At 44.5% G+C, this 125,991-nt stretch overlaps 1 protein-coding gene across 1 annotated transcript; it reads left to right on the forward strand.

The window, feature by feature from the left end:
* Nucleotides 1-723: 723 nt before the first annotated feature.
* Nucleotides 724-116,326, forward strand: LOC311237807 (zinc finger protein 385C-like; the record flags this gene model as incomplete). The annotated part of the gene is made up of 8 exons (XM_084325784.1): nt 724-835; nt 41,278-41,501; nt 55,472-55,579; nt 82,273-82,468; nt 97,946-98,314; nt 113,101-113,300; nt 115,823-115,921; nt 116,096-116,326. The coding sequence occupies 8 exons, from the start codon at nt 724-726 to the stop codon at nt 116,324-116,326; spliced, it is 1,539 nt and encodes a 512-aa protein (XP_084181910.1).
* Nucleotides 116,327-125,991: the final 9,665 nt, after the last annotated feature.

Consider the following 125,991-nt stretch of genomic DNA (forward strand, 5'->3'; position numbering starts at 1 on the left):
CCTCACAGAATCCTCACATGTATATGTACCATTACACTTTTCTAGCTTCATACCACAGCTGTATATGTACCACTACACTTTGCTAGATTTATATCACAGCTCCATATGTACCACTACACTTTTCTAGCTTTATATCACAGCTGTATGTACCATTACACTTGGCTAGATTTATATCACAGCTCTATATGTACCACTACACTTTGCTAGCTTCATATCACATCTGTATATGTACACTACACTTTGGTATCTTCATATCACAGCTGTATATCTACACTACACTTTGGTATCTTCATATCATAGCTGTATATGTACACTACACTTTGGTATCTTCATATCACAGCTGTATATGTACCACTACACTTTGCTAGCTTCTCAAGGGTCTGAGATGACCAAAGGGCTCAATGAGCTTTTCAACATTTTGAAAAGCTATGGCAAGTCTGTTTTTATCTCTGGTTCCATTCCTATTACGTTTTTCTCGATTGACCTTTGACCTCTGCACTCCTCTCAGGTATGAAGCGTCCCATGAGCCCTGGCTGGCCGGACGAGGACCTTCCTCCCCGGAGCCGTGGGGAGCAGGATGACGAGGGGGAGGAGGAGGAGGTGGAGGAGGAGGAGGAGGAGGAGGAGGAGGAGGAGCGGAAGGAGGAGGAGCGGAAGGAGGCGTTGCGGCGCCGGCCCAAGCGGGAGCGCCGCCAGGGTGTCGGCAACAGCGGTGGAGCCACTATGTGCCAAGTGTGCAGCATCCAGCTGAACTCCTGCGCCCAGGCCCAGATACACTACCGGGGCAAGACCCACCAGAGGAGGCTGCACCACCTGACCAAGACCACTGGAGCAGGTAGGGACACGGCTTGATCCTAGCACGGAGCGCTAAACATTACTACATTTACTACATCCCGAAAACCACGTTGCCTCACAGCAAGGAGGTCCTTGGTTCAAACCCCAGCTGTGGTTACTTAGCACTGTTGCCTCACAGCGAGAAGGTCCTGGCTTTAAACCTCTGCAGTGGTTACTTAGCACTGTTGCCTCACAGCGAGAAGGTCCTGGGTTCAAACCCAGTGGCGGCCGGCCGATAGTGGGCGCTAGAGCGCCGCCCTCCCTGGTTAAAAGAAAAAGAAGATTTTTTTTTTATTTTTTTTTGGCCCTAGAAATAAAATAAACATGTTTAAAATGAATAATATTTACTCATTTTAAGTATGTTTGTGTTTCCAATGCACAATATAACTTTAATATATCAAATATAAATAATTGTTTTCACAGGAAACAGTCACAGGAAGTGACTGTCTGATAGAGAATCATACCACGTCTATACTTTCCGTAGCCGCATTTCTCTCGGGCTAGACGCAATAGCGCTTACAGTGGGTTCATCGCTGTATCCGTCGCAGCCAATCAGTGCGTAACGCGCTGTGCGTTGAAATATGATGTATTATGATGGAAGCCGGGCGCGTTTTCAAGCGGTCTATATCATCTAAGCAAGCAGCGTCTATACTTTCCGTAGCCGCATTTCCCGCATTTCTCTGATTGGCCGACGTCAGTTTCTACACTGTAGCCACTCTTCGAAGTTGGTTAAGGTTAGAGTTTGTCTTAGAGCGTGACGGCAAGTTCTTTCGACGGTTAAGCTTAGGCACTCTTTCAAAGTTGATTAAGGTTAGAGTTTGTCTTAGAGCAGGGCGATAGAACGCCAGGTAGTTTGCAGGCTGTTCGACGCGGAAATGGGCAAAGACAGTGAGACACAGCTCATCACAGTATTGTTGTGTTGTGCTAACAATAAGCTATCTGGACAGTGGATATACATCAACAGTCTGGGACTGTGGGACAGTGGACATATACACTTTATCAAGCCCTCCTGGACCACGTTTCAACTAAACAGTGAGTTAATGCGGTCTCTCTCTCTCTCTCTCTCTCTCTCTCTCTCTCTCTCTCTCTCTCTCTCTCTCTCTCTCTCTCTCTCTCTCGCTCTCGCTCTCGCTCTCTCTCTCGCTCTCTCTCTCTCTCGCTCTCTCTCTCTCTCGCTCTCTCAACACAGCGTGTTATTGTTGTTGTTAATTTCGCAGCGGGTGACGCATAATGGGTGAATGAATGAATGGTAACTTGTTTAAAATGACAAGATATATATGTGTTCATTATTGCATTGATCATACGTGTACTAGTGTAGTATGAATGAACTCGAGTCTCGACTTAACGTTGGTAACGTTATGTCGAGTCAGCTCAGCTGTCCACTTGGTCAGCTGTCCGCTTGCCCCCCCCCCCCCTTCACCCCCCCCCCCGCGCCCACCCAAATGTAGTTCACACCGGCCGCCACTGTTCAAACCCCAGCAGTGGCTCTCCCTTCCGTTCCTTTCATCTGAGGATTGCAATTATTTGCAATAAAGAAAGTTGCTGTAATTTCCTGCAATTTAAAGTGCAGTGTATAAGGTCGCACAATAGTTTAACGTTGAACACGAAAACACACACACGCACAGGTTAGATTAGATCAGGTTAGATTACACCAGGTAAGATTAGACCAGGTGAGATTACATCAGGTTATATTAGACCCGGTTATATTATACCAGGTGAGATTAGACCAGGTTATATTAGACCAGGTTATATTACACCAGGTTAGATTAGACCAGGTGAGATTAGACCAGGTGAGATTACACCAGGTTATATTAGACCAGGTTATATTACACCAGGTTAGATTAGACCAGGTGAGATTAGACCAGGTGAGATTAGACCAAGTAAGATTACACCAGGTGTGATTAGACCAGGTGAGATTACACCAGGTGAGATTAGACCAGGTGATATTAGACCAGGTGAGATTACGCCAAGTGAGATTAGTCCAGGTGAGATTACACCAGGTGTGATTAGACCAGGTGAGATTACACCAGGTGAGATTAGACCAGGTGTGATTAGACCAGGTGAGATTAGACCAGGTGTGATTAGACCAGGTGAGATTAGACCAGGTGAGATTAGTCCAGGTGAGATTACACCAGGTGTGATTAGACCAGGTGAGATTACACCAGGGGAGATTAGACCAGGTGTGATTAGACCAGGTGTGATTAGACCAGGTGAGATTAGACCAGGTGAGATTAGACCAGGTGAGATTAGACCAGGTGAGATTTGACCAGGTGAGATTTGACCAGGTGAGATTAGACCAGCATGACTGCAGCCACAGGAAGTGCACAGTGGAACAAAGGAACACTGCACACACAGCTGCAGCTTTCACTACCGAAATTCTTTTTGGTGCTGCACGACCCTATACCTTTGTTTAGAGAAAGCCCTGCGATGGAATGGTTGGCGAGTTTTATATACAAGGGGGGGGGGGGGGCTGGTCTGTGATTGGTGTATTGGTAAGATTCTTTAAGATGGTGTGCTAATGCTGTACGGAGCGGTCCAAGAGATGCTTTGCCCTCATTCATATAATGAGAGTTATACTACATAACTCTTGTTTTATGCACATTCTACAAATGCCAATGAAACGTACAGATGATGAAGGGCCAGACACTATTTTAGTAGAATATCACAAAACTTCCAAACATCCGCCAAAAAATATTGTAACAATGAAAATGTTTTTTGGAAATTAGGTTTTGCTGCTACTACTACTGAGTCATGTGACCTGGTGTGTGGCTGGCAGGGACAGGTGGGGCACAGCATTAAGTTGATTAGATGGAGTCAGCCCTTATTACCGGCCCTGCAGACCCAGGCCTTGATTTGGGCTTAGCGGGCTTTGATCCACCTAAGCGCCTCACCAAGCCCCTCATACCCTTGTATATCCCAAGCGTCATCCAGCAGCCAAGCCCAGCCAACTCCACAAGCCCACATCAGACAAACACAACGCTCTTCTGTAGATCTGCCCTATACTGTAAACATAGTAATCACAAGAATCACAACTACCTACCTCATGCTATAGTCTACCCATAATTATATAATTATGTATAATAATTATACTCTGTATGATAGCATCTACAATAGTGCTGTATATACCTTGTATATATACATTTATATAGTTACCTCATATATATATATAGATAGATAGATAGATAGATAGATAGATAGATAGATAGATAGATAGATAGATAGATAGATAGATAGATAGATAGATAGATAGATAGATAGATAGATAGATAGATAGATAGATAGATAGATAGATAGATAGATAGATAGATAGATAGATAGATAGATATCTGTCTAAATAATAATAATGCAGGACCTGTTTAGAGACGTCTTTATTCGGCATGCAACGACATGGGACATGCAATGGGCGGCACACACACACAGGAATACACACACACACATGCATTGTCTCTTTTTCTCAGGGTCGCGATGCGATTGAGCTCTGCACTTAACCCATCCCATCGTCCTTCCCCCAAAGGGCAGCTGGGAGCAGACAGGGCGTCGGCGAGGTACGGCGCCCGGGGACCAATCCAAGTGCTCCTGTCCGTCTTCGTCAAGGATGCGACAGCGTCAGCGATCTGTTGTGCATGTTTTTCCATTGGGGTTATCTTATCGGGGGGGAAACCCTTGCGAGCACGGGGAGAACATGCAAACTCCACACAGAGATACCCCACTTGGGTACCTGGCAACGCGGAAACCTGGTCCCCAAGCGGGAATCGAACCCTGGACTTTCTTGCTGTGAGGCGACAGTGTTAATCACTACACCACTGTGCCGCTAAATATACCTGAATATAATCCTTCTATATACCTACATATATACACCTGCATATAACCCATAACTCTGCATGATAGCATGTACAATAATGCTGTATCCAGAATTGATTACGTCTTTGCATCCCCGAGAATATTTGATAAATACGAAGTGGAAATGACACCCAATGCGCTATCAGATCACTGCTACTTAATCCTGAAAGCAACATTTGGTACATTATCTACCCGGGCCCCAAGATGGCGTTTTAATTCGATGCTGCTTAACAACAAGGAATTCATTACACAAATTAAAGAAGCTCTCACAGTATTCCTACAAGTTAATGCTAACTCGGTGCAAGATCCCAGAATATTATGGATGTCGGTAAAGAGTATGATCAAGGATTTCTCGGATAGATTTACCTCCATATTGCGCAAAAATCAAAACACAAAACTGTCTGAAAAGGAAACGCTTTACTCAACGCTTTTTAATTCTTTAAAATACAACAACTCTACTAGACTAGATAACCAAGTTAACATTCTAAAGACCGAGATCAAAGCAATGTACAGACAAAAATCGGAATTGCAAATACGCAGCACTAGACAACAGCAGTACTTCCAAGGTTCTAAACCTAGTCACCTATTAGCCATGCGACTAAGAATTAATGCAAAATTTGCAGATATAACTGCCATTAGGAAACAACAAGCTCTAGTAACAGAACCCAAAATAATAAACGATACATTCAAAGAATTCTACTCCGATTTATATAACTCAGAAACGACCTTTGATCAAGACAAATTAGACACATATCTTAATCAAATTACTCTCCCTAAACTTACAGATGAAGACGCTAAACAGTTAGAAGTACCGATCACATTAGAAGAACTCAAGAAGGCCATATCCGGAATGAAAAACGGCAAAGCTCCGGGAATTGACGGTATCCCATCAGAAATGTACATTTCTTGCTGGGACATATTTGGACCCTTATTACTAAATATGATCTTATACTCAGTCAAAGAGGGAAGCTTCATCGAACACCAAAATACCGCACTCATTTCAGTTCTTCACAAAAAAGACAAAGACCCCACTGAATGCGGTAGTTACCGTCCTTTAAGCCTCCTCGGAACCGATGTCAAACTGTACTCTAAGATATTAGCCATCAGATTGCAAAAGCATATGACGTCTTTAGTTCATACGGACCAAACAGGCTTCATAAAAGGTCGCCTGATCAATGATAACATAAGGCGAATACTGCACGTACTAGATACAGACAAAGAGGACATCACACCTAAGGCGATACTATCCCTGGATGCTATGAAAGCACTTGACAGGTTGGAATGGTCGTTTCTATGGGCAGTATTGGAAAGGATGGGGTTAGGAAAAGGTTTCATTGATATGATTAAAGTACTATACAAGGACCCATCGGCCATGATTACAACAGGCACAATCATCTCCAAAATCTTTCCGGTATCACGCTCTGCCAGACAGGGTTGCCCTCTTAGTCCCGGACTATTCAATTTATCATTAGAGCCTTTAGCACAATATATAAGACAATCCCAATCCATAGAACCAATCGTAATCAAGGGCACACAACAAAAAATTAGTTTATATGCGGACGACGTAATATTGTTCATGCAAAACCCCAACACCACATTGCCTCATCTGCTCAAGTTGATTGAGAACTTTGGTGATCTATCGGGATTTAAGATAAATTGGCCGAAGTCGGCTTTCCTTCCACTTAACACCCCTGCAAAAAAAGATATAACCCTCCCAGGTGCGATACCGATGGTAAAACATTTCAGATGCTTGGGAGTGGAAATATTCCCCACCATAAGACAAACGGTGAAGCACAATTACACAAAAATACAGAACAAAATCAAGGACGACCTGGACAGGTGGGCAAAACTTAAAAACTCAGTACAGGCAAGGGTATCAATAGTTAAGATGGATGTATTACCAAGAATCAATTTCTTCAGCTCAATGCTTCCGTTACCTCCTCCAGAGGGCTACTGGAAAAGATTACAAACCTCCACATACAAATTTATTTGGAATAACAAACCACCTCGCATAAAAAGATCCACCGCACAGAGAAGTAAAGCAGACGGTGGCATGGCAGTCCCAGATTTTTTACAATATTTTAATGCCTTCACATTAAGACCATTGAAGAAGATATGGTTTGACCCCGAGGCTTTGGTATCTTGGAGAGAATTAGAAGAAAACATAGTAGCCCCACAGAGATTGAAAGACATAGCATACACTAAACTTTCAATCAAGCATTGTGAGCGAGAATTTGGCCCAATAATAACCCATGCAATCAGGACATGGCGGGAAACTCAAAGGAAATTTCCTAACAATCAAGTATGGCATAATCACACTCCCATATTCAATAACAATGCTCTCTTAATGGGAAAACGACCTATAAGATTCCCTGTATGGGAAGAAAGAGGCATACACTCATTAGGGGATATTTTTAATAACAAGGGCCTCTGTAGTTATGTCGAAATATGCATAAAGTTTAACCTCACCGAGTCCACATGGCTTTTTTACATACAGTTAAAACTTTGTATGAGATCTCACGGTGTTCCATTACACATACCAATTGAACACCACAGATACCACAAATTTTTCTATGACAGAAATACATTGGGAGGTTTTGTATCAGGTTTTTATTCACAATTACTAACGTCCTCGTACGAAACCCTTCAACTAGACAATGTCTGGAGGAGGGATATACCAGACCTGGAAAATGACTTTGATTGGCAAGGAGCCTGGGCAAATGTCCGACTTACATCAAGGAACCCGGATCATCAACAAATCAATCTGAACTATATTCACAGGACATACTTGACTCCTATAAGGCTGTGCAAAATGGGGCTTATACAAAACTCCAAATGCTCCCAATGTACAAATGGGGACGAAGGAACATTTATGCACATGTATTGGGACTGCCCACCAGTTAAGGCATTCTGGGAAGATGTGTCCCAACAATTATCAATACTCGTATTTTGGAATATACCTGTACACCCCGCGGTATTGCTATTGAATGATGTTTTTGAGTTTGCAGTGAACCCACAACTAAAAAGATTGGTTTTATCGGGTATCACAGTAGCTAAAAAACTGATTGCATCACGTTGGTTTCAACCGGAAAAAATGTGCCGGAAAGTGTGGTTTCTTACATATCTTGATGTGATATATCAAGAAATATCAACAGCAAGAATTCTAGGGCTCAATGAATCCAAAATGTTAATGTGGTTAGAAGTGGTGGAGAGAATAAAAGCTAGCCTATAATGGTGATGTCTGGTTAGGAGTGAGGGATAATAGAGGTACTATCCAAGAGGGGGTCCGGGAGGGGGGGATTTGAGCTGGAGCATATGTGTGTAGGGTTTTAGAAAATAGGTATTCGGGGTATATTATATACTAACATTTATATAATTGTAACTTCGCTGGATATACACGGTATACGGTTAAAATGTTATTATTGACTATTTTTGTTTTATCCTGTTTCTGTACATGCATATATTTTAACCACCTTTACTGAAAGTTTCATTATACATTGTGTGTTGAGTACTGACTTTTAATAAGTTTTGTTTTGCAATAATAAAAAAAATAAAAAAAAAAAATAATGCTGTATATACCATATATACATAATTATTCTCACGGTATATATTATATACATACATATCCACATCTGTCTGTACATAGTATGACTTACTACCATAGGGTCTACCATAGGGTCTTTATACCCGTATCACTGTACATATTAATACTACAACTCTGTACATACATCTGATTAGCACTATTACAGTAGTACTTATATAGTGTAGTAGTAATATTAATAGCAGTAGTAGTAGTCATAGTATTAATAGTAGCAGTTGTCGTAGCCATAGTGTTACTATTAGTAGTAGTAGTAGTAGTAGTAATAGTAGTAGTAGTAGTAGCAGTAGTAGTAGTAATAGTAGTAATAGTAGCAGTAGTAGTAGTAGTAATAGTTGTAGTAGTACTAGTAATAGTAGTAGTAGTAGTAGTAGTAGTAGTAGTAGTAGTAGTAGTAGTAGTAGTAGTAGTAGTAGTAGTAGTAGTAGTAGTAGTAGTAGTAGTAGTTCAAATATATATATATGTATTTCTTTTTTATACACATGGTGGCGCTGTGCTCCGAGCATCCTATACCATTGTTTAGGGAAAGCCCTGAATATTATGGTCAGCCAACATATATTAAGATACAGGCTGCATGCAAATAACTCACACAAGGCCAGGCTGCACTGGTTCAGAGCAGAGAGGGAAGGTGTTCACCTGTGGGCTTGTTCCATAGAAGTGCACAAGGCCTGCTGTTCTAGTGTTAAATAATACTCATGTCTATCCTAGTTGCACACACACAGTCCTCATATCCCTCCTAGTTACACATACACACAGTCCTCATATCCCTCTTAGTTACACATACACACAGTCCTCATATCCTTCCTAGTTACACATACACACAGTCCTCATATCCCTCCTAGTTACACATACACACAGTCCTCATATCCCTCCTAGTTACACATACACACCGTCCTCATATCCCTCCTACTGTAGTTAAACATACACACAGGCCTCCACACACATGTCAGTGGCGGGTATTGAACCGGTGACCTTTTGGTTACTGGCTGGTAGGGGTGGGAATCGCCAGAGATCTCGCGATACGATACTATCGCGATACTTGAGCCGCGATACGATAGTATCATGATACTCGATATATTGCGATATATTATTATAATATTTTTTTTATCAATTTTTTTATAATTTTTTTTAACTGCAAAGTAAAACTGTCAACATGTTTTATCTAATAAAATAAAGTTCAGTCTGTTCATCTCACTTCAATCATTTTTATTGCAGAACATGGTATTTTCTCAAGCAGACAGATGTAAACACTCAGTAATCTGTGTTGCATGTACCTGACAAACTGAACTGTTTGTATTACAGTCATATTCCAATTTAACTGAATGCACATGTGTGTGTGGACTACTGTACTATTACAGGTATTGAAATGAACAATGCAATTTCCTTATACAAAAAAAAAAAAAAAAAAAAAAAATGTATGAATAATTAAATATCGATACTTGGCGTCCCTGTATCGATACAGTATCGCCACGCAAAGTATCGCGATACTACTACGTATCGATTTTTCACCCCACCCCTACTGGCTGGCCTCTAGGCCATCCTGTCTCCCAGCACCACCACGGTTACAGCTGAACCCGTGCTTCCAGTCAGAGAGGGAGGTCTTGAACTCTACTGAACACTAACGTACAAACTGCAACAACACCCCTAGTTAGAGAGGAGGTGTTTTGCAATCTACTGCATTTCCTGAAAGTAATTTAGAGCAATTTACCCCATACAGAGGAGGACATGAAGCCTTTTATTTCTGTTCCTGCTACAAAGATTCCCCTCACTGCTGGCACATCGATGATGTTCTCAAACAGAGCTGCATTAATTTCACGTTTTCATTTCAAACCTTTATTTCAACTCGTGAGACATTGAGGTTACCCTTATTTACAGTGACAAACTTACAAAACAAAACACAGTTTATAAGAAATGGCATAAAACAAGAGTAAACTAAATAAAATTGCTAAGACAGTTACAAGTCGACACACAGCGGTCAGAGATCATACTTTTAAATGCAGCAAGAGAAGGAAGAATTCAAGACAGACTTGACCAAACGTATCTCCAAAGTTTTTGTTATTTTCTCTGCAGTGTTGCACTGAGTCAGACACATAGACAACACACACACACACACACACACACACACACACACACACACACACACACACACACACACACACACACACACACACACACACACACACACACACACACACACACACACACACACACACACACACACACACACACACACACACACACACACACACACACACACACACACACACACACACACACACACACACACACACACACACACACACACACACACACACACACACACACACACACACACACACACACACACACACACACACACACACACACACACACACACACACACACACACACACACACAGCTGTGAAATAGGCCAGTTATCAGCTGGAGTTGTGTGTTTGGCCTCGTTTCACTGAGTGGTGGCAGCCATTTTTAATTCTCACTTGATCTGTCATCAGGGGCCATTGTCCATCGTCTGGAAATCTGGGGGAGAGGAGAGGAGCTGGGGAGGGGAGAGGAGAGAGAGAGGAGAGGAGAGAAGAGAAGAGAAGAGAGAGAGAAAGAGGAGAAGGGAGAATCAAGATTCAAGAGTTTATTCATCACACACATACCAGGGCATACAGTGAAATGCGGTTGGCCATGCCCGCTATACGATTGTGCAATAAAACAATAGTAATAGTAGTAATAATAATAAGAAAACTAGATTACACATGGTAAATAGACATGTTAATAAATCACTTAAAAGGCACTGGATCCTATGTACACTCCTATACAATGTGCAGTTTTTCTTCTATGTCCCTATGCTATACTTGCTGTTACTAACTATACTATGCAACAATCACAACAAGTTCTTTTCTTAAAGTGTCCTTTTTCCTTCCTTTAAAGTGTCATTTTCTTGTGTTTAAAGTGACCTATGGTGCGTTTGTGAACAGGTTTTTTTTTTTATTTCTTTTTCTTATCCCCCCCCCTCCCACCTCCCCCGAGACACGTCTGTTAACTCATTGACCACCACGCTTAAGTGCGCCAGAGGGCGCTAGAGCGCCACCGCTTTAATCAATGGGAGGAGTGGGAGATTTGCGAGTGCTTAAAATATATCAGCGTCGCAGATGTATTGTTGAAATCAGGTTACCTCACCTGATTATTTAAACCACGCCCGCACAGCTTGGATCATCCCAGAAAAAGAACTATACCATTCCCAGTGGAGTGCAATACCAGCCGGAAGGTGTAGGGGGCGGTATTTGCCCTTTTGCGAGCTCAGACCCATTCCCAACGATAACATCAGGCTGGATGGATGAAAATGAATGGATATTGCTAATAAAAGAAATAACGATTAAAACCCGACTATACTCGTGATTGGCGCTGAACGGTCGGTGAGTTAACCCGACTATCATCGGGTCTGGCGTCCAATGAGTTCAAATGTATAGAGCATAAACATTTAACCTCTGTGTTAGAGGAAAACAGTGAGAAAAACAGTAGCAATAGTAGTAATAGTTGGAACAATGTCAAAGTAACAGACCCCCCTCCCCTCCCTCCCAAATAATAAACCCTCTCCCCCTCCCCACATAACCCTCCCCATTACTGTCGCTACCATCCACACATGTCATATGCAGTTACATCCGTGTACTTCAGTCAGAAGATAAAGTGCAGAGAACAATGTAGTAGAAAAGAGAAAACATAATAATAAGAAAGAAAAAACATGTACAAGGTCCTATTAGGACGAGGCCTTACTTTTTCTCCCCTTCCCTCTCTCTCTCCCTCTATCTTCTCCGTCTCTCTCCTTCCCCTCCCTCTCTCTCTCTCGTCCCCTCACTCTCTCTCCCTCTTCTTCTCTTTTCCTCTTCCCCCCTCTCCTGTGTTTGGAGTATAGGCTTTTGGCCTCTACATCAGAAATAAAAACAAATAGGACAAGGTCAAATGCAACAGGTACCTGAGTTGTATCTCGGAGTATATCAACATATGTCATATGCAAGGCGGCTGGGTGGCGCAGTGGGCAAGGCACTCGCCACTAATGCAGGAGATGCTGGTATCGAGCCCAGCTCTCGGCGTTGCTTCCGGCTTGGCCGGCCGTCATACTAACACAATTGGCAGTGTTAGAGGGTGGGAAAGCCGGTGGGTGGGGATTGGACGTTGTGGACAGCGACTCCTACAGGTCGGTTGGGTGACGCCTGTACAGCAGAAACAGGAAGTATCGGGGGCAGCGTGAGCCTCCCACGCGTTACTCGCCACTGAGAGTTCGAGCTGTCTGGTGAAAAGATGCGACAGGCTGCCTCCTCGTGTACCGGAGGGGACACGTGATGCAAGGCTTCTATCCTCACTACAGCCGACCAGTGGGAGGCATAGTCTAGCAACGTTCAAGACAGGGGAGGGAATAATTGGAAATACGAAATTGGGATGGGAGAAAAATTGAAAAATACGGGCCGTGAAGTCAGGTTACTGCGGTAACGTTAGTTCAAGTCACCTCTCTTCAGTGGGTAGTGTCTTTTTTTTTACCCCTTTCCCCTTCTCCGGGCACTTAGAAAGCATGAGATCAGCTAAGAAGTAAAGTCAACCGGCCCGGTCAGAATACAGTCAATCGTAATAGTTCAGAAACGCTGTGCTTCTGTGGCGGTTTTAAAGGCATGTTCTTTTCCCCCATAGTCCACTTTCAAAAGAGCAGGATAGACGAGATGGAACTTGATCTTCTTCTCGTAGAGTAGTGTTTTAACGCGAACAAAAGTGGCCCGTTGTTTGGCCGTGTTAGTGGCATAGTCAGGAAAGAACGCCATCTTCCGTCCACGCCAGACAAGTCGGTTCCGATCTCCACCCAGGGCCCGGGCTCTGTTTCGGTAGTAGTGAAATCGCACAATCATCACCCTGGGTTTTCCAGCGGGATCAAGGCGGCTCTGGCCGATTCTGTGGGCCCTTTCCAGCACGGGGGGGGGGGGGGGGGTGGATACATGTCCTTGCCCAGAACCTCTGCGAAAAATTCGGACATAAACCCGACACAGTGTCCTCTCCCTCTGCGTTCTCTGGGATATTGATAATTCGGAGGTTGCATCTGCGAGACCGGTTTTCAGCGTCCTCTGCCCGGTTAGCAAGATCTTCACTTTGGGAGCTTAGTTGAGCACATGTCTTTTCCAAGGCCGCGATCGTGTCACTGTAGTCAGAGAGGGTTCCCTCCAACTCAGTAATCCGTTTGTCGTGATCGAAAGTGGTTAATTCAACGGAGGCTAATGACTCCCTCACTGGAGAAAGGGCATTTTCTATTAAATCCAGGAAAATTTCTTTCATGTCCGTGGCTAGCATTGTGTTGAGATTCTGCAAGTCCTCAGGGAGGTTGGGTGGTGCGTCGGTCGCCATCTTAGCGGTATCGTTAGCCTCTTCGGAGTATTGTCGACCTCTGAGCGTACCTTTCTCTGCGTCTGTTTGGCATTTCTTCACGCTGAGTTATACATTTTTACTTCGTGCAAAAATTTTTTGTATAAAGTTTGAAAAAGATAAGGAAAATAGAGTCTGGTTTGTTGAATGTCGGGAGCCACCTCCTCACGCGTCTGTTCCCTTTCACATCGTAACCGGAAGCCTGGCTACATTTAAAAAGAAAAAAATGCAACATTAATTCATACAGTCTGTAGACATGGTGACATGGCGTGATGTCATTTGCGGTCCACAAACCTATCCATTGCGAGTGTCCAGGTTACAATACCTGTCCTAAATTAATCAAATCAGCTTTATATGCTTGGCCTGGAAAGTGCTTTAGTTATAAATTAAGGTTCCGACGGCCTGTCATTCGACATTAGCGCTATAGTGATGCGCCGCCTGATTAATGAATTCAACAGACAGACAGCCCGTCGGGCCATTGTCACCAGCTGTAATCGAGCTGATATAATCACCGGTGTAACTCGAGCGCCCCTACTGGTCACCATTACCGTTAACCCGGCGCACACACGGTGCCTACGTCCTAGAACTGAGATTCCTGCTGGCTGCATCTGTAACGTACCGGAACTAAAGAGCTACTGATTGGTTTGTAAACATGCTTACCCTGGGCATATTAGTAGCGGGCTGAGGGAACAAATTCAATGCCCGTGGTGGAAATGCATTCTTCTCATGCATTCGAATCAACGCTAGAGAAAGCAGAGAGAGAGTGCTTACACCTGCGGGTGGCGCCAAAAAGCGAAAAAACTAAATGAATGACTGCTGCTGCACTGGGACCAAAGATGACAACTCTTTTAATGAAAACAAACAAACAGTTTATATTAGTACTTTTATTTTAACACATTCGGGGCCTAATTAATGTCAAGAGGACCGGGGAATGTAAACAAACGTGGGGCTGTTTGTACAGCTAAATCTATACTTTATAGTATTGCTATCTGTCCATTCTCATTGTCAATTGAGTCCATAAACCGTCCCTTCAAAATGCCTTAAAGAAAAAAAAATTCATCAATAGGTTCTCATTTTATAGCGCCGTGAATATAAGCGTTATACGGGATTTGGGACTAGTATATTTTCTGGAAGGCTAGATATAGGGCTAATAGCTGCTAACGTTATATCCAATGGCATTTCCGCATTTCCGTTTTACAGATGCTACAGAAATAACTCAAACTGCATATGATCGGGACGATCCCAAAGCATGTATGCATGAAAGGGGGGGGCGGGGGACGTCGTTTATTATTATTGATTACCAATAACCGTGTTCGTCTAACTAGCCACATAGGCCGATCGTCTGGATGGCTATCAAAACAATGCCAGATCGGGCTGTAATTTTACGCGAAAAAGATCTTACCGTGGTCCGGGTTGACCCCCCCCCCCCCCCCCCGAGCATTTCCCCGTTATCGATCGCCATCTGGTAGATCGATATGTCCATTGGCTGATGATAAATCCCCTTATTGCATGGTGAAATCTGCGATCCGAAACGTAATCCAAGCTACATGCTGCACATCCAGAATCCTGCTACTGAAATCTCCATTGAAAGTAAAAAAAAAAAGACTGATCCGTTCAGCCACAGGGCACACTGCATTAGCGCGATAGCGCCCCTAAGAGGATCTGGCCGGTATTGCACCTTCTCGAATTCATAGAGTAGGGTAAATCTGCAGTGCCGCTCGGCGACCTTGTATAGGTTATTAAAATGGAATAAAAGCAATAACAACTTCCCACGGATATATCCGTGCCTCTGTCCACAACGGGTGGAATCGAAACACGGAGATCTCCGTGCTTGGGCGGGAATGTGTTAATATTTCAGTGTTATTTCTTCCTTTGTTCCTTGGGCAAGCACGGCTTACCTTGCTTATATGGACGCAGATATGGCCAGGAGAGGAGATGGAGGCTGATAACCATCAACGGAAGGCTGAAAACACCATTATCTAACACAGAATTATATGGGTTATATGCAGGTGTATACTAGGTATATAGAAGGACAGATATGGATATATATATGCGGTGTGAGGATGTGGCCAAGTGGTGGAAAAACAGGTTGTCATTCACCCGGTGGTTGCTTTTTATTTTCTCTGTTCTTTTGCTCCACAGTGCAAAAAAATGGCAAAAACCGTATTTAACATAATTAAATACAAAACGATTAAACTTTTCTATAAACAAAATATCACGCAACAACTAGGCCCTTGGCTATGGGAACTAGCTCCAGCACGGCTGTGTCTCTTCCAAGCCTGCCTCTACTTCTCTTTCCAGAGGAGCTTCTATCCCAGGCTTTATCCCGGAAGCTCTTCCTACAGGGACAAACCAAATCACAACAATCAATTAAATAATACAAAAGAAAATGTACACCTTAAATTATTCTGCACAACATGGACACATCATTCCATACCGACCTATCACAAAACAGTAAACAGTGTTTAGGGCACTTTAAAAATCTATTCCCTTTTCATCATGAACCCCCCCTGTACTCTACCACACTTGGTTCCTTCCAAATCTCACCTCCAGAAAAGGCTTTGGCCTCTCCCAGTTCTGGTTGGGCAGCCATAGTTTCTACAAGGAACCAAGTGGGAGCACAGACAAACGGTATTTACAAACACTTTAAATCCACATAACATGTTATGATTTAACAGAAGCTGTTTGTTTTCTGTGTCTGGGTTTTCTCAGTACCTACATACAAAATAAACTATGCCAAAGGCCTAAACTAAATGTTTGGCAGCATGACCACATGTGGGGATCAGGCCAAACCAATTAAGGCCATTCCAACTCAGAGAACCCATTAACAATACACAATACACAACTATATGCTAGCAAGATGTTATACATAGAAGAGTGGTGTGTGTATGACCAATGTGCATCCCTACTTATAGGGTATGGGATACCCCCATGACATGCGGTATATATAAATGTATATACACAGTATATATAAATGTATATGGTATATATAAATATATATATGGTATATATAAATATATACAGAACATTAACTCCTATTCTAACCCTTGCTGGTTCCCCGCTGTATATGTACCGCCCGCTTCAAATCACAGCCTGACAAATTAACATGAACTTTGTCAAATGAACATAACATGTGGTCCTCACAAGGATAGAAGTACAAGAGCACACACACACACACACTGTGAGAAAGAGAAAGTGAGAGAGTGTGTGTGAGAAAGAGAGAGAGAGAGTGTGTGTGTGTTCATGTGTGCCCATGTGTGTACATTATGTTCGTTCATGTGACATGAGGTCAGGGCTTGTGGGAGAATGTGTAAATCAGACATGTTCCTCTGGTGTGATCATAGTGAGTTATGGCCAAGCCTGCCAATATATCATATAAGCCTGCCAATATATCATATAAGCCTGCCAATATATCATATAAGCCTGCCAATATATCATATAAGCCTGCCAATATATCATATAAACCTACCAATATATCATATAAGCCTGCCAATATATCATATAAACCTGCCCATATATAATATATATGCCTGCCAATATATCATATAAGCCTGCCAATATATTATAAGATACAGATATAGATATAGTACAGAGATGTAAAAATACTTTCTACAGATATATATATATAATATATACTGTATATATACAGTAAGAATCAATATATACGGTATTGTAACTGAGGGGTACAATTCCCTGACTGTATTAATAAGTATGGTATCATTAAACCACTACTGTCTTATGTACATTACTACTGGCCATACAGTACACAGGTATATGATGAGAACACCTCCACAATGACACGGTTCCACACAAAACTGGGTTTAATAGTATTTATTAGCAGCAATGATAGTACATAATATACTTTACTTAGGTTGCGCTTATAAGGCAAAGGAATGTGCGTAGGCAAATCAATAACGTATGTCCATTCTCATATTACGCAGGAGATAATAATACAACCTGAATCTTAGGAATTATATCTATGGTTCTCTAGTAAGGTAGCGGGAGATACTGGTAGGGTCCCTCCGGTTGTAAGCCAGCAAGGGGAGAGGATTTGTCGGTAGTAGAGTCTGGGTCAACGATGAATAGAGAGAATCCAAGTACAGGAGACGGTGCAATAATCTCTTGATCCGCAGACGAATAACAGCTGTTCTCCGTGGCATGCAGCTCCGCATGGAAGAAAGCTAGCCGGCCTCAGGCTTCTGAGAGGCGGGCTCGACGTGGCTCCTCACAGGGTAAATCCCACACAATTGTGGGTGTAGGCGATTCTCCGCTCCATCAATTACAGGACCAAAGCAAAATATAATCCAGCCGAAAAGGGCTATGCAGTCGTCGGTAGGTTATCCAGTGTACATGATCCACACGGTCCTCGTCTAGGGCTCCTCGGGTGAAAGCGCCAGGGTAAGCAGCCCAGCCTGGATAAGCACACTAGCTGGTACGAGGAAACGTTGGTGATGCTGGTCACTGTAGAACGGTAGCCGCACGATACACTATACATAAATAGACTATTACTGACTTAATAGAATAGGTCGAACTCGACGGTACAGCGTTAAACTCTGATACTTCAGTTATTAATTCGCACGCGGTCTCAATGCTCTATTTGGGGCCAAACAGGCCATACTTCACCGCACGTTGTATCGTGGGTGAGGCTTCAACTTATTGGGTAACACGAACTAGGTTAACTAACTGCTGTATTCACCTGCGCCGTATTTATACGTTAGGCGAACAAACTAGTACCAGCCTTATTCCTGTCTCGTATCCTTGCGCAGAGCCGTTCATGCCCAGGCATGTCTTGACGGTGACTTTGAACTCGGCTTTGGGGGTATGGCAGTGGCGCCTAAGGGACCGCTGTCCAATAGAGAACGAAATATTATGGTCTGTACTAGGTTAAAGGGATATTCCGTGTATATGTACAAGGAATACACAAGGGATATCAGACGATATACAAATCCTATGCAATATATATCAATCAATAAATATATATATTCGGTTTAATCTGATCCTTCGTAACAGGTATATACAGCATTATTGTACATGCTATCATGCAGAGTTGTATGGGATATATGCAGGTGTATAAATAGGTATATATAAGGATTATATGCAGGTATATTCAGACAGAAAAATCACAACTATCCATTTAGCTCGACTAACTATGTAAATGAAGGTAGATGTCTCTGTAGATGTTGAAATAATTTCTCATCCAGCCTTGTTGTAAAAGGAACCAGCATCACTTTGGAAATCATTCCTGGAATCAAGACTCCCGCAGCGTTCAATTCAAGTGTTTTCTGGCTCCACCAGCAGGGGGCGAACCGTCCTCCCATCAGCTGTTGGCGTCCAAAGTACGTTCCAAAAATAGAGATAAGTGCACGCGTTGTTATGTAAATATATGTTAATTAGCCCCACTACGCTTACGAGAACCTACTGATGTTTGAGATTCAGCCAGGCGGCGTGAATACTTTCCCTAAGGGGGTTGCACTTTTGCGCAATCTGATTGGCCACTGACGTTTCTGGTCATGTGACATGTGCGCCAATCGTGTGACGCCTAGTTCTGCGCCTATTTCCGGGTCTAACAGCCTGCAAACTACCTAACGCCTAGTTTATCACTGGTTAAGCTTAGGCGACTCTTTCAAAGTTGGTTAAGGTTAGAGTTTGGAATCAGGGCTGGTGTTCTATCGCCCTGCTCTAAGACAAACTAACCTTAACCAACTTTTACAACAGGAGAAACGTCAGTGGCCAATCAGATCGCGCAAACCGAACGCGGAAGTGCAACCCCCTTAGGGAAAGTATTCACGCAGGCCAGGCGTGCGAGCGGTTACGCTTCTTTCCCCAGCAAGGTTGATAAATCCAAGCTGCAGCTGTATTCTGCACGTAAATATACATGCGACGTGCAAATGGGTTGATGAACGGGGCCCTTTGTTTGTTGGAGAGAATATGTCAGGAAGGAAATTACATCTGAGTGTGCAGGTGGGAACAGAGAAAGGGCACAGAGTACCAGGAGGAAGGAGGGAGAGAGAGAGGGAGGGGGAGGGAGAGAGAGGGGGGGGGGGGCAGCGTGATTACTTTGGGCAGCCGAAGAGTGCTTCCGCATTGCTCCAATTGGCCAGCGCTGGCCAGCGCTCTCCTTCGTGAATACCAGCTCTACGCACGAGCGTAGAAGATCGCAAGTCACGTGAAACACTGCAGACCACTGATTGGTCAGAAGAGAGACGCGTCACTCGTTGGAGCGTCTCCAGAAAAACAGAAAGCCGCCATCTTTATTGTCTCGCTTAGGATTTCATTTGCAGCAGGAACAAGTGCAATAAACAAAAAAGGATACAGTCACTGTGTATTCTGCCTCATTTATTGATGAAACAAAACCGACATCAACACAATTTGCCACCGAGCGGAGAGTTTAGTCTCACAAAAAGATTGCTGACTTGTTAAGCTTGTTGTTAGCAGGGAGCTCCAGTAGCTCACCGCGTATCTCGGCGCTATTGCAGCGTCGGGGACAACCGTGCGCGTCACGGATCTGGGGTACACGAGTTCGACTCCCGGACTCGCCGTATTTTCTCAGAGTGTCTTTCCCCCCGATCTATACCCTATTCAACCTGTTTCTGTCGGTCGTGCTTGACCAGAAAAAGCGATAAAAACGCTAAAAGAACCAGCTGACTGGTCAAAGTTTAAAAAAAAGCTTGTTGTTAGCTTAGGTGTTGTTGTGCTAGCATTTTAGCATGGCTATCGTACATAGCGTGATCATTATAACTCGCTATTGATTGTTTGTACTAGTAACTAATGGTTAATGCTAGTAGAATAGACACAACGTGAGGTAATCACCATCCATTTTAAACCGGTTATTACCTAATGCTAATGTTAGCAGATAGACGCGAGAGCCTAGGTAACGTTAAAGCAATGCGAGGTAACGGCAGAATAGAAACAACGAGAGTCTCGTTAATGTTGTTATTGATTGATTGAAAACTGTGTTTTACTCTGGCTTGCGCCTACAGGGCTGTACGCTAAGCTTTTTCACTAGGGGCACACTTGCCCCTAAATTAGAAATTTAGGGGCAAAAAATATGTTTTAGGGGCACATTTTTAAATAACAATTTTACCATTATAGTGCAAAAAAATATGTTCCTCCTGCCTCATTACTGTGGTCCTTTTATTTAACATTTAAGTGCTTTTGTTGTCAGGTTTGTATCTTTTATAATGAACCAACTAGGGCTGGGCGATATGGCCTAAATATGATATCACGATATTTTCTGACCTTTCGGCGATACACGATACACATCTCACAATGTTTTTCTTTTTTACCCCAAACAATTCATTATGAGGCTTACCAAGACAGTATGAGTTTGCAAGCTAACATTAAAGACAAAATAAAATACCCATGCATTTAGCATTTTTATATTATATATTAGATTTAGATTATTGGATTATTAGATTATATATTGCATATTTAGCAATGAGATATTATATGATTTAGATATGAAATATGATGAATTGAAAATGGGGGACCCTGATGTAAACAAGACAAAAGTCTTTCTCTGGTCTGCATCCCCTTAACAATTGTATGTATTGAGCTGTACTGTACCCATTCTGCAATATGTTAATAAAGTTTTAAACCAATCAATCAATAAATAAATAGCATTTTAGCATTTTTATGAAACTACTGTATATTTGTATGTCTCTAAATGTTTTGATGAATTGAAAATGGAGGACCCTTATGTAAAAAAGCCGAAAGTCTCTCTGGTCTTCATCCTCCTGTACTGTATTGTACCCATTATGCAATCTGTTAATAAAGTTCTCATTCATTCATTCTGACGGAAAAACAGAATAATTTTGATTGACAGTAGAGTCTGCCAATTACGTCACAACGCTTGCACCCGCCCTGCTGTTCTTAGCACCAATCGGCAAGCGCATTCGTTTTTGACTTCCTGAATGCCCTGTGTGCTGACATCAACAAAGCTACTTACATTAGCTCCCCGCGGCCCACGAGTAGGAGACCAGTGCTGCAGGATGACTAAATGAGGCATAATGATTTTACCTCAACGAATGTTATAATAAAAGCCTTTCCATACATCTGTCTGATTGAAAACTTTATTAACAGACCGCGGAATGGGCATATCTCAGCACAGGCTGAGATATGAACGAGTAACGTGTGGACCAGATTGACGCGACACAAGGTTTACACAACAGCCCCCACCCCTTGTTTTATTGTATTTGTACCTGTACTACCTGCTGTCAGCTGTTTATCTCTCTCTGTGAGCTTGATTAGCTCACGTTAGCTAGCGTTAGCTCCGCGGCTAACCCTGAACTAAATCAATGACATCATTTCGAGTAGTTTTCACTGCACATAGAAGCAGCCAAACAGCGGGAGAATTTCGGGAGCATATGGCCAAAACCCAGTTAGGAACCATCGATTCCCATCCATACTACTAACTTTACTTTTCTTCATAGCTAAATCAGACAGTCAGCCAGTCTATCAGAGTGAGTGCTCAGTTGATTTTCCCCGCTGATCATACCTGAGTGCTCAGCGTCATCACACGCCTTGGATCATTTAGGAGTGAAAATGCGAATGCAAGGCTTGAAATCCCTACTCGCAAGCCCGCCCCCAAATATTATTTACCAATCGCAACGGCCAATTAAAGGGGCAATTTGCGATGAGATCATCGCAGCGTACAGCCCTGGCCTAGCTCGCGGACATAGCTATGCTGGAGCTCTCAGCTGTACACCAGCGGCGCCCGCCTCCCCACAGGGAGACAAGTACGTAATGGCGTATAATGCGCATGCGCGCGTTACCGGCGTAGGCCGCATTATTGCTGGCCAATCAGAGCAATGCGGAAGCACTCTTCGGCTGCCCAAAGTATTCACGCGGGGGGGCAGTGTACAATATATACACACATTGCCTGTGGTGCATTTTTCCCTATTGTTAGGTTTTAGTGAGTTTTTCCTTACCTTAGCGTGGGGTATGTCTGGGAGTGTTGCATTTATTTATTTTGCATTTATTTAAAAGATTTTGGACCTTATGGTGTTCTTGTTTTGTTCTTGACTTATTGTGATGTTTCTTCTTGACTTGTTTAAAGGGGAACTATTTTTAAAAAAAATCACTATTTGGGCACTTTTACACAATTCCTGTGAGTTTATGGAACACCTCTGTAATTATAATTTTTTTTAATTCATTGTTTTGTATTTCTAATCAAGTCCTCAAAAACAGCATTTTTCTACCTCAAGATCTCGAGCCGTTTTGAGGCTGGGCTCCTAAACCACTGTGTGGCCTGGTGGCATCTGCCACATTATCATGCAGCGGAGTCTCTCTGACATCACAAATCATCACATTTTCAGATGACTCAGTTCAGTGAGGGTGAATATTGTGAGAATTGGAAGAATGCGCCAATATGAGAATTAGAGACATAGATCATATTAATATAAGTCCACATAGCTAGAAAACAATGCTAAACACTGAAAAAGGCCATTTATAAGATAGTTATTTATAAGATAGTTCCCCTTTAAAGAAGACGTGTCCGGCCCATGGGGACATTAACGTGTGTTGTCGGGCCTTACAAATACATTTGATTTGATTTGATTTGAATAGTACAAATAGTTACATGAAAGAAAACGCTAAATAAATGATAAATACTGTGTGATAAATACTGTCATCACGAAGAAATCTTTTCTTAATATTTTTTTCTTTATTGATATTATCATCTCAGTTTAGATGATTTCTAAATGAGAGTCTCTTCATTTGCTGACTAAAAACGTGTCAGAGTGACTTGAAACGGCCAGTGTTTTGGGTCACAGCGCCTGGCTTGTTCTGATGGACAGGTGAGCTCACTCTTGCTAATTTTTCAAAATGTGCCTACCTCACCTTTAAGCTATTCTGGATCTGCTGGCTTGCAATCATGTTCTTTGTCCTCTCAGTCGACGGCAGGCAGTTACATGTTGTGCAGTTGCTCTAGAAATGCTGGTACCCCCCCCCCCCCCCCCCACCCACACACACACACATACATACACACACTGCCTTGCTCTCTCTCACCCCCGCTCTGCACCTCTCTCTCTTTCTCTCTCTCTCTCTCTCTCTCTCTCTCTCTCTCTCTCTCTCTCTCTCTCTCTCTCTCTCTCTCTGTCTCTGTCTCTGTCTCTGTCTCTGTCTCTGTCTCTGTCTCTCTCTCTCTCTCTCTCTCTCTCTCTCTCTCTCTCTCTCTCTCTCTCTCTCTCTCTCTCTCTCTAACTCTCTCTCATGCACACAGAGAAACACGCTCACTTGCTCTTTCCACCTCTTAAACACACGCATACACTCTCTCTTTCTCTCTCAGTCTCTTTCTTTCTGTACATCCCTCGCTTCCTCCATCTGTCTGGTCTACCCCCCCCCCCTCACTCTCTCTTCACCGGCAGGGGCGATCGGTGGAGTGTTTGAAGCATCAACATCATGTATATTTCTCTGGGAGTTGCACCAGATTGGATTATTGTTGTTATGATGTGCCGTTGACTGAAGAGAGAGGGAAGAAAAGACAGAGATAGAGAGAGAGAGTTAGAGAGAGAGACAGAGAGAGTGCAGGCGCAACAGAGAAGGGGTCCTCTCTCAAGGTTTTTCGTCGAGGGGGAGAGCCTGGTGGAGGAGGAACAGGAGAGAGAGAGGCTGGTGGAGGAGGAACAGGAGAGAGAGAGGCTGGTGGAGGAGGAACAGGAGAGAGAGAGGCTGGTGGAGGAGGAACAGGAGAGAGAGAGGCTGGTGGAGGAGGAACAGGAGAGAGAGAGGCTGGTGGAGGAGGAACAGGAGAGAGAGAGAGGCTGGTGGAGGAGGAACAGGAGAGAGAGGGAGAGGCTGGTGGAGGAGGAACAGGAGAGAGAGAGAGTCTGGTGGAGGGAGAACAGGAGAAAGAGAGAGAGTCTGGTGGAAGAGGAACAGGGAAGGAGAGAGGCTGGTGGAGGAGGAACAGGAGAGAGAGAGAGAGTCTGGTGGAAGAGGAACAGGAGAGAGAGAGGCTGGTGGAGAGGGAACAGGAGAGAGAGAGGGCTGGTGGAGGAGGAACAGGAGAGAGATGCTGGTGGAGGAGGAACAGGAGAGAGAGTCTGGTGGAGGAGGAACAGGAGAGAGAGAGAGGCTGGTGGAGGAGGAACAGGAGAGAGAGAGGCTGGTGGAGGAGGAACAGGAGAGAGAGAGAGGCTGGTGGAGGAGGAACAGGAGAGAGAGAGAAGGCTGGTGGAGGAGGAACAGGAGAGAGAGAGAGAGTCTGGTGGAGGAGGAACAGGAGAGAGAGAGAGGCTGGTGGAGGAGGACAAGGAGAGAGGAGAGCTGGTGGAGGAGGAACAGGAGAGAGAGAGAGAGCCAGTGGAGGAGGAACAGGAGAGAGAGAGAGTCTGGTGGAGGAGAACAGGGAGAGAGAGAGAGAGAGAGTCAGGTGGAGGAGGAACAGGAGAGAGAGAGAGGCTGGTGGAGGAGGAACAGGAGAGAGAGAGAGGCTGGTGGAGGAGGAACAGGAGAGAGAGAGGTCTGGTGGAGGAGGAACAGGAGAGAGAGAGAGAGAGAGTCAGGTGGAGGAGGAACAGGAGAGAGGAGGGGCTGGTGGAGGAGGAACAGGAGAGAGAGAGAGGCTGGTGGAGAGGAACAGGAGAGAGAGAGAGGCTGGTGGAGGAGGAACAGGAAAGAGAGAGTCTGGTGGAGGAGGAACAGGAGAGAGAGAGAGTCTGGTGGAGGAGGAACAGGAGAGAGAGAGAGAGTCTGGTGGAGGAGGAACAGGAGAGAGAGAGTCTGGTGGAGGAGGAACAGGAGAGAGAGAGAGAGAGAGGCTGGTGGAGGAGGAACAGGAGAGAGAGAGAGAGAGTCTGGTGGAGGAGGAACAGAGAGAGAGAGAGAGAGAGAGTTTGGTGGAAGAGGAACAGGAGAGAGAGAGAGAGGCTGGTGGAGGAGGAACAGGAGAGAGAGAGAGAGAGTCTGGTGGAGGAGGAACAGGAGAGAGAGAGAGAGGCTGGTGGAGGAGGAACAGGAGAGAGAGAGTCTGGTGGAGGAGGAACAGGAGAGAGAGAGTCTGGTGGAGGAGGAACAGGAGAGAGAGAGAGAGTCTGGTGGAGGAGGAACAGGAGAGAGAGAGTCTGGTGGAGGAGGAACAGGAGAGAGAGAGAGAGGCTGGTGGAGGAGGAACAGGAGAGAGAGAGAGAGAGTCTGGTGGAGGAGGAACAGGAGAGAGAGAGAGAGAGTCTGGTGGAGGAGGAACAGGAGAGAGAGAGAGGCTGGTGGAGGAGGAACAGGAGAGAGAGAGAGAGGCTGGTGGAGGAGGAACAGGAGAGAGAGAGAGAGGCTGGTGGAGGAGGAACAGGAGAGAGAGAGAGAGTCTGGTGGAGGAGGAACAGGAGAGAGAGAGAGTCTGGTGGAGGAGGAACAGGAGAGAGAGAGAGAGGCTGGTGGAGGAGGAACAGGAGAGAGAGAGAGAGAGGCTGGTGGAGGAGGAACAGGAGAGAGAGAGAGAGGCTGGTGGAGGAGGAACAGGAGAGAGAGAGAGGCTGGTGGAGGAGGAACAGGAGAGAGAGAGAGGCTGGTGGAGGAGGAACAGGAGAGAGAGAGGCTGGTGGAGGAGGAACAGGAGAGAGAGAGAGAGGCTGGTGGAGGAGGAACAGGAGAGAGAGAGTCTGGTGGAGGAGGAACAGGAGAGAGAGAGAGGCTGGTGGAGGAGGAACAGGAGAGAGAGAGTCTGGTGGAGGAGGAACAGGAGAGAGAGAGGGGCTGGTGGAGGAGGAACAGGAGAGAGAGGCTGGTGGAGGAGGAACAGGAGAGAGAGAGAGGCTGGTGGAGGAGGAACAGGAGAGAGAGAGAGGCTGGTGGAGGAGGAACAGGAGAGAGAGGCTGGTGGAGGAGGAACAGGAGAGAGAGAGAGTCTGGTGGAGGAGGAACAGGAGAAAGAGAGAGAGTCTGGTGGAGGAGGAACAGGAGAGAGAGAGAGGCTGGTGGAGGAGGAACAGGAGAGAGAGAGGCTGGTGGAGGAGGAACAGGAGAGAGAGGCTGGTGGAGGAGGAACAGGAGAGAGAGGCTGGTGGAGGAGGAACAGGAGAGAGTCCATAACTGTTCACCAGGAGTTGATGGCGTCTCCCTGGCTCCCTGGGATGTGCGCAGTGCGCGTGCCACTCACAGCCCAAACCCTCCGCCGTTGGTGTGTGAATGTGTGAGTGAATGGGTCAAATGTGTGGAACAAATTGTAAAGCGCTTTGAGACAGAGAGAGGGGCATAGGCTGATTGGCAGGTGGTCCAACGTCCATCAAGTCTCACTCCAAGGTGTTCTGAGAAGTTGTCAGCCCTGGTGTATGGGTATGGGGATCTGACCCTTGACCTCCGTGCCTCCCAGTCTTATTCCTATAATTAAACTGTTTGTGAACATTGTCCTTCATATTTTTTTTTTGTATTTTATTTTTTTATTAATTTTTTAAACAAACATATAAACAAACATGACAACACACGATAAGATATACAAGCATTAATTGTCAGGGCACATCCAATGAGATCACCTTTTGGTTAGTTGTTTTATATAAGATATACCCATAATACCTGTTATCTAAAAAAAAAACCTACACACATATGCTCAGCTCGAACCCCCCCCTCCCGGACCCCACCTTGAGAAGTACCTCCACTATCCCTCGCACCTAACCAGACACTACCATTATAAGCTAGCTTTTATTCTCTCCACCACTTCTAACCACATTGACATTTTGGATTCATTGAGACCCAGATTTCTTGCTGTAGATATTTCATGGTAAATTACATCGAGATATGTAAGAAACCAAACTTTACGGCACATTTTTTCCGGTTGAAACCAGCGTGATGCGATCAGCTTTTTGGCTACTGTGATACCCGATAAAACCAATCTCTTTAGCTGTGGATTCACTGCAAACTCAAAAACATCATTCAACAGCAATACCGAGGGGTGTACAGGTATATTCCAAGATACGAGTTTTGATATTTGTTGGGTCACATCTTTCCAGAATGCCTTAACTGGTGAGCAGTCCCAATACATGTGCATAAATGTCCCTTCGTCCCCATTTGTACATTGGGTGCATTTGGAATCTTGTTTGAGCCCCATTCGGCACAGTCTTATAGGAGTCAAGTATGTCCTGTGAATATAGTTAAGATTGATTTGTTGATGATCCGGGTTCCTTGATGTAAGTCGGACATTTGCCCAGGCTCCTTGCCAATCAAAGTCATTTTCCAGGTCTGGTATATCCCTCCTCCAGACAGAGTCAAGTTGGAGGGTTTCATACGAGGACGTTAGTAATTGATGATAAAATTCTGAAACAAAACCTCTCGATGTCTCTCTTGAGTAGAAGAATTTGTGGTATCTGTGGTGTTCAATTGGTCTGTCTAATGGAACACCGTGAGACTTCAAACATAGCTCTAACTGTTTGTGAAAAAGCCATGTGGACTTGGTGAGATTAAATTTTTTGCGTATTTCTTTATCACTACAAAAACCCTGTTTGTTAAAAACATCCCCTAATGAGTGTATGCCTTGCTCTTCCCATATAGGGAATCTTATAGGTCGTTTCCCAATTAAGAGAGCATTGTTATTGAATAAGGGAGTATGATTGTGCCATTCTTGTGGGTTAGGATTTTTTTTTTGTGATTCACGCCATATCCGGATCGCATGAGTAATTATTTTTCGTTCACAGTGCTTGATTGGTAGTTTAGTGTATGCTATGTCCTTCAGTCTATGTGGGGCTACTATGTTTTCTTCTATTTTTCTCCAAGATGCTAATGCTTGGGAGTCAAACCATGTTGTCAATGGACTTAATGAGTACGCCTTAAAATATAGGAAAAAATCTGGAAATGCCATGCCACCATCTGCTTTATTTCTCTGTGCGGTGGATCTTTTTATACGTGGTGGTTTGTTATTCCTTCATATTTTATGGACGTGGTAAAAAGGTTTCCTCGTAGGTTATAAACGTGGCTTGATAAATTCACAGTGGTTGACAGACAGTGATGGCAGTTTGCTCGGGGGGGAAGGCAGTAAATGAAACGTGGTGCCTCACTGCATTTTGGTTATGAAGTGCCGGAGGATTAACCAGATCAATTTCAGATTAAACACATAGATGCTGCCCTAAGCCTCTCTCTCTCCTCTCTCTCTCTCTCTCTCTCTCTCTCTCTCTCTCTCTCTCTCTCTCTCTCTCTCTCTCTCTCTCTCTCTCTCTCTCTCTCTCTCTCTCCTCTCTCTCTCTCTCTCTCTCTCTCTCTCTCTCTCTCTCTCTCTCTCTTTCTCTCTGTCTTCTCCTCTCTTCTCCTTTCTCTGTCTCTCTCTCCTTTCTCTGTCTCTCTCTCCTTTGAATGCAATTCAAACAGGCTTTATTGACATGGGAAACATACATTTACATTGCCAAACAAAACAATCAAACAGAGAAATCAGAAGAAATCAGTACAGCACAGAAGGATTTTTTTTTGTGATTGACAGTCTTTATGGTGGTTCTATTCCGTTGGATGTCCTTTTCTTGTCACAGCAGCTCACAAATCTTGCTGCTGTGTTTGCACATTGTTGTATTTCTCCCAGTAGGTATGCAAGTTTCCCATGTTTTCAAAGACTTTAGTCTCTTTGGGTGTTTACAATTTGTGGGAAGTATATGTCTCTGATGTCTTGGTATAGTGGGCAGGTTGTTAAGAAGTGTAGCTGGGTTTCCACCCCCATTGTGTGCAGTGAGTGCACAGTCTGTCTTCTCTTTGGAGCCAGGTCTGCCTATGGCGGCCTTTCTCGATGGCTAGGCTGTGCTCGCTGAGTCTGTACCTAGTCAAGGATCTTCTTAGTTTTGGGTCAGTCACAGTGCTCAGGTATTCTGCCACTGTGTACTCTCTGTTTAGGCCAAATAGCATTCCAATTTGCTCTGTTTTGGGTTGATTCTTTCCAGTGTGTCAGATAGTTTTCTTTTTGTTTTCTTATAATTTGGTTTAGGCCAGTGTGGTTTCTGTCTGGTGGCTCTGCTTGTGTTTGTGAGCAGAGTCCCAGAACCATCTGGCTGAGTGGGCATCTTGGGTCTCTCTGTAGGTGAGGGTGTGTCTGGGTCACTTTCTTTTAGGTGATTATAGAATTTAAATGCTCTTTTTTGGATTTTGATAATTAGTGGGTATCTTCCTAGTTATGCTCTGCATGCATTATTTTGTGTTTTCCATTGGGTGCGGATAATGGATTTGCAAAATTCCTTTCTCTCTCTCTCTCCTTTCTCTGTCTGTCGCTCTCTCTCTTTCCTCTCTCTCCTTTCTCTCTCTCTTTATCCCTCCTTCTGTCTCTCTCTCTCCTTTCTCTCATTTCTCTGTTCTCTCTCTGTCTCTCTCTCCTTTCTCTGTCTCTCTCGCAATCTCTCTCTCCGTTCTCTCTCTTCTTTCTCTCTCTCCTTTATCTGTCTCTTGCAATCTCTCTCTCCTTTCTCTGTCTCTCTCCCTGTTTCTCATTCTGTCTATTCCTCTCTTACCTTTCTCTCTCTCCTTTCTCGGTCTCCCTCTATCTCTTTATCTCTCTCCTTCTGTCTCTCCCTCTCTCTCCTTTCTCTCTCATTTCTCTGTCTCTCTCTCCTATCTCTCTCTCCTTTATCTCTCTCTCTCTCCTTTCTCTGTCTCTCTCTCAATCTCTCTTGCAATCTCTCTCATTTCTCTGTCTCTCTCCCTGTCTCTCCTTCTCTCTCTCCCTCTCTCATTCCTTTCTCTCCTTTCTCTGTCTCTCTATATCTATCTATCTCTCTCCTTCTGTCTCTCCCTTTCTCTCCTTTCTCTCTCTCATTTCTCTGTCTCTCCTTTATCTGTCTCTCTCCATTATCTCTCTCATTTATCGATGTCTCTCTGTCTCCCCCTCTCTCTTCCCCCCTCTCTCTTTCTCTCTCTCTGTCTTTATTTTCAGAGCTGCTCAGAACAACTTTTGGTAAGGAATTATTTTCTCAAAGAAGGTTGGAGATACAACCTTGTCCCACAGGAATTCAACCACTATGTTGTTGGTGATGGCTTCTAATGATATCACGCCAGATCACAGCAGTCAGAATGAGGGCTGTGCTCAGACAACTTGAAGGGCTCAACTTAAAATCTCAAGACACACCAAACTAGAATCTCAAGACACACTGTTGTGAAGGATCAGATTAAACCGAATATATATATTTATTTATGGATATATATTGAATAGTATTTGTATATCGTTTGATATCCCTTGTATATTCCTTGTACATATACACGGAATATCCCTTTATTCTACTACAGCCCATAATAGTTCATTCTCTTATTGGACAAAAGGACCAGGCGCCAGGGACAAGCCCCTGGCGTTCAAGTTCAAAGGTACCGACGAGACATGCCCTTACTAGTCCCGGCTCCGCGCAGGAATACGGCTACCGAAAGCAGAGTGGCCCTATTTGTCCACCGTGCATATAAATATGGCGCAAGAAATGTAGAATTCCTCTTAGTCCTTTACCCTTCTACCCAACTAAGTAACAAGACGTGAAGCCTCACCCCACGATACCACGTGCGGTGTAGTACGGCCTGTTTGGCCTTAGAATAGCAGTGAGACCTCGTGCGAATTAATAGCTGAATTGCCAGAGTTTGGCACCGTATTTCTATTAAGTAATAATAGTCTATTATGTATGGTGCATCGTGCGGTTAGAGTTCTAAAGTGAGCAGCACCCCCATCGCTTCCTCGTGTTATCTAGAGTCTTAACCAGGTTGGGCAGACCACACGTGGTGCTTTCATCCGAGGAGTTCTAGGCGAGGACCGAGTGGACCTGCACATTGGATTACCTACCCCGACGACTGCTGAGCCCTATACGGCATGGAATATCTATTTACTTTGGTGCTTTGATTTGTGGAGCGGATAATCGCCAACACCGGTGAGTGTTGGATTTACCCCGAGAGGAGCCAAGGTGAGACGGCGCTCAGACCAGACTGAGGTCGCCTCGCTTCTTCTTCGTTGTGGACTTACAGCTACAGCTACAGCTATCGTCTACAAGAGAGCCCAAGTGTATTCATCTGTGGATCAAGATTCTACGGGCACTGTGTTCTGTACCTGAATTCTCCCTAGAAATCGTTGACCAGACGGGATACAGCCGACGGCTCTCCTACCCCCCCTACTGGCTTACAACCGGCAGGACCCTTTACAGTATATCCCGCTATAATCATTAAGTGCCATCGTTATAATTCCCTAAGAGCCAGGTTGTATACTTGCTTCCTGCGTAACCAGAGATTGGACATTCAGTGTTGATTCGCCTACGAATACTCATTTGCCTTACAAGTGCATTCAAATCATAAATGTAATAAGTAACTATTATATGTACCCTTTGCTATATATTAAATATTTGACTATTACCTTTGTGTGGACCTGATTTCATATGTGGGAAAGTGTTCATCATACTTAGATATTGTGTACTGTATGGCCAGTAGTTAAAGTACATAAAGCGGTAGTGGTTTAATGATACCATACTTATCAATACAGTCAGGGAATTGTACCCCTCAGTTACACACACCAAACATCAAACCAGAATCTCAAGACACACCAAACATCAAACCAGAACCTCAAGACACACCAAACATCAAACCAGAACCGCCAGACTCTCAAAGTTCCTATTCCTTCCGTTTATAGACATTAAATAGTTTGTCGTTCCAGTAGTAAACTACACCTAAAAATAGAGACCAAAAAAAAGTTGTTAACAACAATAATCACTTGAATTTTGTTGAACTACCCACAAGTTACTGCAGAATTAGATTAGATTCAGATTACATTAAAATGTATTGTCATCATACCATGTATAGTCAATGTGTTAAAAAGATGAGTTTTGAGGCCCTTTTTAAAAGCATCCACGGTCTGTGGTGCTCCCAGGTGGTCAGGGAGAGCATTCCACAGACTAGGAGTGGATAAGCATAAAGCCCGATCTCCCATGGTGCAGAGTTTGGTTCTTGGGCGCTGGAGGAGGTTTGCCTGGCCGAAGCGGAGATGTCGTGAGAAGGAGTGAGGGCTGATAAGTTCTTTAAGGTAGAGGGGGGCGTTTCCATGGAGGCATTGGTGAGTGAGCAGGGAGACTTTGTACTAGATCCTGAGTGAGACAGGGAGCCAGCGAAGGGACTTGAGGATGGGTGTGATATGGTGGTATTTCCGCACTCCCATCAGGATCCTAGCAGCGCTATTCTGGACACATTGTAGCCTTTGGATGTTCTTGCTAGGGATCCCGATGAGGAGTGAGTTGCAGTAGTCCAGCCTAGAGGAGACAAAGACGTGGATGAGCTTTTCGGCGTCGGACAGAGTGAGTGTGGGGCGAAGTTTGGCGATGTTCCTAAGGTGGTAGAAGGGGTTTTTGTACAGTTGTTTGATGTGCGCCTCAACGGTCAGGTGAGGGTCCATTTAAAACCCTAGGTTGGTGATTGTTGGTGACAGGGTGATGTTCTGGCCGGAAAAGGTGGTGATGGTGGATGAGCGGATTTGCTGTGATTGATTGATTGATTGATTGAAAAGTTTATTAACAGATTGCAGAATGGGTACAGTACAGTACAGCTCAATACATACAATTGTTAAGAGGATGCAGACCTGAGAAAGACTTTCGTCTTGTTTCCATCAGGGTCCTCCATTTTCAATTCATCATATGACACACACGACATACAGATAGACAGTACTGCTACATCTATAAATGTCATAAATGTATAGATGTAGCAGTACTGTCTATCTGTATGTCATGTAGGTCATATATGTTACGATGAATTGAAAATGGGGGACCCTGATGTAAACAAGACGAAAGTCTTTCTCTGGTCTGCATCCCCTTAACAATTGTATGTATTGAGCTGTACATTCTGCAATCTGTTAATAAAGTTTTCATTCATTCATTCATTCATATACATTTATGACATACCAGATTTTCAAATACAGTACTGTTTGTGATACTAAAAAAATCCAGAAAAAGAGTGTATATACATTTGACATAGAAACTGTGCATTGGGGGAGGTTGGGTAGGTGGGGTGGGGCTGTACATTGGAGGTGGGGGGGGGGGGTTGGGTAGGGGGGGGACACACTGTACATTGGAATACTGACCTACATTTGACATAGAAACTGTACATTGGAGGAGGTTGGGTAGGTGGGGTGGGGTTGGGTGGGGCTGTACATTGGAGGTGGGGGGGGGGGGGGTTGGGTACATTGGAATACTGACAAAGCCATGCTTGGTCTTTATTGTACAACTGGGTTAGGACATTTGTAGGGGCCAGTTTTGAATTGCAGTCTCCCGTAGGTGTTCTTTGAGAGTGTTTTTGAAGGTGGGTAGTGATTCACATTCCTTTACAGCTTTGGGTAGGGCGTTCCACATTGTTGTGGCATAATTGCGAAACGTGTTTAGTCCCTTGTTTGAGCCGAATCTGTTTTTTTTTTTTTTAAACTTTGACCAGTCAGCTGGTTCTTTTAGCGCTTATCGCTTTTTTCTGGTCAAGCATGACCGACAGAAACAGGTTGAATGGGGGTATAGATCGGGGGAAAGACACTCTGAGAAAGTACGGCTTGTCCGGGAGTCGAACTCGCTACCCCAGATCCGTGACGCGCACGGTTGTCCCCGACGCCGAAATAGCGTTCGAGGTACGCGGTGAGCTACTGGAGCTCCCCCGAATCTGGGTTTTACATGATTTGTGGAGCTCCCTCTGGTGTTGTGATCGTGGTATACACTGACCTTTGGGAAGTATTTTGACATGTACATGGGTACCTTGGTCGTGTAGTGTATCTTGTAGACCAGGCCCATTGCAAGTTGCTGTACTCTGTCGTCTACTCTAAGCCATCCTAGGTTGGCAAAGTGTGCAGGGGTGAGGTGGGTTCTAGGAGTCAGGTCAAGCAGTAGTCTGACTAGTTTGTTTTGAGATGTTTGTAATTTGGTTTTTAGTGCCTTTGAGGTGCTTTGGTACCATGAGGTGCAAGCATAGTCGTAGTACCCTTGAATGAGTGCTCCTGCCAGAGTCTTCAGGGTATTCTTGTTTACCAGGGAGGAGATCCGGTACAAGAATCGAGTTCGTTGATTGACTTTTTTTTATTACATTGGATGCCATTTTGTCACAGGAAAGATTAGCCTCTAGGATGGAACCCAGGTAGGTAATTTCATATTTCCTTGTGACAATATTGTCACCCACTGTAACTGAGAAGCCGTCGGTCTTGCTGAGTTTGTTATTTGAACCGAAGAGAATGGACTCCGTTTTGCCCATGTGTAATGATAGTTTGTTGTCGGCGAGCCATATGCAGATTTTGCCTAGTTCCGAGCTGAGGGTTTTTTCAACCTGTAACTTGTTCTTGTCAGAGACCAGCAGGGCTGAGTCGTCCGCAAACAGGAACAAGTTGCAGTCACAAGCTGACGACATGTCATTTGCATAAATTAGGAACAGTAGTGGTCCTAGTATGCTTCCTGTGGGGTGCCAATGAGAATGGCTTCAGTTTTGGAGCTGTTTAACTGTAGGAAGCTGTGCTTCATCCACGCCTTAGTCTCCTCCAGGCAAGTGGTCAGAGTGGATGATGGCAGGACTGTGGATGGGGTAGGGTTTATTTTGAGGTAGAGTTGGGTGTCATCAGCGTAGCAGTGGAATGATATGAATGATATGAGACAAAAAATGCTCTGAACTTCATAAAAGTCAGACAAAGCTTTCCAAAAGCTCAAACAGTGAACTCCAAGCCCACGTGGTTGAACTAAAAACTCAAAGAAACAGACTAAGAAATGACGTAAACACCATGATCAGAACCGCAAAAAGAAATTTCATCAACGACAAAACTGAGGAAAACAAAAACAAACCCTGCGAACTTTGGAAATTACTCAATAATCAACTAGGCTGCAGTAAAAAACTTAAAACCAGATTCTCAAACATAAACATAAAGACGGACAACACGCTCATCACAGACAAGCTGGATGTAGCCAATTACTTAAACATCTTCTTCACAAACATAGCCACAACACTGGTAAACAAACTACCCTCCCACTCAGGGCATTATGGGGTAGAACACATAGTAGCATACTACAAAAACCTAGGGGTCCACAAAGACGACTTCAAACTTGAAATGGTTACAACCGATGAGGTACTCAAAAAATTTAGCGCCCTCCAACCTAACAAGGCCACTGGCCATGACAACATCCCCTCCAAATTCCTCAGAGACGCAGCAGCCGCCATCACCCCAGTCATCACACACATAATAAACCTCTCTATAAAACAGGGGCACGTCCCCAAGGACTTCAAAATTGCGAGAGTGACCCCTCTGCACAAAAAGGGCAGCAAATTAGACCCAGGCAACTACCGCCCTGTTTCTATTCTTACCTCCATCTCGAAAGTCATGGAGAAAATAGTCTACGAACAGGTCGAAAAGTACCTGGCGGAAAAAAATCGAATCTACGAATTCCAATCTGGCTTCAGAACGTCCCACTCCACTGACACATGCCTCCTCTATTTGAACGACCACATCAAACAAGAGGTGGACGCGGGCAAATACTGCGGCATGGTCATGCTGGACCTACAAAAGGCCTTCGACACTGTCAATCACTCCATTCTGATGGACAAGCTAAAAGCAATTGGTTTTGATAGCTTATCAGTGAGCTGGATGCAATCCTACCTGGAGGGGAGAGAACAGATGGTAGAGGTAAACGGTACTCTACCCCCCCCCCTCACAGTGAGCTGTGGTGTTCCACAAGGAAGCATACTAGGACCGCTACTCTTCCTAATTTATGCAAATGACATGTCGTCAGCCTGTGACTGCAACTTGTTCCTGTTTGCGGATGACTCAGCCCTGCTGGTCTCTGACAAGAACAAGTTGCAGGTTGAAAAAACCCTCAGCTCGGAACTAGGCAAAATCTGCATATGGCTCGCTGATAACAAACTATCATTACACATGGGCAAAACAGAGTCCATTCTCTTCGGTTCAAATAACAAACTCAGCAAGACCGACGGCTTCTCAGTTACAGTGGGTGACAATACTGTCACAAGGAAAGACGAAATTACCTACCTGGGTTCCATCCTAGAGGCAAATCTTTCCTGTGACAAAATGGCATCCAATGTAATAAAAAAAGTCAACCAACGAACTAGATTCTTGTACCGGATATCCTCTCTGGTAAACAAGAATACCCTGAAGACTCTGGCAGGAGCACTCATTCAAGGGTACTATGACTATGCGTGCACCTCATGGTACCAAAGCACCTCAAAGGCGCTTAAAACAAAATTACAAACATCACAAAACAAACTGGTCAGACTACTACTTGACCTGAACCCCAGAACCCACCTCACCCCTGCCCACTTTGACAACCTAGGATGGCTTAGAGTAGACGGCAGAGTACAGCAACTTGCAATGGGCCTGGTCTACAAGATACACTATACGACCGGGGTGCCCATGTACATGTCAAAATACTTCCCAAAGGTCAGTGAATACCACAACCACTACACCAGAGGAAGCTCAACAAATCATGTTAAACCCAGATTCGGCTCAAACAAGGGACTAAACACGTTTCGCAATTATGCCACAACAATGTGGAATGCCCTACCCAAAGCTGTAAAGGAATGTGAATCCCTGCCCACATTCAAAACCGCTCTTAAAGAGCACCTACGGGAGGCTGCAATTCGAAACTGGCCACCGTAAATGCCCAAAACCCCCACCACCTCCTAATAGACAGTCTCCTCCCCACCGCATGTATATATTCCCCCCCCGCCGTATGTATATTTCTCTCCCACCCACCCACCCCCTCCTAATGTACAGTCCCCTCCCCATCATATGTATATACTCTGTCAGGATCTAGGGGTAACAGTACTGTATATTTGAATACCGTTTATGTCACAAATGTATCAGTACTAAATACCTATATGTCCCTATGCCATAAATGTCATGTATGTTGTGTATGTCATAAATGTCTATATGAATTGAAAATGGGGGACCCTGATGGAAACAAGACAAACGTCTTTCTCAGGTCTGCATCCCCTTAACAATTGTATGTATTGAGCCGTACTGTATTGTACCCATTCTGCAATCTGTTAAATAAAGTTTTCATTCATTCATTCATTCATATTCCATGCCGGCTGATGACAGAGCCAAGGGGGAGCATGTAGAGAGTGAACAGGGTGGGGCCGAGGACTGATCTTTGAGGGACACCACAGGTGACATGGTGGATGTCAGACCTTGCCTCTCCCAAGGAGACATACTCCATTCTCCCGGTGAGGTATGATCTGAACCAGTCAAGGACAGAGTCTGAAAGTCTGATGGTGGAGTGAAGACGGTGGAGGAGGATGTCATGGTAGACGGTATCAAAAGCTGCAGTGAGGTCAAGGAGGATGAGGAGGGAAGGAGAGCCAGCATCATCAGTCATCAGCAGGTCGTTTGTGACCCTGACCAGGGCAGTTTCGGTGCTGTGGCCAGAGCGGAAGCCAGGCTGGAACTTCTCGAGAAGTTGGTTGGAGTTTAGGTGGTCCTGAAGCTGAGCAGCAACTACCTTCTCCAGCACCTTGGACAGGAATGGGAATGAATGAATGAATGAATGAATGAATGAATGAATGAATGAATGAATGAATGAATGAAAACTTTATTTAACAGATTGCAGAATGGGTACAATACAGTACGGCTCAATACATACAATTGTTAAGGGGATGCAGACCTGAGAAAGACGTTTGTCTTGTTTCCATCAGGGTCCCCCATTTGGAGGTTGGAGATGGGTCTGTATTTGGCCAAGACTTCCGGGTCTAGGGAGGGTTTTTTGATGAGTGGTTTTATGACCGCAGTTTTAAGGGCAGAGGGGACATGGCCAGCCTGGAGAGAGTGGTTTATGACCATGGTGATCAGAGGGCTCATGGCAACAATGTTGTATTTCACCAGGGCTGAGGGTGTCATACTGCTGGGTGTCCTAGTTTCAAGTTTCAAGTGAAACTTACAGTGAAATGCTTAGTTCTGTATGAGCCCCTGAGATTGTGCTTCAAACAGTAAAAATAATAATAAAGACTATACAAAATATAATTATAATATATTATATAATATAATATAATAATACAATATATATATATTTTTTATCTTTATTTTTTTCTGTCTATTCAATCTGTTTAAACCAATGGGGGTTTTCTTCACAGTTGCAGTTAAAGATTAGGCTACACTAATATTATAATATTTCACTTTCATACCAACCGTGCCCTTATTGTATTATTTATGTTGATGAAACTGATAAAGAAATTTGTTTTAATAAAAGAAAAATACTAATTTAATCAGATTAATCACTTTATTCAAATTGAGGATTTAGTTTAAAAAAAAGTTAAATAAATATTTTATGAATATTTCTTTTTATAGACATTCGAAGCTTCGTTCGAATACTTCAATAGAAGTTTTGAATGTTAAAAAATGACATTCGGTACAGCCCTAAATGTATGTTAAGTCATCTTAGGCCCTGTCCACACGCACGCGGGGTGTTATGTAACCGAGCCTTAATGTGCACGGTTGCACTGTTCGTCCACACGCAACCGGGTTTTTGGAACACTGCAACCGTGGTCTTTGAAAACCGGAGTCCAGGGTGAAGTTTTGGGCGCATCCCGGTTGCATTGGTTGCGTGTGGGCATAGTAACCGAGGTTATTTCCAGTGTTTACAGCAGAGCTGTCCCAAGTAGCTGCGGCTACCAACTAAGCTCATGTGTTGTCAAGTTATTGTTATAAGGAACCCAGTCCAAACTACAACAGTCTGCATCCCCTTAACAATTGTTTGTATTGAGCCGTATTGTATTGTACCCATTCTGCAATCTGTTAAATAACGTTTTCATCCATTTATTCTACTAGCGTTAACGTTACTGCGCTAATGTACGCTAGCCTCAATGCTAACTATTATAATGGAAAATTCCAATCACATTAGCATGTAGCTAACAACATCAGAGATCTTTTTGCGAGACTAAACTCTCCGCTCTTGGTGGTAATGTTGATGTTGGTTTTGTTTCATCAACAAATGAGGCAGAACACACAGTGAATGTATCCTTTTTTGTTTATTGCACTTTTATTGCACTTTGTTTCTTGCTGCAAATAAAATGCTATGTTGCTAAATGGTTCACGCGAGGTAATTTAAAGATGGCGGGTTTCTGTTTTTGAGCAGGAAGTGTAGTGACACGTTCAACACTTCTGATTGGTTGAAAATGGCCTTCATGTTTGAACTACATCGCCACCTACTGCTTAGGCATTGTACTACATGTACATTACATCACTCGGTGCAGAGTTTAAACCAGTCGTGTGGACAGAGGTTTCTTTTTTTTAATCATTTAAAAAAACCTCGGTGACAAAAATACCCGTGATCGTGTGGACTGGACTGGGCCTTAAATGACAGTATTATCTAGTCTCCAGGCCTAAGTCACCGGACAAGCCTTAAAAGTACTTCCCGGACCAGCCTTCCTTTCCTGTCATGTCTGAAGGTTTGGGTAAGGGTGACAGTGGCATTGCTTAAGGAACATCCTGCTCCATGTTGGTATCTGTTTAATTCCACTCCAGTATGTCAAAGGTGAAGGCCATTCTGTTCAGCTAAGTTGTGCAGCTGGCATATGTACGTGGGAGAAATACGGTATAAAACATCTTGTATTTTGATTCCAAGCATCTCATTGGACAGACTGCCTCTGTGTTACGGATGTGCTCTTCACTGCAGTGAACTTTAAATAAACTATACTTTAACTTCTGAGCTTCAGCTTCCGTTTTTACTCTTTATTCCAGCACTCTCTGGATTTTAGCCACTACAGTGTCTAAAGTGAAAGGTCAATGTGTTAAGCTCTAGCCCTATTTTCTGAAAATCCGCCTGAAAGTGCATGCCCAAGTAAATGGAAGATTGCTCCACTTCTACAATTTGCATGTTCTTGGTATCTAGGAACATCTAAAGACCTCAGGGAATGTATTCCCATTGTCAGAGATATTGTGTCTGTTACTATGCTTGAGTAAATTGTGATGAAACAGAGGAGAATATAAATCATAATTTGTCTTTGCATCTTTCACAGTGAATAACACCATGCTAACATTGTGGTTGGGCAGATTTGCCTCACTGAGCTCATGCAGCACCTTCTTGAGATCAAGTGTACAAAAAATCTAAGCAAATGAATAAAGGGAAGATGATTAAACAGAAGGATTTGTAGACACAGTACTGAATTATAATCTATTTGAATTATACATTCAAAATTTAATTATGAACTATAAATTACCTTATTATTTCCTTATTATTTTTATGATAAAAGAGGGATAGAATTAGCATTATTGCGATAAATTCTTATTTTCGGAATTTCTTTAAAACATCGGTAAACAAACGTAGTGCTGAAAATGTACACGTTGACTGCTGTTTTGATAGGGTTAGGGTCTTTACTCTTGGCTACATTTGAAAAAGAAACACAACATTAATTAATACGGTCTGTATTGATCACTTTATGATGAGAACAGCCAATTGGGGGACCCTAGAGCTTAACAGGTTAATTAAAGTGAGTGTGTGCAATGAATGTAGAATGGATAGGTTAGTGTTGCATAGAGTCATTGAGCATCCTGATGGCCTGGGGATAGAAGCTCCTTCTGAGTCTCTCTGTACTGGCCATGAGTCTCCGGAAGTGCTTGCCTGACCGCAGCAGTGCAGAGAGGCAGTTGTTTGGGTGGCTAGAGTCTTTGGCTATTCTCTTAGCCTTGGCCTTGCAACGCCTGGTGTCCTAACGTGTGGCCTCCCTCTGGTTCTAGGAACCCTGTCCCGGAGCCCATCGACCCACCCCCTCCTGGCCCCCCTGTCTCGGTGCCCAGCGATCCACCCCCTGCTGGCCTCCCTGTCTCTCCCAGGACGGCCCCTCCCGGCCCGGACACACCCCCTCCAGGCACAGACACACTCCCAGCTGGAGCTCAAACACTTCCTGCCCCTCAGGGCCAATGGCTCCACGCCCCTCAACCTCTTCCCCACCTTCAACCTGGTGAGACAACTGTCACACACACTCACACACACACACACACACACACACACACACACACACACACACACACACACACACACACACACACACACACACACACACACACATACACACACATACACACGCATACACACACATACACACGCACATGCACACACACAGGGCAGCTCCCGGGCACATTGTGAAACCTTCATGTAATGAAAGGTGCCTGTTTGACTTATGACTGTGAGTCAACAGCTTACTCTATATGAAACATAATGTAATGAAAGGTGCTTGACTGACTGATGACTGTCAGTCAACAGCTTACTGTATATGAAACATAATGTAATGAAAGGTGCCTGACTGACTGATGACCGCGAGTCAATAGCTAACTGTATATGAAACATATTGTAATGAAAGGTGCCAGTTTGACTTATGACTGTGAGTCAACAGCTTACTGTATATGAAACATATTGTAATGAAAGGTGCCTGTTTGACTTATGACTGAGTCAACAGCTTACTGTATATGAAACATATTGTAATGAAAGGTGCCTGTTTGACTTATGACTGTGAGTCAACAGCTTACTCTATATGAAACATGATGTAATGAAAGGTGCCTGACTGACTGATGACCGTGAGTCAACAGCTAACTGTATATGAACCATAACGTAACGTAATGTAATGAACAAAGGTGCCTGACTGACTGATGACCGTGAGTCAACAGCTTACTGTATATGAACCGTAACATAATGTAATGAATAGTGCCTGACTGACTGATAACTGTGAGTCAGCAGCTTACTGTACAGTATATGAAACATCCAACAAACAGCATGACCAGGAGTCGAACCATTGTGGTCAAGCGCGAGTGCTCTCACTGGCTTTCTCACTCAACATCGGGGTCGAAATCAGCTCCGTGCCGTCCTCATTCCGAGTTCCGTGCCGAACTCCCCCCCCCCTCTCCCCCCTCTAGTTTGTGTACACACTTCAGTCTGGGTGCGCTCTGGGTTTTGTTTACGGTTTGCGTTTTGAGCTTGTAAGCTTGCCGTAGTCGATGATGTCACGCTCGAAATGTAAACACAGGAAGTGTTAACACGGAGACTGGAGAATGGATGTTGATATAAAGAAACAAATAACTAATAAATATGAAGTTATATTTGAACCTCTGTTGTCAAGCCTTGTCAATATAACCCACCCCCCCTTTCTCACGAATGGAACTCTGTTGTAGAGTCCGCTTTTGATCGTTTTGCAGGGTTAACAATAACGCTAAGCTAACGGCTAACGCTAGTTTTACTAGTAACATTGCTTGCATCGATTATATTGAATGTCATTGATCTACTGGTCGACCGAAAATGTAAACGGGAATGTCTTAACACGACTGCGGACTCTGGATGTTGATATAAAATGAACAAATTGCCAATAAATATGAAGTTATATTTGAACCTCTGTTGTCAAGCCTTGTCAATATAACCCACCCCATTTTATCACGAATGGATGGTGTTGTAGAGTCCGCTTTTGAGCGTTTTGAGCGATCTACTGGTCGACCACGGCCGACTGGTTGGGCACCACTGGTCTAATAGAAATAAATGCATTCGAACAAGAAAGTATAGTATACAGCAATGGCTAACGGCTAAACGCTAGTTAGCTAGCCTGTTCAGAAGCTAACATTATCCCATCGCTTGTGGCAATTATATTGCATGTCATTGATCTACTGGTCGACCACGGCCGACTGGTTGGGCACCACTGGTCTATAGAAATAAATGCATTGAACAATGTATAGACATAGCAATGGCAAACAAAATTGCCAGGCCTAACCGCCCCCACTCAGCGCGCACCTGAGACCACCTATTTCAGCGGTCCAGGTTCAGCGCCCCCGGGGACGAATCAGCGGGGGGCGGGGACGGGGGACAGCGTTCTCACTCAGACAGACACACCCTTTTCTGATGCGAGCCGGCTCTGATTCGACACAGAGCAGTGAGTGGGAAATGGTTAGACTAGTGTATTTGTGGTGTTTTTTTATACGTTTTTGAATACGTTTCATGTCCCTATTACACAGAAATGCGTTTTTTGGCGTTTTTTTGTGGATACGGCTGAAACGCTAAATTGTGTTTGCGTTTTGGAGATACGCTAAAAAACGCGCCGACAACAGCGTGTAGTCTGCACGGAGCCGTTGTTGCGAAAACGCCCATGCGCAGTAGATACCATCTGCGTGCCCTTCCGGTGACAACAGTGTGTGTGTGTGTGTTTGTGTTTGGGACATAGCTCCGTGTCCCAAATAGCTTCAGCTACCATGTGTTGTCAAGTTATTGTTATAAGGACCCCAGTCCAAGCTACAACAGTCTGCATTCCCTTAACAATTGTTTGTATTGAGTCGTATTGTATTGTACCCATATGCCAGGGGTCGCCAATTAGTTTTGGCCGCGGGCCAGATTTTCCCCAAGCCGTTGCTTGGCGGGCCAGGATCAAAAACAATGGCTAATTTAATATACTGATATTGAAAAAAGACAAACGTTTTTCTCTGGTCTGCATCCCCTTAACAATTGTGTGTATTGCGCCGTACTGTATTGTACCCATAACCCATTCTGCAATCTGTTAAATAAAGTTTTCATTCATTCATTCATTCATCATGAACAGCAGATCAGCTGTTGCAGATCACAGCGGCGTGTGATGAACACAGATCAAAATGCATGAAAACACGACTCACCATACCTTGTTTGTTGTTAAGTCCTCCAAAATCCCTGCTAATGTTTGAAACATGTCATATCCACTCGCCGCCCTCCAATTCCAGATTGGCGTTGAATGCTTTATCTGAACTTTATCTGCCAACTTGAACACAGTTGTCATCATTGCCTCGTTGTTGTTGTTGTTGTTGTCGCCACATATTATGCAGAGAGGACGTCGGCTCGGCACGCAAGAATCACCGACCTGTTGCGATAAACCCGTATTTTAAGTATTGCTCCTGTTTATTAAAAGAAGCGTTATATTTCCCCGTTTTCTTTTTAACTCGCTCGCATCTCGAACGCGGAAGTGAACGTGCGTTCGGGAAATATACACAGGCCCGGTGGGACTATTCCATTGGTTCTCCCAGTCCACGTGACCATTTCTAGCATTTCAATTGGCTATAGTGACAGACATGATGACTACCGGTAGATAGATACAGCTTCACAATAAAAGACACCCTGGCGTCCCGAGTGAATATTTCCCGCGCGTCACATAAATATCATATTCTCAAAATAATCTGACGGGCCAGAAATTATTGCTGGCGGGCCAATGTCGGCCCGCGGGCCGCCTATTGCCGATCCCTGCCATATGCAATATGTTAAATAAAGTTTACATCCATTCATTCTGCTAGCATTACCGATTGCATGAGCAGCTGGCTAACGTGAGCTATCAGGATTCAGACCCTGTTAGCTCAGAGCTCCTCTTTCAACTTATCAAGCACAAAATGGCCCAGTCATCTATTCACCTTTGTTTAATACACACAGCGTTGTCTCTAATGTTATCTAACTACTGATAGCTCGCGATATCATCAGTTTGGTGCTGGCTAAGTAGCGTGAGCTAACGTTAGCTTCTAGCCACAATGCTATATTGTTATAATGGCATACTCCATTGACGTTAGCATGCAGCTAACAATGCTACCGATCTTTTTTTAGACTAAACTATCCGCTCTTGGTGGTCACTTGTGTTGATGTTAGTTTTGTTTCATCAACAAATGACAGGCAGAACACACAGTGAATGTATCCGTTTTGTTTATTGCACTTTTATTAGGCTTTGCTGAAAAAGAATTGCTGCATTGGGTAACTAGGCAAAAGATGGTGGCCGCCTTGTTGACATTTGCTTTGCAGGCACATTCAAGTTCTGATTGGTTGAAATTGCCTTCATGTTTGCCACCTACTGCCACCTACTGCTTTGGCAGTGTACTACATCAGTGTGCTCGGGTGACAAAAACGAAAAAAAAACGAAAGTGTGACTCGAGGCGCACGACGTCGCGGCGAAACGCATATGACAACAATACGAAGATGAAACGAAAGGTGTAACCGCACCCTAAGACACCCACCCTGATACAAACACAGCTCTCACCACTAGACTAAGACACCTGATACAAACACAGCTCTCACCACTAGACTAAGACACCCACCCTGATACAAACACAGCTCTCACCACTAGACTAAGACACCCACCCTGATACAAACATAGCTCTCACCACTAGACTAAGACACCCACCCTGATACAAACACAGCTCTCACCACTAGACTAAGACACCCACCCTGATACAAACACAGCTCTCACCACTAGACTAAGACACCCACCCTGATACAAACACAGCTCACATGATGCAGAACAGACTATTGACATGTCATTTCAGATGAAATGTTGTGGCAGTCTACCCCTGATATACCCCTGATATATTCAGGGATAAACGTCGCCTCCGAGAGCTATGTGCTAAATGTGCCCGTGGTGTGAAATGAGGGAGAACAGGAAGATGACGTGTTTAGCTCCATGTGATTCTCACCTCAGGCTAGAAATACCACCACTGCTTACACTCCTCGCAGCATTGGTGCTTTGTGCTGTATGCAGGGCCGGCCCGTGGGTCTGTTGGGCCCTAGGCGAGATCCTGAAAATGCAGTTTACCTGCTGTCTGTTTAATGCATTATGTTTACCTGCTGTCTGTTTAAAGATGACATGTTTACCTGCTGTCTGTTTAACTGTTTCAGCGCCAATGGCGAAAAAAGTCGGTTATCTCACCGGTGGTTGAACGCCAATCACAATTTGCTATATCCATTCATAATTCATCCATCCAGCCTGATGTTATCATTGGGAATGGCTCTGAGATCGCAAACGGCCAATACCGCCGCCTAACGCCTTGTGGCCGGTATTGCACATCATTGGAATCCCTCTGGCTTGGGCTGTGCATCGATCTAAGAAGTCCGGTCCGGGTTTTCCTTCTTGGGCATGACTAACGTTATAAGACACGGATTGGGGACACTGGAGCACCGTGGATTCATGTGTTTTGGTGCATAAACGTTGGAAAGACGACCACAATCAATATTTGGAATGGCGATCAGGAATTGGATTATTCTTTTTGCAGTACATCAGATATGAGGTAAGGACTATATGTTACCAATCTTGCGTTGATCAGATGATTTTTTCCGCCACCATCGGAGCGTGTGTCTGTAATGTACTTAAGCATTACATCACACGCAGGAGTGGTTTGTGACCAATAAACCATGCCTAGGGGTGGTTGTTAGGCCCGAGGCGCAGCCGAGGGTCGTTAGACCCCCCTAGGCATGGTTTATTGGTCACAAATCACGACTGCACGTGGTGTAAAGCTTTTATACAACTGCCAGATTCATCCAACCTTATTTCTATACAATAAACACACATTAATCGAAGATTTATTGAAAAAACCATCCGCCAGAAAAAGTAGTTCCCACAACTCCATGTGGAAGCAGCTTGAAGTGCATCCAACCAAACTAACACATCCAACTGTGTATTATTGGAATGATTGAGAGAAGTTGCCTCATGTGGAAGCAGCTTGAAGTGCATCCAACCAACTAACACATCCAACTGTGTATTATTGGAATGATTGATTGAAAATTTATTAAAACGTTTTCTTTGCCCTATAGGAAAAAAACCTTTTCTTCGCCCTATTTTTTTATTTATTTCTTTTAGCCTAAACTTAACCAGTTGGAAACCAGGGGTACAGTAATAAAATTAGCAATCAACCAATCAATCAATTCAATAGACCATGCTCACTTAAAACAGCGCTGCTTCTCTCTCAGTCTGACTCCCCCGCTGTTGCAGACAGGAGTGTGTGTGTGTGTGTGTGCGTGTGTGTGTGTGTGTGTGTGTGTGTCACAGTGTGTGTGTGCGTGTGTGTGTGTGTGTGTGTGTGTGTGTGTGTGTGTGTGTGTGTGTGTGTGTGTATGTGTGTGTGTGTGTTTGTGGGTACGCCAGCGTCGGACAGTGTGAGAGAGAACGCTGCAAGAAAGTAGGAAGGAAGAAATTTAAATCAATCAATTAATCTATCAATCAATCCGCGATTTTTCTTTTGTTCTAGATTGAGTCAAGACCCATCAATTACATCATCCAACATTGTTTAAAATACTAACACATTCCCCTTGACAGAATCGCTTCATATTTAGTCGTTATGGTGCTTTCAACATAACCATTTGATCTCCGCGATCCTGTTTTCTCCCGGAGTGAGCCGGGGAGGGTTATGTGATTTGGTTGTGGGCGGGTCCTGAGCCCAGGACCGTGGATTGTTACCAATAAAGACGTGTGAATGGCCAATCAGAATCGAGAAATTTGCATGCCGTTGTATAATGTGTAATATAAGCCGTTGGTGGCGCTCGAAGCATATAAACCCCCCCCCCCACCCTTTTGTGCGTGCATGATGAAACATAATACCGATAATCTAGTGTTTATTTCAGAATGATTCGTAAATCAAGCGAGAAATGGCACGATTTCTAAGGAAATGCATTGAAGCGCGGTTTGCTGGAGTTTCTTGAGATTAGACAGGATCACTCTAAAACTATACTCATATTCACCACGGTATAAAACGGAAATGTATGTATGAAGAAATTATCTGTTTTTTTGCATGTTGACCGGAAGAAACTCACTGACAATCGACGTGTTTATTAGATCCATAGCTATAATATTTAATATAGTTTTTAGCCCTGCAAACACCACCATGTACCCCTATTCTTTAGCGCTGGCCTTCTTACCACAAGGTAAACAGCGACCTCTAGGCGCTGATTGAGTTAAAGATGACATGTTTAATGCATTATGTTTACCTGCTGTCTGTTTAAAGATGCCATGTTTAATGCATTATGTTTACCTGCCGTCTGTTTAATGCATTATGTTTACCTGCTGTCTGTTTAATACATTATGTGCAGTGTTTCCACTGAAAAAAAATTCAACAGCGGTGCTGTGCTGCGCGCACGCTGCCGGAATCCATATTTGTGCGTGCGCACGTGCCGTCGGAATCCATATTAACGCACGCTGCCGGATAAATAACTTAAAACTACCGCATTGTTTGAGATAGGTTATTCATGTACATGATCATGGAGTCATGTGAATTTGCAAGGATGTTTTTGGTGTGTCCGCTGACACTAGAAGTGCTCTGGAGGCCCAGGTAGCTGCAAAATATTTAATCTTATCAAGTGAAAATATCTTGTATTTGGTACACTAAGTCCAATATTGAGTAGAATTATCTTGAATTATCTTATTCCACTGGCAGATAATTTTGCTTATATTTTTCTTGATTTTGGTCAATTTAATCTTGTTTTAAGAAAATGTTAACCTTGTTTTCTTAAGGCGAGACACTGCAGGTGAATAGTCAAATATACTTTTTTTGTTGATTTTGAGATTTTGTTATATTTTGCTTCCTAAACATGTCTTCTATGAAACTAGTGACAATAAAACGTCAATAACACACATTTAGTTGTTTATTTTACATCATTTTGCCTTATTGCATCCATAAATGTGCACATATTTAATGGGGAAGTGCCTCATTTGCATATTTAAACATACAATTTCAGAAAACTTGTAATACAAAAAAGTCTTGTCTTAATATAAGTAATCAACTGGGGAAGTTTCATTGTGATATCTATTAGTTAATTTTTTTACCCTATTCACCTGCAGTGTCTCCCCTTAAAACAAGATTAAATTGACATCAGGAAAAAAAATAGCTAAATTATCTACCAGTGGGATAAGATAATTCAAGATAATTCTACTCAATATTGGACTTATTGTACCAATACAAGATATGTTCACCTGATAAGATAAAATTTGTTTGCAGTGTAGTTGTAATCAGGGTAAATGTCAAGATTAATGACATGCCTTAACACTTAAGAAAATGTACACTATTTGTATTGAACATAGATATAGATGATTTAATAGATAATATAAATAGAAAACATAGACATAGATACATAGAACATACTAACTGTCTAACATACACAAAATCATAACACTACAACAGCACTTTACACCTAAGAAGTCTCAGTGGCATAGGCTTAGGGCTGGGCGATAAAACGATAACGATAACTATCGCGATAAATTATTTCCTCGAAATAAACATGAAACGTGGTCGCAAAGTTTCGATATATCGATTTTCCAAGCTTGGATATGAGCACACGCACTAACAACCAATCAGTGAAGGAGATGGCCGAGAGCGAAGGAGACCCGGAAGGAGACCCAGAGGTAGGACTCACTCAACAACAAGGCTTGCTAGGCTAATTAGCTTGCACGGCGCTGTTTTATATATTTACGTGCCGGGTATGTGTGTGGCGTGAATTCTGAGGCCACGTTTATAGTAGTGTGGGGTATACAGTGGACGTCGTTTCAATATATTGTGGCGGAAGAGAGTATTTTAGTGTCATATTTAGCACATTGTCATGGAATACACACTTAGAAACAACAGGCTGGCTAGGATAACTAGCTTGCACGGCGCTGTTTTATATATTTACGTGCCGAGTATGTGTGTGGCGTGAATTCTGAGGCCACGTTTATAGTAGTGTGGGGTATACAGTGGACGTCGTTTCAATATATTGTGGCGGAAGAGAGTATTTTAGTGTCATATTTATTACATTGTCATGAGATACTCCGCTTGTCGGCTAACTGCTAACGTGCGCGGACTGATGACGACATCAACTCGACTCGAGACATTCGCAGCAGCATAAGAAGTTAATTAAACTTGACAGACATTATATCGACGATAATTATCGATATCGAGTTATATGAAAATTATTTTATAATTTTATCGCGATAACGTTTTTGGTCATATCGCCCAGCCCTACATAGGCTACATTCTGCCTTAGAGCATTTCATTTTCCTGGGCTTTTGAAGCTCCAGGGCTCTTTAGGGGAATTCACTGGTATGGGGCCCATTGATGCTGAGACGCATACAAGCGGCCAGATGGTCTCCCTGCAGCCTGTTCCTCAGATCAGTCTTCACCTGTAAATACGGAATCAATCACTGCATCAATTTCAAGATCCTCATCACCTACAAAGCCCTTCACTCCCTTGCCCCCCAGTACCTAGCTGACCTCCTCCATCCCTACATCCCGCCCCGGAGGCTGCGGTCCTGACTCCGGTCTCCTCTCCATCCTCACCACCAACATGCGGACTGTTGGTCCCAGAGCCTTCTCTGTTGCCGCCCCCACCCTCTGGAACTCACTCCCTCCAAACATCCGTAGTGCTACATCCCTGCACAGAGGATTTCACCTGTCTAATGAACACACTAGACAAATATCAAGATGTATCCATCTGGTGGACCAATTGCATGCTTTCGCAGGGGACAAGAAGCCTTCAGTCGACTCCTTCAGACATTAAGCAAACCCACAGCCCAAATGGAATGATACAAAAAAATTATAATAAAAAAATATATATATATATATATATTATTATTATTATTAAAAAAGTAGATTTTTTTTTAATAAATTCTTTTTAATAGTCTAGTTCATAGCAGCGGCAGTCCTGATTCAGCAGCGGCGCAGCGCCTGTTTTAGCGCATATAAGGGAAACACTGATGTGTACCTGCTGTCTGTTTAAAGATGACATGTTTAATGCATTATGTTTACCTGCTGTCTGTTTAAAGATGACATGTTTAATGCATTATGTTTACCTGCTGTCTGTTTAAAGATGACATGTTTAATGCATTATGTTTACCTGCTGTCTGTTTAAAGATGACATGTTTAATGCATTATGTTTACCTGCTGTCTGTTTAAAGATGACATGTTTAATGCATTATGTTTACCTGCTGTCTGTTTAAAGATGACATGTTTAATGCATTATGTTTACCTGCTGTCTGTTTAAAGATGACATGTTTAATGCATTATGTTTACCTGCTGTCTGTCTAAAGATGACCTGTTTAATGCATTATGTTTACCTGCTGTCTGTTTAAAGATGACATGTTTAATGCATTATGTTTACCTGCTGTCTGTTTAAAGATGACATTTAATGCATTATGTTTACCTGCTGTCTGTCTAAAGATGACATGTTTAATGCATTATGTTTACCTGCTGTCTGTTTAAAGATGACATGTTTAATGCATTATGTTTACCTGCTGTCTGTCTAAAGATGACCTGTTTAATGCATTATGTTTACCTGATGTCTGTTTAAAGATGACATGTTTAATGCATTATGTTTACCTGCTGTCTGTTTAAAGATGACATGTTTAATGCATTATGTTTACCTGCTGTCTGTTTAAAGATGACATGTTTAATGCATTATGTTTACCTGCTGTCTGTTTAAAGATGACATGTTTAATGCATTATGTTTACCTGCTGTCTGTTTAAAGATGACATGTTTAATGCATTATGTTTACCTGCTGTCTGTCTAAAGATGACATGTTTAATGCATTATGTTTACCTGCTGTCTGTTTAAAGATGACATGTTTAATGCATTATGTTTACCTGCTGTCTGTTTAAAGATGACATGTTTAATGCATTATGTTTACCTGCTGTCTGTTTAAAGATGACATGTTTAATGCATTATGTTTACCTGCTATCTGTTTAATGCATTATGTTTACCATGCTGTCTGTCTAAAGATGACATGTTTAATGCATTATGTTTACCTGCTGTCTGTCTAAAGATGACATGTTTAATGCATTATGTTTACCTGCTGTCTGTTTAAAGATGACATGTTTAATGCATTATGTTTACCTGCTGTCTGTTTAAAGATGACATGTTTAATGCATTATGCTTAGCTGCTGTCTGTTTAAAGATGACATGTTTAATGCATTATGTTTACCTGCCGTCTGTTTAATGCATTATGTTTACCTGCTGTCTGTTTAAAGATGTCAGTTTAGATTGTTTTCTTCCATACAGTGAATTAATGAAACACAGGGAATGAACGGCGAGCGCCAACTCCAGCTTTACGTTAGCCAAGAAGAGACTAGCGACTCCATTTCATCTGTTTAAAGATGACATGTTTAATGCATTATGTTTACCTGCTGTCTGTTTAAAGATGACATTTAATGCATTATGTTTACCTGCTGTCTGTCTAAAGATGACATGTTTAATGCATTATGTTTACCTGCTGTCTGTTTAAAGATGACATGTTTAATGCATTATGTTTACCTGCTGTCTGTTTAAAGATGACATGTTTAATGCATTATGTTTACCTGATGTCTGTTTAAAGATGACATGTTTAATGCATTATGTTTACCTGCTGTCTGTCTAAAGATGACCTGTTTAATGCATTATGTTTACCTGCTGTCTGTTTAAAGATGACATGTTTAATGCATTATGTTTACCTGCTGTCTGTTTAAAGATGACATGTTTAATGCATTATGTTTACCTGCTGTCTGTTTAAAGATGACATGTTTAATGCATTATGTTTACCTGCTGTCTGTTTAAAGATGACATGTTTAATGCATTATGTTTACCTGCTGTCTGTCTAAAGATGACATGTTTAATGCATTATGTTTACCTGCTGTCTGTTTAAAGATGACATGTTTAATGCATTATGTTTACCTGCTATCTGTTTAATGCATTATGTTTACCATGCTGTCTGTCTAAAGATGACATGTTTAATGCATTATGTTTACCTGCTGTCTGTCTAAAGATGACATGTTTAATGCATTATGTTTACCTGCTGTCTGTTTAAAGATGACATGTTTAATGCATTATGTTTACCTGCTGTCTGTTTAAAGATGACATGTTTAATGCATTATGCTTAGCTGCTGTCTGTTTAAAGATGACATGTTTAATGCATTATGTTTACCTGCCGTCTGTTTAATGCATTATGTTTACCTGCTGTCTGTTTAAAGATGTCAGTTTAGATTGTTTTCTTCCATACAGTGAATTAATGAAACACAGGGAATGAACGGCGAGCGCCAACTCCAGCTTTACGTTAGCCAAGAAGAGACTAGCGACTCCATTTCAATTCCATGTGACTAGGGTTGGGTACCGTTCACATTTGAACCGATACCGGTACCTGGGAATCGATACTTCTTTCCGGTACTTTCGTTATAAAGTCTAAACTTCTCAATTTCAACATTGTTATCACACCACACAAACTAAAACCCCTCCCTCTTCCAAACTGTTCCTACAACGATTTTTTTTATGTTCCATGATCATGTATTATTATTTTTTAAGTTTAAATATCGTGACGAGCCTGGTGGTGACACGGTTCAAAACAAACAAATTTAGTTTTCCACACAAGCACAATTTCAATAAATAAAAGATATTTATTGAATAACAGCACAAAAGTCCAATGGGCAATTAGAGTAGTCGAATAACAGTCCAGGGTCAAAACATGTATCAGGCTCTCGTACAAAAAGGGAATGTTCAATACTCAGGGTTTGTCTTCCGGCCCATGGTCAGTTTCACAGGGGGGTATCTCAGCCAGTCCAGGCCCAGTACCACGAACACCTTCTCGCTATTACCTCTCCTCTCAACTACTTCTCACCTCACAAACTCCGTATCACACTCTCTCTCTCTCTCTCTCTCTCTCTCTCTGCTCTCTGCTCCTTCCTAACCTCCACTCAACCTCTCTCTGTCTCTCCTCAGGTTTTAAGCTATGGGTGTCTGTATCTGTGTGTGTGTGTGTGTGTGTGTGTGTGTGTGTGTGTGTGTGTGTGTGTGTGTGTGTGTGTGTGTGTGTGTGTGTGTGTGTGTGTGTGTGTGTGTGTGTGTGTGTGTGTGTGTGTGTGTGTGTGTGTGTGTGTGTGTGTGTGTGTGTGTGTGTGTGTGTGTGTGTGTGTGTGTGTGTGTGTGTGTGTGTGTGTGTGTGTGTGTGTGTGTGTGTGTGTGTGTGTGTGTGTGTGTGTGTGTGTGTGTGTGTGTGTGTGTGTGTGTGTGTGTGTGTGTGTGTGTGTGTGTGTGTTTTTAATGTTCAATGTTCCGAGACCGGCTTTCAGAGTGCGCAATTCTGAAGACGCCCCCCTTGCGTCACCATCTTTACAAGCGATACGCGTCTTCTCCTGAACCGATGACGCGATAGCCCACCTCTCCCTTAACCCACATGCAAACTCAGCCAAACATCACAACAACAATGGCATGTACAGAGTAGTTGTGTTCGTGTTACAGAAGCTATTGAGTTTGATCAGGCTTTTACAGCTAAATGTACTGCGCCTGTACTACCACCGTCGACAACAGATTGACATCTCCCTTAATCCGCATGCAAACCCAGCAAACAAAAAAAGAAACATGATACATATATGTCTTATATGTCCAGATATGTCCTGGCTAGAAGTGTTTATTAAACACTGGGAGTTATTATTAAACAACAATGGCATCAGAGTGGTTGCGTTCGTGTTACAGAAGCTATTGAGCTTGATCGGGAGGCTACTGTGATGCAATACACAATACTAGCTAGAGATTAGCATCACATAGCTGGCCTTTTTCTGAAAACCCAAGTAGTAGCCAAGCAAATATTGTTCCATAGCATACACCTTCAGTTGACAAATCCTCTCTTACCTTGACGATTAAAAAGCCTCCATAATTTAGTAAATAAAGCTGTAGCCAGCCAGCTAGCATTGATGCTATTCAAAATAATATCCATTAGCTAAATAGCTAACCAACTAAATACAATAGACAGTGGTATCCTGAGGTAACGTTAAATACAGACAACATTTGGACACAGGGACAAGTTAAACATCAATCAAGGTAGTTTGAGCCGCGGTCTCGGTCTCTTTCTCCACTCCTTTGAAAACTAACGTTAAGTTAGCTCAAGTTATCGAAAACAACGACAACACTTCCGGTTGGCGGTTTTCTAAATAAAAGAGCGACGTCTAAAACAGGAAAGACATTTATTTTGTAAATTTGTGACACGCACTTATTATCTTGAGACGTTTTTGTTTTTACGGAAACCTTTTTTTTTATGAAAAAGATCAAAATCGTTTTCGTCTGGACAAGGCCTCAGGAGACAGTAGTGGGAGGACGTGAGTTCATGGTAGTTTGTTATGGTACAACACCCCACTTTACTAATCACTCTACATTTGGGGTGTCTGTGTGTGTGTGTCTGTGTGTGTGTCTGTGTAGATGGATCCGGTCCAGAAGGCAGTGATCAGCCACACGTTTGGCGTCTTGTCACCCAAGAAGAAGCCGCTCATCTCCTGTAACATCTGTCACCTGAGGTTCAACTCCACCGTAAGTCACATGGTACCATTTCAGTCACCATGTTACCATGTTACCATGTCAGTCAGTCACGTAAGTCACCATGTTACCACCAGACAGACAGTCAGTCAGTCAGTCAGTCACCATGTTACCATGTCAGTCAGTCAGTCACCGTAAGTCGCCATGTTACCATGTCAGTCAGTCAGTCAGTCACCGTAAGTCACCATGTTACCATGTCAGTCAGTCACCGTAAGTCACCATGTCAGTCAGTCAGTCAGTCACCGTAAGTCGCCATGTTACCATGTCAGTCAGCCAGTCAGTCACCGTAAGTCACCATGTTACCATGTCAGTCAGTCACCGTAAGTCACCATGTTACCATGTCAGTCAGTCAGTCACTGTAAGTCAGTTACCATGTCAGTCAGTCAGTCAGTCAGTCACCGTAAGTCACCATGTTACCATGTCAGTCAGTCAGTCAGTTAGTTACCATGTCAGACTTCAGAACGCACGGAGGTGGATGGCCGAAATGGAGAGAAAGTGTTAGAGAAACTGGTTTACTCAAGAATCTCTAACCATTTATGAACAATATCCTGTATAACCATCAGTATGGTTTCCGTAAAAAATACTCCACTTGATGACAAAAAAATTGCTATTGGTGTCTTTCTAGATCTGAGCAAAGCTTTTGATACTCAACCACAACATTCTCATCTCTAAACTTAATAGATATGTTCAGGATATTGCCCTCAAGTGGTTTATAAACAATTTAGACAACAGAGAGCAGTTTGTGTTTTCCAATGGATGCTCATCTATTAAATCAATGATCCTCTTCGGGGTTCCACATGGTTCTATTCTGGGCCCTTTATTATTTTTTATTTACATGAATGATTTGGCTATGTCTTGTAATACTCTACTTACATTATTATTCGCGGATGACACCAATCTCATAGCTACTCATCATGATTTCAAGTCCCTGATTGAATGCGTGAATGAGGAATTGGAAATTGCCTCTAATTGGTTTCAGCGTAACAAGCTTACTAAGGCCATGTCCAGACGAAAACTATTTTGATCTTTTTAGTTTTCATTTAAAAAAAAGTTTTTCGTAAAAACGAAATCGTCTCAAGAAATAAGTGCGTGCCACAAATGTACAAAATAAATGTCTTTCCTGTTTTAGATGTCGCTCTTTTATTTTGAAACCCCCCGACCGGAAGTGTAACTATTCGCTAGCAGAATAACTTGTGTCGTCCGGTTCTGAGCTGACGCTAGTTTCCAAAGGATAGGAGAGACAAGGCATTCGATGATGAGGAGGAGGAAGAGCTGCTGATTTTAATCGGCAGGAGAGAGAGAGCGTGTCAAAGCCGTATATAATATAATAGCCCTGTGGTGCAGTCGGAGGCAGCGCAAACTACCTGTTGTATTAAATTAATTGATTGATGTTTAACTTGTCTCTGTGTCCAGTCCTTTCGACTAGCTCCACCCGTGCATTGTAAACAATGAATGATGCATGTAATTGTATTAGTCGTTACTGTGTGTTGTAGCTATGTTAATACATTCTGAATGGCATTGAATAGCATCAACTAGCTGGCTGGCTACAACAAATGATCACAAGCTGGCATCGTAAAATCTCAACACCAGCCATGGGAATACTATTTACTAAATGATGGAGGCTTTTTAATCGTCAAGGTAAGAGAGGATTCGTCATGATCAACTGAAGGCATATGCTATGGAACAGTCTATATGTGCTTGGCTACTTAGCTAGCTTATTTGGGTTTTCAGAAAAAGGCCTGCTATGTGACGCTCATCTCTAGCTGTATCGTATCATGTATTTCATCACAGTAGCCTCCTGGTGTTTAATAAAAACTTCTAGCCAGGACATATTTGGACATATAAGACATATATGTATCATGTTTCTTTTTTGTTGGCTGGGTTTGCATGCGGATTAAGGGAGATGTCAATCTGTTGTCGACGGTGGTAGTACAGGGGCAGTACATTTAGCTGTAAAAGCCCGATCAAGCTCAATAGCTTCTGTAACACGAACGCAACTACTCTGTATGATGCCATTGTTGTTGTGATGTTGGCTGAGTTTGAACATGCAGGTTAAGGAGAGGTGGGCTATCGTGTCATCGGTTCAGGAAAAGACGCGTATAGGCTTGTAAAGACGGCGACACAAGGGGGCGTCTTCAGATTTTCCCACTCTGGGAGCCGGTCTCAGAAAATAGCGTATTCAGGCTCACAGAATGCAGTTCCGTGTGGATGAAAGGTGCATACGATTAAATATGTTAAAGTTAGAGGTTCTATGTAGGATTGCAAGTAACTGTCTAACTGTATATATAACTTTCCACTAGAGGGCACTCTAGGCGGAGCCACTAATGCTGCCACCAGGTGGCGAGTATTTAAAGAGATGTCTCCTCCCCCTCTACCTCTTTCCCCACCTGCCTCTCACGGAGAGGAGAACTCATGTGCTGCTGCTTTACCATGTGAATAATAAACCACGCCAAAGGCTAAAGATAGAAACCATGCCTCTTGACCACAATATTGTCGCCCCATAGCCAGATTCTGTCAACAGGTTATGGGCCCAGATCACGCAGGGGCGAAATAATAAGGGTAGCAAGTTTAGCTGAAGTATAGGCTAGGTTAGCGCCAGGAGCACCGCGTGGCTAGACGCTAGGCCAACAAGAGCTAAAGCTACGCCCACCATCAAACAAGAGGATGGCGACCAAGGGAAGGAGCAAATGTTATGCGCATGTTATGCTGCATGCACGGTGTGGGACTGAAAACGACGATCTTGACGGCCCCCACGGGGAGACCTGACCGCAGAAGCACAAGTCCTGGACGACAAGCGTAATGCAGACGCATACTGTGAGTTAGCGCCACTGCTCGACGACACAAGCTTGGGGCTGATATTCCGCGACACTAAAGACAAAGGCCGAGAAAGCCTGGGGGTGTTGAGAGAGCATTATATCGGGCAAGGAAGACCCCGAGTCGTGGCCCTCTACATAACACTAACAGCACTGAAGAAGGGGCACACCGAGACTGTGACCGAATACGTCATCAGAGCTGAGCAGATCATGACGGCATTGAAGAGTGCAGGAGAAGCACCAAACGATGGGCTAATGATGGCGATGGTGATGAGAGGACTACCGGAGCTGTACAAACCGTTCACACTCCTGGTAACACACGGTTCAGCAGACATGACGCTGGGAAAGTTCAAGGCCAAGTTCGAAACTTCGAGGCCTCAGAAGATACCCACCCAGCCACCGCAGAGGCGGGAGAGAGGGTGCTGAAGGCCCAAGCGACGCCGAGGGAGAAGACCAGGCCCACGGCGGAGCTGGCGTGTTGGCGATGCGGAGAGAAAGGCCATCGGAGAGGCGACTGCACAAAGACTGTCTGGTGTAGCTTCTGCAAATCCACGGGGCACACAGACAGAGCGTGCATGAAGAAACACGACCAGAGCGCGCGATACGCGCATGGACAAGATGACGGCCATGGACGAGACGGCGGCTACGGACAAGATGGCGGCTGTGGACAAGATGGCGGCAGCGGACAAGATGGCGGCGACGGTCGACGTGAGACGCATCGAGACGACGCCCGGAGAGTAACGGGACAAGAAGACTTTGCTTTCGGGGCGCGGACAGCGTGCGTCGCCAGGCCGGCGCAGCTGCAGCGGGCCCAGAGAAAGGGACTGATCGTGGACACAGGTGCGTCGTCCCACGTCATCAACAACAGGAGCCGGTTCAAGAACTTTGACAACACTTTCCACCCGGAGAGACACAGCATGGAGCTGGCAGACGGGAAGCGCACCTACGGGTTGGCGCAAGAGAGAGGAGACGGACAGGTATGCCTCACAGACAGTGGGGGGCGCCGGTGTACAGTGACGTTAAAGAACGCTCTCTACGTACCATCGTTCCCACAAGGACTATTCTCTGTAATAGCTGCTACTGCAAATGGTGCCAAAGTATTCTTCGATAAAGGTAAAAAAATTCTTGTAAAGCCTGACGGTACACGGTTTAACATAAAGATGTACCAGAGAATGTATTATCTGCAAACAGAGTGTAATGACAACGACAAGTGTAATGATAATAATGATATGTGTAGCGTGACGGTCAGTCACGATATTCAGACATGGCATGAGATTATGGGTCATTGTAATTACGAGGATTTACTGAAACTGCAAGCAGTGACAGAAGGCATGCACATTGAAGGTGAAAAGCGTAGACCTGACAAAGAATGTGTAGTGTGCAAAACGGGGAAGTTTACTCAATCGAGAAACAGAAATCCCACAGAAAAAGTAAAGGTACCACTTGCGCTAGTTAACACGGATCTAGCCGGTCCAGTAAGCAACGAGAATCTAAAATATTAATTAATGGAAATGAAATTCTCCAAGTGCCATTCACAAAATGTGTAGGAGTTATTATAGATGAAGGGTTAAATTGGCATAACCACATTGATAATGTCTGAAAAAAATCAATGATGATGCTTGGAATATTAACAGGGATGTGATTTTTCCGTTTTTAACCGGATTTCAGTTTTTTCCGGATTACAGTTTTTTCTAAAATCATGATAAAAAAAAGTAAAAATTAAAATAAAAAATTTGTTATAAAAAAGATTTTTTTTTTTTTAATATGTTTTGATTATTTTTCCACCTGGTCTAAGTGAAACGTGAAAGCAACATTTATCAGACCTGCTATTCTTGCATAACAGATTTTCATTGGCTATCGATAATGTTAGCAGTTTTGTTGAGTGGCGCGAGACGCTGTAAAGACGTCAACACACTAGGAAACACACTAACACTGGATTGCTTTTGTAAAACTGACCAACCAGGGAAGGTTACTTGCAAGCAGTGCCGCAGTCTGCCACTCAACACTACTCAAGGGAGAGCAAGCATTGTCCAGTTAATGTGAAGCTCTGTAGAAACATCAAACTCTCAAGCATGAGGTACAGAAGCCAACCTAGACATAACCAAGAAGCTGAGATGGAGAAATGTCACCACCTTCATTCTCAAAATCGACCTGAGAGCAAAAGAAAAGCAAAAGAGTCCGTTAGTCCAACTGCAGCCCTTCGCAGTAGGCAAGACTTCCAGAGGAGGCAGTTACAGGTGTTGCACAATCTGGTTGCAAAGAAGAAAAGATAAGGTCCTAACGTTAGTGTTTGAGCCAGGATGACTTGGGAGGGGTCAAGATGACCCCCTTTAAATTTTTTAGGGGGACACTGAGATATTTTATTAATTTTCTTTGTCCCTTTCCTCTCCCACCTTCCTCTTCCCTGTGAACTGTTCAATATATACAAATAAAATGTGTTCATTCATTCAAATGGAGTGTTTATAATAAAAAAAAAAAAGATAGTTTAAAAAACCTTCAGGTTTTTTTCTTAAGGCGCAATCACATCCCTGATTAAGAAGGGTCTGCCCCCGGGCGGCTGATTGGCGCAGTGGGCAAGACGCTCGCCTCTAACGCAGGAGACGCTGGGTTCGAGCCCAGCTCTCAGCGTTGCTACCGGCTGGCTGGTCGTTCATACTAACACAATTGGCAAGTGTTAGAGGATGGAAAAGCCGGTGGGTGGGGATTTGACGTTGTGGACAGCGACTCCTACAGGTCGGTTTGGTGACGCCGGTGCGACGGAAGCAGGAAGTAGCGGGGGCAGCGTGTCGGACATCTAGCCATCAATACAACATTAGCTTTAGAGGTCCTAAACTCTGGAACACTCTAAGTTCATCATTGAGGTCAACAACCTCCTTATCTATATTTAAAAAACAATTAAAATCTCATTTAATTTCATCATAAATCATCAACATATTAAGTTAGTCCTGTGCATCAGTGTTAGATATATGGCTGCTTATTTTGTTCTTTTTCTTCATTATATACTTTTCATATGTTATTCTCCTCTCCTCCTTTGCCGCCTTGTACTTTTTCAAATTTTATTTCTTGTTATTGGTTCTTGTTGCTGTGTTTTGAACATGACATCTATGCGTGTTTATTTTCTAGACCATGTTTACATGTATTTAGTTCATATATGATTATGGACATTGGTTGGATTTTGTACAAGCCCTTTGGGCTTCGTTCATTCCTAGCACTGTTTTTATTTTATTTATTTTTTATAATGTGCTAAATAAATAAACTAAACTAAACTAAGTTCAACTCATGTTCAAACCTCTGTTACTCTATTAGCACTAAAAGTGATTATCATACTGACAAAATGGCAACCAATGTAATCAAAAAAGTCAACCAACGAACAAGATTCTTGTACCGGATCTCGTCTCTGGTAAGCAAGAATACCCTGAAGACTCTAATAGGAGCACTCATTCAAGGGTACTACGACTATGCTTGCACCTCATGGTACCAAAGCACCTCAAAGGCACTAAAAACAAGACTACAAAGATCACAAAACAAACTGGTCAGACTACTGCTTGACCTTACTCCTAAAACCCACCACACCCCTGCCCATTTTGGCATCCTAGGATGGCTTAGAGTAGACGACAGAGTACAGCTTGCAATGGGCCTTGTCTATAAGATACACTACACCACTAAGATACCCATGTACATGTCGAAATACTTCCCAAAGGTCAGTGAATTCCACGACCACAACACCAGAGGGAGTTCCACAAATCATGTTCAACCCAGATTCGGCACAAACAAGCGACTAAACACGTTTCGCAATTATGCCACAACAATGTGGAACACCCTACCCACAGCCGTAAAATAATGTGAATCCCTACCCACCTTCAAAACCGCCCTCAAAGAGCACCTACGGGAGGCTGCAATTAGAAACTGGCCCCCGTAAATGTCCAACCACCCCCCCACCCCTCCCCCTCGAATGTATATAGTTTCTGTTAGGATCTCTTTAAACCGTACTGTATATTTGTATATCTTGTATGTCATAAATGTAACAGTACTGTATATCTGTATGTCATAAATGTCATGATATGGGTTCGATTCCCGCTTGGGGACCAGGTTTCAATGATGCCAGTTACCCAGGTGGGGTATCTCCCAGGCCTTTCTGTGTGGAGTTTGCATGTTCTCCCCGTGCTCGCAAGGGTCCCCCCCCCCGATAAGATAAACCCAATGGAAAAACATGCACAACAACAATAGATCGCTAACGCTGTGGCGTCCTTGACGAAGACGGACAGGAGCACTTGGATTGGTCCCCTGGCACGGCTCACGTTGACGCCTGTCTGCTCCCGGCTGCCCTTGGGGGGGAAGGACGACGGGATGGGTTAATCGCAGATACGAATCGCATTCATGCATCGCATGCGTGGCGAATGATGACCTCTCTCTCTGAAAGATATATATCTGTATATCTGTATGTCATGAATGTCATGAATTGAAAATGGGGGACCCTGATGTAAACAAGACGAAAGTCTTTCTCTGGTCTGCATCCCCTTAACCTCTTAAGCCCGGAGCCCTATTTTCTGAAAATCCGCCTAAAATACATACCTACAGTAAGTAAATGGAATATTGCTCCACTTCTACAAGGTCCATTTGCATGTTATTGGTATCTAGGGACATCTATGGACCTCTGTGAATATATTCCCAGTGTCAGAAATATTGTGTCTATTACTAGGCTTGCTTAAATTGTGATGAAACAAAGGAGAATATGAATTATGATTTTTCTTTGCATCTTTGACAGTGAATAACACCATGCTAAAAATGACCAGACATGAAAAACTGCCACTGATCTCGTTCAGTACCTTCTTGAGATCACATGTACAAAAAATCTATCGTGTACAAAAAATCTCTCTCTCTCTCTGCCTCTCGCTCTGCCTCTCGTTCTGCCTCTCTCTCTCTCTCTCTCTCTCTCTCTCTCTCTCTCTCTCTCTCTCTCTCTCTCCCCTCTCTGCCTCTCTCTCCCCCTCTTGCTCTCGCTCTCTCTCTCTCCCCCCTCACTCTCCCTCTCTGCCTCTCTCCCTAGTCCCTCCCTCTTGCTCTCTCTGCCTCTCTCTCTCCTCCTCCCTCTCCCTCTCTCTCCCTATCTCTCTCCATCCCTCTCTCTCTCTCTCTCTCTCCCCCCCTCCCCTTCTTTCTTTCCATCTCTCCTATTAAAGCTTGGATGTTGGTAGTATGCATGTTAGCTAATGGTTTCCCCCTCCTCTCTGTGTTACTTCCAGCCAAGCTGAGAAAGCTGCCCGCACCAGGAAGTGGGAGCCAGGTTTCAGGCACGTACAGCTCCCTCTAGAGGGCGCCACTTACTAGCTGTTGGAATGGACAATGGTATTAATGAGGTCTTCCCCCATGTTTGACGTAATTTGGTCTTCAGTTAAAGCAACACATCAACATTATAGGAAATGCTTTTATCATCTTCTCCAGAGTTGGACAATAGATACCACGACGTGCCCGTGGGCGGAACGCACAAAGTCACAGACTCACAGCACTTTGTGAGGGTCTAGCGGCTCTGGCTGCATTTTTTGCTGAACATATAAATGACTGAATTAAGGTCTATTTGTTGCTGTTCGAATACCACCTCACTCGACCAAACCCGTGCCTCGGTTCTCGAGTTACATGCCGATATGTCAGGCAAGCGTCTTTTTCGCGTGCGCGTCAGATGACCAACCCAGACTACCGACGCTCCAGAACTGTCAATCATCCGCTGATGGCGAAAACGATTGGTCAGCGTGGTAGCCAATGAGTGTATCTTTCCAATGATACCCCACGTGGGGGGGGGGGGGGTGCAAAAACCAGAAGTTAATCACATTTAGAATGAATGGCCGTGGACGGATTTTTATAAAATTTGGACCCGTACTACATAAGATTTCAGGCTATGGATCCGCGGTGTTTTCCAGCTTATACCTATTTTTTTTTTTTTTTTTTTTTGGGTATTGCAACCATTACAGAAAAATTTGAGTACACGGGCGGCTGGGTAGCGCAGCGGACTAAGCGCCTGCCTACCACCGCAGAGACACTGGTATAGAATCCAGCTGTCAGTGGTACCTCCGGCTTGGTCGGTCATCCATACTAACACAATTGGCAGTGTTAGCGGGTGGATAGCCGGTGAGGTGTGTATCCTGGTCGTTGTAAACAGCGACTCCTACAGGTCGGTCGGGGCGCCCGCTCAGCGAGGAAGGGAACTGGGGGAAGTAGTGTGATCCTCCCACGCGTTACGCTCCCCCAGTGAGAGTCCTCGCTGTCAGGTGAAAAGAAGCGGCTGGCTGACTCCACATGTATCGGAGGAGACATGTGATAGTATTTATCAACCCTCCCTAGGCCGGCAAGTGGGGGAAAATGCACGCAACGACCAGGAAGGGAATTGGCATAACGACTAAATTGGGATGGGAGAAAAAATTGAGAAAAAAGGGGGAGAAAAAGTAGATTAAAAAAAGAAAAATGTGAGTACACAAGTTCAACTCAAGTTCAGACCTCTGTTTCATTAGCACTAAAAGTGATTTTCCTTTTTTGCATTAGTAACTTCAGAATGTTATCTTTCAAAAGAGACCAATCGCATGCATGTGCTATAAGAATAAAGCTTTGCAAAAAAAGTATGCAGTCCTCAAGTTCAAGTACAAAAATTGCCACTTTTCTGGGTGACTGTTAAGAGGCTAACTTAGTTTAGCAAAAATGAATGGAAGAGGATACAGACTTTGTTGGCCAAAATCATCTCTCCCAGAGTTTTAAGCTAGGCTAGTGGTCCGTATCCACTTCCATTCATTTGTGCTAAGCTAGGCTAGCTTGCAGCCAGATAGCTTTCTACTGAACGCATAGAGAGGAAATGTATATCTATCTTCTTGACTGACTTTGGAGAAGCACACAGCACTATACGGCTGTGTAGAGACTACAGAGACTAAAAGCAAGGAAACACTTGAAAATTATTTCTAAGTTGTAACATAAGGTTAGGTGTAATGCCTGGATAAATTCTGATATTTGATAGCGTCAGAAGTTTCAAGTTTGTTTATTATTTGTCACAATAAAATACAGAATACTTTATGATGAAATGCTTGTTTCTGTATGAGCCCCTGAGAGTGTGCTTTATACAGTAAAAAAAGTTACTAAAAAGTAATTAAAGGAATATTCAATATACATATATAAAATATACAATACAGAGTAAAATGGGTAACAGTGAGGTACAATGCAAAAATGAGGTACAAAACGTAGGGTAAGGTGCAAATGAAGTATGAATGTAGTGCAAATCTCTTTAACAGCTTGAGTGCCAGGATTTAGCGCTTGAGTGCCAGTGCTCTATTCAATGAGAGGGCGAGCACATTTGCGAACGCATAAACTATATCTTAAATTATGGCTATGTGTCTAATACGCCTGTCGCTTATCAATGACTTGCTTGCAGTCAACATTGCCGAAACGGATAGTTTTTTAATCGGTACATTTCCGTTTTAAATCGCCCTTTACTGGAATACACAAAAAACGTTGTAATTTTTCGGCCTATTTATGAATAGTTTTCAAATAAACGCTAGATTATCGATAGTATATGTGTACTGTGCTAGAGAAGCGGGCTGAAAATCGATTATCTTATTTCCTGATCAGCGCTAACGTCATACACGCACATACACACACGTTGATATATCTGTGAAAAAAGCTCTGATTATCCCAAGATTGGTAAAATAGATTTCTTACCTCAGATCAGATGTTCTCCAAAAAGATTATTCCAATACCTGATCGCCATTCCAAATATCGATCGTGTTTATTGATCCACCGCTGGGTGCTTGAAACACATATTCCACGCTGTTATGAGGGACCACAAATACTGCAATCGGCTCGGATTACATGCCTGACAAGTAAAATGTGGATTCCGGATTTTCTTTTCCCCATGTGTTTTCATTCAGTCCAATCCAAAGGGTGCATTACCATCCGGGAGACGATAGCGGGCGGTATTTTACCTGTTCGAGCTCAGAGAGAGAGTCCCAGTGGTAACGTGAGGCTAGATTGATGAAAAATGAATGGAATAAAAGAAATAATAAAATAAAAGAAATAACGATTAAAAAACAAGATTTCTCGTCGTTGGCACTCAACGCATGGCATGAACTAACGAGATTTCTCGTGGCTGGCACTCAAAGTGTTAATAATAGATACATATAATTGAGTGTTAAAGTGAGTAAAGTGGGTGTTTTTTCTTTCTATATTTGTATTCATTATCCACCCCCTCCACCCGATCCTGTTGTTACCATAGGGAATGAGTCTGAGGTCGCCAAAGTGCAATACCGGCCGCATCCAGCTAGACGGCGGTATCGAGCACCCTTTGAAACCTTGTATCTTGGCCTTTTTTTTGCTCAAGCTGAGCGGTTATAACGGTCAGATTGAGAAGAATCAAATGCTCCCGACGCATGATGTGTGGTGGATTATGTTGGCAACACGATGGACATCAATACTTGGAATCACGATCAGATAATTGGAATATTCTTTTTGGGGTACATCTTAGTCAAGGTAAGGGCTATATGATATCAATCTTGCGTTGATCCAAGCATGTCTTCACCTCGATCCGAACGTGTGTGTGTAACGTTAATGTGCTCCCATAGTCGAGCGGACCGTACTCGGAGCAGACTCTGCGGAGGTCCGCGCAGACTCAAAGCGGACTCAAAGCGGACTCCAAGTGCGAAGCTCCAATTTTATAATGCGCCGACGTCCACGCCGCTCATTTGGTGTCACATAAAACGCTGCTCTGCGTTTTGGTTGACATCGACCTGCATTTAATGTGACGCCGATCTGAATTTTACTCTGAACACTCGCTCCATGCCAAGTGAGAGTAGGGCAGGATCATGATTAAATGGGTAGGATTGGTCCGGTAAAACGTTGGCAGGTAGATGACGCTAAATTTAGTTTTACTATCGCTAATCGTCACCCATTCCAATTCATATACATTTGGACCATGTCTTTTTTCATCATCTGAAGAAACTTGAGATGTTTGAATGGCTTTTCTAAATGAAGTGTGTAAAACTGCCAGTTTTATTTCAAAATATTGGAAACGGAGATAACATAGACTCTTTATTTTGACATCGGATGACGACGAGATGACAGAAGTTGAACAGCGTGGGAAATATTGTGTAAACTGGCGCGAGACATGTAGGAAATTGGTCCGCGGAGGTACGCTCGACTATGAAAGCGCAAAGTGTCCGCGTGGACCATGGGCGCACCTTTAGTCCACAACGTATGCCGTTGGTGGCGATCAAAGCATCAAAAAACGACCCCCCCCCCCCCCTTTCATGCATTCATTCAACCAAAGTTTTGTGAGCAGAAGCGCGTGCACGCACACGCACGGATGTGCACGGATGTGCGCCAACTCGACTGATGCGCCAACTCACAGTACCCACCTGGCTACTTTGCATATTAATAGCGCCGGTCGTCAGGTGTTACATTCCATTCGTAGAGGCAATTAGACACTGTTTTTAGTCTGTCCTTGTGCGAGGGAACATTTATGCGCATGCGCGGGAGCGTGCACACGCGCCTGGGAGCGTGTGTGCACGTGGCGTCATTAGCGTGCGTGCAACCAGTGTTGATATGAGCATTGCAAACACTGCCTATGATATAGATTTGATTTGAGAATCATAGCGGGTCCAGGCAAGAAACGGCAACGGTTAGTATAATACAGGAATAAGGCTATTCCTCAGCATTTCAGGAATTACCCCAGACCGATCTAAAAACATACTTATATTCACCACGGTATAACACACGAATGTATGCATGAAAAGATTATCTCTTTTTTGCATCTTGACCGGAAGAAAGTCACTGTCAAATGACCATAGTATTGTATCCATAGCTATAATATAGAATATAGTTATAGGCTTAGCTCTACAAACAAGGTGACGGACTCCTATCTTTTAAAGCGTGGCATTGAATAGATGGGGCCCGAAAACAGCGCAGCACTCAAACTGTTAAGGTGAGTGTTTGTTTAAAGTGAGACATGGTACATCATGTATGCTATGTTATAGCCATGAGTAATATATTTACATATAGAAAATTTGAAATAAGTACATATATTACATATTCAACAAATTGTTGTCAATCGGAAAATCTATAAATAAATCCCAAGATACATTCAGTGCTGGATCTAACTAAATGGATTTATGGAGATACATTTATGGAAAGTTCAAGGCCGGACCACAATGCTTCTGGAAGGGTTAGAATGACATGTGGCGATAGTCTACCGGCATCAAAAAAAGTGAGTCTCTCAGCCTCTGTGTTATGATATTATGATATGAAATGTAACTGTAGTGCTGTCAGACCCGGATACGTCCTGGTGATTTCAGAGGGTTATTAATAACCAAAGAGGGGAAGCATCTTTAAGCTTATTTAATACCAAACAGGAGAAGCATCTTTAAGCATCTTGGTAACACTTTATAATAACACTCAGTTATAAGACCTTTATAAGGTATTTGTAGATAATGAACTAATCATGAACAAATCATTTATATACATTTGTAAATGATTATTAAATCATTTATAACTATATTTGTATACCATTTACAAATTAGTTCTACATTATTTATAACTCATTATCAACATTGTTTGTACTTGATTTGTTCATCACTAAATAATGTTGTTTAATGTGTAACACATTTGTAGATGCTTTGAAAAATGGATATGAAAAAACTACTATACTGTACCTCCATTTATTTGTTCATGTTCAACAAATGATTTGTTAAGACATTCATAAAACATCTATAAATCATTTGCAGATGTTATTGTGTGCCCTAATCTAAAGTGAAGCCTATTCATCATTAACAAATGTCTAATACAGTTAATTATTTGTTTACTTTTTCATCACCTGTTACAAATGTTGTAGACAGCTTTCGGATACACCCTTCTTTGTGACAGCAAACAGTGACAGAATTAGGACTATAGATAAATGCAATTTTATTAACATATAAAATACATGTGCATGACATAATAGTGTAACATGGGGGGCACTATGACCCAGGAGTACCCTGGCCAGGTATTGACAGAGTATGAAGAGGAAGTATCACACTAGTGAGACTTGACTTCGACGTGTGTTGCCGTCTGTTGAATGGAAGCACGATACATTAGAAGATTTATAGATGTTTTATGAATGTCTTAACAAATAATTTGTTGAACATGAACAAATAAATGGAGGTACAGTATAGTCGTTTTTTCATATCCATTTTTCAAAGCATCTACAAATGTGTTACTACACATTAAACAACATTACTTAATGATGAACAAATCAAGTACAAACAATGTTGATAATGAGTTATAAATAATGTAGAACTAATTTGTAAATGTTATACAAATATAGTTATAAATGATTTAATAATAATTTACGAATGTATATAAATGATTTGGTCTTATTATATAAGTGTTACCAGCATCTTTAATACCAAACAGATGAAGCATCTTTAAGCATCTTTAATACCAAACAGATGAAGCATCTTTAAGCATCTTTAATACCAAACAGGGGAAGCATCTTTAAGCATCTTTAATAGCAAACAGGGGAAGCATCTTTAATACCACTGTCCACTGTCTCACTAGCACGCTAGATTCAAGCCTTAAATATCCAGCGCAAGACTCTAAGCGTCTTTGGAGCGAGAGGATTTGCTCGTCTCTGGAGTTTGAGCGTCTGGGGCGTAAAGCATGTGCAGCGCTGCTTGAATCGAGGCCGGTGGTGAAGCAGGAAGCTGCTTCTATCTGTCCTCTCTCTCTCTTTCAAGATTACTATGCAAGAATTACATAGTAAACACGGTGGCATACTACTCTGGGACACTAGATAGTATGGTAGTATGCAGATGGGAATGGAGTCCCGTTCCTTCTGATTCAGCTGCAAATCACGCTGAACAAATGCTGAATGGCTGATGTTCCCTGACATGGGGGCTGTGCATCCTGTGTGTCCTCACCCCCACCTGTGTGTTTTGGATGTGTATGAGTTTATGTACAAAATGAATCAGCATTTATTTTTTGGTGAGGTGCCCCTTTAAGGCCTGTGCTAAATTGTGTAACAATGACTGTTTCTGAACTCAATCATGCAACAGTTTCCTTTGATTTGCTCTGCACTCTGGAAATGCTTTGGATATGGATGTTAAATGTTCTAAGAGTGTCGTATTTCCCCAATTAAATACATATCCATATGCATTTTCTCAAATCAAGAGTAAGTTATTCTGAATGATTCTTTCATCACAGAAACCAATTTAACTATATATTTTACTCCACATTAAACCAATTATTATATTTATTTCTCAACCAATTATACTTCTCAACTAACATACTGTATTTGATTCAGCAGGAAATACCTAAATCAAGTAATATATATCTATCCACATCTGTTTGTACATACCTGCATATAATGCTTTACATATCTGTAGATACTATATATAAAACGAAATAAGACTCGTTTTTATATATATATAATCTGTACATATCTCTTATACTCTTACTAATTACACTGTATGACTTACTACCTACCATAGTGTCTTTATACCTGTATCACTGTACATATTAATACTACAACTCTGTACATACATCTGATTAGCACTATTACTCAGTAGTACTCATTTATATATTTTATATATATTTTACATCACCTGTACATTGTATATTACGATTGCACTTTACTGTTACATTTGCACTCTGGTTGGATGCCAAATATCTTTTGGTTGTACTGTACTTGTGCTGTATGATGACATTACATTTGAATATAATCTAATGTAACATACTGTATTTGATTCAGCAGGAAATACAAGTAATATATAGTGCCACAACAAAACTTCATAAACTTGACATATCACCATCAAGCAGCATAGTGCCCTGGGTGCATTCGGAGGAAATATACACACATCCAAAACCATTCCACAAAATGTTGAACCTGCATCACAGAAGAATATCCAAAAATGTCTTTGTTGATCAAAACATTATTTTGTCTTTCCATGATTGTTGTCATGAATCACCACAGTTCTAACAACATGTCTTGGTCTTTGTAGGTCATTTAGCTTATTTTTTTGTAATCAATTTGACAGACCTACTACTACTACTACTACTACTACTACTACTACTACTACTACTACTACTACTACTACTACTACTACTACTACTACTACTACTACTACTACTACTGTTACAAAGGATCAGATTAAACCGAATATATATATTTATTTATTGATATATATTGCATAGTATTTGTATATCGTTTGATATCCCTTGTATATTCCTTGTACATATACACGGAATATCCCTTTAGCCCAGACCATAATATTTCATTCTCCTATTGGACAGCGGTCCACCGGCGCCAGGGACCAGCCTCCAGAGTCAGGTTCAAAGTCACCGTCAAGACATGTCTGGACATGCCCGGCCTTGCCCAGGGATACGCGACAGAAATGAGATTGGCACTAGTTTGTTCACCGTGCATATAAATACGGCGCAGGTGAATACAGAAGCACTTAGTCTTACTTAGTCAGAAGTCAAGAGTTACCCAATAAGTTGAAGCCTCACCCACGATACAACGTGCGGTGAAGTATGGCCTGTTTGGCCCCAGAATAGAGCATTGAGACCGCGTGCAAATTAATAACTGAATTGTCAGAGTTTGGCGCTATACCGTCGAGTGCGACATATTTCTATTAAGTCAGTGATAGTCTATTTGTGTATAGTGTATCGTGCGGCTAAAGTTCTACAGTGACCAGCATCCCCAACGCTTCCTCGTATTAGCTAGAGTTCTTATCCAGGCTGGGCGGCTTTCATGGCGCTTTCACCCGAGGAGACCTAGACGAGAACCGTGTGGACATGTACACTGGATTAATCTACCCGACGACTACATAGCCCTTTGCGGCTGGAATATATTTGCTTTGGTCCTGTGATTTATGGAGCGGAGAATCGCCGACGCCTGCACGTGTTGGATTTACCCCGCGAGGAGCCAAGTCGAGTCGGCGCCTCAGAGAGCCTGAGGCCGGCTAGCTTTCTTCACTGTGGAGCTACAGTCTACGGAGAACAACTGTATTCGTCTGTGGATCAAGAGGCTATTGCACCGTCTCCTGTACTTGGAGTCTCCTTAGTCATCGTTGACCAGACTCTCTACTACCGACAGATCTTCTACCCCTGCTGGCTTACAACCAGGGGGACCCTTCCAGTATCTCCCGCTATATATTACTAGTGTACCATATATATAATTCCCTAAGATTCAGGTTGTATAATTACCTCCTGCGTAACCAGAGAATGGACATTCATTGTTGATTTGCCTACGCACATTCCTTTGCCTTACAAGTGCATTCAAAGTATAATCGAGAAGTATTATGTACCTTTTGCTGCAATAAATACTTAAAGACAACTTTGTGTAGAACCGGTTCATTGTGGGAAGTGTTCATTATATTTATATATCATGTACTGTATGGCCAGTAATTAAAGTACATAAAGCGGTAGTGGTTTAATGATACCATACTTATCAATACAGTCAGGGAATTGTACCCCTCAGTTACAATTGGTCCTTCGAGCCGGAGGGTAACTAGTGTAATATTAATATAGTGGTATTAATATTGACATGGCCTATGATGAACACTCCACAAAACGGTTCTCCTAAAGTAGATCGCCCGCAGCGTAGACGGCAGACACCTCAGTACTTAGAGGATTACGTTGCCAATATACTACCTAGCCTTCTACAGACGGTAAACGCGGAAAAAGTAGATAGTAAAATTATGTCCGACCCTATCGCCCAGGCTACCCCGCCAATAGAGGCCCTAGTGGGTTCTAACGTAACTGACCAAGCTCACGGTAGGGACCAGGAGGGACCTGACACGACTTTACCCCCCGCCAAGACCGAAGAAGTAGTCCCCGGAGAGCTCCAGGATAAAGACAGCTCTCCAGGGATGGAACTCTACCCGCTACAAGAAGAGGAGAGCACCCCGGAGATGGATCTCCAGGACTCGCCACAGGAGAACAGATCTCCAACGAGTACTGCCAGGAGCGGATCACCTCAACCAGCGTCTTCCCCCAGCGAGGCGGACAAGATGCTGGCACAGGCATTCCTCGCCAGCCTAGCAGCCTCAACAGAGCGCGATCGACTCCAAGCCCAGACACTTAGTGAGCGCGAACATTCTTCCATGGAAAGAGAACGCCTTCAGGCGCAGCAACGGAGCGAAGAAGATCGTATACGTCTAGAGATTAGACGTCTTCAGACGGAAGAGAATATGGTAAGAGACCGGGCCGAAGCCCAGCGCGCCGCTGCCGGTGCCCAAAGAGAAGCAGAGCGCGCCGCCGCCGAAGCCCAGCGCGCCGCTGCCGGTGCCCAAAGAGAAGCAGAGCGCGACCTCGCTCTCACCAAGCGCGAAGCCGAGCGCGACCGATTACAAGCGCAGATAATGGAGCAGCTGATCGCCAGGGCAACACCCCCTCCCTCCGCACGAGGTTCCAGGGCCTCGTCAAGACAAGGGTCAAGGGCACCCTCCCCTACCCGATCAAGCGACCCTGAGCCCGACCACCAGAGAGAGCCTATACCCCACTCCGAACTCCTTCCCCGACCGGTCCACGCGAGACCCAGCTACAAGGAAGAAACGGTCTACACCGCGGAGAGGCTAAATAGACGACTACAGGATCTAGAGGACCTGCCAGAGGAAGAAGAAGAGGGAGAGGAGGAGAGTCAAGCCCGACAGCAGCACAGTACTCCACAGGACCAGGAGGTCCAGTACAGCCCAGGCTCTACCCCCGCGGCTCTGCGCTACAGACCCCCGACTCAATTCACGGGTGAGCTTGACGCACGACCAGCCCCGAGGAATAGCACCTGGATACGCGGGCCATGGTACCCAGCAGGTACCAGCCCACCAAGAGGCGTAAGAGGAGACTCGCCTAGGAGGCCTCTCTTCCAACGCTCACCGATGTGCCAGCCATCCATGGCATCATACATTGGCACACCGACGTTTCCGGACTTCACCCACGAGAACAGAGCACAGTACACGGAGCTACGAATGTGCTTAGAGACAATGATGTCCGATGTAGCTGATGAACCGTACAAGTATGCTATCCTACTGAAGCACCTCAAGGTGCCCCGAGCGCACAATATAGCGCTGGCCTATGCCACCTCTACTACCCCATACACAGCGGCTCTAGCAGCACTCGACCAAAGATATGGACGCATATGGGACTACGTAATACAAGAGATAAGGCATATTGACCGCCTACCCCCAGCCACAGACAATCGCTCACTAGATGACCTGTCTATCAAGGTACAATCCCTGGTAGGGATGCTGGGGGCGCAAAGAGAAAAGGGTATGCACGAACTGTACGCGAACTCTAATGTCGAGAGGATTCTAGAGAAGCTTCCGCCCGCCCGACAAGAGCGCTTCAGGCGGCAAAGAGACCACCGTGATCCTAACGGTCCCGAGCCATCCCTCCTAGACCTAGCCGACTTCCTGGCGAGAGAAGTCAACAGCCTACGGTTGGATACGTTCATGCGGAGCACCCCAAGCTCCAGAGAGGGACCTAGGAGAGCAAACGATGGCCGAAGATTGGTGACCGTCATGCACCAATCAGAATCAGTACCGAGCAGCAAGAACCACAGTACCCCCTCGATGAAAGAGAAGTGGAAGATGGTGTGCCCGTACTGCGAAAAGGAACACTGGTTGTCACAATGTGACACGTTCAAGAAGATGACCGCCGACGAGGTGAGTCAATGGATAAAGTCCAACCGACGCTGTTACCGATGTGCGCGCAGTCACATGGCAGCCGATTGCCGCTTAAAGAAGAGGTGTAGTCGGTGTGACGGAGCCCACCTAGATGTCCTACACGACAGTAACAGAAGAAAGCCTGCACCCTCAAGCAGCACAAAGGCAAGTGTTATGTACATTGACCCCGCCAGCAGCGGGGGCGCCCGGGTGCTCTTAAAGGTGGTCCGCGTAACACTGAGTTACCAAGACAAGGTCATGGACACTTACGCCGTCCTTGACGACGGGTCAGAGAAGACCCTTCTTCTCGCGTCCGCTGCGGCCCAGCTGGGGCTGCGGGGGAGCGAAAACCAGATGACGATTCGGACAATAAGAAGAGATCTAAAGACGATAAAGGGCGAGAATGTCTCCTTCACTATCGCAGCAAGCGGGCAGCCAGAGAGACGGTATAGGATTACTAATGCTTTCACCAGCCAAGAAATAGGCCTGTCGCAGTACACCTACCCCATCGCCAAGCTGATGGATAAATATGTGCACCTGCGTCAACTACCTATCCCGCTCATAGACGGTGCCACCCGACCCTGCTGATAGGCTCCGACCATGCAGACCTCATAGTCCCGATAGACCGGGTCCACACAGGGCCCAGAGGCTGTCCTGCAGCAGTCGAGACCCGCCTAGGATGGACATTACAAGGCCCCCTCGCTAAGTCTCTTAACCGAACAGCAGCCACTAGCTGCCTCCACTCCAGAGTGACAGAAGAAGACACCACCCTCCTACAGCATGTCGAGAGGCTATGGACACTAGAGACAATGCCCTTTAAGAACGAAAAGAAAGACATTCGTTCCAAGGAAGACATTTACGCTATAGCCCTCCTCGAGCAAGGGACAAAGAGAGTCAAAGTCAACGGAGTGATGAGATACGCAACTCCACTCCTGAGGCGAGAGGGTATGCCTACCTTCCACGCCCCAAAAGAAGCGACGGAGCGGTATCTATTGAACACAGAGCGGCGCCTAGCCAGAGACCCCGCTCAGGAGACTGTGTACCGCGCTGAGATTAACAAGCTAATCACAGCGGGACACATAAAGAAAATTGACATTAAAGAGGCCGATCAGACGACCGAATCATGGTACGTGCCGCACCACAAAGTCCACCACAACGGCAAGGATCGTATTGTGTTCAACTGCAGCTACCAGATCGGATCACAAAATCTGAATAAAGAGCTCTTGCCCGGCCCAACACTCGGTCCCTCTCTACTAGGCGTGTTACTACGTTTCCGCCAGGACAAGGTGGCCATCAGCGGCGACATCAAAGGGATGTTCCTGCAGGTGAGACTAGTGGAGGAGGACAAGCCCCTGCTGCGGTTCCTATGGAGAGAGAGGATCGGGGATGAGCAACCAGCCATCTATCAATGGGAAGTCCTCCCTTTCGGAACCACATGCAGCCCATGCTGTGCTACGTTTGCACTGCAAAAACACGTCGCAGAGGACCCAGCAGCTGATGAAGAGGTCCGACAAAGTGTAGGAAATAGTTTCTACGTGGACAACTGTCTGCAAAGCGTCTCGACGCCAGAAGAAGCCGAGGCCCTTCTACTCAAGCTCTGCGCCTCCCTGATCAAAGGCGGCTTTGATCTCAGGCAGTGGGCCAGCAGCGACCCGCAAGTATTGCGCAGCCTCTCCCCCGAGGACAAGGCAGCAAGCAGCGAGACCTGGATGGCGACCACCCCAGGAGAAGCCCAAGAAATGACATTAGGACTAGTCTGGCGCTTCAAAACAGACTCGCTCCATTATAAACACACACCCCTGACCAAGGAGCAGGGAAGGTCGACTGCACTACCGACCACCAGACGGAGTGTATACAGAACACTCGCCAGACAATATGACCCGTTGGGATGTATTCTACCTTACACCACCAGGGCAAAGATGATTGTAAGAGCGTTATGGGACAAGGACCAGGGCTGGGACGACCCCATACCCGAACACCTTGCATCCACATGGAGAGGGTGGGAGACGGAACTCAGCTCACTCCCAGGTGTCAACATACGCTGCAGCTACTTCCCACCCACAGTGAGGCCGGAGACGTGCCAGATGGACCTGCACGTCTTCAGCGACGCCTCCGAAGTAGCCTACGGTTCGGTGGCCTACTTGCGTGCCCGAGAGGAGGGAGGAGAAATACATACTGCTTTCATCCTGGCTCGCTCAAGAATAGCCCCACGAAAGCAACAATCTATCCCGCGTCTAGAGCTCTGCGCAGCCCTAGCAGGAGCGCAACTCGCCACGTTAATCCAACGTGAACTCACCATTCCGGTGCAAAGAACAATCTTGTGGTCAGACTCCACGACAGTACTCACATGGATCCGGTCTGATTCGTGCAGATACAAGGTCTTCGTGGGAGTCAGAGTCACAGAGATTCAAGATTTAACAGAAGTAGCAAGCTGGAGGTATGTGGACACAAAACACAACCCAGCTGACGTCATCACCCGGGGAATGTCCCTGGATGACCTCACCCGTCACAACCTATACAGTGACGGGCCAGAGTTCCTCAAGCTCCCGGAAGAAGAGTGGCCTACACCCACCCCACGGGAAGCGAGTAAAGAGGAGGCAGAAAACAAGAAATCTATGTTCTGTGGATTGAACACACTCGTCTCCACAGACCCCGACATAGACGATTGCCTCACCCTAGAGAGTGCGCAGCTAAAGACATTCCTGTGGCACCACCCAGAGGTTCAGCTCACTACTGACATTACAGCAGCTGACTACGAAGAAGCAGAACTTCTTCTACTACAACGAGCCCAGAGAGACTCGTTCCCCGATGAGCTAGACTGTCTACAGGGAGCAAAGCCCGTCCCATCAGACAGCAGACTGCTCCACCTAGCCCCCGAGAGCGACGCCCATGGTCTCATCAGAGTGGGTGGTCGTCTGCGGAGAGCTCCAGACTTACCGGATGACGTCAAGTACCCGATAGTCTTAAACAGCCGACACAAGGTCACAGAGCTGATCATAAAGAAATACGACGAGGATGTGCATCACGCCGGGGCAGAGAGAGTCTTCGCGGAGATCAGACGTCGTTATTGGATACTGCAAGGGAGAGAAGCAGTGCGGCGCTTCCAGCGAACCTGTCTAGACTGTCGTAAGTGGCGAGCGCAGCCCAGTATACCCCGGATGGCTGACCTACCTCCCTGTCGCCTCCGACTCGGCGACAAGCCTTTTCACTCCACCGGTATGCACTGTTTCGGCCCGCTGTATATAAAGAAAGGAAGAGGAACCGAGAAGCGGTGGGGTATTGTATTCAAATGCATGACCACCCGAGCGATGCATATAGAACTCCTTCCAACCATGAGCACAGACTCATTCCTTATGGCCTTCCGAAGATTCACATCGCGGAAAGGCAAACCGTCTATATTATTGTCTGATCACGGGACAAACTTCAAAGGCGGAGAAAGAGAGCTGAGAGAGAGCTTCCAAGCTATGGGCCCAGAACTTAAGACCCACCTCGCTCCATCCCAGATTGAATTCCAGTTTAATCCCCCGAACGCACCTCACTTCGGTGGAACTTGGGAACGAGAAGTACGTTCAATAAAGACAGCCCTGTACGCCGTGCTTGGGGCCCAGACCGTGGCGGAAGAAGTCCTAATGACAGTCCTCACGGAGATCGAGGGAGTATTGAACTCAAAGCCCCTCGGTTACGTCTCAAGTGATGTAGCAGATGTCGACCCAGTCACCCCCAACACACTCTTGATGGGGCGGCTGGACCCCGCGCTACCACAGACAATGTACAGGCCTGAAGAAGCGAACGGCCGAAGAATGTGGAGGTACAGTCAAGTATTGGCTGACAAGTTTTGGAACAGCTTCCTACTCCACTATCTACCGTCTCTACAGACCCGCCAGAAATGGGTGAAAGAGAGAGACAATTTGACAGAAGGAACAGTCGTCATGATTATCGACCAGTCACTACCCCGAGCTATGTGGCCGGCTGGCCGCGTAAGCAAAGTGATCACCGGTGCCGACGGAAAGGTCCGAGCAGCCGAAGTGCTCGTCCAAGGGCGGATCTACACCCGACCCGTGGCGAGGCTAATAGAACTGCCAAGGCTCCCCGATACTATCGATGACGACCATGACCCCATGACTTTGTGAACTGACCGACCCCTCACAACAGACATTGAGTAGTGGACAGTGCGGTTAATCTGTCTCTGCTTAGCTAATTAGGTGGGACTAATTAGGGGGCGGCTGTTACAAAGGATCAGATTAAACCGAATATATATTTTTATTTATTGATATATATTGCATAGTATTTGTATATCGTTTGATATCCCTTGTATATTCCTTGTACATATACACGGAATATCCCTTTAGCCCAGACCATAATATTTCATTCTCCTATTGGACAGCTCCAGAGTCAGGTTCAAAGTCACCGTCAAGACATGTCTGGACATGCCCGGCCTTGCCCAGGGATACGCGACAGAAATGAGATTGGCACTAGTTTGTTCACCGTGCATATAAATACGGCGCAGGTGAATACAGAAGCACTTAGTCTTACTTAGTCAGAAGTCAAGAGTTACCCAATAAGTTGAAGCCTCACCCACGATACAACGTGCGGTGAAGTATGGCCTGTTTGGCCCCAGAATAGAGCATTGAGACCGCGTGCGAATTAATAACTGAATTGTCAGAGTTTGGCGCTATACCGTCGAGTGCGACATATTTCTATTAAGTCAGTGATAGTCTATTTGTGTATAGTGTATCGTGCGGCTAAAGTTCTACAGTGACCAGCATCCCCAACGCTTCCTCGTATTAGCTAGAGTTCTTATCCAGGCTGGGCGGCTTTCATGGCGCTTTCACCCGAGGAGACCTAGACGAGAACCGTGTGGACATGTACACTGGATTAATCTACCCGACGACTACATAGCCCTTTGCGGCTGGAATATATTTGCTTTGGTCCTGTGATTTATGGAGCGGAGAATCGCCGACGCCTGCACGTGTTGGATTTACCCCGCGAGGAGCCAAGTCGAGTCGGCGCCTCAGAGAGCCTGAGGCCGGCTAGCTTTCTTCACTGTGGAGCTACAGTCTACGGAGAACAGCTGTATTCGTCTGTGGATCAAGAGGCTATTGCACCGTCTCCTGTACTTGGAGTCTCCTTAGTCATCGTTGACCAGACTCTCTACTACCGACAGATCTTCTACCCCTGCTGGCTTACAACCAGGGGGACCCTTCCAGTATCTCCCGCTATATATTACTAGTGTACCATAGATATAATTCCCTAAGATTCAGGTTGTATAATTACCTCCTGCGTAACCAGAGAATGGACATTCATTGTTGATTTGCCTACGCACATTCCTTTGCCTTACAAGTGCATTCAAAGTATAATCGAGAAGTATTATGTACCTTTTGCTGCAATAAATACTTAAAGACAACTTTGTGTAGAACCGGTTCATTGTGGGAAGTGTTCATTATATTTATATATCATGTACTGTATGGCCAGTAATTAAAGTACATAAAGCGGTAGTGGTTTAATGATACCATACTTATCAATACATCAGGGAATTGTACCCCTCAGTTACAACTACTATTATTATTATTACTACTAGTATTACTACCACTGCTACTACTCTTAGTACTACTACTCTTAGTACTACTACTACTACTACTACTACTACTACTACTACTACTACTACTGATTTGATTTGATTTGATATTTTTTATTTTCGTGTCTTACATACAGATGTATGCCCAGCCCATATGGGCTTACAAGACACATAACAATAAGTATATAATAATATACTTTACCAATTACTTAACAAATGACATAGACCAAGATGGCCATAAAAAAAATACAAGAAAATACAATAAAACGTAATATAACACAAGCTGTACTCAATGTAAATAACAGAAAAACAAGGTGAATTCAAATACAATTATATAGGATACAGTGTGTACTACTACCACCACCACCACCACCACCACCACCACCACCACCACTACTACTACTACTACTACTACTACCACTACCACTATTACTATTACTATTACTACTACCACTACTACTATTACTACTACTATTACTACTATTACTACTAATACTACTACTACTACTACTACCACTACTACTACTACTACCACTACTACTACTACTACTACTACTACTACTAATACTACCACCACTACTACTACTACTACTACTACTACTACTACTATTACAAAATGGCATCCAATGTAATAAAAAAAGTCAACCAACGAACTCGATTCTTGTACAGGATATCCTCTCTGGTAAACAAGAATACCCTGAAGACTCTGGCAGGAGCACTCATTCAAGGGTACTACGACTATGCTTGCACCTCATGGTACCAAAGCACCTAAAAGGCACTAAAAAACAAATTACAAACATCTCAAAACAAGCTAGTCAGACTACTGCTTGACCTGACTCCTAGAACCCACCTCACCCCTGCCCACTTTGACAACCTAGGATGGCTTAGAGTAGACGACAGAGTACAGCAACTTGCAATGGGCCTGGTCTACAAGATACACTACGCGACCAAGGTACCCATGTACATGTCAAAATACTTCCCAAAGGTCAGTGAATACCACGATCACAACACCAGAGGGAGCTCCACAAATCATGTTGAACCCAGATTCGGCTCAAACAAGGGACTAAACACGTTTCGCAATTATGCCACATCAATGTGGAACGCCCTACCCAAAGCTGTAAAGGAATGTGAATCACTACCCACTTTCAAAAACACTCTCAAAGAACACCTACGGGAGACTGCAATTCGAAACTGGCCCCTACAAATGTCCTAACCCAGTTGTACAGTAAATTACCAATTATGGCTTTGTCAGTATTCCAATGTACAGTGTACAGTGTCCCCCCCCCCCTTTTACTACTACTACTACTACTATTACTACTACTATTACTACTACTAGTACTACTACTACTAGTACTACTGTAGTTAACTACTGCCCTCATGGCATTTAAATTAATTTAAAAGCATCATAGTGCTGCATTTCCCCCCAATAGTATTGATTCCATGGGTAATTTTATTATGTTGCAGACTACAGGATTTTAAAACTAAGTATTGATTTAGTGCATTCCTTTATTAATGTCCCTCTGTTCATTATTATATTATTATTTGTGTGTGTGTGTGTGTGTGTGTGTGTGTGTGTGTGTGTGTGTGTGTGTGTGTGTGTGTGTGTGTGTGTGCGCGCGCGCGTGCGTGCAGAACCAGGCAGAGGCCCACTACAAGGGCCACAAACACACCCGAAAGCTGAAGGACTTGGACGCCCAGAGGAGCCAACAGAGGAACGCGCTGAAGCCTCCGGCGGGGCGAGAGAGAGAGGGGGAGCGACGGGGGAAGGGAGGAGGGGCAGCGACAGACACAGATCCCTCCGACACCACAGGTACCACAGACACCACAGGTACCACAGACACCACAGACACCACATACACCACATACAGGCATTAAAGCGTTCCGTCTTGGGACGGATATCCGTCCATTTGATTTGGAGATTCCGTCATTTGATTTGGAGTCGTGACGGATTTTAACCTGAGCCAATCGGAGGCGTCAAATATCCTTTTTTCCCCTACCGCGGCCGCACCAAACAGTCATTTGCGAGCAATCGGCAAATTCTCAGGCAAATGCAACCAACCAGAAGGCGAGATTGTTCTGAGTTTACAGCCCTTTCACCCGCCTCCGCTGTGCTCAGCACCAATGGGAAGCGCCCATTTTGAGACTCTCTAGCGTCTAGCTCTACTCGCGAGTAAACTTGACTCATCAACACCATGCGGCAACTTTTTACGAGACCGTAAGTTCATTTGACTTATTCTAGTCTAAAGAAACATATATATTACTATTGCTATTGATAAATCTAGGTAACGTGAATGCCACAAAACGAATGCCTTTTGTTAATCAGAACGTTATTTACGCGACAAGCAGTGTGTTGTTGTCGTTGTTGTTGTTGTTGGTGGTGTTTCGTGTGTGTGCTTGCGCCGCTCGCTTTCTGATAAATGTATGAATGTTGATAAATCTAGATAACGTTAATGCCACAAAACGAATGACTTTGTTAATCAGAACGTTATTTGCGGTATCAATTGTTTTTAAGCTCAATAAACGTCTTTCTCCCATTTGTCCGGGAGATCTCTGGGTAACAGTACTGTATATTTGCATATCATATATGTCACAAATGTAACATTACTATATACCTGTATGTCATGTATGTCACTATGAATTGAAAACGGGGGACCCTGATGTAAACAAGACGAACGTCTTTCTCTGGTCTGCATCCCCTTAACAATTGTGTGTATTGAGCTGTACTGTATTGTACCCATTCTGCAATCTGTTAAATATTGATTGATTGTTATTAACAGATTGCAGAATGGGTACAGTACAGCTCAATACACACAATTGTTAAGGGGATGCAGACCAGAGAAAGACTTTCGTCTTGTTTACATCAGGGTCCCCCATTTTCAGTTCATCATAACATATATGACACACATGACATACAGATAGACAATACTGCTACATCTATACATTTATGACATACCAGATTTACAAATACAGTAGCCTATTGTTTGTTTGTGATACAAAAATAGTCTAAAAAGAGTATATACATTTGACGAAGAAACTGTACATTGGAGGTGGTTGGGTGGGATGGGGGGGGGGTTGTAACTATACATTGGATTATCGACAAAACCTTACTTGGTCCCAAGAAGAGGGTCTCGTGTATTAAATAAAGTTTTCATTCATTCATTCACTCTGGATCTTGTAAATCCAGTAGCAATACACACAATTGTTAAGGGGATGTAGACCAGAGAAAGGCGTTTGTCTTGTTTACATCATCAGGGTCCCCCATTTTCAATTCATAGTGACATTTATGACATACACAACATACACATGACATCATGACATTTATGACATAGGGACATACATGCCTTACAGGTATATAGTAATAGTACTGTTACATTTGTCACATATACGATATGCAAATATACAGTACTGTTACCCAGAGATCCTAACAGTAAATATATACATATGATGAGGAGGAGACTGTACATTAGGAGGGGGTGAGTGAGTGGGTGGTAAATAAATATATACAAACGGTGGGGAGGAGACTGTCCATTGTTGTTGTGGCATAATTGCGAAACGTGTTTAGTCCCTTGTTTGTATGATAACAAGCCATTTAGTTCATGGTTCAAAGTGGGGAGGGGTGCTAGCTCGCCATCAATCAGAAGCTAGCCACAAGACTTGCATTCACGCTCTCCAGCACACAACAGTAGGGTCTCTATAGTCACAGTCAGGACAGTAGGCTCGCTCTACAAGTAGGCTCCCTTAAAACGCTAACGCTATTAAAAAAAAAATACAGTAGAGGTTAAAATAAGAATATGACTTGGCCAGAAAAAAAGTTCAGTCAGGAGATTTTTTTTTGCTTTAATCCCTGCACATACACCACATACACCACAGGTACCACATACACCACAGGTACCACATACACCACAGGTACCACAGGTACCACAGACACCACAGACACCACAGGTACCACATACACCACAGACACCACATACACCACATACACCACAGGTACCACATACACCACAGACACCACATACACCACAGACACGACATGTACCACAGACACCACTGGTACCACATACACCACAGACACCACAGACACCACAGGTACCACAGACACCACAGGTACCACATACACCACAGACACCACAGACACCACAGGTACCACAGGTACCACATACACCACATACACCACAGGTACCACATACACCACAGACACCACAGGTACCACATACACCACATACACGACAGATACCACAGACACCACAGGTACCACATACACCACAGACACCACATACACCACATACACCACATACACCACAGGTACCACAGGTACCACAGGTACCACAGGTACCACATACACCACATACACCACAGGTACCACAGGTACCACAGACACCACAGGTACCACAGGTACCACAGACACCACAGACACCACAGGTACCACATACACCACAGGTACCACATACACCACAGACACCACAGGTACCACATACACCACAGGTACCACATACACCACAGGTACCACATACACCACAGGTACCACAGACACCACAGGTACCACATACACCACAGGTACCACATACACCACAGGTACCACATACACCACAGGTACCACAGACACCACAGACACCACAGGTACCACATACACCACAGGGCTCTACAGTGCGACCATATTGCTTGCATATGCCCCTAAAAATATGTGCGTGCGAACATGCAAAATCAAGTACTCGCACGGTGTGCGAGTGGGGCCGGCGAGGGCAGAGCATAGCTGTCAACACGCACGGTTTTACCGGGATTCTCCTGTATTTCGACCCTCTGCACGCCGTCTTTACGGCGCACGGATTGGTACGTATTTTGTACTAATTTATTTTTTATTTTTTTTTACAAAATGGGTGCAATTCTCCTCCGTGACGACAGGTGGCAGCAGTGTAGATTAGACCGTTATCACAGGAAGTCAGACCGGGAGACGGTTGCCAGCCGAAGAAGAATAAGAACAGAACAGCGAGCAGATTTGCTAAGAGCTCAGGGGAGAGACTGATGCGGCACCGAGGGTGTCAAATCATCTTAGCCAGTGTCTCTTGATTGCCCACTCTGTGGCTTTTGTCTCTGGAACAAAGGGTTTGCAAATCTTCTGTGGATAAAACAATACAAAGTTACTGTGTATGTGATGCAGGAAGGAATGTGTAAATGTCTTGGTGAACAGCCGTTTGCTCTGCGCCTCGGCGTCCCCCTCCTTCACTCTGACGCCCAATTTCCTGAATGCGATTTATAAATAATAATTGATCCGTTTTAAAAGTACAGTTTGATTGATTGATTGATTGATTGAAAACTTTATTAACAGATTGCAGAATGGGTACAATACAGTACAGCTCAATACACACAATTGTTAAGGGGATGCAGACCAGAGAAAGACTTTCGTCTTGTTTACATCAGGGTCCCCCATTTTCAATTCATCAGGGCCCTGTTTCATGTACGTGGTTCAACTAAGTCGATCAAGATGTCCATTATCCAGCTTCAGTTAACCCGATGTTCGAAGCCGGGATTTTCCTGTTTCACAAAGGTGGATTCAGTCTCGTTAACTCAAGCCAGACTTGCGAGTCAGGCTAAATGCGCGCGGCCGTTTTAGGTGAAAAGCCAGCACGTATCGATGGCAGAGACCCTGATTCTCAACGGCATTGATTGATTAATTGATTTAAGACTTTATTGACAGATTGCAATACGGCTCAATCGCCTCGCCGACAAGTTAAATGCGTTATCTATAGGCTAATTCTAAGTCCCTCATTACCTCAATCAATCAGATTATATTTCTTTAAACTTGCCTGCTGGATTGAATAATCAAATGAGATCTTGCTAGCGAAAATAACTAGTTAACTGTTATACAGAATTACGATACGGCCCTCTTGCCCATTGATTGATGTATAGTCAATCTTTAACTTATCTCCAATGTGGTCTAACGGGTTGTTCTTTTGACTTTCACACGGACGACCGGGGTTCAAGACCCTAGTTGTCTCCTTTTTTTTGCAATATAGGAATAATTCAATTTGGTGCACGTTGAGAGCTATATAAAGAATGACATCCTCAATGCATGTAGATTTATAATATTTTAACTTAAAACCAGGCTACTTTGGCGTATAATCATTAATATTATATTCAAAAAAAATATTGGAAACACCGGAATTTGAACCCAGGTCGCAAGGTTGACAGGCTTGAGCACTACCGCTGGGCCACTGTGCCAGATGGGATAAATTCATTGTTTATACATTAATGAACGAGAGACCCGTGTTTAGAATATTCCTTATTTTGAATGAAGTTTTATTTCTTTATCCTCATTCATTCATGTGACGTCAACGGCTCATTCAATTTCTCAAATCCGTCAAACAGCGCATCTCATCAGACATCTTAATCCCAGTTACAATTAAAATAACCACATTTTTGTGTACATCGCACGAGCGAGCGCCACGGTATATAACGTGCATTATTTAGGACAAAGTGAATTTAATATCAGCATTTTGGGTCTATTTTACATTTCAAAAGCCCCCTCTGGAAGAATGGAGCACAAAAACGTAATTCAGAATGGTATAATGCAGATCGTAGACTGTGGGAATAGTTTCAGGAAACGAGCTGTCACTTCTTTGCGGGGGCGTGGCTCTGCGTGATCGGGCTAACTTGAACTTGAACTCTGCTTTCGAGCAGGCTCAAACTTTTGGATCTGTTGGCATGGTGATCTGGAAAATCCACGTACATGAAACCGGAAAGTCCGGCTAACCCAGTTATCCAGCTAAAGTTATCCGGCTAACTCAGTTATCCAGGTACATGGAACGGGGCCCAGGACATATATGACATACATGACATACAGATAGTCAGTACTGCTACATCTATACATTTATGACATACCAGATTTGCAAATACAGTACTGTTTGTGATACAGAAGGAGTCAGGAAAAGGGAGTATATACATTTGACGTAGAAACTGTACATTGGAGGAGATTGGGTGGGGGGGGTTGGGTACACTGGGATATTGACAACCATACTGGGTAATCTGGGTTACTGGTAACTCGCAGGCATTGCAGAGATATTGAGGAAAAACACAAAATCGCATTGGCTTTTTTTTCTATCTCACATTTCTCTGTAGACACACACTGTTCCAAAATGATTTTCCCACTGCTAAATTAATGACCATAGGTATTTTTTTATAGCTTTAACGAGTTGTAGTATTAATATGTAGCCTACAGTGATGAAGGTATAAAGACACTATGGTAATACATTGATTGATTGCTTTTATAGTTTCACAAACACATCAAGACAAATCACAAACACAAAGAAATAAAAAGAACAATAGTATGTTGCCAGACACTGTCACATCAATGAACAAACATACACCATGTCATATGCTTTACACTAAGGACGCAAGGGGCTGATTCTCTGACATATATACACACATTACATATATACACATACACATATATATATATATATAATATATACACCAGCGCCGCCAATAGATAAAAAAAAATTAACTAATCAATCTCACAATTTTCTGTAATCAATCTAGATTAATCTAGATTAAAAACAGCATTTTTCTACATAAAACCGAAGCTTGTAACAGATATTTACTTGAGTAAAATCATGGAATTAATGTAAAATCAACACAAAGAAAGTATATTTAGATTCAAAGACTATTTTAATAGCTTTCTTTGAATACAGTTTCTCTCCTGTGAAATACAAATGTTCAACAAAACCATAATTTACATAGCATTTACACTCTAAGTAGGAAAAGTTTACCCTACAACGAAATGGCTGGGTACATACAGGTTTTGACCAGCAGATGGCAGCGAAGAGGCAGCTCCATTGGGAGGGGGCGGGGCCGGGTTGGAGGGGGCGGGCTGAGGGGGCGGGGCCAGGAGAAGGGGCGGGGCTAAAACGTGCACGTTTTCTCAAAACGAAATGTTGACAGCTATGGTGCAGAGTACAGCCTCCTCATTCGTCCTTTTTTTTCTCCGCTGCGAGAATCGTTAAGAAACTACAAGTCCCACAGTTCACAGCCGCATAAACGTTCCAATCACAGTAGAGTTCCTGTGGTCACGCGACTGGAAACTGAAAGTAATGATCAGAGTCTGTCTGAGTCAGACAATACTTACAGCCATGTCGAAGCCCATTCATTTTTATTTTGCACGAAAGATACCGGAGAATGAGAAGTCAGGCGAGGCAGCTCATGTTACAGAGGTGATGGTTAACGTTAACCAAGATACTAGCCAGCATGGCCAATGTACCCACTGTAGCTAACGAAGCTACACCCAATGTAGCCACTGTAGCTAGCGAAGCTACACCCACTGGAGCCGGAGGGAAGACATACAAATTTAACGTGAATTGGCTAAACATTTCCCCATGGCTAGAGTTCGAAAACAATGTCATGTTTTGTAAATATTGCAAAGTAGGATCGATGCATTGCGATGCATTGTTACACCCCTACAACTGGCCCACTGTGTATGTGTGTACAGCTAACTTGGCTAGCGTTATCAACCGCAGAGGTGGGCAATGGGTCCAGCTGTAGCGCCGGACGGAGCACCTGTGCCCCTAGTCAAAAAGGTTAGCGTAGAGCCCTGCACCACATACACCACAGACACCAAGTTCAAGTTCAAGTTCAAGTTCAAGTTCTTTAATAGTTGTCATACAGAAGTACAGAATACTTTCATACAAAATGCTTCTTACTGTTACGCTCCAGAGACTGTGCTAGACAAGATAGTATCAAATAACATAATAACATAATATAGCATGAATTTAGAAGAAGAAAATGAGGTCACAGTGTTCGGTATAGACATATGTACAATGTTCTGAGTTACCATATAATATACAATACACAATACTATGCAGTGTACTAATGTACAGTACTATCTAGTGCAAAGCAGAAATGGGATGAGGTACAATTTTAGGTACAATTTACAGTAAGGTGTACGAGTTGTAGTGCAATCCTTCATCCATAAATATAAAGTGTGGGGAGTGGGTGCTACAGTGTGTTTGTTTAAAGTGGGTGTGTGCTATAAAGTGTGTGGAGTGGGTGCTACAGTGTGTTTGTTTAAAGTGGGTGTGTGCGTGTGGATGTGTGTGCTATGTGCGTTTGGTGGTTGTTGTTGTGTAGTGTTCATTCATTGTTCGTTTAGCAGCCTGATGGCCTGGGGATAGAAGCTACTTCTGAGTCTTTCTGTGCTCGCCTTGAGACTCCTGTATCGCTTGCCTGACCGCAGCAGTTCGAAGAGGCAGTTGTTCGGGTGACTGGAGTCTTTAATGATTCTCTTAGCCTTGCCCTTGCAACGCTTGTAGTAAATGTTCTGGAGGGTGGGGAGCCCCCCTCCAATTGTGCGTTCGGCTGAACGTGTCACTCTTTGTAGTCTGCTTTGGTCTTTTGCAGTGCTATTCCCAAACCAGGAGGTGATGTTGCCGGTCAAGATGCTCTCTATTGTACATGAGTAGAAGTTCTTAAGGATCTTCTGGCTGACTTGGAACTTCCTTAGGCGCCTGAGGAAGTAGAGGCGTTGTCGTGCCTTCTTCACCACACTGTTAATGTGTGTGGTCCATGTCAAGTCCTCGGATATGTAGGCTCCGAGGTACTTGAAGCTGTTGACTCTCTCAACCGGTGCCCCGTCGATGCTGAGGGGGCTGTAGTCCTTGACCCCCGACCTCCTGAAGTCCACAATCATCTCCTTTGTTTTGCTGACGTTCAGGGAGAGGCTGTTTTCCTGGCACCATCCCGCCAGGACCTTGACCTCTTCCAGGTAGGCCCTCTCGTCGTTGGCAGAGATCAGGCCCACCACCACTGTGTCGTCAGCAAATTTGACGATTGTATTGCTACTCCGCTGAGCCACACAGTCGTGTGTGTACAGGGAGTAGAGGAGGGGACTCAGAACACAGCCCTGGGGGGCCCCTATGTTGAGGGTGATGGATGAGGAGGTGCAGTTGCCTGCTCTCACCACCTGGGGTCTGCCAGTCAGGAAGTCCAAGACCCACTGGCAGAGGTCATAGCCCAAGCCCAGGTCCCTGAGCTTGGCTATGAGTATGGAGGGGACTATGGTATTGAATGCCGAGCTGTAGTCGATGAATAGCATTCTCACATAGTTCCCCTGCCTCTTGTCCAGGTGTGATGCTGCTGTGTGCAGCACATGGGATATGGCGTCCTCCGTGGACCTGTTGGGGCGGTATGCAAATTGCAGGGGGTCCATGTTGATGGGGAGGGAGGTAGGAGGGGAGAAACACTTCTCCCCTCTGTCCTCGGGTGTAATTATCTGCAATCGTGGAGTCGTGGAGCTTCTTAGGGTTGGTAACTGCCACTTAGCCGGGCTCATTATCTGCAATTACCTGGACTGGGCTCTGCCGTCACTCACTCCGTCAGGTGGTTAATTATTCCCATGTAGGAGACGCACACAGGAACAGAGAAGAAGAAGACGAGGAATTAAAATGATAAATCAGTGCAAAAACAACTGCCATTAAATGGATAGTTAGGATTCTTTTTTTTTTTACTTAAAGTGGTATGAAATACTAATGCCAGTAGTGTAATTGATAGATAGTAAGTCAGATTAACTGATTTACAGAGTCCCCTGGTGAAGGTTCTGTAGTAGCTTACTACAAAAACCTAGGGGTCCGCAAGGACGACTTCAAGCTGGAAATGGTAACAACAGATGAGGTACTCAATAAACTGAGCGCCCTCCAACCTAACAAGGCCACTGGCCATGACAACATCCCCTCCAAATTCCTCAGAGACTCAGCAGCCGCCATCACACCAATCATCACACACATAATAAACCTCTCCATAAAACAGGGACACGTCCCCAAGGACTTCAAAATTGCGAGGGTGACCCCTCTGCACAAAAAGGGCAGCAAATTAGACCCAGGCAACTACCGCCCTGTTTCTATTCTCACCTCCATCTCGAAAGTCATGGAAAAAATTGTCTACGAACAGGTCGAAAAGTACCTAGCGGAAAAAAATCTAATCTACGAATTCCAATCTGGCTTCAGAACATCCCACTCCACTGACACATGCCTTCTCTATTTGAATGACCACATCAAACAAGAGGTGGACGCAGGCAAATACTGCGGCATGGTCATGCTGGACCTACAAAAGGCCTTTGACACGGTCAATCACTCCATTCTGATTGACAAGCTAAAAGCAATTGGTTTTGATAGTCTATCAGTGAGCTGGATGCAATCCTACCTTGAGGGGAGGGAACAGATGGTGGAGGTAAACGGTACCCTATCCCCCCCCCTCACAGTGAGCTGTGGTGTTCCACAAGGAAGCATACTAGGACCGCTACTGTTCCTAATTTATGCAAATGACATGTCGTCAGCTTGTGACTGCAACTTGTTCCTGTTTGCGGACGACTCAGCCCTGCTGGTCTCTGACAAGAACAAGTTACAGGTTGAAAAAACCCTCAGCTCGGAACTAGGCAGAATCTGCATATGGCTCGCTGATAACAAACTATCATTACACATGGGCAAAACAGAGTCCATTCTCTTCGGTTCAAATAACAAACTCAGCAAGACCGACGGCTTCTCAGTTACAGTGGGTGACAATATTGTCACAAGGAAAGATGAAATTACCTACCTGGGTTCCATCCTAGAGGCTAATCTCTCCTGTGACAAAATGGCATCCAATGTAATAAAAAAAGTCAACCAACGAACTCGATTCTTGTACCGGATCTCCTCTCTGGTAAACAAGAACACCCTGAAGACTCTGGCAGGAGCACTCATTCAGGGGTACTACGACTATGCTTGCACCTCATGGTACCAAAGCACCTCAAAGGCGCTAAAAACAAAATTACAAACATCTCAAAACAAACTGGTCAGACTACTGCTTGACCTTACTCCTAGAACCCACCTCACCCCTGCCCACTTTGACAACCTAGGATGGCTTAGAGTAGACGACAGAGTACAACAACTTGCAATGGGCCTGGTCTACAAGATACACTACACGACCAAGGTACCCATGTACATGTCAAAATACTTCCCAAAGGTCAGTGAATACCACGATCACAACACCAGAGGGAGCTCCACAAATCATGTTAAACCCAGATTCGGCTCAAATAAGGGACTAAACACGTTTCGCAATTATGCCACATCAATGTGGAACGCCCTACCCAAAGCTGTAAAGGAATGTGGATCACTACCCACTTTCAAAACCTCTCTCAAGGGACACCTACGGGAGACTGCAATTCAACACTGGCCCCTGTAAATATCCTAACCCAACCCCCTCCAATGTACAGTCATTTACCTAGTATGGTTTTGTCAATAGTTCAATGTACAATTGTGTTTGTTTGTACAGTGTCTCCTCCCCCCCCCCCCTCAATGTACAGTGTTACTTGTTTATACAGTGTGCCCCCCGGCCCCCCCCCCCCCCAACCACCTCCAATGTAAATTACCCAGTATGGTTGTCAATATCCCAATGTACCCAACCCCCCCCACCCAACCTCCTCCAATGTACAGTTTCTACGTCAAATGTATATACTCCCTTTTCTTGACTCCTTCTGTATCACAAACAGTACTGTATTTGCAAATCTGGTATGTCATAAATGTATAGATGTAGCAGTACTGACTATCTGTATGTCATGTATGTCATATATGTCTATATGAATTGAAAATGGGGGACCCTGATGGAAACAAGACAAACGTCTTTCTCAGGTCTGCATCCCCTTAACAATTGTATGTATTGAGCCGTACTGTATTGTACCCATTCTGCAATCTGTTAAATAAAGTTTTCATTCATTCATTCATTCATTCCCCTGGTGAAGGTTCTGGTTGTGTTCTGAGTCTTATGGTGACGGTTCTGGTTGTGTTCTGAGTCTTATGGTGAAGATTCTGGTTGTGTTCTGGGCGAGCCGGGTTGCTTCAGACACGCAGACAGTTAACAGAAACATTTTAAGCAACATAACATGAACAAATTTAAACGACAGGTTTAGTTTTGTTTCCTGCACTGCCTCACCAGAAAGTGTTTTGGGCAATGCTCTACTGACACCTAATGGTCAGAGGATGCATTAACACCCTGTCCTGTTTCACCACAACTCTATCCTGTATAACAACAAACAAAGGGGCACATTTTCTATAGCTGATTCTATTCTATTGGTCTGTATGAACTGACTCTGGGTCTGTATGAATGTAGCCTCACACCTGTGTTTGTAGCTCTGCCTTGGTCTGTCTGAACTGAATCTGGGTCTGTATGAATGTAGCCTCACACCGGTGTTTGTAGCTCTGCCTTGGTCTGTATGAACTGACTCTGTGTCTGTATGAACTGACCCTCACACCGGTGTTTGAAGCTCTGCCTTGGTCTGAACTGACTCTGGGTCTGTATGAACTGACGCTCACACCCGTGTTTGGCAGCGCTTTTTGTTCAGGAAGCGCAGATTGATTGATTGATTGATTGAAAAGTTTATTAACAGATTGCAGAATGGGTACAGTACAGTACATCTCAATACATACAATTGTTAAGGGGATGCAGACCAGAGAAAGACTTTCGTCTTGTTTCCACCAGGGTCCCCCATTTTCAATTCATCATAACATATATGACATACATGACATACAGATAGACAGTACTGCTACATCTATACATTTATGACATATCAGATTTGCAAATACAGTACTGTTTGTGATACAAAAGTGTCCAGAAAAGGAGTGTATATACATTTGGCGTAGAAACTGTACATTGGAGGAGGTTGGTGGGGTGGGGTTGGGTGGGTTGGGTGAGGGCTGTACATTGGAGGTGGGGGGGGGGGGGGGGGGGGGGGGGTTGGGTAGGGGACACACACACATTTTACACTGTACATTGGAATGTTGACAAAGCCTTACTTGGTCATTTACTGTACAACTAGGTTAGGACATTTGTAGGGGCCAGTTTCGAATTGCAGTCTCACGTAGGTGTTTTTTGAGAGTGTTTTTGAAGGTGGGTAGTGATTCACATTCCTTTACAGCTTTAGGCAGGGCGTTCCACATTGATGTGGCATAATTGCGAAACGTGTTTAGTCCCTTGTTTGAGCCGAATCTGGGTTTTACATGATTTGTGGAGCTCCCTCTGGTGTTGTGATCGTGGTATTCACTGACCTTTGGGAAGTATTTTGACATGTACATGGGTACCTTGGTCGCGTAGTGTATCTTGTAGACCAGGCCCATTGCAAGTTGCTGTACTCTGTCGTCTACTCTAAGCCATCCTAGGTTGTCAAAGTGGGCAGGGGTGAGGTGGGTTCTAGGAGTCAGGTCAAGTAGTAGTCTGACTAGCTTGTTTTGAGATGTTTGTAATTTGTTTTTTAGTGCCTTTGAGGTGCTTTGGTACCATGAGGTGCAAGCATAGTCGTAGTACCCTTGAATGAGTGCTCCTGCTAGAGTCTTCAGGGTATTCTTGTTTACCAGAGAGGAGATCCGGTACAAGAATCGCGTTCGTTGGTTGACTTTTTTTATTACATTGGATGCCATTTTGTCACAGGAAAGATTAGCCTCTAGGATGGAACCCAGGTAGGTAATTTCATCTTTCCTTGTGACAATATTGTCACCCACTGTAACCGAGAAGTCGTCAGTCTTGCTGAGTTTGTTATTTGAACCGAAGAGAATGGACTCTGTTTTGCCCATGTGTAATGATAGTTTGTTGTCGGCGAGCCATATGCAGATTTTGCCTAGTTCCGAGCTGAGGGCTTTTTCAACCTGTAACTTGTTCTTGTCAGAGACCAGCAGGGCTGAGTCGTCCGCAAACAGGAACAAGTTGCAGTCACAAGCTGACGACATGTCATTTGCATAAATTAGGAATAGTAGCGGTCCTAGTATGCTTCCTTGTGGAACACCACAGCTCACTGTGAGGGGGGGGGATAGGGTACCGTTTACTTCCACCATCTGTTCCCTCCCCTCCAGGTAGGATTGTATCCAGCTCACTGATAAACTATCAAAACCAATTGCTTTTAGCTTGTCAATCAGAATGGTGTGATTGACAGTGTCGAAGGCCTTTTGTAGGTCCAGCATGACCATGCCGCAGTATTTGCCCGCGTCCACCTCTTGTTTGATGTGGTCGTTCAAGTAGAGAAGGCATGTGTCAGTGGAGTGGGATGTTCTGAAGCCAGATTGGAATTCGACACATTTGTCTCGTCTCGTCTTGTCTTTTACCAGACAATGTGGGACATCTGTCAGTCAGACGTCAGCCTGGAAAGGCCTTTCTGCTACAATATGTTGCAGAGCTCTGGAATTAGGTACTGATGGTTGTCTTGACAGCAGAGAGAACATTAAGTAGTGGTAAATTAGGTACTGATGGTTGTCTTGACAGGAGAGAGAACATTAAGTAGTGGTGAATTAGGTACTGATGGTTGTCTTGACAGCAGAGAGAACATTAAGTAGTGGTGAATTAGGTACTGATGGTTGTCACTTCAGCCCATCGGATGACTATGCTCCGACCAAATAAATTACTGGATGTGCCAGAACTTTCTCCAACTAAATAAAGACTAACAGAGATAATTGGCAGGGCAGCTCATCTACTCTTCCTTTAATACTGGATTTAAATATCTCCACCTACTCATCCTTTAATACTGGATTTAAATATCTCCACATACCCTTCCTTTAATACTGGATTTAAATATCTCCACCTACTCTTCCTTTAATACTAGATTTAAATATCTCCACCTACCCTTCCTTTACTACTAGATTTAAATATCTCCACCTACCCTTCCTTTAATACTGGATTCAAATATCTCCACATACCCTTCATTTAATACTGGATTTAAATATCTCCACCTACTCTTCCTTTAATACTAGATTTAAATATCTACTATCTACTCTTCCTTTAATACTGGGCCTATCAACTCCCTGTTAAGGCTGTATCATTGAATCGCTCTGCATATGATCTCTCTCTCTCTCTGTATTACACACCTGTAATACAGTAATTTAGCTGAGCGCTTTGATCCAAAGCGACTTACAAGTTCTGTACAACAGGTCAGCAAGACGGGTACAACTCTGGCAGCTAAGGGTCAGTAAGATTGTTCATCTAACAGTGTTGAACTTGGGTGCTACAGCCTTGAGTGCATAGTAGTATAGACATATTAGCATAGTAGGTAATATAGACATAGTATAGTAGGTAGTAGTATAGACATATATTACATACAGGAGAGAGAACATTAAGTAGTGGTGAATTAGGTACTGATGGTTGTCTCGACAGAAGAGAGAACATTAAGTAGTGGTGAATTAGGTACTGATGGTTGTCTCGACAGAAGAGAGAACATTAAGTAGTGGTGAATTAGGTACTGGTTGTTGTCTTGACAGGAGAGAGAACACTCTGCATTATGATCTCTCTCTCTCTGTACTGTACATTTACATTTAGTCATTTAGCTGAGCGCTTTGATCCAAAGTGACTTACAAGTTCTGTACAACAGGTCAGCAGGAAGGGTAAAACTCTGGCAGCTAAGGGTCAGTAAGATTGTTCATCTAACAGTGTTGAACTTGGGTGCTACAGCCTTGAGTGCATAGTAGTATAGACATTAGAATAGTAGGTAGTAATATAGGCAAGGACGATTCCTTAGTAGCAGATTGAATACTAGTAAAATACAGGACAAAGGTTAGTAGTTTATTTTAGATATTGATTAAAGAAGTGTGTTTTTAGTCAACGATGGAAACTTCGGCTGTCCTAACTGGTGGGAAGGTCGTTCCATCATTGTGGAGCGAGGACTATTGTTATTGCACTTTACTGTTACATTTGCACTCCACAATTTGGATGCCAAACTTCTTTTCATTGTACTGTACTTGTGCTGTATGATGACAATACATTTGAATCTAATCAGAGTCCTGGACTGATTTTCAGGACTTGTGACTCAACTTGGACTTGAGCACTGATGACTCGGACTTGGACTTGAACTCGAGCATTGACTGCATTCAGACTCGGAAAGGTGCAGACTCAGTTATTTATTTATATAAAAAAAAATTTTAATAGGCCCTAATCATTTGGCATAAGATATTGATGGCTAGTGCATTTGTTTGGCTATTGTGTCACAAAGTAAATAAACTGCCTTTGAAATGGTGACCACTGTGTCATTCATGTTTAATGTAGACCTTTTTTATTTGTATGTCAGCTCTTTGACTGCCAGAGTGGAGTGGACTCAACCTTGATGACTTGAACTCGGACTAGAGTAATGGGGACTTGACTCTGGTTCTTCTTTGGTGACTCGGACTTGGACTCGGACTCGAACACTGGGGACTCGGGACTCCACTCGGACTCGAGATTCAGTGACTGGACTACAACACTGATGGGAGGGAGGTGTATCTTAGACAACCAGCTGTTTGTAGCACCGAGAAAGTCTTATTCATCCCTTCACCCCCAGGCCTGAGCTCCTCTACCCGACCATCGCGGTCCCAAGCAGAGGAGAGCCGGGGGAGCTCCCTGACGGAGCCCTGCACCCTGGACACCTTCTCTCTCCTGTCCCCCCTGCCGTCCTCGCCACTGTCCCCCGGTTCCCGGCTCCCAGAGCCCACGTCGGACGGTCCGCCCACGGCCATGGAGGGCTGCGGACTCAGGCTGGGCCCCTTGCTGCCCTCTGACCCCCAGGGGGAGGAGGCCAAGGAGACCCCCGCTAAGCTCCACTGTCCCGCGTGCAAAGTGACGGTCAACTCCAGCTCCCAGCTGGACACTCACTATAGGGGTACGGACCGGCAGCAGCTGCTCCCTGAGGACCTGGCTGGAGTCACTCCATGTCTGGGGCTAATTTACACACAAGGGGCCTCATGTATCAAGCAAAACACTCACTAATTTATACTTACACTTAAATATTCATTCCAGTCAGGTCAGTGTCTTCTGGCCCAGGTGTTATATGAGGCATGTCTGGTCCAGGTGTTACATTTCTACTCTGGTACAGGTTTTTTCTTTTTGTGTGTGTCAAAAAACACATTATTTATTGCATTCTAGTGATTTCCTTTGCACTTTGTGATGGATTAAATTAACTGCTATCATAGAGCTCAACGCCACTGGGGCCACACCAAAGCACACTTATAGACAACTTTTTAGGGATTCAACCACATTATGACAACAACCTTGTCTTTAAAAGCAATTCAACACAACAGCATTGCCAAAGCACGGACCAGAACCATAACATCCGGATGATAAAATATCACTCACCAAAGCTGTGGGCTCACTTGAAGACAAAGGCAGCACTGGCTTTCGATGCTGGCCAATGCGCTAAGTCGCGGCTGTCCCATCAAGTCAAGTCAAGAGTTTTATTTGTCACGGCATACAAGGCATACAGTGAAATGCGGGTGGTCATGCCCGCAGCGATTGTGCAATAATACAAGTAATAAGAATAAGACATAACATAGGTTTTAAAAGAAATGCATGGTAAAAATAATAATAATAATAATAATAATAATAATAATAATAATAATAATAATAATAATAATAATAATAATAATAATAATAATAATAATAATAATAATAATAATAATAATAATAATAATAATAATAATAATAATAATAATAATAATAATAATAATAATAATAATAATATTATAATATTATTATAATAATAATAATAATAATAATAATAATAATAATAATAATAATAATAATAATAATAATAATAATAATAATAATAATAATAATAATAATAGATCAAATTTATATAGCGCCTTTCATAGAACCCAAGGTTGCTTCACAATCAGGACAAAAATAGGGCTAGGGAATAGGGGGGGGGAAGGGGATGGGGGAAGGTAAGGGGTAATGGACCTAATCTAATCTAAACTAACTGATGGGGAAAAGCCTTGGTGAAGAGGTGTGTTTTTAGAGCAGATTTTAAGGTGTCCAGGGTTGGGGCGTTGCGGATTTCAGGGGGGGGAGAGAGTTCCAGAGGGTAGGGGACGCCACGCTGAAGGCTCTGTCCCCAAAAGTCCGTAACCTGGTGCGAGGGATGGAGACGAGACCTAGATCAGAGGATCGTAGGTTCCGGGATCGAGTGTGCTGGTGGAGGAGATCAGACAGGTATCGGGGGGCGAGGGCATGGAGGGACTTGTAGGTGAGGAGCAGGAGTTTGAAGGTGATGCAGAACTTGACTGGGAGCCAGTGAAGGTGGATGAGGGTGGGGGTGATGTGCTGCCAGGGCTTGGTGTGAGTGAGAACCCTGGCAGCTGAGTTCTGAACATACTGGAGCCTGTCCAGGGCTTTGCTGGGTACCCCGAACAGGACTCCGTTACAGTAGTCCAACCGGGAGGTGATGAATGAGTGGATCAGGGTCTCAGCCACAGAGTCTGAGAGTGAGGGTCGGAGACGGGAGATGTTTTTGAGGTGGTAGAAAGCAGACTTGGTGACGGATTTGATGTGGGAGTGAAATGAAAGTGTGGAGTCAATGGTGACGCCCAGGTTACGGACTTCGAGAGACGGGGAGATGGAACAGCCGTCAACGTGGAGGAGGAGATCTCCAACCTTCCCGAGCAGTGCCTTGGGGGCCACAACCATGAGCTCTGTCTTTTTGCTGTTGAGTTTCAGTAATTTGGTTGATATCCAGGTTTTTATGGCGTGGAGGCAGTTGACTACAGACTGTGGGGGGAGCTGGGAGGATGGTGAGGTGCTGATATAGAGCTGAGTATCATCAGCATAACAATGAAAGTTGAGTCCGTAGTGATGTATAATCTGACCGAGGGGGAGCATATAAATGGTGAATAGTAGGGGACCCAGCACGGAGCCTTGGGGGACACCGTGGTTGACTGGGGCCGGGGGGGGAGGATGAGCCGCTGACGCTGACAAACTGAGATCTATTTGTGAGATATGTATGAAACCAAGACAGAGCTGTACCGGTGATGCCAAGGTTGTCGTGACATGCTAAGGTCCTGTGATAGTGCAATACAGTGTTAAGCTACGGATGAGGCACTGAGTCATTATGTACACTACTATACAATACTATACTATACAATATACAGTTATACTATATATCCTTATGCTATCTTGCTATATCCATCTATTACCATACAAGAACCACAAGAACCAAGACCGTTGAGTGTGAGCGTGTGCAGCATGTGTGTGTGTGTGTGTGTTCATGCTAAAGTGACTGTTAGTGTGTGGGCGTATACAGTATCTGCGTTGTGTGTGTGCTTGTGTGTGGAGAGTTCAGTGTTCAAGACTCTGATGGCCTGGGGGAAGAAGCTGAGCCGAAGTCTCTCTGTCCTAGTTGCTGGTGTGCACAGGCGTTTGCCTGACCGCAGCAGCTTGAACAGGCTGTTGTTGGGGTGGTGGGGGTCTTTCATTATTCTGCAGGCTCTGGATTTGCACCTCTTGTTATATAAGTCCTGCGGGGATGGTAGTGCAATACCCGTTGTAACTGAGGGGTACAATTCCCTGACTGTATTGTTAGATATGATATTTAATACCACTACCTCATGTACTTTAACTTCTGGCCACCCAGTACAAGATATAAGTATGATGAACACTTTCCCACCTGATGAAACGAATCCACACAAATGTACCAAATCGAAGGTTTAATACAGCAAAGGGTGTATACAACGATCACTTAATTACATTTATGATTTGAAATATGAAATATGCACTTTTATGGCAAATGAGTATTCGTAGGTAAATCAACATTGAATGTCCAATCTCTGGTTACGCAGGGAGTAAGTATACAACCTGGAATATTTAGGAAACGATAGCGATGGTACTTAAATGATTATAGCTGGATACACTAAGGGGGGGGGGGGTGTCCCGCTGGTTGTAAGACAGTAGGAGGGGGGGGTTAGAGAAGCCGCTGGCGGTATCCCATCTGGCCGACGGTGTCTTGGGAGAATCCAAAGTCTTGGACACGGTGCCCACAGAACCTCGGACCGCAGACGAATACAGCTGGACCCTCTGTGGACGGTATCTGCCGGTCCACAACGGAGAGACGTGAGGCGACCTCACGTGTAGAGTGCCGTCTCACCTGGAGTCCTCTCCGGGGGGTAATTCCAACACTCAGCAGTGTTGGCCTTTATCCATGGAATAATCAAAGCACACAAAGCATAATCCAAGCCGTGGAAGGCTCGCCGTCGTCCGGGTAGAGTAATCCAATATACAGGTCCAGTCGCTCTTGGCCCGGAGCTCCTCGGATGCAATCACCACTAGGGGTCTGACCAGCCTGGTTAAGCGTCCAGATAACGTCAGGAACGATGGGGGTACTGATAACTGTAGAACTCTAACCGAACGATGCACCATACATAAATAGACTACTATTAGCTTAATAGAATACGTCCAACTCGACGGTATGGTGCCAAACTATGACCATTCAACTATTAATCTACACGATATCTCAATGCCTATTCTGGGCCAAGTAGGCCTTACTACACCGCACGTGCGTCGTGGGGAGGCTTTTGCATCTGTCACTCTGTTGGAGGGTAAAGAACTGGACTAAAAGAAAGTTCTACTTTACTGGCGCCATATATATATGCGCTATGAACAAATAGTACCATTCGTATTTCGCCCGACATATTACTGCGCGGAACCGGGGGTTGCCTCGACATGTTAGGCGGCACGATTGAACTTGGACCTAGGGGTATGGCAACCTGGCGCCAGGTTCTCGTCCAATGGTAGAATGAAACTATTATGGGCTGTTTAGTAGAAACAGGGATATTCAATGCATATTGTACAAGGAATATACAGGGGATATCAAACGATATACAAATACAATTAAATATATATATATAAATAAATATACATATTCGGTTTAATCTGATCCTTCACAACAGCCGCCCCCTAATTAGTCCCACCTAATTAGCTAAGCAGAGACAGATTAACCGCACTGTCTACCACTCAAGGTCCGCTGTAAGGGTCAGTCAACTCACAAAGTCATAGGGTCATGGTCATCATCGATAGTATCTGGGAGTCGGGGCAGTTCTATTAGCCTCGCCACGGGACGTGTGTAAGTGCGCCCTTGGACGAGTACTTCAGCTGCTCGGACCTTGCCATCGGCACCGGTGATCACTTTGCTTACGCGGCCAGCCGGCCACATAGCTCTGGGTAGCGACTGGTCAATAATCATGACGACTGTTCCTTCTGTCAAATTGTCTCTCTCTTTTACCCACTTCTGGCGGGTCTGTAGAGACGGTAGGTAGTGAAGTAGGAAGCTGCTCCAAAACTTGTCAGCTAGTACTTGGCTGTACCTCCACATTCTTCGGCCGTTCGCTTCTTCAGGCCTGTACATTGTCTGGGGTAGCGCGGGGTCCAGCCGCCCCATTAGGTGTGTGTTGGGGGTGACTGGGTCGACATCTGCTACATCACTGGAGACGTAACCGAGGGGCTTTGAGTTCAATACTCCCTCGATCTCCGTGAGGACTGTCATTAGGACTTCCTCTGCCACAGTCTGGGCTCCGAGTACGGCGTACAGGGCTGTCTTTATAGAACGTACTTCTCGTTCCCAGGTTCCACCGAAGTGGGGTGCGTTCGGGGGATTAAACTGGAAGTCAATCTGGGCTGGAGCGAGGTGGGTCTTAAGTTCTGGGCCCATAGCTTGGAAGCTCTCTCTCAGCTCTCTTTCTCCGCCTTTGAAGTTGGTCCCGTGATCAGACAACAATGTAAACGGTTTTCCTTTCCGTGATGTGAATCTCCGGAAGGCCATAAGGAATGAGTCTGTGCTCATGGTCGGAAGGAGCTCAATATGTATCGCTCTGGTGGTCATGCATTTGAATACAATACCCCACCGCTTCTCGGTGCCTCTTCCTCTCTTTATATACAACGGGCCAAAGCAGTCCATGCCTGTGGAGTGGAATGGCTTGTCGCCGATTCGGAGGCGACAGGGGGGTAAGTCAGCCATCCGTGGTATGCTGGGCTGCGCGCGCCACTTACGGCAGTCTAGACAGGTTCGCTGGAAGCGCCGTACTGCTTCTCTCCCTTGCAATATCCAATAACGACGTCTGATCTCCGCGAAGACTCTCTCTGCTCCTGCGTGGTGTACATCCTCGTCGTATTTCTTTATGATCAGCTCTGTGACCTTGTGTCGGCTGTTCAAGACGATCGGGTGCTTAATGTCATCTGGTAGATCGGGGGCTCTCCGCAGGCGACCACCCACTCTGATGAGATTATGTGCGTCACTCTCTGGTGCCAGGTGAATCAGTCTGCTGTCTGATGGGACGGGGTTTCCTCCCTGTAGACAGTCTAGCTCATCGGGGAACGAGTCTCTCTGGGCTCGTTGTAGTAGAAGAAGTTCTGCTTCTTCGTAGTCAGCTGCTGACATGTCAGTGGTGGACTGAATCTCTGGGTGGTGCCGCAGGAATGTTCTTTGTTGCGCACTCTCTAGGGTAATGCAGTCATCTATGTTGGGGTCTGTGGAGGCGACAGTGCTCAGTCCACAGAACATAGGCTTCTTGTTCTCAGCCTCCTCGTTACTTGCTTCCCTCGGGTGGGCGTAGGCCAATCTCCTTCCGGGAGCTTGAGGAATGCTGGTCCGTCACTGTAGATGTTGCGACGGGTTAGGTCATCCAGGGACATTCCCCGGGTGATGACGTCAGCTGGGTTGTGTTTGGTGTCCACATACCGCCAGCTTGCTTCTTCTGTTAATTCTTGAATCTCGGTGACTCTGACTCCCACGAAGACTTTGTATCTGCATGAATCAGACTTAATCCATGTGAGTACTGTCGTGGAATCTGACCACAAGATTGTTCTATGCACCGGAATGGTGAGTTCATGTTGGATTAACGTGGCTAGATGCGCTCCTGCGAGGGCTGCGCAGAGCTCTAGACGTGGGATAGATTGTTGCTTACGTGGGGCTATTCTTGAGCGGGCCAGTATGAAAGCAGTGTGTATCTTTCCTCCCATCTCTTGGGCACGCAAATAGGCAACCGATCCGTAGGCTACTTCGGAGGCGTCGCTGAAGACGTGTAGCTCAATCTCGCATGTCTCTGGCCTCACTGTGGATGGGAAGTAGCTGCGGCGTATATTGACACCTGAGAGTGAGCGGAGTTCCGTCTCCCACTCTCTCCATGTTGAGGCAAGGTGTGCGGGTATTGGGTCGTCCCAGCCCTGGTCCTTGTCCCATAGTGCTCGTACAATCATCTTTGCCCTGGTGGTGTAAGGTAGAATACATCCCAACGGGTCATATTGTCTGGCGAGTGTTCTGTACACACTCCGTCTGGTGGTCGGTATCGCCGCCGACCTTCCTTGCTCTGGAGCCAAGGGTTTGTGTCTATAGTGGAGCGAGTCTGTTTTGAAGCGCCAGACTAATCCTAGTGTCATTTCTTGGGCTTCTCCTGGGATTGTCGCCATCCAGGTCTCGCTGCTGGCAGCCTTGTCCGCGGAGGAGAGGCTGCGCAATACGTGCGGGTCGCTGCTGGCCCACTGCCTGAGATCAAAGCCGCCTTTGATTAGGGAGGCGCGTAACTTGATTAGGAGAGCCTCGGCTTCTTCTTGAGTCGAGACGCTTTGTAAACAGTTGTCCACGTAGAAACTGTTCTTCACACTGTGTTGGACCTCTTCATCTGCTGCTGGGTCCTCTGTGACGTGTTTCTGTAGTGCAAATGTAGCACAGCACGGGCTGCATGTGGTTCCGAAGGGGAGTACTTCCCACTGGTAGATGGATGGGTTCTCATCTCCGATCTTCTCTCTCCATAGGAACCGTAGCAGAGGCTTGTCCTCCTCTACTAGTCTCACCTGCAAGAACATCCCTTTGATATCCCCGCTTATAGCCACCTTGTCCTGGCGGAAGCGCAGTAGCACGCCTAGTAGGGAGGGGCCGAGTGTGGGGCCGGGCAAGAGCTCTTTATTCAGATTTTGGGATCCGATCTGGTAGCTGCAGTTAAACACAATGCGATCCTTGCCGTTGTGATGGACCTTGTGATGCGGCACGTACCATGATTCGGTCGTCTGATCGGCCTCTTTAATGTCAATCTTTGTTACGTGTCCCGCTGTGATTAGCTTCTCAATCTCAGCTCGGTACACACTCTCTTGAGCGGGGTCTTTGGCTAGGCGCCGCTCTGTGTTCAGTAGATAGCGCTCCGTGGCGTCTTTCTTTGCGTGAAAGGTGGGCATTCCCTCTCGCCTCAGGAGTGGAGTTGCGTATCTCATCACTCCGCCGACTGTGACTCTCTTTGTCCCCTGCTCGAGTAGGTTGATGGCGTAAATGTCTTCTTTAGAGCGAATGTCTTTCTTTTCGTTCTTAAAGGGCATTGTCTCTAGGGTCCATAGCCTCTCGACATGCTGCAGGAGAGTGGTGTCTTCTTCTGTCGTTCTGGAGTGGAAGCAGCTAGTGGCTGCTGTTCGGTTGAGAGATTTAGCGAGGGGGCCTTGTAATGTCCATCCTAGGCGGGTCTCGACTGCTGCAGGACAGCCTCGGGGGCCTGTATGGACCCGGTCAATCGGGACTATGAGTTCTGCATGGTCGGAGCCTATCAACAGGGTCGGGGTAGCGCCGTCTATGAGCGGGATAGGTAATTGGCGCAGGTGCACATATTTATCCATCAACTTGGTGACAGGGTAGGTGTACTGCGATAGTCCTATTTCTTGGCTGGTGAAAGCATTTGTGATCTTGTACCGTCGCTCTGGCTGCCCGTTGGCTGCGATAGTGAAGGAGACATTCTCGCCCTTTATCGTCTTTAAATCTCTTCTTATTGTCCGAATCGTCATTTCGTTCTTGCTCCCCCGCAGTCCCAGCTGGGTCGCAGCGGAGGCGAGCAGAAGGGTCTTCTCTGACCCATCATCAAGGACGGCGTAAGTGTCCATGACTTTATCTTGGTAGCTCAATGTCACACGGACTACCTTTAAGAGCACTTGAGCTCCGTTGCTGCTGGCGGGGTCAATGTACATGACACTTGCCTTGGTGCCGCTCCGTGGTGCAGGTATAGGCCGTCTTCCGTTACTATCGTGTAGTATATCTAGATGGGCTCCATCGCACCGGCTGCACCTTTTCTTTAGGCGGCATTCGGCTGCCATGTGGGGCCGCGCACATCGATAACAGCGCCGGTTGGACTTTATCCATTGACTCACTTCTTCTGCATTCATCTTTGTGAATGAGTCGCATTGTGACAGCCAGTGTTCTTTCTCACAGTAGGGACACGCTATCTTCCACTTCTCTTTTCTCGAGGGGGTGCTGTGACTCCTACTGCTCGGTACTGACTCTGATTGGTGCATGACAGTCACCGATCTTCTTCCATCATTTATTCTCCTGGGTCCCTCTCTGGAGCTTGGCGTGCTCCGCCCGAAGGTGTCCAGTCGTAAGCTGCTGACCTCTCTCGCCAGGAAGTCGGCCAGATCAAGGAGGGATGGCTCGGGGCCGTCGGGATCTCGGTAGTCCCTCTGCCGCCTAAAGCGCTCCTGTCTTGCGGGTGGCAGCTTCTCCAAAATCCTCTCAACGTTAGAGTTGGCGTATAGCTCATGCATGCCCTTCTCCCGTTGAGCTCCCAGCATCCCCACCAGGGACTGCACTTTGATTGACAGGTCGTCTAGTGAGCGATGGTCTGTGGCTGGGGGTAGGCGGTCAATATGCCTTATCTCCTGGATTACGTAATCCCATATACGTCCATATCTCTGATCCAGCGCTGCAAGGGCCGCTGTGTATGGGGTCGAGGAGGTAGCATAGGCTAGCGCTATATTGTGCGCTCGCGGTACTTTCAGGTGCTTCAGTAATATTGCATACTTGTGGCGTTCATCAGCGACATCCACCATCATTGTCTCTAAGCACATCCGGAGCTCCGTGTACTGTGCTCGACTCTCATAGGCGAAGTCTGGGAATGACGGTGTGGCGTTGTATGATGCCGTGGATGGCTGATACATCGGCGAGCGTTGGGGGAGAGACCTCCTGGGCGAGTCCCCTCTTGCGCCTCGCTGTGGGCTGGTACTGGCAGGGTACCATGGCCCGCTGGTCCAGGTACTGTTCCTCGGGGCTGGTCGTGCGTCATGCTCACCCGTGAATAGAGTCGGGGGTCTGTAGCGCAGCGCCGCGGGGGTATAGCCTGGACTGTATGGGACCTCCTGGTCCGGTGGAGTACTGTGCTGTCGTCGGGCTTGGTTCTCCTCTTCTCCCTCTTCTTCCTCTATCAAATCTTCCAGATCCTGTAATCGTTTATTTAGCTTCTCCGCAGTGTATGCCGCTCCTTCCTTGTAGCTGGGTCTCGCTTGGACCGGTATGGGAAGGGGGTCTGCGGGGGGTCTAGACTCGGTCTGTTGGTCAAGTTCAGGGTCGCTTGCTCGTTGCGGTGACGCTGCTCTTGACTGTTGTCTCAACGAGTTCCTTGAGCCCCTGGCGGAGGGAGAGGGAGTTGTCCTTTTGATCAGCTGCTCTATTAGTTGCGCTTGTAGTCTGTCGCGCTCTGCGTCTCTTTGGGCACCGGCAGCGGCACGCTGGGTGTCTGCCCGGTCTCTTGCCATATTCTCTTCCATCTGGAAGCGTCTCATCTCCAGACGTGTGCGCTGTTCTTCGCTCCGTTGCTGCGCTTGGAGGTGTTTGCGCTCGCCAAGCATCTGTGCTTGGAGACGATCGCGCTCGGCAGAGGCTGTCAGGCTGACGAGGAACGCCTGTTGTAGTATCCTCTCCGCTTCGCTGGGGGGAGGCGGTTGTGGAGGTGAGCCGCTCCTGCGTGAGCCGCTCCTGGGGGTACTCGTTGGGGAGTCCTGGAGCTCTAGTTCCTCGGCGCTCTCCTCCTCTTCTTCCGTGCAGAGTTCTCTCTCTGTAGGGTTGTCTTCCTCCCGGGGGTGGTCGGGGACTACTTCTTGAGTAGTGGCGGGGGGTAAAGGCATGTCAATTCCCTCCTGGTCCCCACCGTGGGCTTGGTCAGTTACATTAGGACCTACTAGGGCCTCTGTGGTCGGGGAAACCTGGTCGTTAAGGTCCGACATAATTTTACTTTCTACTTTTACTGCGTTTACCGTTTGTAGAAGGCTAGGTAGTTGACTGACAGCGTAATCCTCTAAGTACTGAGGTGTCTGTCGTCTGCGCCGCGGGCGTTCTAGGTTAGGAGGATCGTTTCGTGGAGTGTTCATCATAGGCCATTTCGATATTAATAACACTATATTAATATTACACTAGTTACCCTCCGGCTCGAAGGACCAATTGTAACTGAGGGGTACAATTCCCTGACTGTATTGTTAGATATGATATTTAATACCACTACCTCATGTACTTTAACTTCTGGCCACCCAGTACAAGATATAAGTATGATGAACACTTTCCCACCTGATGAAACGAATCCACACAAATGTACCAAATCGAAGGTTTAATACAGCAAAGGGTGTATACAACGATCACTTAATTACATTTATGATTTGAAATATGAAATATGCACTTTTATGGCAAATGAGTATTCGTAGGTAAATCAACATTGAATGTCCAATCTCTGGTTACGCAGGGAGTAAGTATACAACCTGGAATATTTAGGAAACGATAGCGATGGTACTTAAATGATTATAGCTGGATACACTAAGGGGGGGGGGGGGGTCCCGCTGGTTGTAAGACAGTAGGAGGGGGGGGTTAGAGAAGCCGCTGGCGGTATCCCATCTGGCCGACGGTGTCTTGGGAGAATCCAAAGTCTTGGACACGGTGCCCACAGAACCTCGGACCGCAGACGAATACAGCTGGACCCTCTGTGGACGGTATCTGCCGGTCCACAACGGAGAGACGTGAGGCGACCTCACGTGTAGAGCGCCGTCTCACCTGGAGTCCTCTCCGGGGGGTAATTCCAACACTCAGCAGTGTTGGCCTTTATCCATGGAATAATCAAAGCACACAAAGCATAATCCAAGCCGTGGAAGGCTCGCCGTCATCCGGGTAGAGTAATCCAATATACAGGTCCAGTCGCTCTTGGCCCGGAGCTCCTCAGATGCAATCACCACTAGGGGTCTGACCAGCCTGGTTAAGCGTCCAGATAACGTCAGGAACGATGGGGGTACTGATAACTGTAGAACTCTAACCGAACGATGCACCATACATAAATAGACTACTATTAGCTTAATAGAATACGTCCAACTCGACGGTATGGTGCCAAACTATGACCATTCAACTATTAATCTACACGATATCTCAATGCCTATTCTGGGCCAAGTAGGCCTTACTACACCGCACGTGCGTCGTGGGGAGGCTTTTGCGTCTGTCACTCTGTTGGAGGGTAAAGAACTGGACTAAAAGAAAGTTCTACTTTACTGGCGCCATATATATATGCGCTATGAACAAATAGTACCATTCGTATTTCGCCCGACATATTACTGCGCGGAACCGGGGGTTGCCTCGACATGTTAGGCGGCACGATTGAACTTGGACCTAGGGGTATGGCAACCTGGCGCCAGGTTCTCGTCCAATGGTAGAATGAAACTATTATGGGCTGTTTAGTAGAAACAGGGATATTCAATGCATATTGTACAAGGAATATACAGGGGATATCAAACGATATACAAATACAATTAAATATATATATATAAATAAATATACATATTCTGATCCTTCACAACACCCGTAGTACGCTCAGCTGAGCGCACCACTCTCTGTAGGGCCTTCTTGTCCTGTGCCTTGCTGTTTCCATACCAGGCAGTGATGTTTCCAGTCAAGATGCTCTCTACAGCTCTGGAGTAGAAGGACTGGAGTATCTTCCCCGATACTCTGAACTTCCTTAACTGTCTCAGGTGGTAGAGGTGCTGCTTTGCCTTTTTTTACGACTGAGTCTATGTGTGTTGTCCATGTCAGGTCCTCTGAGATGTGGACCCCCAGGTACTTAAAGCTGCTCACGCTGTCCACGGTAGCCCCGTTTATCCACAGTGGTGTGTGTGTCCCCTGCTGTGTTCTCCTAGAATCCACGATCAGCTCCTTGGTTTTACCAATGTTCAGGAGCAGGCTGTTGTCCTGACACCAGCGTGCCAGTACATCAACCTCCTCCCGGTAGGCCTTCTCGTCGTTGTCAGAGATCAGCCCCACCACCACTGTGTCGTCCGCAAACTTCACTATGGAGTTGGAGCTGAACCTGGCCACACAGTCATGTGTGTACAGTGAATACAGCAGGGGGCTGAGAACACAGCCCTGGGCCTGGGGGGACCCGATACGCAGGGTGATGGTGTTGGAGGTCTGACCCCCCACCCTGACCGCCTGAGGCCTCTCACTCAGAAAGTCCAGTATCCAGGCGCTCAGAGCGGAGCTCAGAGCGGAGCTCAGACCCAGCTCAATCAGCTTGTCCACCAGTCTGGTGGGGACTATGGTGTTGAACGCTGAGCTATAGTCAATGAACAACAGTCTCACATAGCTCCCCTTCTGGCTTTCTAGGTGAGAGAGGGTGTTGTGTAGTACCTGAGAGACCGCATTGTCAGTGGACCTGTTTGACCTGTATGCAAATTGCAAAGGGTCCATATCACTGGGGAGGGAGGCACAAATGTAATCCTTAACCAGCCTCTCAAAACATTTCATGACCACAGAGGTGAGTGCCAGCCACCGGTCTGTAGTCATTTAGACCTGTAGGAGAGGATTTTTTTGGTACAGGGATTATAGTGGACACTTTGCAGCAGGCAGGTACCACGGACTCAGCCAGGGATAGATTGAATATGGTGGTGAACACTGGGGCTAGCTGGTTAGCACAAGACTTAATTATACGTCCTGTTATCCCATCCGGGCCAGCTGCTTTCCTGGTGTTCACCCTCATAAATGCTCTTCTCGCACTGTCTTCCGTCAATGAGAGAGTGTCCCCCCCCCCCCTCCGCGGCGGCCGGCGCGTCAGTGACGTCGTTAGCCGGTGAGCTAGCGTTGCCACTGTTTGCACCGAACCGCGCGTAAAAGGAGTTGAGTTGATCCGCGAGAGAGGCGTCGGCACTCCCGATTGAGGGGGCGCTGACTTTGTAGTCAGTTATCGTCCGTATTCCTCGCCATAAACCTCTTGTGTCGTTCTGGGCCATTTGTGCCTCCATCTTGCCAGCGTATGTCCTCTTAGCAAGCTTTATGACCTTGCGCAGAGTATAGACTGTAGCCTTATACTCCTCCATATTTCCTGACGCTCTGCCCGTGTTATAAGCAGCGGTGCGAGCATTCAGGGCCACTCGGATAGTATTGTCAACCCACGGTTTCTGGTTCAGGAAGACCCGAACCGTCTTCGTGGGTACAATGCTATCTGCTAGTGTTGTGATAAAACTCACAACAACCTGAGTGAACTCACTGACGTCACTGGAGCCAGTCGACGTCATCCAGTGCGTCTACATGGTATTGCGAGTAAACGTTTGTATCCTCTTTAAGGTGGAAAAGTTCCTCTCTGACTCAGATGTCAGCATAGTAGTTGTTATGATGATTTTAAAAGCCTCTTCTAGGTTGTTCTCATGGATGGATGTTAACGGTTACCTTTGCAAGCTGTTATAAGGAGTTATAACTAGGGATGTCCGATATTATCGGCCGATATCGGCATTAAAATGTGATATCGGAAAATATCAGTATCGGTTTTAAATTTTTTTTTTTTTTTTTTTTTTGGGTTTCAAACCTGTGCTTGAGTAAATAATCCACCTTGTTAATTTTCACGTAACATCACTAGCTAGGTAGTTCACAGTAGCTGCCGTTAGCAATGAAAAGCCTCTTTGCCGACTGAAATCCGACGCCAGCCAATCAACTTTGAAATACGAAATGATGTATACTTGGGGCTAGGGGCTCCGAGCCCCACTTGCCATCAAATTGATGTTAGAATAGAATAGAATAGATCTTTATTGTCATTGTTACAGTTGTTACAACGAAATTTAAAAATGTAACCCTAGGTGCTAGTAAAAAAAATTAAAAACAGTCCTAAACACAGTATTAAATATAAAAACAGGGGTGGGGCATAAATAACATTAATATAAACAGGGGGGTGTAAAAGATAATTGCACTATCCCTAATGTTGTGTGTGCGTGGGGGGGGGGGGGTGCAAGGAGACTGTTGTTTTAAAAGTTAGCTGAGTTTAGTGCACATATGGCCCTGGGATAAAAACTAAACTTCAGTCTGTTAGTCCGGGTGGGCATGACGCTGAAACGCCTGCCCGAGCGCAGCCGCACGAGGTGCTTGTTGCCCGGGTGGTGTGGGTCCTTCAGTATTTTTACTGCTTTTTTGAGGCAGCGGGAGTTGTATAGTCCCTCCAGTGAGGGGAGGGGGCAGCCGATGATCTTCTGGGCCGAGTTGACGACTGTTGTCTACTGTGAATGAAACAACACCCTGAGCATGCGCACTTGGATTTTCCCACGTACAGTACACCTTGCATTGATAGACAGGGGCTAGCCCCATTCGTGCTATTGTAGACCTAACGATCGGGAGAATGACACAATCTGAAACAGCAAGGCAGAGTGATGACATGAACTAAAATACTAATAATATGTATATGCAATTTAGTAAGATGCTATATCCATACATAATACATTTGAGCAAATAATAGGCAAATCTTTAATAATGAATAACATTTGTCTTTTTTTTTGTGACACTAGGTGGGGCTCTGAACTAGTATTAGCACTGTACCTAATTAATAGTATGACCTCTGCCCTTTTCATTCATTACAAAAGAGAACTGAATGATAACGCTGACGTATTTGGTCCAACCTCTCTCTGATTGGCTCGAATCAGGCGGCAAGCAGATGCTGGATGGTCCGAACAGGGGCCAATCACGACGCAGGGCCAAGGTGGCGCCGTTGCCCCGGACCGCCTACCGGACCAAGCAACCGCCGGTCGGCAGCAAGAGTGGAGCAGGAGGGGGCGTGTCCAGCCAGCCGTTCCACTGTGAGGTGTGCCAGCTGTCCGTCAACTCAGAGACGCAGCTCAAGCAGGTGGGCGGGACTTCTGATCTGTTTCTAATGCAAATATGCGCCATTTGAACCTCATTTGGGTGTAAGAGCTCTCAATGCTAGAATATGAACCTCATTTGGGTGTAAGAGCTCTCAATGCTAGAATATGAACCTCATTTGGGTGTAAGAGCTCTCAATGCTCTGTCTTGGCTTAGAGTGGATCAGAGGCTGGCATGCAGCATTGTAACATTTTTGTTTAATATTTATAAAATTGGTAAACCTAAGTCTTTGTGGTCAGAACTACAACCCACCAATACTAGACATGGCTGTCACCAGACACGCTGTGGGTCTTCATTTTACTCTACCTCTACCAAGAACAAATGCACTTAAAAGAACCATAATGTATAGAGCTGCTGCATACTGGAATTGTATACCTGTGAAGATAAAGATGATCAGCAACAAATTTACTTTTAAGAAAAAGTTGAAGGATGCTGTTATGAATGGTGAAATACAGTTGAGTTACTGATTTATTTAGTTAGTTAGTATTGTTAGTTTAGTTAGTTAGTTTATTTAGTATTGTATTTGTGGTTGGAGCCTTTGTGTGTTTTTTTGTGAGATTTGAAGATGTTGAGAATGTGTTTCTTGTGTTTTTATTGTTTTTTTGTTACTGTAATGTAATGTACTGTAATGTAGTAGGTTGTGTGTTAGGACCCCAGGAAGAATAGTCTTTCACCCATGGGTGTAGACTAATGCGAATCCATAAATAAACAAATAAAATGCTAGAATATGAACCTCATTTGGGTGTAAGAGCTCTCAATGCTAGAATATGAACCCTCATTTGGGTGTAAGAGCTCACACAAACATGTTATGACCTCATAAAGTCAGAGGCCCATTTATTGATCTTTATTGTGCTTTTTTCCCCACTTAAAGCAAAGAGTTTACTTTGTACTGTATTGGAAGTATGCCTTTAGCTTCTGTGCTCCAGACACATGGAACATGTGCATATCGGTGTGTGGAGTGAAGTTGTGGAATAATTTACCTGAATACATCAAACTGAGTAAACATGTGGCACAATTTAAAAAGCAGCTAAAAAGATACACATTAGATTAGAGAAATACAGAAATGAGTAATGAGGATAAACAAAGTTATGCTATATTGTGTTATGTAGTGCTGTACTATATTCACTGCTGTCAAGTGAATCAAGTTTTTTAAAATTTTATATAAGTAAAAGTATATTCTATATTGTAATATACTAAATTATGTTATATCTATTCAAATTAATGGAAGAACAAATATAAATGTAAGGGGGTAGGGATCAATAAGCTTAGCTTCCCTCTACTCCTTTTTTGGACATGTCTGCTAACCAAACACATTGCTCTTGACCTTTTGTTTATAATTCCTTTTTCTTTTTTTTTAATGTTTTTTAATTTGTTGTTATGATTGTTTGGTTTGACGGAACAAGATACCGTGATTTTTTGGAGGAAATGGAGAATTACATGTTCAAAAATAAACTTTTCATTCATTCATTCATTCATTCATTCATTCATTCATTCATTCATTCATTCATTCATTCATTCATTCATTCATCATACAGCAAACTATAAAACTCAATACTTTGGTCTCCTTAGGTCAGTTTAAATCCTTCATCACCAACCATTCCACCATAATCTGCAGTTGTTGTAATTGATTGTACAAACTCTATTATGATTGCACTTATTGTATATTGTATTGTTTATTGTATTTATTATATATTTTTTTTAATCCTCTTTTTCTCCGCCTGATTTTCTATTTTTCTCCCCATCCCAATTTAGTCGTTATGCCAATTCCCCCCCTCCCCGGCCCTACCTGGTTGTTGTGTGCATGTTCCTCCTAATGGTCGGTACAAGGGAACCCTGAAGTCCACCACATGCTTCCTCCGACACATGTGGAGACAGCCAGTGGCTCTTTTTTCACCTGGCAGCAAGGACTCTCATTTGTGAAGTGTAACGCGTCGGAGGTCACGCTGCCTTCACCATTTTCTGCCTTTCGCTGAGCAGGCGCCCAGACCTGACCTGTAGGCGTCGCTGTACACAATGCCAGATTTTCCACCCACGACTTCCCTCCCCCTAACTCAGCCAAACGAGTTAGTATGACGACCGGACCAAGCCGCAGGGCAATGCTGACTCCGGGAGTCAAGACCGCAGCCTCTTGCATTGGTGACGAGCGCAATCTCCGCTACGCCACCCGACCGCCCTGTTTATTGTATTTCTATTGTCTTTTTCATGTATTTATTATTATGTTTGTATGCTCAACATCATTGGAAAGGAGGGTTTGCCCTCCATGAATTTTTTTGTTGAAATAAAGATTGAATGAATTTTCTATGGGACAGCCCCAGATTTGACAGAACCGATTGAAGGGTTCTCTCTCTGATTGGAGGGTTCAAATAGATGTTTGGTGTTCCTTTAACTGTCGTGGCTCGGATGTTGAACCGGAACAATGCTGTTGTTATCTACAGTAGCAACTGAAAAGGCCATTTAAAGCAGTCCGTGCTACGTCTGTGTTTTGTCTCTGTCTGTTCCTTCCAGCACATGAGCAGCAGGAGGCATAAGGAGCGTTTGACAGGACGGCCCGTCAAGCCAAAGTTCAGCCCCTACTCCAAGGTCCAGCCCAACCACATGCTAGCGGTGAGTAGTACCACACTGCCTTGTTCTAGTTCAGCCCTTACACCAAGGTCCAGCCCAACCACATGCTAGCGGTGAGAGTAGCACCACACTGCTTAGGTCAGTGACGAGCGCACACTGAACTGCCTCTCTCTGTGTCTTGTTTTCTAGCTTGTGAGCAGACGTCTTGTCTTGCAGACCAAACTGGCCCTGCAGAAGCACCTCTCCAAGGCCCTACCGGCAGGGTTCCTGACCGGCCCCCTCAACCCGGCCACCCTGTGCGCCATGACCTCTGGACCCCTGGCCCTCCGTGCCCCGGCTGGCCCCACGACCATCTTTCGGGGGCCCCTGCTCGGCCCCGCTCTCTTCAGGCCCGACCCGGGACCACTGAGAGCATCGCACACGCCCATCCTCTTCTCTCCCTACTAGAGGGGGCCTGGTCGAGCTGGATGACCTGGGTTTATAGCCTGGCTTAGTCGGGCTAAACCTGGCCACGGCAACACTGGACAAGCATCACAGTTTAGCCTGGGCTAGCCTGGACAAGCATCACAGTTTAGCCTGGGCTAGCCTGGAACAGTATTAATAATTAATAATAATAAATTAATAATTAATAATAATAACAATAATAAAATAATATAAATAGGCCAATAATAATAATAATAACAACAGCAACACATAACCGTATATATATTACAGAATTCGGCAGGCGCGGCTATCGATTCGCGCTACGGCAGCATTTTTCGAGGAAGCAGCAGAATTCGGCAGAACACTGGCCCCCCTCACCATGCATTGATAGGCCTACGTGCAAATCTGTTGCACCATCTACACCCTCGCACAACTCTGTCGCTTTTTCGGTAGTAGTGGGGAACATAGGACCCTTTTTTTAGCGGGAGCGGGGAACATAGAACCCTTTTTATCGCGAGCGGGGAACATAGAACCCGGGGAACATAGAACCTGGGGAATATAGACATGCTCCCGTTTAGCTTGGGCTAGCATCGCAGTTTAGCCTGGGCAAGGTCTGCATGATAACCTCTGCCTCCCTCCCCCTAGTAGCCTTATTCACATCGCTGCCATCTTTGTTTCTTTTTAGATCGCCATGAACGCATTGCAGTAAGCAGACGACTAATTCACTTACATATATTCCAAAACGTGGTAACTAGGTAACTAGAATGGCACTCACAGAGACGCCTGCCCTACACCCACTCTGCACCATCTGGGTGACGTCAACTCTATTGACTTCAATGGTGGAAACTAAAGTCATTAAAATACAATACTTGTCATTGACCGTTCAGCCTATGTGCAAGGTTTCATCCAGACGGGCTCGGAGCTGTAACTTAAGGGTTCTGGCTGGTAAAGAAACACAGACAGACAGGGCTGTAACAGAGCTGGATGGAACCGCGAGTTCCTCATTCAGGGCCTATTCAGCCTGTTGTTTTGACTAGATCTAGTGCTTAATTAACTGGAGAAGTCCTGGGGGGTGCATTTTTTGTGAGAGAGGGTGTTTCAAAGCCATACGTCAGCGCATTCGCTAACACCTGAGCTGTGGGCTGGTGGGACTAAGGCCCAGTCTGATATAGAATACAGAGAGTCCCCAAAAACCAGAATGACCTAGCCTTATATTCACAAAAGATTACTTCCATTATATCCCATCTTCTGGCAACAAACCCCATCCGTTTTTTTGTCGAAAGTTGCATTTCTTCACTTTTGACGTAGCTAGTCCTTGTGCTAAGCTAGGCTAGCATGCACCGGGACCTCTCTCTCCGGGGCTACTGGACACACAGAGATGAAACTGAGATCAATATTCTCATCTGACTCTGGGGAAGATGGGACAGAAGTGTATTTGCCAATATGTTGGGAGTGTTCCTTTAAGGGAGTAGTCATATCACAGTAATTCATGTATTTTGTCAAAAGTGATCATATCCATGACTTCTGAGTCCTTCTTCGTGAGTTCTAGTATGTCACGTATGAAGCCACGGAAGAAAGAAACGGTCATTTTAAAACAATGGCAGGAAGGAAGAGGTGTTATAACCGAAGAGCTTTGTTCTGGTTCTGGGTTTGATGTTTTACTGAATATATTCCCTGGCTGAGATATCTCTGTGTGAGGGTCTCAGTGTTAAAATGGAGATATTTGACTGCATGTTTGCCTGTGGATCGTGTTGGAGCAGGGAACAGGTGACACACAACTCACTGGTCAAACACATGAGGTTTTGGTTGGAATTGATTGCTTATCCTTTAAAGGGGCACTTCACCAAAAGACAAAGCTGGTATATTCTGTGTTTGTCTTACACATATCAAAACTCCCACCAATCACAATGTACCAAAACAGTCTTGCATACATGTGTTGTGTTTGAGCATTACCCCCTTTGCACCTGGTACTAACGTGTGTATTTACTCTGACTCGAGTCCGAGTCCTGGACTGATTTTCAGGACTTGTGACTCGACTTGGACTTAAGCACTGATGACTCGGATTTAAACGTGGACTCGACCATTGATTGCATTTGGACTCGGAAGGTGCAGACGAGGTTTAAAAAAAAAAATATTGTTGATTGATTAAAAACACACAACAAGGATCCAAAGGATAACATGAGAAAGAGTAAAACTCTTATTTCCGTCATGGTCCCAGGGCTGTTAGGCCAGAACAAAAACACGACAATAACACAAAACACATACATTTAAAACATTAGAAGACTAACCTATAGCTAACATTTTATACCCAACAATAACTAAAAACTGATTGGAAACCCATTAAAACTATAGGGGACTATTCCTCTATTCTGTCCATGAGCCATTTCCTGACGCTTCTCTTGGAGTCTCAAGCTCTGCTTGATGGGGATAGGCAGCTTGTTCCAATCCTGGGCTCCAGAGAAAGTAAGGGAGCACTGGCCCAGTTTGGATCGGAAAGAAGCAGGCTTCAGGTTTGCTATGCTTGCTCTAGTTCTGTGGTTGTGGGATTCGTTGACCGGGGTGAAGTAGTTCTGGAGGTATCTAGGGGACCTTTGGTTTATAATATTGTGCACTATGTTCAGTCTGAGCTGGGTAACTATGGCCTCCACAGGAAGCCAGTTTAGCTCCTGAAAGTGACTCCTCCCTATGTGGGTTAAATGATAAATACAGTTTATAAAAAAAATAATAAAAAAAGTAAAAGAAATCGGCCCTAATCATTTGGCATAAGATATTGATGGCTAGTGCATTTGTGTCACAAAGTAAATAAACTCCCTTTGAAATGGTGACCACTGAGCAGGGGTGTAAAGTACTTGAGTAATTGTACTTCGTTACAATACTCAAGTACGGTTTTTGGGGATTTGTACTTTACTCAAGTATTATTAGGTTTGTATACTTGTACTTTTACTCAATTACATTTCAGAGAAAATAAACATACTTTTTACTCCAAAGTACAAATCTCCCAGGTCCAACCATTTTAATTAGTATTATTAGTATATATACTTTAATTAAAAACAGCCAATTAAATCCCCATCAATGGAGAATTAACCCACCCATGCTGATTGGTCCTTGTGCAAGACTAGAAAGCCGGGATCTTTGATTAAACACCTGCTATCAGAAGAATAGACAGTCAGAGTGACAATCTACAGAAGATGGCCACAAACAATTACGAGTACGAGTGATGAAGAGGACGAAACTGAACATTTCATTGCCCCGGAATTAAAAAAAAGATTTTACTTTTACTTCTTAGTACTTAAGTAGATTTAAAAGTAGAAACGTTTTGACTTTTACTCAAGTGTGCTTTTAGCCAGATACTCTGACTTAAGTATAATTTCTGGGTACTTTTTACACCCCTGCCACTGAGTCATTTATGTTTAATGTAGACCTTTTTTAATTTGTATGTCAGCTCTTTGACTGTCAGAGTGGAGTGGACGAGATGATGACTTGGACTCGAGATTTAGTGATTCGACTACAACACTGGCTGCATTTAAATTTCCCCCACAAAATGCAGATAACGGCACGCTTCATAGTTGATTGACAGCAGACACCTGCTTTCACTTTGACGCTATCCACCAGTATTTATCGTTTTCAATAATGTTACCATTTATAACCTACCCCAAATATATATATTTTTTACATACTGATTGTTAAAGATCCTCACATGTTTCTAACACGTTCAATTCAATTAAATTCAACTTCATTCCAGACACTTAGGAAGGTCCATATAAAAATTATTTAGAAAACATAGCACAACAATACAATACTAAACATATAAAACTGTAAAAGCAACAATCCTTGGTATCAAAAATACACAGTCAAAATACATAGAGGCTCTTTCGCCAATGTCGCCACAAGATAGAGTTGAACCTGGTGTTACTTTTGACAGGATTAATTAAGGCCACAATAACACTGTTCAATGAGTCATCTAACCGACAAATAAACATGTAAGGTTTCTTACAAGTGCCTTGTAGGTATACCCACACTGACAAACAGCTGGCTAACACGTGATGCAAGGCTTGGTCCTCACTGCAGCCGACCAGTGGGAGGCATAGTCTAGCAACGTTCGAGACAGGGGAGGGGAGAATTGAATGGAGAATTGGAGAGTTGAAATTGGGATGGGAGAAAAATAGAAAAATAAGGAGAAAAAGTGGATAAAAAAATAAACAAGGCAAGTGATATCCTCAGTTCCTAGTTTAAAAGGTAGGTGATACTGCCACCTGGTGAGATTCGATCGTCATTGCAATTCCAACGTAGATAGATGAATCACAGACACCTAGAGGGCTCCGGCTGACCGTATAGAACACGGATCAAAGGAAAATATTAAAGGATCGAAACCCGAGTATACTCGGGTTTCTGGCGCTCAACGGTTGACGAGATAACCCGACTTTACTCGGGTTTGGCCGTGAAAGAGTTAATGCAATACAGTTTCCTGGCCACATGCACGTGGTTCACCTCGCTCAATTGAACAGTCCGATGGTCATAAATGGAGGAACTCAGTTCACTTAGTTTGGCTTCAATAAAGTGTCTGTTATCCATCAACTATGAGCCATCGTAATTGAAATATAGTTGTCTTGGGAGTTGGGACCACTCAACATGAGCTTGTTACTTAGCTTAGCATGGCCACAATGAAAGTCCCAGAGCGTGGCCAATTTAGCTTGGCCTAACTGTAGACATGTTCGACAACCACGTTGTTAGCAAACATCCTCTGTAGCTTCTGGGTCCCCCCGTGCCTCTTATAGCTCTCGGCTTCTGTCATTTTTGCGGTGGTTAGCGATATTAGTGTGGTGGGCTTTGTCACGTTCCGGAGGGCCAGCCAACAGTCCTTTACCCAGGATTTCTTACAGCATACCAGGAAAAAAGCTTGATGGATGGGTTCCTTCAGTGTCCTCTGGTATACCAACAATTCCCATGTTATTCCGTCTTTCACGAGACCGAACCCCGGCGAGCCTATAGTTTGAATCTTGGCTACCTCGGTTAGCTTGGTAGCTAGGTTCTGCTTGACGTGCTGTAAGTATGTAAGTAAGTAAGTAAGTAAGTAAAGTTTATTTATATAGCACCTTTCACAGACCAGGGTCACAAAGTGCTTCACATAGTAAAAACATCAATAAAATGCAAAAGATAGCAGCATGGTAAAAGAAAATAATAAAAAACGTGAAAGATCAGGAAAACCAAAACAGATAAAAAATACATAAAAGATTTACATAGAGCATAATTCGCCAAACGCCTGTTTAAACAGCACAGTCTTTAGCTGCTTTTTAAAAGTGTTTACAGAGACCACAGATCTAAGGTCCAAGGGCAGAGCATTCCATAACCTGGGGGCCACGGTTTTCGAATGCTCGGTCCCCTTTTTTCTTCAATCTAGACAGGGGGACAGCCAGCAAGCCCTGATCAGACGACCTGAGCGATCTGTTCGTGGTATATGGATGCAGTAGGTCGCAGATGTAGGCAGGTGCCTGACCATGGAGTGCTCTATAGGTGATGACCAGAACCTTAAAGTGAATTCTGAATTTGATGGGGAGCCAGTGAAGCGAAACTAAGGTGGGAGTGATGTGGCAATATTTTCTGGACCTAGTCAGCAGCCTTGTAAATGTTGGTCCTGCTGGCTAGCCTCTCCCGCCTTTGAGACAATCTCTCCGGCGTTGCCCATGGTTTCCGTGTGGAGGACCTCCACCTTCCCATCCAAGGGTTGAATGGCTGCTCCTATCTCAGCTGTTACTGCTAGGCGGTAAGTCCCAAGGTGCTTCTCGAAAAGCTCCATGAGGAATAACTTGATAGCAGCTATAGGCTAGGACCACTCAGCGTGGTCTCCGGCGTGTTTGGAGGCCGAGGTTGTACCTTAAGTTGTCGGCCACCGCGGACACAGCACCACGCTTATTTGTCTGTTTGGTTGCCATGTTTGTCACAAAAATATTATACTGTCGAAATCATCAATTAAAAGGGGAAACAAAGACTAGTGAGGGCATTAAAAGTGTTAGTTTGTAAAAGTTAGGGGAGCAGTTAGAATGTGTGACCTCACTCCATGACACCGGCCCCGCCTCCCCGTAGAGCATCATTATAAGCCACATTTAGTCTTTGTTGTATTCAAATGTTGTGTATAGTGAATAACAATTAGTTTGTTTTTTCCACCAAAAGTGTTCAATAAACTACTGAACTGAATCAGCAGCATCGCTAAGGGTATATGATGGTCTACCTGGAGCTTTTTATTTGGACTGTCTACCTGGAGCTTTTTATTAGGACTGTCTACCTGGAGCTTTTTATCCGACTGTCTACCTGCAGCTTTTTATTAGGACTGTCTACCTGGAGCTTTGTATTAGGACTGTCTACCTGATAGGATAGAGTGAATGGAGCTTTTTATTAAGACTGTCTACCTGATTGATTGAATTGATTGATTGAAAACTTTATTAACAGATTGCAGAATGGGTACAATACAGTACGGCTCAATACAAACAATTGTTAAGAGGATGCAGACCAGAAAAATACTTTCGTCTTGTTTACATCAGGGTCCCCCATTTTCAATTCATCAAGACATTTGTGACATACAACAAGACATATACACAATATACAGTACTGTTTAAGAGAAAGATCTTACAAGAAAAATATATACATTCGAAGGGGAAGAAACTGTACATTGGAGGGGGTTGGGTGGGGGGGGGTTTGGACATTTACCGGGGCCAGTTTCTAATTGCAGCCACCCGTAGGTGCTCTTTGAGAGTGGTTTTGAAGGAGGGTAGGGATTTGCATTATTTTACGGCAGTGGGTAGGGCGTTCCACATTGTTGTGGCATAATTGCTAAATGTGTTTAGTCCCTTGTTTGAGCCGAATCTGGGTTGAACATGATTTGTGGAACTCCCTCTGGTGTTGTGGTCGTGGAATTCACTGACCTTTGGGAAGTATTTCGACATGTACATGGTTATCTTAGTGGTGTAGTGTATCTTGTAGACCAGGCCCATTGCAAGTTGCTGTACACTGTCGTCTACTCTAAGCCATCCTAGGTTGGCAAAATGGGGAGGGGTAAGGTGGGTTTTAGAAGTAAGGTCAAGCAGTAGTCTGACCAGTTTGTTTTGTGATGTTTGTAGTCTTGTTTTTAGGGCCTTTGAGGTGCTTTGGTACCATGATAGTGGTGCATGCATAGTCGTAGTACCCTTGAATGGGTGCTCCTGTTAGAGTCTTCAAGGTATTCTTGTTTACCAGAGAGGAAATCCGGTACAAGAATCTTGTTCGTTGGTTGAATTTTTTGATTACATTGGTTGCCATTTTGTCACAGGAAAGATTTGCCTCTAGGATGGAACCCAGCCACCCAGGTAGGTAATTTCATCTTTCCTTGTGACAATATTATCACCCACTGTAACAGAGAAGCTGTTGGCCTTGCTGAGTTTGTTATTTGATCCAAAGAGAATGGACTCTGTTTTATCCAGGTGTAATGATAGTTTGTTATCAGCGAGCCAGGTGCAGATTCTGCCGAGTTCAGAGCTGAGGGCTTTTTCAACCTGTAACTTGTTCCTGTCAGAGACCAGCAGGGCTGATTTGTACGCGAACAGGAACAAGTTGCAGTCACAAGCTGATGACATGACATTTGCATAAATTAGGAACAGTAACGGTCCTAGTATGCTTCCTTGTGGAACACTACAGCTCACTGGGAGGGGGGGGGGGGGCAGTGTACCGTTCACCTCCACCATCTGTTCTCTCCCATGTAGGATTGCATCCAGCTCACTGATGAACTATCAAAACCAATTGCTTTTAGCTTGTCAATCAGAATGGAGTGATTGACGGTGTCGAAAGCCTTTTGGAGGTCCAGCATGACCATACCGCAGTATTTGCCCACGTCCACCTCTTGTTTCATGTGGTCGTTCAAATAGAGAAGGCATGTGTCAGTGGGATGTTCTGAAGCCAGATTGGAATTAGTAGATTAGCCTTTTTTCCGCAAGGTACACCTGATAGGATAGAGTGAATGGAGCTTTTTATTAGGACTGTCTACCTGGAGCTTTCTATTAGGACTGTCTACCTGATAGGATAGAGTGAATGGAGCTTTTAATTAAGACTGTCTACCTGATAGGATAGAGTGAATGGAGCTTTTAATTAAGACTGTCTACCTGATAGGATAGAGTGAATTGAGCTTTTTATTAAGACTGTGTACCTGGTAGAGTGAATGGAGCTTTCTATGAGGACTGTCTACCTGATAGAGTGAATGAAGCTTTTTATGAGGACAAATGAATGTCGGATCATTATTTCTGCAAGCTATTTCTCATGCTCATGTAGGCACATTTTAGGATTGGTAAGAAAACAAATAAATAAATAAAAAACGAACCATTGGAATATTGATCTTGGCATCGATTATCACGGTGGCTATTGAAGCTTCGAAGCATTCGGGTCAGCTCTACTCTACTACTGCGTAAAACAAAGCATCGCAAGCAAACACCACCCGATCTAGAAGCCCACAGCGAAGGTCTGCACTCCGAGGATCAATGACACAGAAGGCTGGGCCTGAACAGAGTGAACTGCCCCTTTAAATACACTGTACGCATTTAACCCATTGATGTTTGTGTCGTACCGTTAAGCAGCAGCCATGTCTCATCTTAGTGGCCCTCAGTTCCTACGGGAAATCCTCCCTATTGTGCAGAATTATTGTAGCCAAAGCAATACAGTACGTATTTCAAGGTTGTATCTTAAGTGTCGACTGGTGAGATCCATTGGTAGCAGAACTGCACGTGCCATTGCAATAATGTAAATTGTGGAAATTTGTGGAGAGGAAACGTCTATACTGTATTGTTGTATATTACCTCATAAAGAATGATTTTTTTCATACTAATGCGTGTTTTTGTTTCGTTCAAGTTTAAGTTTGCTTTTATTTGTCAGGTATAAAGTACATGTACATTACAGTGAAATTCTTGGTTCTGTATGAGCCCCTGAGAATGTGCTTCATACAGTAAAAAAGTAAGTAAAAGAGGAATAAGTCCCAACAAATGACAAGTGACAAAATGGCATCCAATGTAATAAAAAAAGTCAACCAACGAACTCGATTCTTGTACCGGATCTCCTCACTGGTAAACAAAAATACCCTGAAGACTCTAGCAGGAGCACTCATTCAAGGGTACTACGACTATGCTTGCACCTCATGGTACCAAAGCACCTCAAAGGCGCTAAAAACAAAATTACAAACATCTCAAAACAAACTGGTCAGACTACTGCTTGACCTTACTCCTAGAACCCACCTCACCCCTGCCCACTTTGACAACCTAGGATGGCTTAGAGTAGACGACAGAGTACAGCAACTTGCAATGGGCCTGGTCTACAAGATACACTACACGACCAAGGTACCCATGTACATGTCAAAATACTTCCCAAAGGTCAGTGAATACCACAATCACAACACCAGAGGGAGCTCCACAAATCATGTTAAACCCAGATTCGGCTCAAACAAGGGACTAAACACGTTTCGCAATTATGCCACATCAATGTGGAACGCCCTACCCAAAGCTGTAAAGGAATGTGAATCACTACCCACTTTCAAAAACACTCTCAAAAAACACCTAAGGGAGACTGCAACTCGAAACTGGCCCCTGTAAATGTCCGAACACAACCCCCTCCAATGTACAGTAAATTACCAAGTATGGTCTTGTCAATAATCCAATGTACAGTTTTGTTTGTACAGTTGT

Source organism: Notolepis coatsorum (assembly GCF_963971535.1).
Source record: "Notolepis coatsorum genome assembly, chromosome: 12".
Classification (NCBI taxonomy): Eukaryota; Metazoa; Chordata; class Actinopteri; order Aulopiformes; family Paralepididae; genus Notolepis; species Notolepis coatsorum.